The following is a 122,106-nucleotide window of genomic DNA, read 5'->3' on the forward strand; positions in this document are numbered from 1 at the left end:
CGGGGCGGCGGCGCGGGGCGGGGGTGCGGGGGCGCGGGCGGCCGGCCGTCCTCCTGAGCCTCCTGCGCTGCTTCCTCCTCCTCTTCCTCCTCCTCCTCCTTCTCCTCCCTCTGCTCCTCCGCGGCGCGCCGCGCGCCTCCGCCCTCGCGGCCGCCCGGCCGGCTCGGCGCGCAGATATATGGAGGCGGCGGCGGCGGGCGCTGCGGGGGAGGGGGCGGGAGCGCGATCGATGGAATATAATTTTCCTCAAACTCGGAAAATAAAGTTCAGAGCTGATCAAATTTGAAAACAGATGTCGAATCGCGACTCTAAATAAGGTTCGATCCCGGGACTGAGGGAGTGGGGGTGGGGGTGGGGGTGGGGGCGGGGTGGGTGGAGAGACACCCCCCCCCTTCTCTCCCCTCCCCGCCCCTCCCGAGGAGGACGCGCGGACGAACCGACTGGCGGGCAGGAGGTGCAGGGAGCAACTACGCGGCCAGGACCCCTGCTGGACGCTCGAAACGGACCCGGACACACAGGCACCCGGACATGGGGACGCGCGGAGACAGTAACACAGTGCAAACGCACGCAGGATACACAGCCTAGTGGGCACTTGGACACTCAGACACACACGGAGAAGTACACACACAAACAGATGGACCCTGAATCACTGACCCACAAACTGGACACACAGACACACACAGAACCATGGCGACACACGGTCACACTCCACCTCTGAACACACAAAGCTTGGGTGACACACAGGCCCAGGGCATCTGGACAGACACACTGACAAGCACAGAACCCCGGGGCAGGCAGGCTGACACTCCCCTTCACACGCCCCACGCCTTGTCAGGAGCTCACTCACACCTGCAGGGACAGGGAAGGGCCGGATCTGCTCCCGCTGAAGTAACAAGAGCCATGGCCTCAGGCCTCGAGAGCAGCAGCCCCCAGCCCCAGAGTTCAGCTCCCCTCCAGACTCCCCGGCCTAGCCTGACCATGGCCTTCGTCATCCACTCTCCCCTTCCCCTCCTTCCCCTCACTGCTTCTGCGCCCCCCCCCCCACTTTTCTCTCCCATTCTCAGGTCAGGCTCTGCCCCACCCCCAAGCACCAGTGACCCTTTCTCAGGGGAACAGCAGCCCTTGGAGTCACCTGCCTCAAGAGGGAGAGGGTCTCGGGGCAAAACAACAGTCCCCAGATGAATATGCCCCGGCCAGGGCAGCTATGCAAGATCTCACCAGCCCCAGTGACCCCTGGGCAGGGATGCGGGGGGGGGGGGGGGGGGGGAGGGAGTGAGATGGAAGGATGGAGGGAGAGGATCTGAGAGAACTTCAGCAGGCTCCAGCCCCACCACCGCTCGCCAGGCACTTGGGCAAGTTACTCAGCATCTCAACGTGAGCTAGTAAGCGCGAGCCTCACTTGGCCCAGCTGCGATGCAGGGCGATCACGACAGCTACCTCCGAGGGAGGGGAGCAGCAGGACGGGGTGGGGGGGGAGCGCTTCCCCCTGGGTCAAGCACGAAATAAACCACTTGCCATGAACGTCACTACTCTGGAATGATCATATTAAAAATACTAAACGTTCCTCTAGAAAACGAGAATCCCCTCATTTGTTTCCACGTGGACCCACGCTCTTCCAGGGAGCCAGCAGGAAGCCCCTGCCCTGGGCGTCTCCACCCCTTCATTAGGCCATTCCGGAGACCCCTCTGGAAAGCCACCGGTCCTCCCGAGTGTCTAGAACCACTCTGGACTGTGTACAGCATCCCTGAAGATAGCTCACCGGCCGGACTTGAACCTCTGGGGTGTCTGTGACCTCCAGCCGACTGAGGAGAACGCCCACCCAGCACCTTCGTGGTCCGTGGCTCTGAATGCCAAGGAGGAGGTTCCAGAACACCCCCTGGGAGGTAGGACTCCTCGTCTGCACGTGATGCCATTCAGGGGAGAAACAACACCCTCCAGGTGTTTCAGGAAACCTAGACCACTGTCAGGACATTGAGAACACCTACTGGAACGTACTTAATGACCATTAAATGCACGAAGGAACACCTGGGAAGAGAGAAGGGACACCTGAGCAGCACGAACTCCATTAACTGTATGTTACACCCTTCAGTTAGCCCACCGCTGTGGGGAGGCAACACTTAGTACACTGCACGCAGCACCCTTCTGGAAAATAGTAGAACATCCTTGGAATGTTAGTGACAGCCACCCATAAGACAGCAAAGAGCACCAGCCAAGAGGGCTTTCATGCTCTTTATCTCTAAATATCTCTTTGTCTCTAATCCCGGCCTCTGGGATTGGCGAGGGCAACCCAGGGCGTCCCACTGTAGGTAACACCTGTGAGGGGCTCGCATTGCCCAATCGGAGGTTATGGCTGACCGCCACCCCCCACCCCCACCCCACCCCCAGGAGAGCTCTGATGCCCTTGGTGGCCAGGACCAGATAGGCTGAACAGTCATGCCCAGAGGCAGGCACGCACACACCCGTCTGACCGCTCAGAATCACCCCCCTCCTCCCCCCCCCCCCCCCAGCCCGGGAGAACACCTTCCTGATTTCTGTGACACCTTTTGGGCTGTGCATCTTTGGACAGTCTGCGTTCCCTCTCTGAGCCCCAGGCGGTTGGCGGGGATCCGTGAGGTTGGCAGGAACCCAATCGAAGGGAGAGTTCTGACCGGACAGCCTTCCCGGGGAGGGGCGTGACAGCCACCTAGGCTCACCGTCGCTCGTTAGCAGTATTGCCAACACCTACCGGACCGAAGGAAGCGTCTCGCAGGAGGGGGACCATTAAGCTGTAGTTAACATCCCCAGGGAGGCTGCAATAGCAGACGACTGTAGTTAACACCCTACTGAGAGAGAACACCCTCAGGGTGTTTAATGCCCCCTGGAAAAGAGAGAGAAGACACCCTCGCCAGCCTGCAACAGCCAGTGGACTGAATCTATTACCCGTGAAGGCGAGGACACCTCTGGGGTCTGTAACATCCATTAGACTCTTTTGAACCCCCCAAGGAGTGAGAAGGCCCCTCTGTTGGGACTAACGCTGGCGAGGGGGTCTCTGGGCACAGGAAATACCCACTAAAGGCGGCCGAGAGTGGAGCCAGGATGGGTTTCAGCGGATCACCCGCCTCAAGAATCTACCTCCTGACCCTCCCCCCTGCACGGCTCTCCCTGAACCTCAGGAGTTCAAGAGCAGGGTGGACTGAACAGGGTCCGTGCATAATTACAATGATAATGGGGATTGCTTGGGGCCGGGCACGGGACCAAACTCTGCACAGAGATGAACTCGTTGACTTCGGTCAATAACAACCCTGTGAGGTGGCTGCGGTCACTAGCATTCTCTCCATTTTACTGATGAGGAAACCGAGGCACAGAAGTCACTTGCCCCCTGTTATACAGCTAGTTAGTGTTGGAAGTGGGACCCGAGCCAGTGGAGCCTGGCCGGAGGTGGGGGGAGTTGGGGGGAGGGGGAGCCTGTTTTCCTAACCCCCAAGCTGGCTACATCACCTGCTGTATACGCCCCCACTCCACCTGCACGTATTAGACTCCGGTCCGGGCTTTGAAGGACACAGTCCCGCCCAGTCTGCCAGCGCTTTCTCTGCGCAGGCTGACGTCCCCACCCGCAAACCCTGGCTCGAGGCTCCCTGAGGGCAGGGCCTGTGTCCGATTCCTCTCTGGGTCCCCAGTGAGGGCAGAGCCTGTCGTTCAGGGACCTGGGGAGACCCAGGGAGGGAGGGAAGGGAGGAGGAGAAAGGCGGTAAAGAGGGGTGTGGAAAGGAGGGCGGGGGAGGGGGACTGAAACCGGGCCAGGCCTCACCCGAGGTGTTGGGGAGTGGGAAGGAATCCAGAGCCCAGGGGAGGCAAGTCTGCTGGGGGGGAGGGGAGCAGACGGCATCCCCGCCCCTCCCCCACCGCTCCCCACCCCCACCCCCTGGAAGGTGGTAGAGGAACGCCGGCAGGGGATGGGGGAGGACGGACAGACCACCGCGCGGGAGGCCGGCCGGAGAGCGGAGGGAAGCAGCCGGCCAGGGCGTGGTCATAGGGGGCCGGGGGTGGGGGTGGGGGGTCAGACGGACGGACAGGAGCGGGGTGTCGAGGAGACGGAAGGACAGACGGGGCAGGAGGGGGGTGGTCCCTGAAGAAGGACCGGCAGGCTTGGGGCTTGGGGTTGGGCGGAGAGGACGGACAGACAGCAGGAGAGGGGCCGCGGGAGGGGCGGGCGACGGAGGGCGGCAGCGACCGGCGGACAGATGGGTGCGGAGGGCCGGCCTGCAGGCGCGGCCCGCGAGGCCGGGGCCAGGCCGAGGGCGCGCGCGGTGGCGGCCGGCGCGGGGAGGCGGAGGCCGGGCGAGCGGCGGTGTTTGTGGAGCTGTCGGCTGCGGTGGAATTATGAAAAATAGCAGGCATCGGAGCCGGCCTTCAGCTTCGATTAGGGGAGATGGGACATGACAGGTGCGATCAATACGCAGCCGTTCTATAAAGTGTCAAGTAATGAATCAATTTCGACTAAATTTTCCATTTTTCAGAGGCCGTTCTCCGAGAGAAGAATATCCTCTTTTGTAAAGATATTATTATCGATTTCGGCGGCAATTTGACATCAGGGGTAGTTAATTCCACTCAGAATAAAATTGAAAACACTTGAGAGAGAAAAGAGAGAGGCGAAGAGTGAGACAGAGGGAGAGGGGGGAGGGCGGGAGGGGCCGGGGGGAGAGAGACGGATGGACAGAGAGACAGAGACAGAGACATAGGGAGAGGACAGACGGCGCGGGGGGGGGGGGGGGGAGGGCCCGGAGAGACGGGGGCAGAGAGATGTGCAGAGACACGGAGACAAACCAAGAGGCCGGAAAGCCCACAGTTACCAGGGGGCGACAGAGACTGAGAGAGACGTTCCGAGAGAGACCCAGAGAGAGGGGGGCCGGGAAAGCATGACAGAGAGACAGAGTGTCTCTGAGAGAAGCCCAGATGTTAGAGACTTGCCACAGAGGCGCGAAGACGTGGACAAAGACAAATTTAGAGAAAGGGGAAAATGGCAAGAGAGGCAGGGGAAACAGAGAGGGAAGAGACACACAAAGTGAGAGCCGGGAAGGGGAAGTTAGGGAGCCGGGCGGGGGGAGCTCCACTGACGTTAGGGACAAGGGACCAGATGAGAAGGGGTGGGGCAGAGGTCCCAGGGCTGAGGACGCATGCCGAGATGAGTAGAGCCTGCTGCCCGGCCTGTGCTGTCCCCCAAAGTCACTCCGAATGGTGTGTGCGTCTCAGTCCTGAACTGCTGGTTGAGGCAGAGTGTGAGTGTGTGTTGTGCGTCCATGAGCTTCCCTGAGGTGTGATCCAGGCTCCTGGAGTCGGCCTGGGGTTGTGTTTCGGGTCGGGGGATGTGTGTGCCCTTGCTGTGACTGGATCTGGTGATTTGTGTGTTTCCCGGGACCCGTCTTGTGTGTCCCTATCTCTGTGCCTGCACACACTGTGAGTCCCTGGCCTTGCAGCCCCATGGGTCTCAGCGGCAGGCGGTGGTGACAACATTTCTGGCTAGTGCCTGCCAATCTCTCAGCTGAAGTCTCCATCCCCCCCCAACCCCTCCCCCAGCAGCTCACAGGCTGCCTGAAGAGAGGAGAGAAGGGGCTGGAAAATAGGACCCCTGGGTTCTGAGAGAGAAGATGGCTGAGGACCCCGACTTCTGAGTCTGAGGGAGGAGGGGCTGGGGGCCCAGACTTTTGGGTCTGAGGAGGAGGGGCCGGTTGGCATGGACACTGCCGAACAGGACGGTCCCCACAGAGGTAGTGGGACTGGCCGGGAAGGTCCTCAGCCCTCCTGTCAGCCTCCCCACCAGAAAAGCCTGTGCCTGCTGCCCCCTAGTGGACGTGGAGATGGGGCCGGCCAGGGACAGGGAGCCGACAAGGTCAAGGGAAGCAGAGGGACAGATCCACAGGGGAGCAGAGACAGAGAGACAGGGACAGAGAGATATGGAGAGAGAGGTGAACACAGGGACAGAGACGAACAGGGGACAGAGGTGTAGGCAGACAGAGGAGCAAAGGTTGGGCAGGCAGAGGATTGAGATCTCGGATGAAAGGGAGAGAGAGACGATGTGGAGACGGGCAGAATCAGGGGTGGGGACAGAGGAGGTACAGACTAATGTTGGACAGAGAAAAAAGCTGGGCTGGTGTGGAGACTTGGGTGCAGATAGTAGGAGAGACAGACAGGAGCCATTTGGATAGGACAGTGTGACGGGGGATGGCAGATAGCTCTAGAGAATGGAGATGTAAGGAAGAGGAAACCCAAGGAACAGGCAGAGAGAAGACAGGTAGATAGACAGATAAGGAGGTCCAGACCCAGACAGAGACAGGCAGACACTCATGGAGAGACAGTCAGAGAGAGTGAGGCAGGTGGACAGAGAGGTACAGAGAAGCCAGGCCCCCCAAAGCCAACTGGACACCCCGAGATGGAACAGAAAGTGGGATGTGGGGGGGGGTGAGGCTGAACCCGGGATTGGGGGAGACTGTGGCCCAGTGGGGGTTCCAGGCTGAGGGGCTTCCCAAGGCACAGCTTAGGAGTGAAGCTGGGGAAGGGGCTCCCCTGGCCAGGGTCTTTGCCCGTCACCCCCTCCTAATCCCCCCCCCCACCCGGCGGGCTGCCCGGCGGAGGCGACAGATTGAGCGATGAGACGCATTACGCACTTAATCCGCCTGATTGAATGTTTTGCTTTCGCCCAAATTGAAACATTAAACAACACGGGACGAGAAGAGGCGGCCGCAAATCACTCATGAAAGATTCATCTTCTCCCCGGCAGCCGCCACCGCCCGCCTCCACCGCCGCCCGCCCCAGCTGGGAAGCCTTGAGGGTGGGGGTGGGGGCGGGGGCTGGGGCAGCGCCCCTGCCCATTCGGTGGGGCCCCAGCCCACATGGTCCAGCGAAGTTCTTCCCCGTGTCCAGCCTCCATCCCACAGGTGGTCTGAGAGGGGACTTCAGATCCCTCGACCAGCCGGAGCAGCATGACCTTGGCTCTGTCCCTGTCACTCTTGGGGGGGGGGGGGAGAGAAGCCCTTTTTGCCCCCTCTGGGGTCCGCCTCTCCAGTTCCCTTCTTGGACCAGCTCAGGACCCTGGGGCATGGAGGGGCTGCTCAGTGTTGGTTTGGGGCAGGAGGGGTGAGGTCTGAGAGCCTCCTCTCTGTGTGGGTTCTAGATCCAGGAATGGGGTGGCATCTGGGCTGGGTGAGTCCAAGGGGGTGGCTGTTATGTCAGGATGGATAGAAATAGGGGGGCAGGGAGTGTGTGGCTGTAACTCCATGGGCCTGCGGATGTCTGTCTGCCTGTCCGTGTCTGAATGTAACTTTCTCTATGTGCAAGTGTCTGTGTGATTTTAAGGGTGGGACTATGTGTGACTTTATCTGCGGGTGCCCGTGTGTGCCTGTGTCTATCTGTCTGTCTGCTTGGATTTGTGTCTATGTGTTGTTTGCTCTGGGTCTGACTTGGGGTCTGCGTTTAACTGTTTCGTATCCAGGTCTGTTCTGTGCATCCCCGTATCTCTCTATCTCTCTCAGTCTCTGCGTATTTCCTTCCCTGTCTCTGGTTGCGAGGGCACCTGCTGGGGGCAGAGACCAGTCACCAGAAGGAGCAGGGCTGGGGTGGGGAGAAGCAGGGGAGAGAAGAGGCAAAAAAAAAAAAAAAAAAAGACAGAGAGAAAGACAGGACAGTGGTGCCGCTTGAGAGCAGGGGAGCAGGGAACAAGCACGGGGAGCTGGGGGGGGGGGGCGTAGTGGGCGCCACGGCCGGAGCGGGTGATCAATATTCGATTTAGGTTTTAATTCCGGGGCTTTCGGAGCCTGTCAGCCCTGATGTATGAGCTCACACCGGGGCCGCCCAGCCAGCCACCCCACGGATGCCCATGGCCTAGTGGCCTGTCCTGGCCCCAGCTCCCTGGCCCTGCCAGTTGCCGGCTATGGAAGAGGGGGAAGGGGAGATGGGCCGTCCCGGAGGCAGAGGGAGGGGCTGCCCATGCACGTGTGCACGAGTTCACGGTGGAATTCGCACCTGGCCACCCGCTTACCCAGTCTGCCTGCAGCTCTGCTCCTTCCTGCCCGTGTTGGAGGGAAACAGGAAGGAGACCCAGGCCCTGTCCCAAGGGACCCACAGAGCTCCTCAAGCGCGGTCTCAGGGACTCCCTGCTGGAGTCCCACAGCCTGGCACCGGTCACACACATCCAGATACACACACAAGCCCTGGGTTCGTGCATACCTGTGCATGCCCGGACATGAACATTCACGCGTCCGCACACACGCCTCTGGGCTCCAACACACATGTGCACGCGCACACACACACACACACACACACGCTCTGATACACACATCCACACGTGTATCCTCTGACAGAGGCGTGTCCACATACAGATTCTGACACATACACGTAACCCCAAGGCACATACAGACACATGATAAAGGTGACACATTCATGGGAAGTAGGAGCAACATGGGCGACCGAGTTCTGGGGAAAGAGCAAGAGACGGGAACAAAAAGACATAAACACTCAGGGACAGAGACCGACATAGTGACAGAGGTGGGGGAGTCTCAGTTAGGTAAAGACAGCAACAGAGAAAAACTCAGAGAGCAGAGCCAGAGATGCACAGGATGAAGCCAGGGGAGGCTGCCAGGACAGGTGGGGATGGCCAGTGGACCGAGAGGAGTGTGGGAGGGGGATGGGGGGCTCTCCCTTCTTCTCCAGATGCGCCCCCCCCCCCAAACCCTGTCTCTCTCTCAGGAAGATGGATCCACCGCCCTCCCTGATGACAATGCTGTCTGCGCAAACTTTAATTAACACTTTGAGTTAATTAGTTCGAGATCATTTAGGAGTAAAATGTTTTTATTAGGGAGGCTGCGAGCCTGTTGATGGATGGGGCGCGATTCGCTCTTCCGCCCGCGGGGACAGCCGGTAAACAGAAATCAATCAGGGGCCTCCCAACCCAGCGCCCCCCCCCCACCCCACCCACCCCACCCCAGTGCCAAGCTCCCAGCCTAGGGCCCAGGAGTCCGGACTCCCAGCCCCCGCTGCCTCGCGGGACCCAGGAGTCCTGGTCCCCAACCTTCTCCTCTCTCAGGACCCAGAAGTTCGAATCTCGAGCCCACCTCTCCCTCGGAGCCCTGCTTCTGCGCCCCCCACCCCAGCTCCATCCTCCTGAAGACCTTGACTGCTGAAGCCTGGGCTCCCACACCCTCCCCCACTCTCGGGCAGAGATCAAGGGGGCTGATTCACTGCTGGGGGTGGGGTGGGGTGGGGTGGGGGTTCCCAGGGCTGTGGTGGGACCCTTCCCTCGGCTCCCTCCCCGGGTCCCTGACTCCGCGTCTCCGCAACTTTCTCGGGGCCGCCTGGTCCAGCCCCCTGCCCGGCCGTCCCGGGGTCAGGCTCCCGCAGCCCCGCCCGCCCCGCTGACGGCTTCATCAGGTGTCTGGGCGGCGGGCGGGGGGAGGCCGGGCGGGCGAGGGGAGGCCGGAGGGCGGAGGGGCGGAGGGGGCGGGGGCTCCGGGGCCGATAAATCTTCATCAGGCGGCGGCGGGGGGGCCATTAGGCGCTAATGGGAAGATGGAGGGGCCTGTCGGCCGCGCGGGCCGGGCCTCATTTGTCCTGCTTCCCGCTCCATTGGCCGCCGCCCCCGCCCCGCCCCTCCCCCGCCGCCCCTCCCCCGCCGCCGCCGCGCGCCCCATTTCCGTCCAAACCTTTGCAGGGGGTGGGGGGGGATCCTGGGGGCGGGGGGGCCCTGAAGCAAGAGGGAGTTGGAATGTAGGGACTGAGTTAGAAATGGAGGAGGGGGCCGGGACGCGGAGGGGAAGGGGGATCGGTAGCTGAGGCAGAGTTTAGAACGCGGGCGACCGAGATAGAAAGCAGGCGGAGGGGGGAGAAGAAGGCTGTGGGGTGGGTTAGCACGAGGAGAAAGTAAATACAACTCCCTGGAGGAGGGAGGAACTGTGGAGGGGGGACCTGGAATGCGGGAAGGGTGGGGACGGGAACAAGGTGGGGGCGGGGGGGGGGGACGGGCAGGATTGGAATCAGGGGAGAGGGTCGGCTCTCCGGCCCCGGCCTCCAGGGCGGGGGGCGCAGCAAGGCGCGCGGGCGGCGTCCCTCGAGGCAGAGGCGCGGCCCCCGCCCGCCGCCGCCACCGCCCGCTCCCGGACTCGCGCCCCCCGCGCGTCCACTCTGATTTCTCGGCCCATTTTTCTTCCTCTCCTGTCACTCCGGCGCTCGCCCTCCCGCCGCCGGCTGCCCCGCCGCGCTCTGCTTCCCGCGGGAACCCCCCGCCGCAGCCAGCCCCGGGGGCCCGCAGCCGGGCTCTGCGCCGCAGCGCCCCCCGCTCCCACCCCGCCGGAGCCTCTTAGCCCACGTATTCCAGGCGTGTCACCCCCAAATCGGTCACCCCCAAAATGGACTGTCCCCTTGAACACCCACAGGAGGGACCCGGCGTTGGCGTCAGCACTGGGGCTGGAGACCTCGGAGACAGTGGCCAAGTCTTTAGCATTTCTGGGCCCCAGTCTCAGATTCCCCTAGATACCCACAGACCGGGTATGTGAACCCCACCCTCCTTCAGAAATCCCCATGCAGGCTGAAGACCCCTCCGAGCAGACCTCTACTTTGAGCTGAGTCACCACAGGCCTCGTGAATAGTAACCCAGACTCCAAAACAACAAGGACTGTGCTAACCTAGCCCCAAACACCCCAAAATGAGGATTCTGGGCCCCAGTCCCATTCACCCCAAACCTCCAGCCCAAGAAAATGATCGGATAAAGGAGATGGGCCTTAGCTCAGTCACCCCAAAATGAGCACCAGTAACTCCACAAGTCACCCCCAAAATAAATATTCTCCCAGACTCAGTACCCCAAAGTTAGGTATCAGAAGCCCCAAAGTTGGCACACCTAAACTAGACTTTCCTTACTGAACCCTAAGCAAACGTGAGGACCCAAGATAAATCATGATCTGGACACACGGGCCTTCAGCTGCTGCTACAACGTTCAGCATGTGACCCTCCCCCATTCTCAACACAACCTAGGAAATGAGACTGACACTCCGTCACCCCTAAACCGAGCAACCCCCATCTTGATCCCCGACTCAATCAATCCCAACTTGGGATCTGGGCTGCCAGCTTAAGACTGCCCCACAGCAGGCATCTGGCTCCCCAGACTCATTTCCGTTACCCCAGGATGAGGACACCCCCCCCCCAGTAAATCACCTGGATGTTAGTCATTCAGGTCTCTACCATCACCCCAAATGTTGCATTGGACCCAGTCATTGGTGACCCTGACCTAGACATTCGAACAACCAGCCATTTGAACAACTATCCAGAGTTCCAGATGCTTCCCAACTTGGTATCAGCTGCCCTTAAAATACACACCTAAGTTTCTTCCCTTCAGGGCTTACCCCCATTTATAAGGGTTAGGAACGTTTCAGTAAGTTAAGCCACCAACTAGTCAGCTAGCCCCCCAACCTCAGACACCCCAATGATAGGCTCTGTGACACTGAAGCTTAGTGATCCCCAAATTACACCTTTGGACCCCAAACTTCAGTTACCCCTTTACTAACCATTAGAACCTCATAGACTCTTATCCTTCCAAAGTAGGCAAATCAAGTCAAGAATCCCCAAATCAGTTATCTGGAGCTGACCCTCAAGGTCCATCATCCTAAACCAAACTCTAGGAACTCCACAATCAGAGAAACTCAAACTCAGACTTTAGGGTGCCTGTCTCAAGCACCCCTGTAGTGGGTTGATGGTAGCTCCCCACCCCCACCCCCCCGACAAAGATAGGTCCATGTTCTAACCCCAGAACCTGCTAATGTGACCTTACTGGGGAAAAGGGTCTTTGCAGATGTGATTAAGTGAAAGATCTTGAGATGAGATCATCCTGGATTACCTGGGTGGGTCCTAAATCCAATGATGAATGTCCTTATTAAGAGACAGAAGAGGCTCAGTTGGTTGAGGTCCAACTTTGGCTTGGGTCATGATCTCACGGTTTGTGAGTTCGAGCCCCAAATTGGGCTCCCTGCTGCCATCCTTGCTTTGGATCCTCTGTCCCCCTCTCTCTCTGCACCTCCCCTGCTCTCTCTCTCAAAAATAAACAAGAGGGGGGCAGGGAATATGGACGGAGAGAAGAGATGGCAGGCAAAGCCTGAGGCAGGAGGGCTTGCGGTAGTGAGCCCAGGAGGGCCAGCAGCCAAAGGAGCTGGATGACGCAAAGAAGGATCCTCCCCTAGAGCCCTCAGAGGGAGTGTGACCCTGCTGACACCTTGACTTTGGACTTCTGGCCTCCAGAACTCCGAGAGAATACATTTCTGCTGTTCTAAACCACAGGAAACAAATATAGCCCCCACCCCAAAACAAAATTCTGTATCTCTAGACTCAGTGCCCCCCACCAAACTAGGGATGTGGACCCCCATAGTCAAGTGCCCCCAAACTAGGCTTTATTCCCCAGACCAGGCTTCTGGGTCTCAGACCAATTACCCACCATTGTGGCATCGGGGATCCACAGTCACCCCCAAATTTGTCAACTAGATCCTATCATCACCATTAAATCAGCCTCAGGATCCCCCACAGACAGTAACCTCCAACCTCTTTATCAGCACAGCTTCGACAGGCCCCGAACACTGAGCTCCTCTCAAAGGGGCAGCTGGGACCCTAGTGTCATCACGCCCAAAATAAAGTAAGTATTAGAACCCTTCTAGGTGGTTAACCCTAAACTCAGCAGCTGAGCCCCAAGGTTAGTTCACCCCTGAACCAGGTATCAAGATCGCCACATCAAGCCACCCCTAATCAAGGCATCTAGGCTCCCCAAAGTTAGAGGCTCCATGTCAGTCACCCCTATGTAGGTACCTGGGTGATGAGCCTCAGACACCCCCAGACTAGGCAACAAAACCCCAAACTCCCTCACTCCGAAACCAGGCACAAGGAACCCCAGTGACAGTTACCTCAAACCCTGGCAACTAGGCCTTGAGGCTCAGCGAGCCCCAAATCATATGTAAGTATTAGGAAATCTTCATTAGTAACCCCCAAACTAGGCACTTAGTCCCCCCTCTCAAATGCCCCTCCAAAACTAGGCTCCTGTCGGGGTGCCTGGTTGGCTCAGTCGGTTAAGCATCCGACTTCGGCTCAGGTCATGATCTCACCATCCATGAGTTTGAGCCCCGTGTCGGGCTCTGTGCTGACAGCTTGGAGCCTGGAGTCTGCCGCGGATTCTGTGTCTCCCCCTCTCTCTGCCCCTCCCCTGCTCGCTCTCTGTCTCTCAAATATGAATAAACGTTAAGAAAAAAAAATTTTTAATTCAAAACTAGGTTTCTGATACACGAGAATGACAACTCCCCCCAGGGAGGCATCTGATGACACGGTCAACCACAGTTGGCCTAGGGAATCACTGCCAAACTTGGCGTCAGAGTCCCATACATCTTGGACTCCCAGTTGGTCATCCCAACCTCAACACCTGGACGACATATAGTAGGCACCCCCAAGCTAGACATCTGAATGGCTCGTGTCGGCTACTGCCACCCGTCACTCTCAGTTGGACCGCTGGGTCTCCAGAGGTGCTCACCCGAAACTTGACAGGCAGAGCGCCACAGGCACTGAGACCCCACAGCCATGCCGAGGCAGGCCTCAGGAACCACCTGCTGTCCCCACCTGAGCCTGTGCTATCACAGATTCAGAGCCTGGCTTGCGACCCCCCAAATCAGGAACGTGGGCTCACAAACACCCAGAACTTGGCAGGAGGGACTCTGGTCACCCCAATTTCGGTATCTGAAACCCAGCATCCCACCTCCCCAAAGGAGGCATCCAGGTCCCCGTTTTTTCTCACCTGCAACCATGAATCTTGATCGCCATAACCATTTGCCCCTGAACTACACTTTGACCCTTGGGACCCTGTTGTGTCTGATTAAGACAGTCAAGGCTCTCTCACGCCCCCTCAGTCAGAAAGCCCCACAGCTCATTGTGCCACAGCCTCAGAGACCCCTCAGCCTGGCATTCGGGCCCCAACCTCAACTTTCCCCACATTGGCTACCTCTGTCCCAGTGTCCGTCGCCCCCACACTCACGTGTGGGGGTGCCCCCAGCCTTGAGAGCCATTGACTCTGTGTCACAGACACCCCCAAACCCAATCAAGCATCCCTCCAGTGGATCCCGGGTCCTGGAGTCCTGACCTCCGGACTCCCAGGTTCCAAGTGCCCAGACTCCCAGCTTCAGTAACTCCCAAACAGGGCTCCACGCCCTTGGCCACGTTGACTCGCAAGTGTACGTTTATCCAGGGAGCCCCGCACCTGGGTGCAGGAAAGCCCTGACTCCATCACCACAGGAACACTCAGGTATCAGCATCCCAGACTCGGCCGCATTTGGAAGGCTCCGGCGCCCTGCACCCCGAACTAGGAGACTGGAATGACAGTTCCTGCCACCCCAAACTGAGAAGGGCAGTCCTCAGTCTCTTCACCCCCAGTTGTACAACCACACGTCCAGCCTCTGCCCCAAGCCAGTCAGCCGCCTCCCATGTGGCCACGCGCCACACAGCTGGACTCCTGGCCTAAGACCCCGCACCAGGCCCTCTGTCATGTGAAACGGGGCTCCCGCTCCCCAATCCTACTGCCCCCAGAGCACCAGGCCCTTGTTATGAAACGTGTCCGCAACGAGCATCATCTCAAATCGTGCCGTCAGATCCCCACTTTATGCTCCCCCGGACGAGACCACTGAGCTCCTCATCTGTTACCCCAAAGTACGTACCAGCCTCTGAGACCCTCAACAAGGTACCCCTATTCTGTCATCCGTAAGAGACAGACAGACACCATCCCGGTTCCTTCAAACTACCCACCGGAACCCCCAGTCTCTGCTACCCCATCCCGTCACCCCCAGATAGATCAGGGGAACTCCAACCCGTCACCCCAAGCAAGGTGATGGGCCTCACAGTTTCTGAACCTAAACTGAACTGGTGTTCACACAAATGGGCCCCAAGGACACCAGTCTCTGTCACCTGGAACTGAGCGACTGAATCCCCCACTGACGTCGCCCCAAAACAGGGCCCCCGACATCTGGTCTCATCACCCCAACCTAGACAGTTGATCCCAGCCTCTGTCTCCCCCAACTGGACAACAGAATCCAAATCGCTCTCAACCCAAACTGGACAAAGGGACCGCTCAGTCATTGTCACCCTGTACTAGAAAACAAGACCCATGGTTTCTGTCACCCTCTCAAGACGACTAGACCTATAGTTTCTGTCACCTCAAATGTGACAATGGGGGAAATAAAGTCTGTCGCTTCAACTGCCTTCACAAGTTAGCAATCTGAGCCCCAGTCCCCCACCCAGACTACGCAGCCAAACCTCCAGCCTTAACTGGTTTGTTACCCCAAGATATCCTGGGACCCCAGCCTCTGTCCTATAAAACTAGACAGCCAAACCTCCAGTCTCCTTGCCCCAAATGCCCGTTAGTACCTCCAGTTTGTCGCTCGACACTAGATAACCAGACTCCCATCTGGCATCCCAACTATCTCAGGGACCCTCATCTTTGTCCCACAAAACTGGGCAGCCAGACGTCCAGAGTCTGTCAACCCAAAGGGTCCCTGGGACCCTGCTTTCTTTTATTTTTTATTAATTATTTTTAATGTTTATTTATTGTCTTGGGGGGGGGGCAGAGAGCAAGCAGGGGAGGGGCAGAAAGAGAGGGGGACGCAGATGCCAAAGCAGGTTCCAGGCTCTGAGCTGTCAGCGCAGAGCCCGATGCGGGGCTCGAACTCATGGACTGGGAGATCATGACCTGAGCTGAAGTCAGATGCTTAACCCACTGAGCCACCCAGGTGCCCCCCGCTTTCTTCCCTACAACAACCAAGCTTTCGGTCTCTATCAAATGCTCCTGGAACCCATTCTCTGACCCACAGCACCAGGCAGCTGACCCAAGACTCTGCTACCCCGAACAAGGCAAGGGTCCCTCTGTCATTCGATATCGAACACCTAGGTGCAACAAGTGTCACCTCACGCTAGGGATGGGGACCCCCATCCCCTTTGACCTTCATCTGGTCAGGCAGACCCATCTGCCCGAGCGGGACCCTGAACGGAACAGACCCCTCATTCCACTCATGCCAAACTAGACCCAAGAACCCCAGACACTCCGTCCCAAAGTGCACCACTGATTCTTAATCAATCTGTCATCCTGAACTAGACAGCTGGCCTCCTAGGCTCTGTCACTCCAAGCCAAGTCCTGACTCCCAGAACCCTAGTCTCTGCCACCCCAATCTAGGCAAATGAACCCCCACTTTGTATGTCCCAAACTAGGCATCCAGATCCCCAGGATCTGGCCTCCCCGTGAGACAAAGAAAGCCCAGGGTCCTCCAAAATCCCAATCGTGACAACCACGTCCCTAAGCTCTGCCTTCCAAGCCAAACAACAGACCCCAGTCAGTCCGTCACTCCAACGAGGTGACCAGACCTGCAGTGTCTGCCATTTCAAACCAATCAAGTGGACCCCAATGTCTCTCACCCCAAACCAAAGCCCCGAACCTCAGTGTCATCACCCCAAACCAGATAACCAGTCCCTTGGCAGTCTCTATAACCCCAAACTGGACAATTGGACTCTGTGTCTGATACCCCAAATGAGATGACCAGACTGCAAGCCTCAGACACCCTGATGGAGCACACCTGATCCCCGATTTCTGTTGCTCCAAACTAGTCACTGAATGCTCAGTCTGGCATCCCAGACCTTCAAATGTCGGTGTCTTGGGCACCTGGGTGGCCCGGTCGGTTAAGCATCCCACTTCGGTTCAGGTCATGATCTCACGGTTCGTGACTTCGAGCCCCGCATCGGCTCTGTGCTGACAGCTCAGAGCCTGGAGCCTGCTTCGGATTCTGTGTCTCCCTCTCTCTCTGCCCCTCCCCTGCTCGCAGTCTGTCTGTCTCTCTCTAAAATAAATAAACATTAAAAAAATTAAAATAAATAAACATTAAAAAAAATTTTAATGTTGGTGTCTCAGCCTAGCAACTACATACTATCTGTCTCCCCAAACTAGATCTTAGAATCCCAGCTCCATCACCCCAATCCTGACAAAAACCCCCATCTCAGACAACTCCAGTCCCGGTCACTCCCAACCAGACAAAAGAGTCCCTAATCTGTCACTTAACATTTGAGAACTAGACGCACTGTGTTCTTAACCCCAAACTAGACAAGCAGACATTCCCCAAACCAAAAAATGTGACTCCCCAGTCACTGTCACTGCACATGGCCATGAGACCCCCCCCAAACTCTGTTGTCCCAAGTTACACAGCAGGACCCCCGGGCTCTTCCTGCTCTAAACTAGACAGCGTGGCCTGTCTCTGCTGCTTCAAGGGGACAACAGACCCCAATCAGTTCACCTCCAGCCAAGGGGACACCCTACCTTGTCATCCCAAGCAAGGGTCCTGGACTCTCAGGGTCATCCCCCCAAATTAGCCACCTAGATACCCACACCCCTTTTCTATCATCCAAAGCTAGATAAATGATCACCTCAAAGCTGATAAAAGATCCCAAATTTCTTTTTTTTTTCAATTTGAGAGAGAGAGAGAGAAAAAAAAAAACTAGTGGGGGAGAAGCAGAGGGAGAGGGAGAGAGAGAGGGAGAGAATCTTAAGCAGGCTCCACACTCAGCTCAGCCCCCCACTCAGGGCTTGACCCCAAGACCCTGGGGTCATGACCTTAGCCGAAATCAAGAGTCAGATGCTTAACCGACTGGGCCACCCAGGTGCCCCGTCCCCAGTTTTCTATTACCCCAAACTAGAAACTGTCTCCGCAACTGAGACAATGAGGTGTCCCATCTGAAACCTAAAATGAGGCTTAGGCACTCCCTGGCCCCATCATTCAGCACGAGACTAGATCCCTTGTTCCTGTCATGCCAAACCTGGACCCACGGGCTCTTTAATCATGAAGTCGACAGCCACATTCCCAATTTGTCACTCCCGGACAGCCAGCTGGACTCCCAGGATCCGTCACCAAAATAGACGACCAGTCCTTTGTCCCCTTGGTGAGACACCGAGCCCTCCTGGTTTTTGTTGCCCCAATCCAAACCTCTCAACGCAAGGTCATTCAGGAGGCATGTCTGGGGAACAGGCTTGACCATCCGGATGGAAACTTCTGGTCTGAGGCATCTCAATAACCCAACATCAGAATTAGGGACCTGTAATCAGTCATTCCCCGCCCCCACCCCCCCCCCCCCCACCCAGTCCTCGACCTCTGGGCTGGTCTAACCTCTGGGCTGTCTCTCAACCTCCCAACCCCAACCATAACCCCCCAACCCCAGGCTGCTGACTTGCCACAGTGATTTCTGTCTCGGCCCTTGGGTCCCTGACCTCATCATGTGCAAACAAGGCAGCCTGACCACATTCCCTCCAGGCTCAGCAACATAAACTGGACGTGGTGACCACCGACCCCGTGGGTTTGAAGACTGTCTCCCCCAGGAGCACAGGCATCTCGATCAGCAAACAAAACACCATCTACCACCCCAGACCTGGGATTGGGAGCCTGGCCTTGGAGTAGACCCGGGGGGTGTTGGGGGGGGGGGGTTGCTGCCTCTGCTTCTGGCTCCCAGGTTTCATCTCCCAGAAGCCCATCTCTGGCTCCCTCCCTGGACAAAGTCTACAGGAAGCACTTTTCCGCCCTCTGGTGGCGGCCACTGGAAGCACGCCACCCGGTGACTGACTGGGACCAATGTGGACCCAGACACCCAGGCCCCCTGGTTTCCCTGTCTTGCTGGAAACTGAAGCCTGGGGGTCATCCTTGCCTGCCCCCTCCCACTCAGCTCCCACGCAGGCCCGTCACGGAGCTCCTTGTCCTGAACCTGTCTTCCCTGTCCCTCCTCTCCCCTCCACGTCCCTGGCTCATCCTCCCCGGCCCCATTCCCTCTAGCCCATCCCCCACATGACCCCAAAGGGATATTTCTAAAACTCACACCTGACCCTGTCCCCCCAGTGTTCAAAACCCTTCTAGAGCCCACATTACCTTAAGCTGAAATCCAAAGACCTTCTCTACGGCTTGCAGATCCTGCATGATCTGGCTCCAACAACCTCCCCACCGTCATCTCCTACAGCTATTCCTCTCACTCCCTTCACCCAGCCACAAGCGCCGCCTTGTCACTGAGCAGGTCCCACCCCAGGGCCTTTGCACTTGCTGTCCTCTCTGGCCAGAATACTGTTCCTCCAGACCTCCAAGGAGCCACCTCCTCCTGGTGCCCAGCAGGGCCCTGCCTCCCCACGCTAAGTGAGCCCTCTCCTTCCACAAGGACTCTCTAGCCTCGCCCAGTCCGGTTTTATTGGTTTCACAAGCTGATCACTTGCTGAGTTTCCTGTCTGCTGGGTGTTTGGTTTGTGTATCGAGCGCCTCTCCCACTGAACGTGAGCCCCGGGAGGGCAGGGCCTCGTCTGTTTGTGGTGCTGCTGTTTCCCCAGCATGTCAGCCGGCGTGTCCAGTAACCCCAGGATACGAGCCCCAATGTAACTTTATATTTTCTACTCAATCACCTTTTTCTTAAAGTAGGTTTCATGCCCAGCACGGAGCCCAATGTGGGGCTTGAATTCATGACCCCGAGATCAAGACCTGAGCTGAGATCACGAGTCAGATGCTCGACCGACTGAGCCACCCAGACGCCCCATCTACTTAATCACATTTTAAAAAGCAAGGAAAAAAGTGAAAATAATACATTTACCTCGTCTCTGCAACATATTGTCCTTCCAACATATAGCCAGGATAGAAAATAATTAAGACATTTTATACCCTTTCCTGCTAAGTCTTTGGAACCTGATGTGGATTTTATACTCACAGCACATCTCAATTCAGACCAGCCACGTTTTTTTCAAGTGCTCACTAATCACATGTGGCTGGTGCCTCGTGTGACGGAATGATTCCATAACAACGCGGGGTACACAGTGGGCCCTCGATAAAACACCTGCTGACGAAATGGTGAGTGGGTGGAGTTTGGGGGGTGATACTCGAGGTTGGAGAGGCCAGGGGGCCGCACTGTAAGTTCTGGGGTCCTGGCTCTGCTCAGGCCACACCACCCACAGCTCTTCCCGGGGCTGCCTCCATGTCCCCTCGAGGCTCACTGAAAGGTCACCTCCTTGGAGAGCCCTCCCAGACCAGCCCCGTGTGGTAGCCCCGCTTTGCTGTCACATCTGCCTGGTGTTTCCCCTGTCGGGCACAGTCCTCTTGTGTCGGTGCTCCCAGGTGGCGGAAGGTATTCATGTTAGGACGAAACTCAGGCTGCGTCACTCGCAACCTCACTCAGGGTAAAACCACAGCCCTCACCGAAGCCGGCCAGTTTCCCACTGCCCCCACCACGTGGGCCTCCTGGCTGCACCCCCAGGACCCCCAGGCTCGCTGCTGCCTCCGGACCTTTGACCCGCTTCTCCCTCTGCCCAGAGCATTTTCTTAAGGATCTGCAGCTGCCCCTTCACTCAGCGTCACCTGGGGGAGGCCTTCCTCAACCTGTGACTCGTCTCCAGAACTTTCTTTATGCAGGAAAGTGTTAACACGGTAGGCTGTCCTTGCAGAGGGCTGCTTGCATAGCTGGCCCCGGGCTGGTGTCTGGGAACTGGGATTCCAGAAGGCTTCCCCCCCCCCCGCCCGGTCCTCGACAAGAGTGACTCACTGTGTCTACACTGTGCCGAGGGTACTGTTTATGCCGAACGCCTGCTTTCCTTCTGGGAGCCTGGGCTTCCGGTACACGCTAGACGGAGGGTGCTCGTGTGGCCGCCCCCCAGCAGAAAGCCTGGGCAGAGTCTCTAATGAGCCTCCCTGGCAGACATCCACACCCGCTGTCACAACTCGCCGCTGGAGGAACCGAGCACAGCGTGTGGGAGTCCCCTGAGAGAGGACTCTGGGAAGCTGGGGCCGGGATTTCTCTGGATTCTGCCCCAAGTGCCTTTTCTCTTCGCTTTGTCACCTTCCACGATAATGAATTACAGCTGTAGCTCCAACTATATACCGAGTCCTCCTAGCAAATCACTGAACGGGGCGGGGCGGGGGGCGTGGCCTGGGGTACCCCTGGCCGGCTCACTCTCCGCCCCTCCCCAGCACTCACCACCATTTGCGGTCCTATCATAGTTTAGTGGTTTAACTTGCTTCACGAATCCCCCACCGCCCCAGCCAGGGGCCCCCTCCTTCTTGGTCTCTGCAGTCTCCCCAACACCCCCCGCACGGGCCCACAGAAGAGCCCGGGGAGTATCGGCCGAAGGACGACTGTAACAGCTTTATTTCCGAAGCTGGAATCCCTCCCTGGGCCTGTAAGGGGGCTCCGGCCAGGAGTGCAGGGCCGTGCAGGGCAGGGGTGACCAGGGACGAGGCAGGTGCCTTGGGGGGCCGGCGGGTCCTCAGACACCTCACACTGGTTCCATCTGCAGCTCCTCCCCATCCCCGGCCTCGGTCTGGTGGAAGGCGGCATGGGAGCCGATGACCACGAGGGTGGCTCCTGCAGGAAAATGGGCAGATCAGGGCCTCACTCCTCACCTGCCTCCCACCGCCCACCCCGGCTCCCCGGACCCTGTACTCACCCAGGACCCAGAAGACGGCAGAGCCTGCACCAGCCAGCCAGAAGAAGGGAAAGGAGACGGCCCCGGCCAGAGCATACTGATGGGCTGGGCTCACCTCTCGGCCTGGGGGACAGACGGCATTGGACATTCGTGCCCTCTCCCTGGTAACTCCTGGTGCCCCCCATGCCAGTCTGGTGTCACAAGCTCCGGGAGCCTCAGGATCATCCAAACTCCTCATGTCAAGGGCCCCTCCAGCCCTGGCCTCACCCATTTCTCTGATGTTCCCACAGTCTGCCAGAACAGAGAACACCTCCCTCCCTGCCCTCTCCCTGCTGTTCACTGCCCTTGAGCCCCACTCCTGCTAGGGAGCCCCCAGGCTCCCCCTTCCCCAGACTATCGCTCTCCTTTTTTTTTTTTAAATGTTTATTTATTTTTGAGAGAGAAAAGAAACAGAGTGCAAGTGGGGGAGGGCAGAGAAAGAGGCAGACACAGAATCCGAAGCAGGCTCCAGGCTCTGAGCTGTCAGCACAGAGCCTGACGTGGGGCTCGAACCCACGAACCTGAGTTCATGACCTGAGCCGAAGTCAGACACTTAACCGACTGAGCCACCCAGGCGCCCCAAAAGTTTATTTATTCATTTTGAGAGACAGAGTGCAGGAGGAGCAGAGAGAGGGAGAGAATCCCAAGCAGGCCCCACACTGCCAGCATGGAGCCCGATGTGGGGCCTGAACTCACGAACCACAAGATCATGACCTACGCCCAAATCAAGAGTCAGACACCCAAATGACTGAGCCACCCAGGCATCCCTGTGGGCGTGTTTCTTGTGTCTGTACAAAGTTCCCCAAGAATCTGGTTTATGGCTGATGGAGAAACTGAATGATTTCACATAGTAATATAGATTTCTGGCTTCTCGCGGCACAGCGGAAGATCAGGTCTCTGTGCCTCCGTGGCAGCGGGGTCATGGCTGTGCTCCAGGCACTCCCTCCATGCCCTGTGTGTGCCTGACATGCCCCTCAGCCAGCTCACCCCTGTCATGGACGGAACGTGCAAACCCCTGAGGGACTTTCTGTTAGGTCTTCCCGTTTGAACCCAGCTCTCCCTTTTCACCACTCGGAACCGTGAGCTTCCCCCGAGTGGAGACTCAGGCCCCTCTTTCTTCCCAGTGGTGCCTAGGGCCAGTCTGGGACCACATGAGCCACAAACCTCAGCTTCCCTCTCTGAGCAGTCCCAAGATCTTTCTGGCCCCACCCCAGGAAGCAGGAAAGGGCAGGGACACAGATCTAGGCCGGTGTAAGGTCGCCACCTGGTGTCCAATGTGGGTACTTGCAGCTGGTGCTTTCTGCTGGGAGGTGAAGGAGGATGGAGGAGGAAAAGTAGGTTTGAGGGACAGGGTGAAGAGTAGGTTCTGGGGTATCTCCAGGCTGAGGAGTACCAACGCGGCGGGGGGGGGGGGGGGCGGCTGTCTGAGACTGGGTGTGAGTATCTGGTGTGTCTGAGATGGGTCGAGTTTGAGGGATCTGGTGTAGATCTAGGCTTGGGCAGACTAGGAGTAGGGGTCTAAGGCTTATGGTCCAAGAACAGGATTTGAAGGATCAGGGAACCGCCTGGGCAGGGGATTTCTCACCAAAAAGCACAAACTTGGACTGCAACGTGCGCAGATAGAGGATGTAACAGGCGCCAAAGAAGACAGCCAGAGCCACCAGCAGCATGGGGGACGTCACCCTGGAGGAGTGTAGGGAAGCATGGGTCAGGCAGCTGGGAATGAGCCAACCAAGGGGACCCTGACCACCTACACCGGTGGATGGCAGGCTACGCCCTTGAGACCAGGTCACATCTGGTCACACTGTGTCCCTGCCAGGCTGACGGGGCCGTAGGGGCCTGGCCAGTGAGAAGAGGGACTGGACGCGGAGGGCGGGGCCGACCGGGGGTGGGGTGGGGTTGCGGGGTGGGCAGTGCTCTGGGGTGGGGGTGGGGGGCGAGGCCCGGCCGGTGGGGTTAAGTGCGGGGCGGGAGAGGCACTCACACACAGTACAGGATCAGGCCCAGGAACACGAACACATAGTTGCTCTGGTAGTATTCCACGTTGCGTACGAGGCGCTGGCACAGCTCGCCCAGGTTGCGGGGCCGCGAGAAGCGCCGCTGGTCCACGAAGGAGCCCCAGGGCCGGATGGTCGCGCGGCGCCTCTCCAGCCACTCACGGCCCGCGCCCGATGGGATCAGTTTCGGCAGCAGGGTCCTAGTGGACGGGGCCGGGTCAGCCGTAGACCGGGATGGAGCCTGGACCCCCAATCCCCTACCCCCGAGCAATAAGGGGGCCGAGTGGGGGGGGGGTAGGGCTGGACTCTGGGGTGCTACGGGGTAAAGGTCCAAGACTTCTGGATCTTGGGAGGAGGGGCCGAGGGCCCAGACTCCAGAGTCCTCGAAGAGGACACCAGGGGCCCAGACTCTAGTGTCTGGGGCCCGGATTTCTGGGACCCGAGGGAGGAGGGGGCGGGGGCCAGGGCTCCCGGGTTTCGGTCAGGGGCGGGCTAGAGCCAGCTTGCTCACGAGGCGCTCAGCCCTTCCGGCTCGGCATCCTTCTGCGGGTCCTTCTCGGCCGCCATGTCTGTGTCGTGAGAGGTAGGGCCGCTGTAACGAGCCAGGGGCTCTGCAGACCCCGGCGGCCCCGCGCGAGCTCTGCCCCACCCAGCGGAGCAGACGTGGCGCCGTTCCGGAGCCGCCGGGGGCGGTGGTTCTGCCGCCGAGCATTGTGGGAGTTGTAGTCCTGATGACGCCCGGGAGGGTCTGGCACGCGAAACACCTTGGGAGGTGCAGTCGCGTAAAGCGGCGGAGCGCCTCTGGGCATCGTGGGAGTTGTAGTTTTAGAAGCGGGGCGTTCGGCTTGGGGAAGTTGGGTCTTCAGGAGTCGGGGCGTTCCGGGAGATCGAAAGGCAGAAGCAGAAGCAGTCGTCGTGTACTCACTCCCCTGCAGGGTACAATGGGGATCGTGGAGAGCTGTCGTCCTGACTCTAGAGTGCATACAAAACACCCAGAGGGCTTGATAAGACACTCACGTGTTCTGACTCCTCAGATCCAGGGTGGGGCCCGTTAATCTGCATCTCCAGCGAGTTCCTAGGTAACGCTGATGCTACTGGTCCATGGACCGCATTTTGAACGGAGAGACTAGACAATTCGTGGGAATCTATTTCTTTCCTGGAGGCAGAGACTGGCGAGAGGGCCACGGTCGCTGGAGTGGGTATCTGAGATGGAGGGCAAAGCCCCCCCCCCCCCGCCCCCCAACCCTTGAGCTCCCAGGGATGAATGGGTTAGGACTAGGGACCTTGGGACACCCCCTCCTCTCCCATAGGAGAGGGGAGTTGGGATAGGGTTGAGAATTTTTAAAAGAGGGAGTTGTTGGGGCGCCTGGGTTGCTCAGTTGGCTCTGGCTCTTGACTTCAGCTCAGGTCATGATGTCACGGTTCGCGGGCTGGAGCTTTCACATCGGGCTGTGTGCTGGAAGTGCGGAGCCTGCTTGGGGTTCTCTGTCTCTGCCCCTCCCCCGCTCATGTGCTCCGTCTCTCTCAAAATAAATAAACTTACAAAAATGTTAAATAAATAAAAGAGGGAATTGTTATAACTGAAAGACCCGGGATTCTGGAGTCAGAGATGAAAGTCTAGGCTGTGTTGACCTTGAACCTCAGTGACTTCATCAGGGCAGTGGAGAGCCTAATAGTACCACACTCACTCATGGGGTTATGATGATTCAGTTAAATGGCCCATATACAGTGCTTGAAAGAGTCTTGACACTTTATTCACTTCAATAAACGGTAGCCAATGTTACTGCCACTACGTTATCATAAATGTTTTGATTATTTCTAGAGGTAAGCCTTCTCAAAAAATTTTTAAAGCTTATTTATTTTGAGAAAGAGAGTGAGGGCAGGGGAGGGGCAAAGAGAGAGGGAGAGACAGAATCCCAGGCAGGCCCCGCCATGTCAGTGCAGAGCCCGACGCAGGGCTCGATCCCACGGACTGTGAGATCATGACCTGAGCCGAAACCAAGAGCTGGACACTTAACCGACTGAGCCACTCAGACACCCCTCAAATTTTTTTTGATGTTTATTTATTTTTGAGGGGAGGAGGGGCAGAGAAAGAGGGAGACACAGAATCCGAAACAGCCTCCAGGCTCCAAGCCCGATATGGGGCTTGAACTCACGGACCGTGAGATCATGACCTGAGCCGAAGTCGGACGCTTAACCAATTGAGCCACCCAGGCGCCCCAAAAGTAATCTTTATACCCAACATTGGGGCTTGAACTCACAACCCCGGGATCAAGAGTCGCATGTTTTGCCAACTGAGTCAGCCAGGCGCCCCTTGCCTTCCTAAATTTAACAGCCGCGTATTAGAAGCTGCAGGCCCCTTGGATGTCCCAAGGTGTGGCTGGTGTCTGAGACATGGCCCTTCCTTTCCCCTAGTTCCCACAGCCATGGCTCCCTCCCAGCCTTTGCCCCTGCCCCTAGTGAGGGTGGGTTCATGGCCAGAGTTCTAAAGGCGCACACCAGAAGAGCCTCAGGAAATGTGTGTGGAAATATGGGGAATTGTGGGCTCCCTTACGTGGACTGGAGTTTCAGGGCTGGGTGGACCTGACGAAGAATATCCGGCTAGAATATCCAGGTGACTGTCAACTCCACTGTCTCCTAAGATCCACTGTCCCTTTTGGTTTGGACTTGGAGGCCTGCTGGAGGGCGTTCCCATGGGCTGGGGAGATGGCCCCTGCCCAAGGGGCTGGTGAGCAATAAGCCGGAAGGCCTCCTGTTGCGGGGAGGTCCCGAGCTGAAGCTGAATGAGCCAATGAGCTGTACTTTGAAGGTCAGATTGGCAGGTCACCGTTCATCCCTCCCTTTGTCAGCCCCAGGCCTGCAGCCGAATCTTGTTGAGGCGTCCCACTTGGGTCCGGCTACAAAGGAGGACTGTTAAGGCACAATCAGCCCAGTGCATTAATGGGGGAAGTGGCACCCGAGTTCAAAGCCATGGGGGCCGCAGGGGTAAGCAGGGGCGCCCTGGAGAGGGACATGACTCTTGGGGACAGTCGGAGACAGAGGTCCAGAGGCCTCCTCCCATGGCCAACCTTGAGAAATTTGGGTTTGACTTTTGTTATGAGAGCTGTTGGGTTTCTTTAGCGAAGGTGTCGAACAGCATGGGCCATGGACAGTGGTGTCCAGAGGCATTGTGGGGAGTGGCCCTCAGAGGGGTGGGGGGACTTCGAGTCAGGAGATGGGGCCTTGGCACAGGGGCGATGTGGGGGAGGAGGCCCTAAGGCAGAGAGTGTAAGAGATGGGAGGGTCCCTGAGGCAGGGGCATGGGGGGGATAGTGGGGAGAGGGGGCCATGACGGGGTGGGTCCTGAATTAGGGGGATGGGGGGAGATAAAGGGGCCCCTGAAAAGGCCGTGGGAGACGGGCCCTAGCCCTGTGTTCCGTCCAGTCTGAAGCCTCCTTTCTGCCTCTTGGATCTCTGCAGGGAGTGGAGCTGCGAGTGTAGGAGGGCCTTAGCACAGACGATCAGGAACCTGGGTTATATCCCTGCTGTGTGACTTCAAGGAAGTCCCTGCCCTCTCCGGGCCTCAGATTGCGCAGCTGTCTATGGGAGTACAGGTTTCCCCTACTATCCCAAATGGAGCGTTCCTATAAAACCTCTCAAAAGCCAAAATGGCGTAGTGAAGAGTATCCCCCCGCTTTCCAAGAGCTCATGTTACACTACTTTACTTCTACGAAAGACTTACATTCGTATCTGTTTTGGCTAACTGAAACAAATCTGAAGACAATTTTCCCTTTTACAGAAAAAACCACTACGCGCTCATGTAGGAAAATGTCATTGGTGCAGTGGGCCTGGGCACACACTCACGTGGGGTCTCGGCATCCTGGTCACCCAGACACCCGTGCCGGGAGGCAGGTGGGCCCTGATCTGGCCCCAGGCCCTCCTCTGACTCACATCTCTGGGCTGTGTTGAGCGTCTGATCTTGCTTTCGGCTCAGGTCATGATCTCACAGTTCGTAGGTTCAAGTCCCAGATCGGGCCCTGCACTGACAGCACAGTGCCTGCTTGGGATTCTGTGTCTCCCTCTCTTTCTCAAAAATAAATAAACATTAAAAAAAAAAAAAGCTAAACATAGTCTGTGCCATGGTCAGCAACCCCACTCCTAAGCGTGTACCCTGTACAACAGAGATGCATACATGTGTCCTCATCGGAAGACACTGTTACAACGTTCCTATTTCTAGTGGCTCTCAAAGTTACAGATACATGGGACAATGTGTTCAGGACAAGAAGGCAGACATGTAAGACAACATGTTTGTAAGATTTCGTTTATAAAAGTCCAAGAACAAGTGTGGGGGCTGCTGACTAGAAAGGGGCAGGAACTTTCTGGGTGGATGGAAATGTAACATAACCTTGATCCGGGTGGTGGTTATGCAATGTAATTTTTTTTTTTAATTTTATTTTAGAAAGAGAGAGAGAGTGGGAGAGAGTGGCGGGGTGGTCGGGGGGGAGGAAAGAGAATCTTAAGCGGACTCCACGCTCAGAGCAGAATCCCACATGGGGCTCAATCTCATGACCCTGGAATCATGACTTGAGCCCAAATCAAGAGTTGGATGCTCAACTGACTGAGCTGCCCAGGTGCCCTGCAGTGTAATTTTTAAATCATCGAGCTGTGCCCTTAAGGGTTAAGATTTTTGCACTTCACAGAAAACTTATCTCAATAAAAAGAGTGAGAGAATAGCACAGCACTTAGAGGTTGGACATCTTAGGTTCAGATCCCAGATTTGTCACCTCTCAGCTGTGTGACCTTGAGCAAGTCATTTTCCCTCTCTGTGTCTCACACCTTGTGAGGACTGAATGAGCTGATGCACACAGAGTGCTTAGAAGAGGGCAGAGTACAGAGCGGGCACTCAGCGGATCACCATCATCACCATCGTGGTCGTTGTCCTTGTCACCGGCATTGCCCCGTCCCTTCCCCATCTACTCTGATACGAGAGGCTTTCGAGACTCCCTTCCTCTTCCCTGTTCTGATCCCATAATCCCATTGCCTGGCCAATTCAAGCTGCCCTCACTCTAACCTTGGTTGGGTCTAAAACCCCATGACTCGAGGACTCCCGAAATTCTGTGGCTCCCAAGCTGGTGCCAGGCAAAATTCCTGAAGCTTCGTGAATCACCCAGCAACAGGTGCCAGCGCCCGCCCACACCCCGGGGCCAGAAAGCAAGTACAACACACACTTCTCTCTCCCCACTGATATATTTGATAATTGTCCAGAACCAGAGATGGCATCAGCCAGGGGTGAGGGGGAGTAAAAAAGAGCCCAGGGAGGGGGCTGGGTGGGGGCACGGAGGAAGGGACGAGGAGAGGGAGAGGAACAGAGACACAGAAAAGAGAGGGGGGAAGTGGGGGGTGGGGTGGGGAGAGAAGCCAGCCAGAGGGGAGAGAGGGTGGGAGGCAGGAGGTAAGTTGAGGGGGTGAGGGTCAAGGTGGGGCCACGGGGAGAGAGGGCCCCTCCCCCAGAATACAAAATGGGGGGACTGGTGGGGGCTGTCCTGGGCTTGGGGGGCAGGGAAGAAATGGGCGATGTGGGGGGGGTGAGGTCAGTAGTAGGTTTCCTTCTCCACCCAACCTGGAGACAAAGAAAGAAAGAAACAGAGAGAGACATGGAGACGGGCACAGGAGAGAGACAGAGACGGAGAGGAGGGAGACCAGAGAGCCAGGGACAGAGAAGTGGGGAAGGGGCGGAGGGGCAGCACAGAGGGAGGTGGGGGAGACACAGAGAGAGGTCAGCACAGGGCTCCGCCCACCTTGCCTCCACCTGCCCCCCTGCCCCCCAGCCTCCCCCCTCCACCCGCTGGGCCCCCTCACCCCCGGGGTTCCTGCGCAGGATGAGTTTGCGGATCTCATCGTAGACGAAGATGAGGAAACTGTAGGGGAAGGCACAGAACCACCAGCTGGGCCTGCGGAGAGGGGAGGGCAGGAGGGCCTTGGTGAGGGGTCATAATGGGGGACACAGCTGCAGAGTCTGGAGAACAGGAATGCCACCCTGGGGGGATCCCCCCTTGCCCTTTGTGCCCACAGGCGAGGGGTGCCCTGGCCAGGGCCTGCAGGCTGCCCCCTGTGAGGACGTCCTCAGGGGGCAGGTTCAGTGGCACCAGAACAGGGCCTGTGGGGAGCCTGGCGGGCTCAGTCGGGGGAGCGTGTGACTCTTGATCTCGGGGTTGTGAGTTTGAGCCCCACGTTGGGTGCAGAGATGATTTAAAGATAATAAAATCTTAATAATAATAATAATAATAAAAAGAACAGGGACTGTGATGGGGGACACAGAGGTGGGGCCCAAAGAGACACCAGGAGAGGTGGGGCTTGTGAGGATGTCCTGCAGGGGAGGCTCCTCAGAGGCTCCTGGAGCAGGGTTGTGGGAGGGAGGGGCACTCACTTGAGAGGGTACATGCGGAGGGCCACGTCCATGCCTGGGCAGTAGGACAAGAAGGCAGCGAGGGCCGTCTCCTCAAACAACCCGAAGATGAGGATCTTGTTCCTGGAGGCACAGATAAGGCTGGACCCAGAGAACCGAACCCAGCCCCCAATCCCACAGGGACAGGCACACCCAAAGGCAGACAGAGACAGGCAGACCCGGAGTCACACAGAGACAGAGACGAGAAGAAACAGAGGCAGAAAGACGGCAGCACAGAAAGATCGAGACAGAGACGGGGCGCCTGAGTGGCTCAGTCGGTTGAGCGTCCGACTTCGGCTCAGGCCATGATCTCACCGTTTGTGAATTTGAGCCCCGCGTCGGGCTCTGTGCTGACAGCTCAGCGCCTGGAGCCTGTTTCGGATTCTGTGTCTCCCCATCTCTCTGCCCCTCCCCTGCTCGCGCTCTGTCTCTCTCTCCCTCTCTCTCAAAAATAAATAAGCATTAAAAAAACTAAAAAAAAAAAAAAAATCAAGGCAGAGAGACAGAGAGAGCAACAGACACGCACACAGGTGTGGAGAGGTAGAGCCCGCGACACTCCCGCCCCCAGACACACACGTAGAGGCAGACTGAGAGAGAATCCAAGACAGACGGACCACTCAGAGGCCAAAGCTGAGACACGGCGCACGAGGGGAGGCACAGACAGACACACAGAGGGGACAGAGAACAGGGCCTCGGGCGGCCGGCCCTCACTTCATGCCCTGCTGGAAGACGGAGTTCCTCCGGGTCTTGCAGATGATCAGGTCGGCCCACTGCACGACCACGATGCTCACAAAGAAGGCCGTGTGGCACGTGAACTCCACCACCTTCCTCTGCTCGTATGTCTGCAAGAGCGGTGACAAGCGGTCAGCGCCCGGGGCCCACGTGCCCCCTGCCCGGGCCCCAGGGCAAGCAGCGACTCTGTCCAGCTGGGGCCTCCCCACTTTGGCTCGTGGCCCTGCGGGAAGAGCAGGGGCTGTACGGGGAAGGAGAGAAGTTAATCGTGGCCTCAGTTGTCCACCAGGAACCGGGGACCCTGCGGGGCTCCCGGGACAACGGACACCAGCCAGGCTTTGAAGGGATACACAGGGACGGAGAAGAAGGCGGCGAAGGCGTCTCGCCTGGTGGGGCAGAGCATGGCCAGGGGACGCGAGGACCTCGGTGGGCTGAGCCAAGAGTGCCAGGGGGCTCCCAGCACCCGGCAGAGGCCTTCACGGCGCCCCTGGGGCAGAGGGACCGTCCTAAGGAGCAGCCCTGCGTGGCTGGGACAGCCGGCCCCGGGCTCCCGTCGTGGGCAGGGGCGCTGAGCGCTGACCGGGAGGCCCCCATGCTGTGGAGCCCGCTCACTCACCCACTGCTGCCCGTAACTGTCCTCCAGGTCATTGACGGTTCGGTCGTCCCAGTTCAGCCGGATGCCCACCAGGTTGCTGGGCAAGAAGCCATTTTCTGCCAGGATCACAAAGTAGGAAAAGAAGCCACCGAGAGCCTGGATCATTCCTGGGGGTGGGGAGGAGATGAGCAGAAGCTCAGGGAGGGGCCGGCAGCCAGTCCAGGGCACCTATGAGGCCCCGTGAGACTCCCCCTGGGAGGTCGGTGAGGCCGCCTCGGAACCCACCGCCCGAGCCTCATCTGAGGCTGGGCTCCCGGATGGCAACCCGAGGGCGCCACCTGGTGGTGGGCACCTGGGACTGGAGCCTCAGGGAAGGGTCTCACCTGGAGGCTCTCTCCCACCTGAGCCAGGCCACCTGATCATCAGGGAATCCCTGAGAAGGCCCGCGTTTCAGTCTAACAGGCTCCTCAGTGCAGGAGTGATCTCCCCAGGCCTCTGACCACCACCATGAAGCCTCTGCTTTCTGGAACACTCCTAGCAATGGGGAGCTCAGCACTTCCAAAGGCTCTGCACGCATCACCTCCAGCAGCAGGTTGAGGAGGAGGTGGGAGGGGCTGGGGCTCACTCCTGCCCTCAGAGCGCTCACAGGCTGATCTTGTCTTTCCCACCACGGAGGCGGGTGGGGCAGCGGGCTCTGCAGCGGCCAGCCTGGGGCCAACCCTGACCTGCCACTCCGTGTCCCATGTGCTCCTCAGATGCACCCCCAGGCCTGTCCTCCAGGTGTACCGGCCCCACCTTGGTGACCAGCACCCATCTGTAAGTCACTCCTTCCAAACCTCCAGCACCAAGTCCTACTCTCTCCCCACTCATCCAACACAGGGTTTCAGAGTGCTCGCTCTGGGCCAGGCTCTAGGCCCTGCACATCCAGCCATAAATGAGGTGCGGTCCCCAAGTCCTCACCAATCTGCCCGTAGGCCATGCTGATGAGCCTCTCATTGACCAGCTTGTCCGTGCGTGGGTTCCTGGGCTGTCTCTTCATGATGTCACTCTCCGCAGCCTCGTATGCCAAGGAGATGGCAGGGACCTGGGCAGGCAGGGCCACATGAGCCGGGAGTGGGGGACCCTCCCTTCCCGGGGCCCAGAGAGGGGCTGGGGCTCACCATGTCAGTGCCCAGGTCGATGCAGAGGATGGTGATGGTGCCCAGAGGCAGCGGGATGTTGGCCATGATGAACAGTAAGAAGGGTGTGATCTCAGGAATGTTGCTGGTCAGGGTATAGGCGATAGACTTCTTCAGGTTGTCAAAAATCAGGCGGCCTGAGGAAGGGGCAGGCTCAGATCCCGGGCACCCTGGCCCTTCGCCCCTTCCCTGCCCGGTCCCCGAGTCCCTTCCAATCTACCCTCCCACCTGCCCACCTTCCCGTGGAGACATCCAGCCATGACGCCCTGTTCAAACATTCTCGAAATATAGCCACTTTGGAGAACTGTTTGGCAGTTTGTATTAAAGCTACCCACCCCTCCCCCCACTGGTAATCCTACTCCTAGGTTTAAATAAGTGTTTACGTCCACCAAAAAGCGCAGGAAGGTCCACCGTAGCGTTATCACCATAGCCAAAACCCTGAACTGACCCCAATGCCCATCAGCACGGGAGTGGATAAACCAACTACGGTCCATCCACTCAGCAGGAAAAAGGAACCAGCCGCAGACACACCCAACTCCGTGGATGAATTTCACAGACGTTACATTGAGTGAAACGTAACACAAACGCGTTCATGCGGCACGACTCCATTTAGATGAGGTTTAAAACTAATCTATAGTGCTTATTTTTAGGAAGGGAGATACGGGCTGGAGGGGACGCGACGAAACCCTAACGGGGCTCTATTCCTGCCACACATGCTCTGCTCTCCCCAAACGTCTGGTGTCTCATCCTGAAGTATCGATGGAGGGGATGATGATTGAAATGTGCTTCGACGCGGGGCCCCCGGGTGGCTCAGTGAGTCGAGTGTCTGACTTTGGCTCAGGTCACGATCTCGCGATTCGTGAGATCAAGCCCCACGTCAGGCTCTGCGCTGACGGTGCGGAGAGCCTATGTGAGATCCTCTCTCTCTCCCTCTATCTCAGCCCCTCCCCCACTGATACTTTCTGTCTCTCTCAAAATAAATACATAGATAGATAGACAAATAGATAGGGGCGCCTGGGTGGCTCAGTCGGTTAAATGTCCGACTTCGGCTCAGGTCATGATCTCACAGTTCGTGGGTTCAAGCCCCGTGTCGGGCTCTGTGCTGACAGCTCGGAGCCTGGAGCCTGCTTCGGATTCTCTGTCTCCCTCTCTCTCTCTGCCCCTCCCCTGCTCATGCTCTGTGTCTCTCTCAAAAACAAACAAACAAAATAAACAAATAAATAAATATGCTTCAACATGATCCAGTGTGTATGCTGAGACGAAACAAGATTGGCCATGAGCTCTCGTGGATGGTGACCAGGCTCTTTGCTCTGCTGTGCGGTCTGCCTGGAATTTCCCCTACTGGAAGTTAAGCTTTGTGGGGTTTTTTTCCACCTCAGAGAGGCCTTCCTTGCCCCCTGCCCCCAATCTAGGCAGGACCCTTGATACATAGCATCCCCCACGGGGTTGCTCCTTAGGGCTTGTCACAATTTACAACTAGGTTTGTTATGTTACAATCTGTTTGCTAATTTGTTAAAAGCTGCCGCTCCCACCTCCTTGAGGGGAGGGACCAATCACGTCTGCTCTGCTCACACTGTCTGTCCAGCCCAGTAAATGCCTGGAAAGTGTGAACGGTGTATCCACAGATGTGCGCCACTGTGAACACACAGACGACTTGGGGAATAAGAAAGGGGTAACCGTGGCGTCTTCTGGGACAAAGGAGACAAGGGATAAGGGCATTTGTCACTTCAGGCGCAGCTTTACTGTTTAGATTCCCCTTGATCATGCATTATTTTTCGCATTGGGGAACGTTTCAAGTGTGAGAGAGAAACTGCAAGAAAATGCACCACAGCATGAATAGTGACTATTTCTGGATGGTGAGGTTATGGGTGATTCTAATTTTCTGCTTAATGCTTGTCTTCATTTCCTATAATTATCAGGAATGCCTCGGGTGATCGGAATAAAATTAACTGTGAACAAGCCCCATCTGTGGCCACACTGAGGCCCGTCAGGGGGCAGCGCCCTCAGTGTCCCCCACCCCGGACACCAGGCCCGGCCCCACACACACTCCCTCACACCGCCTCGCCTGTGTGCATTCTGTTCCTCGGCCCAGAACTCCCTTCCCTGCCATTACTCTACGTGAACATTCCAACTCGGCCCTTGGGGCTCCGTATAGCGATCCCTGTCCACTCTGGGAAGCTTCCTTGCCCCCTGACCCCGGGCTGGGGGAGGGGGCTCCACAGGGCTCCCGAAGGACCCTCTGCTTCCCCGTCCTTGCATTTAAAGGTATTTTAAAAACGCTTCCACGTCTACATCACCCACCCAACTGGGCCTGCGCTGGGCAATGCTGGGACCCAGAAGTGCGTCAGCAGAGCCCCACCGCCAAGGAGCCCCCAACCCCACGGGGTTGAAGGGACAAGCTGAGGCTTCACCGGGGCTCAGGAGGATTCTGGTGTCTCCCCACCATCATTCGGCTGCAGCCAAATGGGTCCCTCTTGCCCTTCTCCGACCTCATGCAGGAAACCCAGTCTCCAGGACCACCCCGGCCAACTCACCCTCTTCTACACCCGTGACGATGGAGGCAAAGTTGTCGTCCAGCAGAATCATGTCCGCTGCCTGCTTGGACACGTCAGAGCCGGCAATGCCCATGGCCACACCGATGTCTGCCTTCTTCAGGGCAGGGGAGTCGTTCACGCCATCGCCAGTCACGGCCACGATTGCTCCCTGGAGGGACAGAGAGTGAGGATGACGCCCAGGGGCCTGGCCCCAGCCCCCTCCTCATCAGGGACCAGAAGTCCTGGCCCCTGAGGGACTTCAGGCTGAGCCCACCTGTCTCTGACAGCCCTCCACGATGATGAGCTTCTGTTGGGGGGACGTGCGGGCAAAGACGATCTCCGTGTGATTCTGCAGGATCTCATCGATTTGCTCAGAGGTGAAGTCCTTGAGGTCGGTGCCATGGATCACACAGGCCTTGGCATCCCTGGGGAGAGCAGAGAGCTGCTCAGGACTCATGGGGATTAGCGGACGGACAGCCAGGCCAACCCAACCCACGCCACACAGGAGAGGCAGAGGACCAGGTTCTGAAACCGAGGCTCAGGGAGTATAACTGACTTGCCCAGGGTCACACTGCCCGTGAGCAGGAAAGCTGGGACGCGGCCCCGCACCAAGCTGTCCGTCCTCACGTGTGGAGGGGGAGCAGGACCCAGGAGCCGTGTCAACAGGGGAGACCCAGGAGGAAGGGGCACAGGCGGTCCCAGTGGGAGGCCAGGTGGGGGCAGAAGCCTGAGCCGGCAGGGGCGGGCTCACCGGGGGTTGACCTGGCTGACGGGAATGTTGAGCCGGGCAGCGATGTCCTCCACAGTCTCGTTGCCCTCGGAGATGATGCCCACACCCTTGGCGATGGCCTTTGCCGTGATGGGGTGATCACCCGTGACCATGATGACCTGTGGGCATGGCGTGGAGACGGTCCAGCCTCCCTGCCGGCCCCTGGGGCCCCGGCCCCGGCCCCGCCTCCCCGGCTGCCCCAGGCCACACCTTGATGCCGGCACTGCGGCACTTGCCCACTGCGTCGGGGACGGCGGCCCGGGGCGGGTCGATCATGGACATGAGGCCGACGAAGCAGAGGTTGTCCGTGGTAAAGTTCACATCGTCACAGTCAAAGGCAAAGCCCTTGGGGAACTGCTCCTCGGGCAGGTAGTAATGGCAGAAACCTGATGGCAGGACGGGTGGGGGGCGTGAGGGCTCCAGCCTCGGACCTCCTTGCTTCCCGCCCACAGCTCCCAGCCGTCAGGGTCCCCGCAGTCTGGACAGTCCCAGCCGGCGGGAGAGTCTGTCAACATTTATTGCCTGAAGATGCCTTCCCCTCTCATTCATTCATTCACTCACTCATTCATTCATTCATTCATGGTGCATTCTGGGAGGTGCTGTTCTGAGCCAGGCTCTGCGCGGCATCACACCCCTCCACACCCTCAAGGGCCCCCCAGAGCTGGCCCAGCCCCTGCCCCAACTCAGCCCCACCCGTGGAGCGCACCAAGCACTCGTTCGCCCAGGCCGCCGAGCTCGAGGTAGGCATTCTGGAAGGCCTCCTTCATCTCCTCGTCCAGTGGCTGCTCCTTGCCCTGCAGCAGGATGGTGGAGCAGCGGTCCAGGATGCGTTCGGGGGCGCCCTTCATCACCAGCAGGTATCGGTTGTCGTTGGGGTCCTCGGTCTCGTGGATGGAGAGCTGTGGATAGGGCGGAGGACGGAGGGTGGAGGGTGAGCATGCCGGGACGTCTCAGGACCAGAAGCTGCCCGCCCCCAGCTGGGGGAGAGGACTCCCCTCTCCACCTCCAACCCCCCTCCAGCTCAGAGCCACGGCTGGTAGGACAGCTGGGGCTCCCTCGGAAGGCACTGCCCAAATCTCTCTACCCGAGAGCTCCATCTGGTTCTTGGAGTCTCCCACAGAGATCTCGGCTCCCCCCTGCCCATGTCTGTCTCTCCATCTCACAGATATTTCTGCCCATGGGTCTCTCTCACAGAAATCTCAGCCACCCATAGGATGTGTGTCTCTCTCCCTGCCTCACCCAGCTCCCTCTCACCCCACATCTGACCTGTCACCAAATCTGCTCAGCTCACCTCTCAGATACACCCAGATTCTGACCTCTCCTCACCTCCCCCCTGCCCTCCCCCTCCGGCCACCCCCCATCTCTCCTAGGGAATATCACAGCAGCCTCCACACTGAGTCTCTGTGTCTGCCCACCCCAGCCCTTCATATCGCCTCCCCAAGGCAGCCAGGAGGCTCCTTTAAAAAACGTGAGGCAGGGAGGGGCGCCTGGGTGGCGTAGTCGGTTGAGCGTCCGACTTCAGCCAGGTCACGATCTCGCGGTCCGTGTCCGTGAGTTCGAGCCCCGCGTCGGGCTCTGGGCTGATGGCTCAGAGCCTGGAGCCTGTTTCCGATTCTGTGTCTCCCTCTCTCTCTGCCCCTCCCCCGTTCATGCTCTGTCTCTCTCTGTCCCAAAAATAAATAAAACGTTGAAAAAAAAAACGTGAGGCAGGGGAATCTGGGTGGCTCAGTCGGATAAGCGTCCGACTTTGGCTCAGGTCACGATCTCGCGGTTTGTGGGTTCGAGCCCCGCGTCGGGCTCTGTGCTGACAGCTCAGAGCGTGGAGTCTGCTTCAGATTCCGTGTCTCCCTCTCTCTCAGCCCTTCCCCTGCTCACGCTCTATTTCTCTCTCTGTTTCTCAAAAATAAACATTAAAAAAATCAAAAGAAAAAAACCACAAAATGTGAGTCAGTGGAAAACGGTGCAGCCACTTTGCCAAAAGGTCTGGCAGTCCCCTAAAAGGCTCAATGTAGGGGTCCCATCTGGGCCAGCCATTCCCGAGGCACAGGCAAGGTCTGTACATCCACACAGAAACGCATGTGTGAACATTCCCAACAGTGTCAGACACAGTAGCTCAGGGGGGCGAACAACTCGTATGCCCATCAGCAGGGGAACGGGATGAACCAAATGGGGAGTATCCAGACGATGCAACATTATCCCGCCGTGCAGAGGTCTGCTGGCACACCCACTACAACACGAATGAACCCTGAGAACGCTACACTAAGTGAAAGACGCCAGTCACAAAAGGCCACGTGTCATATGATTCTGTTCCTATGAAATGTCCGGAATAGGTCAACACAGAAGAGACAGAAAGTAGGTTAGTGGTTGCTTAGGGATCGGGGAGATGGGGGACATGGGGTGGGGGGGGCAATAGCTAAGGAGTGATGGGGCCTCCTTTCGAGGTGATAAAATGTTCCGTGGTCGTGTAGTTGATTCCACTTATCTGTGAATATACCAAAATGCGGAAATACAGACTTTACGTGGGTGGCCTATGGTATGTGAGTTATATCTCGATGAAACGCTTTAAAAAACATTTTTTTAAATGTTTATTTATTCTTGAGAGAGAGAGTCAGAGCATGAACAGGGGAGGGGCAGAGCGAGAGAGGGACACAGAATCCGAAGCTGTCAGCACAGAGCCGACGCGGGGCTCGAACTCATGAACCGTGAGATCATGACCTGAGCTGAAGTCGGACGCTTAGCCGACTGAGCCACCCAGGCGCCCCTCAATGAAATTCTTTTAAAAAACATGAGTCAGGTCCCATCTCTCCTCTGTTCAGAGCCCCCCCGTGGCTCATGTCCCTCTTAGAGTCACAGTTGAGTCCTCCCCACGGCCCACAAGCCCAATGGGACCTGACCAGGCACCCACTGCCCTGGCTCACTGCTCCATCATCCTGGCTGCCTGGCTGTTGTTCAGACACATCAGGAAACCCCTGCCTCAGGGCCTTTGCACATGCTGGGCCCACTGCCTAGCACAGTCTTCCCCCAGACACCTGCAGCTGGCATATTCTGTATCTCCTCCTGCCTTTGTCATCGTCTGTCTTCTAGCACTAGAGTATAAGTTCCATGTGAGGGGAGACTCTCCTGCTTCACTCACTGCCACAGGTACCAGCACCTAAAACGTATGTGCCTGACATGCGGTGGCTGCTCAAAAAAATGGATTTGTTGAATGAATGAGAGATCTCTGGCCGGTACTCACTCCCTGCTGCAGCATGACCTCCATTCCTCTGCCTCCCACTCTGGCAGAGACCTTACTCTCACTCTTGGGTCTGCCTGGTCCTTACCTAACCAGGTAGATACTATCATTCCCATTTTACAGATGGTGAAACCAAGGCTCTGAGAGGTTAGTAACTGGCCCAAAACGAGGGGGCAGCGGGGCAGGGGTGACCACCTATAGGCATTAGAGACTGCGGCCCAGGCTCGCTCTCCCGGGCGGCCCAGAGTACCTGGTATTTGTTGGTAGAATTGAAGGGAATCTCGGCCACTTTCTTGTTCCGTTCACGCATCAGCTTCACGGAGCCGGAGGACAACTCGATGCACTTGAGCAGGGCAGACTCTGAGGCATCCCCGGCCACGTCCCTCTAGGGGAAAAGAGGGCTGTGAGCGCGGAGCAGCGGGCGGTGGGCGTGGGCAGGGCCGAGGCGAGGCGGGCAGCTGGACCCACCTTGAGCACGGGGATGTTGTCCTGACCTCCCTTGAAGACGGCACGGTTGCAGAGTCCGGCGATGTGGGACAGGGCTACCCAGGTGTGCGAGCTCTTGTCGAACGAGGTCCCTGAAGGAGGCATGTGTCACAGGTCACGGCGTCTCGGGGGCCAGACCCCCCCCCCCCCCCGCCCCGGTCCCTGCCTGGGCCCCACTCTCACCTGACTGGTCCTCAGTGGTGTCGGCCTCATGGATCTGGTTGTCAAACCACATGTGGGCAACCGTCATGCGGTTCTGGGTGAGGGTCCCCGTCTTGTCCGAGCAAATGGTGGACGTGGAGCCCAGGGTCTCCACGGCCTCCAGGTTTTTCACAAGGCAGTTCTTCCGAGCCATGCGCTTGGCGGTCAGCGTCAGACACACCTAGGGGACGTCCAAGGGCCGGCAAGTTACAGGTAGAGGCCGGCCGCAGGGCTGGACCGGCAACGTGAGCACCAACAACCCACCCGCCCGGCCCAGAGACAATCCGGGATGGCCCGTGGAACAGTTAAGCTTCAGTGAATCGTCCGACTTCGGCTCGGGTCATGATCTCGCGGCCCGTGAGTTCGAGCCCCGCGTCGGGCTCTGTGCCGACCGCTCGGAGCCTGGCGCCCGCTTCGGATTCTGTGTCTCCCTCTCTCTCTCTGCCCCTCCCCCGTTCATGCTCTGTCTCTCAAAAATGAACAAACGCTAAATCATTCCGTCAATATGAAATACAAAAACTACACTGCTTAGAAGCCGGGGTAGGGGTTACCTTTGGGCTGGTGGGGGGTGCAGGGGGAAGCCGAATAAGGTCTTGAGGGGGCTTCTGGGGAACTCGATCTGGGTATGGCTGACACAGGTGCATGCTGACTCAGCAGCCTGTGCGTCTGTACGCGCGCCCCCAGGTATGCACACGCCATGTCTATAAAAAGCCTTTGACCTACCCTAGCTTTGAACACGCTAATATGGAAAATGCTCCAGGATATATTAAGTAAAAGAATTGGGGCGTCTGGGTGGCTCAGTCGGTTGAGCGTCCGACTTCGGCTCAGGTCATGATCTCGCGGTTTGTGAGTTCGAGCCCCGCGTCGGGCTCTCTGCTGACAGCGCAGAGCCTGGAGCCTGTTTTGGATTCTGTGTCTCCCTCTCTCTTTCTCTCTCTGCCCCTCCCCTGCACTTTCCCTGTGTCTCAAAAATAAATAAGCGTTAAAAAAAAAAAGTAAAAGAATCAAGGAGCAGATCAGGATTCCTGGGACAGTCCCTTCTATGTACCCTGAAAACAGCATTTACCCACACGCTGTGATATGCCCGCACCTGCTGGGCAGCGGGAGGGTGGGGGAACCGCTACTTTCTTTTTTAGCTATTTCCGTGTATCCTTTAGACTTTTTACCGTGAAAGCGTACTTCTTAATTTTGTACGTGAATTTAAAAAGGGCCAGGACCGCGAGCCCCTTGTGCCTTGCAATGTGTCTCAAGATTCTTATGTGCTTGTTTTGTGAGGCAGGCTTTCTGAGTCCCCAGGCCCCGTCGTCCAAGATCTAGGAGGCTGGGCCCTGGGTGTGCAACCTGTCCTCATCAGGAAAATTGCAATGAGGCCCCCCGCCCCCCTCTTCCCTCAGACCTGGGAGTCCGGGCCTTACAGTGACAGTGGCCAGCAGGCCCTCCGGGACATTGGCCACGATGATGCCGATGAGGAAGATGACAGCCTCAAGCCAGGTGTATCCCAGGATGAGGGACAGGATGAAGAAAGAGACGCCCAGGAAGACAGCCACGCCGGTGATGAGCTGGATGAAGTGCTCTATCTCAATGGCGATGGGCGTCTTGCCCACCTCCAGCCCCGAAGCCAGGGTGGCAATGCGGCCCATGACAGTGCGGTCACCCGTGGCCACCACCACACCTCGAGCCGTGCCTGTGGGGTCAGAGGGGGTTAGGCTGAGGTGGGGATGGGGTCTCAGTGAAGTTCAAAGGAACCCCGAATCCCAGATGCACAGCCCTCCGTGTGGCCCAGCCCTGCCCCAAGCTGGGTGCCCCCGGCACACCCTGCCTCACCTTCCACGCAGTTGGTGGAAAAGAAGGTGATGTTCCGAGTCTCCAAGGGGTTGTCGTGTGTGCAGTCGGGAGAGCGGGTCTGGGGCTCTGATTCGCCAGTCAGGGAGGAGTTGTCCACCTGGGGGTGGGTGAAAGGAAAAAGGGCTCAGCCCTGGGATCAGGGAGCATTTGTCCAGAGGACACCGGGGCCGAAGGCTGTATCCCTGGAGGTCACAGTGAGAAGCCTGGAAACCTGGGTGGGTGAGTGGTATCTGGGGGGCTAGAGGTTGGGCTCTTGAAGGTGGGAAGCAGAGGTTTCTTGCCAAGGTCTAAGATATTGATGGGTCTGAGGGGTGGGGACCAGGGGCCTGGACTCCTGGGTCCTGTGGGAGGAGGGGATGTGGGCTTGACCCCTGAGACTGAGGAAGGAGGGGCTGGGGGCCTCGACTCTTAGATCTGAGGGAGGAGTGGGCTGGGGGCAAGACTCCTGGGTCTGAGGGGGGAGGGGCTAGGGGTCTGGACTCTTAGGTCTGAAGGAGGAAGGAACTGGAGGCAGGAATCCTGGGTCTAAGGGAGGAGGAGCTGGGGGTCTGGACCCCCGGGTCTGAGGGAGGAGGGGCTGAGGGCTTGGACTCCTGGGTCTGAGGGAGGAGTGGGCTAGGGGCTTGACCCCTGCATCTGACGGAGGAGGGGGCTCGGGGCAAGACTCCTCGGTCTGCGGGGGGAGGGGCTGGGATCCCGGACACTTGAGCCGCTCCAGGGAGGACAGGCCCACCTTGCAACCGTGGGCTGAGATGATTCGCAGGTCGGCCGGGACTCGGTCTCCACCCTTGATCTCCACCAGGTCCCCGACCACCACCTCCTCAGCGTTCACCTGCATCTTCTCACCCTCCCGGATCACCAGGGCTTGCTGGGGGCAGAAGGGAGAAGAGTCAGCATCCCGGCTCTCTGCCTGGGGTTGTATGGCACACCTCACCCCCGCATTCCGACTCCCCGCTGGCCCCTTCCTGGGCTCCACTCACCTGGGGAACCATGTTCTTGAAGGACTCCATGATCTTGGAGCTCTTGGCCTCCTGGTAGTAGGAGAAGCAGCCGGTGATGATGACCACGGCTGCCAGCACGATGCCCAGGTACAGCTGTGGGGAGACACAGGGTCACACCCCAGAGCCACTCGCCTTGACATTTGCAGAATCCGGGAAGGGAACGATGAGTCAGTGGGGTGAGGGGGAAGGGTCTGTATTTGTGCGTCTGGCCGCAGGCTGCGTGGTCCGTGTGTCCGTCGGCCCGTTCGTGTTTGAGACCCTCTTTCTGCACATGGGTGTGTTTGAGTCTGCGGGTCAGTCCGTGTCTCTGTTTTGTGTCCATCTAACAAAACAGTCTGAGTGTATGCTATTATCCATCCACGTGTCTGTCGGTGTTTAGGTCAGTGTGTCCGTCTGTCCGACTGTCTGCATGCCTGGCTTTAAATTCACGGCGCTGTGTTTGAGTCTCTGTATGTAGATCTCTGTCTTTCTGTCTCTCTCTGTCTGCCTAGGTCTGAGACTCTGTGTCTATCTGCCTGTAGGTTTCACTTTCTTTTTTTTTTTAAGTTTTATTTATTTATTTGTTTGTTTATTCACTTATTCCTGCGTCTGTCAGTCTACGTCTGTGTGTCTGTGTGCCTGTGTGTCTGCACTAGGCAGGTGTGTTTGAATCTCTGTCCAGGCGTGACTGTGTTGACTTCGCATGTGTTTGCAGGCATACTGTGCACGCGTGTGTGTGCGTGTGCGTGTGCGAGGATCTCTACGTAGCCAGTGTGTGGCTCTGTGTTTATGGGCACAGTGTCTATTGAGACTGTGGCCCCCGCTGTGTGTCCCCTGTGTTGGGTGATGGGTCACGACAGACCAGCAGGTAGGCATGCCTGGCTCTCTACATGGGTGTACTCACTTTTTGGGGTATCTTTCAGGCCATGACCACCTGGTGGAGCCTGTCCCCAAGGCCACTGAGATCACAAAGCCTTAGGATAGCACCTCAGCTCACGCATCTGGCTGTGTGACCTTAGACAAGTTACCTGGCTTTTCTGAGCCTCGGTTTTCCTCATACCTTCTCTGGTTCCCTCACCGAGTGATGATGAAAGTCAGATGGGAAAAGAGTTGGAGACTGGGCTCTGAGAAGTCTGGAGGGGTGGGAGAGGCAGGGTAGGATGCGTGCCCCTAAGTGCATAGGCCCTTGCGCAGGGCCGGGGGGAGGGCACTCACGTTGTCGCCAGAGGGATCGTCCTCTGTGCCGGCCTGGATGCCATAGGCCAGGAAGCAGAGGATGGCTCCGATCCACAGCAGGATTGAGAAGCCCCCGAAGAGCTGGCGGCAGAACTTGACCCATTCTGGGGTGGTGGGTGGTGGTGTGAGCGCGTTAGGCCCATCCCGGGCCAGGATCTCCTGGGCTTTGCTGTGGGTCAGACCCTGGGAGACACAGGATTCACACAGAACCCTCCCTGAGCAACCCTGGCACCCCCACCTGCACGAGTACCCCAGGCACCCAGGGGTCCTGGCCCCCAGCCCCCTCCCCGCTCAGGCCCAGCCGCACCTGCACGCAGTCTGTGTTGTATTTCCGGCAGACCTCTTCCACGGACATCTTGTGCTCTGTCTGGGGAACGAGAGTTTGTGGGGAGGCGGTGAGAGCCTCTCCGGGGAGGAGCAGGACCTGAGGGCCTCAGGCCCATCCCCGGCCTGGATCTCCTGTCTGGGAGGGTGCGCGGGCACAAAGGGTGGGGCTTACCATAGCCACCTCCTTCTTGAGGTCATCCAGGTCCCTGCGGTCTTTGGTGCCCTTGCTCTTCTTGGGCGAGCCCTTGTCATCTTTCTTGTCCTGCGAGGTGGCGACACGATAGCTGTCAGAGCCACCAGACTGCGGGCGAGAAGGGGTTACAAGGGGGACACCGGCCCTCCGGGCCCCACTCTCACCCCTGCCTGCTTCTGTGCGGGTCTGGGGGTCTCAGTCTGTCTCCCAGGGCTCACCTGCACCTCCCTGTCTCTGCCCTGTGTCTCTGTGGGGGTGTCTCTCAGAACCGTGGGTCTTGTCTCTTGCAACTGGCCTCACCATCTCTGACTCCATGTTATCTCTGGGCCTCTGTCCCCCAAGGTCTCCGTCTGGGTCTGTCTGTGCTTCTCTCTGTTTCTGTGCCTACTCCTGCGGGCCTTTCTCCCTCTCTCTGGGCCTGTCCAAACTCCCCGAGCGTCCATCTCTTGCTACGTCTGTCTGTCTCTGTCTCTGGATCTGTCTCTCCAGGTCTCTGTGCCTCTCTTGTCTTATTGCTCTGCTTTGTCTGTCTCCTGCCTCTTCATATTTCCATCCGTCTCTCTGTGGCCGTTTCTTTCCCTGATCTGTCTCCCCTGTCACTTTATGTCATCCGTCTCTCTTCCTCTGAGTCTCTTGGCGTGTGTCTCTGTATAGTTTTGTCTGTCTGTCTGATCTCTGGCTCTTTATGTCTGTCTCGTATAATGTCCGTTTCTGTCTCTTGAACCATCTCTCCCCGAGCCTGGCTGAGTCTCTCTCTGGGTTCTCATATCTCTCCAAGTCGAAGTGTTGTGGGATCTCAGAAGGTCTCTGTGTATCAGTATTTTCTGTCTCCGTGTCTTTCTCCGTCCTTATTTCCGTTCCTCTCCTTCTTGTGTCTCTGTCTTCATCTCTTGAGCTGTCTTCTTCTCTGGAATGCTGGGCGTGTCGCTCCCTATCTCCTGTTTCAACCACCTTGTCTGTCTACCTCTCACCATCTCACTCTGCAACCTTCCCTTCTGTCTGCCTCTTTTGGGTCTGTCATGGCATCTCTGTCCTTCCAGCTCCAGATCTCCCCACTATGTCATTCTCCCTGTCTTCTCTACCCGGCTCTTTTCCTGGGCTCCTTTCCCCAGCTCCATGGATGTCTCGGCCTCTGTCTCTCAAAGGACCCAGCAAATCTCAAGAGGCCTCACAGGCTTGGCAGGAATGGAGAGGAAAGGTCCAGGTGTTGGGTCACAGCTGGGACAAAAGCCCAGGAAGCAGTCTGCTATGCACAGGGATGGTGGCCGGCTGGATATACAGCCAGTCCTGAGGGCCTTAACTGACAAGCTGTGGGCCCTGGCCTCCCTCTTGGGGGTCGGTGGGAGCCACGGACAGCTCTGTACAGGCGATGGGCAAGGTCAGGTCTCTGGAGGACAGACTAGGAGGTGGCTACGATTTGGGGTGCAGAAGGGCAGGACGCAAAAGCCCCAGGCCTGGCTTGAACTGGATGCAGTGTGAGGGGGTGAGTGAGGTTCTAGTCCGGGAGCCTGGGCGAATGGAGAAGGCAGTGTCCCTGGAGGCTGGCAGGAGAGGCGGGGCCAGGCCAGGTGCTGGAAGAGGGCTGCTGACGGATCCTGCGGGCCCAGAGCCAAGCTGGGATCCCAGGCTCAGGCAGCTCAGCGCTAATCCCCTCGTGACCTTGTAGAGGGCTGAGCTGCCTGCCGTCTGCCCCCAGACCCAGAGGCTGAGCCTGGGGGTTACCGCGGCCTGGAGGCCCAGGAGCCTCTGAGAGAGTTTCGGGGGGTGGGAGGGAGGCTTGGCCCCGGGCCAGCCCTGCAGCAGCACTGCATCTGACTCAAAAGCACGGAGGCCTGGGGGACAGGGAGGGCACATCTCCATTCCCGGAGCCAGGAGGGGTCTTACCTCCCCACAGGGGTGGACCCATGGATGGAGAGAGGTGGGACAGAAGGTCACGGGGTCAAGGTAGAGAAATGAGGGGGAACACAGGAGAGGAGAGAGATGGGGGCCTGGCAGGAGTTGGGGAGAAAACCAGCAGCCCACCCCTGAAACCTCAGGAAAAGCTGGGAGAAAATATTTGGAGGAAGGAGGGGCTGGGGACCCTGGACCCCTGAGTCTGAGGAAGGAGGGGCTGGGGGTCTGGATCCTGGGTCTGAGGGAAGAGGGGCTGGGGGCCTGGACCCCTGGGTCTGAGGGAAGAGGGGCTGGGGGCCTGGACTCCTAGGTCTGAGGGAGGAGGGGCTGGGGGCCTGGATTCCTGGGTCTGAGGGAGGAGGGGCTGGGGGCCTGGACTCCTGGGTCTGAGGGAGGAGGGGGTGCAGGGCTGGAGTCTGGATCTGAGGGAGGAGGGGCTGGGGGTCTGGATCCTGGGTCTGAGGGAGGAGGGGTTGGGGGCAGGACTCCTGGGTCTGAGGGAGGAGGGGCTGGGGGCAGGACTCCTGGATCTGAGGGAGGAGGGGGTGGGGACACCCCAGTCCCTGGCAGGCGAGCCTTGGCTCCTGCTTGCCCTTGCTATGACCAGACTCCCTTGGGGGCGGGCTTCCATCTGCTGGAGGGGGAGCCGAGGCTTTCCCAGTCAAGGCAGGAGGCCCAGATGGGCGCACTGCGGGGCGGGAGCGCCTCTGAGGGTGGGGGACACGCCTGTCTCGCCGCAGCCAGTCTCTGCGTCTCCTCACCGTTTTCCGCTGTCCGCCTCCCCCTGACACGCTTTAGCTCACGCAGCTTCTGCACCTTGGCCAGCCTCCCCCCCCCCCCCGAAAAGGGTGTCTGGGGCCTTCATCTCTGAGCATCTCTTCCTCCACTTCCCCTTTTGCTTTCTGCCTCCTCCTCTCATCCTTCAAGCCGACTTTGGTCATGTCTGGGTAGGAAATGTCTGTCCTTGGGTCTCCTAACGTCAGACTCAGTTTCTCTCTTTGTCTCTGTATGCCTCTCCATGTCTTTGTCTCACCCATGTCTCTGCATGTCTCTCTGACCATGTCTTTGTCTCTGTGTCTACGTCTCTTTCTCTCTGGCTCTTTCGGAGCATCTCTCTCTGTCTCTGCCTGTGTCTTTCGCTCTTTTCATATGTTTCTGCCTCTCTGCCTCCAATGTCTAAAGAGCCTCTCTTCTGTCCCCTTCTTTTCCTAATGCCTCCCTTCCTTCTCTGGGGCACACAGCCTCAGTCCTCTCCCCTAATCTGCCCACAGTCCCCCTCCTTCCATTCCACTTACCTGGAAGCCATCACTGACTCTCACCTCCCCCCTTCTCTCTCCCAGTCCTCTCCCCATCCAATTCTTCTCCATCCCCCTCGCCCACCCCAAGTCACAGATTTGCAGCCCCACCCCCACCTCCATCCTTGGGCCCATCAGCCTTCATCCGCCATCTTTCTCCCCATCCCTCATACTCCCTCTCCATTAGTCTCTCCCATCCGGACCCTCTGTCTTCATCCTACCCAGCCCAGCCCACCCTCCTCCTTCTCCCACTCTCCCCCACATGGCCCCGCCCCAGACACGCAGGGAGGAATCCAGGGCTGCGGAGGGGATCAGGTGGTCAGCCAGGGAAGGAGGCGGCATCTGCTGGAGAGACTCACAGACAGACAAGGACACACAGACACAGAGGCAAGGGCATAGCCAGACATGCACGATACACTCCCCCCACCCCCCACCCTCCACCTTTGCACACATGCGCCCTCAGCCAGGCACTCAGTCTCCCTGCCATGGCTCTCCTGCTTCTCCCAGCCCCCCCATATCAGCTTCCCCAGATTAGGGGCTGGACACACACCACAGCCCCAGGCCACGCGCCGCACTGCGGAGCCCCCCCATCCAGGCCTGGAAGGAGAAAGAGAGGTCATCTGGTGTTCATCCCATAGCCTGGGCCTGTCCCCACCCGGCCAGGGAAGCGGAGGGGTTTCAACACCCCCAGACACAAACACCAGCTCTCAGACACACCCAGACACGACTGCAGACAGTCAGACACAACCTGGGGCCGCCGGATCGCCGGCAGACGGTGCTGGCAGGACCTGACAGAGCCAGGAGCTCACACACGCGCACACGCACACGCACACGTACGATGGAGCATGCCACCACACCAGGTAAGGCAGAGATGCCGAGGGCCGGTCGGTGCCCCTCGGACCCCGCACACAAAGACACGCCAACATACGCCACAGACCCCGCGGCCCCAGGCGGCCCCGTGCACACGCTCAACCGAGGCACACCGGACGGACGGGCCGGGTCACGTAGACCTGGCCGCGGAGCGCAGGGGTCCCGGAGCCCCAGCCCCCCCCCTCTCCCCCCGCAGACACCCAATGACACTGGACCCACAATGTCGCACACACGCACGGCCCGGCCGGCCCGAGCACCTACCCCCATCTTGGCGGCTCCGGGGGACAGGGGCGGGCGGGCGGGGCGGGGGCCGGGGCAGAGGCCTCAGGGCGGGCTCAGGCGCGGGCTCGGGCTGGGGGGCCTCTGCAGCGCCCGCGCCTCGGTCCGCGCGTCCGTCCGGCCGGCAGCCCTCCCGCACTGAGTCTGCGGCGGCCGCCGCCTCCGCCTCCTCATATGCCCGCGCCCGCGGGGGGGCCGGCGCCGGCCAATCAGGGGCGCCGCCGCCCTGACGGATGGCCCGCGGCCCCGCCCCCGGTACTGCAGCTGTCCTCCCCGCCCCCCAGCCTCCGCAAAGTGGCGGCACCGCCGAGGAGGGGGAGCGCTGCGGAAGGGGGGATCCCAGAGACCCCGCAATGAGGAGCTTGTAGACCCTCGCGGTGGGGGGTGGCGCTTCCGAGGAGGGGGCGCTGAGGGAGAGAGAGTCCCGAAAACCCCCTCACGGTGGGGGTGTTGCCACCAGGAAGAGGGCTGCGCTGTGGGAGGTGGACACACCGAGTGGGGGGAAAGCCCCGCAAACCGCCACGATAAGGCAGGGGGCCCAGAGCCCCTCCCTCCGCAGTGAGGCGGGGGCGGGGGGCTGGAAACCGTGTGGGGGTGCTGTTCAGGAGGGGGAGCTTGAGGGAGCTTAGGAGGCAAGGAAGACCTCACCCTGAGACCCCCTCACCCTTTGCCCCGACACACAACTGCACGCGTCCACGGCAGACACGTCACAGCCAGAGGCCCCCACCAAGCCTCGTACTCACCCATAACTGTCACCTAGATAGCCCAGATGGGGAGGACACACAACCCTCCCCCCCCCCACAGCTTCACAATCACATTCCAGAACACACCAGCTTGTACCCTCACGTGCCTACTACACCACCCCATCACACAACCCTAGAGATTCACCAACGCGTGGAAATAAAACACACGCCCTCCCATCACAAAACAGAATCACAATCACAGTCATAAAGTGCCACGTAGATTAACACACACCCTCAGAACACTACATCACAGACATGCCTATCACACACTCCACCATACCTGGCCCCGTCCCATTTCACATAGGGACCGACAACCACGAAACCCGTAAATCCATAGACCAACACATATCCACACTCGGCACCATTGCACACACATAGGCCTTACGCAGCCTCACACACCGCACGAGCCTTTGTTGTGGACACTGCTGCAGAATCACACAACAGCACACACATCAGCACACACGCCCCTCCCCAGTGAGCAAAAGCCCACAGGGCACAATCGCCAAAGCATTGCTAATTGTGAATGACAGGCAAAAAGGTGCACACAGAGTGACACACAGCACAATAATTCACAGAAATAGATCACGCGACACCATCCCACACACTTCCCACACTACACACATCATATAGTATAGTGCGATCACATACACCTCTGCTGTACCTGCAAACACAACCCAATGCCCCCACCCACATGCCACACACATCCCATCTCGGTATGCACACACACAGGCTTGGCTAGCACACACACCTTGGCCTGCCACACACACACACACACACAACACCCCATCAGTTACCCACTGAAGCCTAAGGAGTGTCACAGCCTCTCACCCCCACCCCTTGCTCTATGAGGAACACCCCACACTTTCCCTAGGGCCTGTCGAAGGGGCAGAGAGCAAGGGAAAGCTTGTCCCTGTAGTTTTCTCGGAAAGTGGGAGTGGATGTGTGGGGGACACAGGCAAGGGGCACAGAGTGAGCCTGGTGTGTATGGGGGGTGGGTGGGTAGTGAAGGTTACGGACCTGGTCAGGGAAATATGTGAAAGGCTAAAATAAAGGCTAGAGTGAGACACACACAAAAAGATAGAAACAGAGAGACAGATATTCAAAGCCGAAGAGAGACAAGCGTGGACGAGGAGAGAGGGCCAGAGAGTAAAGGCGGCGTAGGGAGTCAGCTTCTTTGGCTTTCCCCAGCACCCAGAGCCTCGGCCCAATCCTGTACTCTGACCCATCCCCATCCCTCCCTGCTGTCCCTTGTTGCCATGGTAATAGGGAGGCCGAATATGCAGCAAAGGAGGCTGGGCCTGCAGACCTGGCCTGTCTCCATGGAGACTGGGGAAGGGGGGGGAGCCACATCTTCTAGCCCAGGTGGTTGGCACCCAGGTCCCCTCTGCAATTCTGCCCCCTTCTTGGGGGCGTGTGTGGTGGGGGGAGGACCCATATCATCCCTCCCCCCCACACACCTTGCCTGTTTCTGGCAGGGATGGGCCTGGACCATGGGGAAAGGGATGGGGGGACAGGGACAGAGATGCCTAATAGGGTGTTTGGATCCCTGGAGATTCTAGGCTCTCTCTCCTCCATTCTCCGGTTGTGCTGGGGGAGACCTTGGCCCCCCCACATGACACCCCAGATACAGGCTATGTCCCCCCCTTATGCACTCCCTCCTCAGACACTAGCCTGGTGAGACTGATGACTGTGCACCGTGCTCCCAGCGCGAGGCTCTGCGGAAGTTGAGGGGGAGGAGGGAAGACTTAGGAAGGTCACAGGGATGGACAGGGACAGGGGAGCTCAGTGAGAGAAACATAAGGAGAGACTTAAGAAGAAATAGACACAGTTCAGGAACAGATAGAGGCCGATACAGACAGACTGACTGACAAAGACAGAGAGGCCAGCAAAGTCAGATGAGAAAACAGATGGAGGGAAACAGAGCAACAGAATTGCTCAGTGAAGGTGACAGAGAGACACAGGGACATAGACAGCCAGGCAGAGACACATTTGGCAAACTGGGGAGACTCAGAGATAAAGACCCAGGAGATACTTGGAACAGAAATGGGGACAAGTGGGAGGACTCGGAAATGGGGAGAGACCTTAGAGATCAGCTGCATGGTATTGGGATCGAGAAGTGGAGAGACCAGAAATCATATTCTAGTCACCTCAACACACAGAGTTCGGCCCAAGGGCAGAGACATTGATTAAAGTCTGTGCAGTTGATGTGCGGACCAACAGAGACACTGAGACCAGCTCGCCCCCACACCTGTCCCGGAGGGGCACACACACAAGTGCCAGGGGCACAGAAGGGTCCAGGTGGAGACTGGGGGGGTCCTGTGTGTCAGGCGGGGTCTCCTGAGTGTGGCCTCCCCAAGGACCGAGAAGGCAGGCAGGCCCTGCAAGGGAGACAGGGCAGTGTGCTACAGTCGCGCCGGGCCGGTGCTGAACGGACAGCTCCCGGCTTCCGGCAGCGTGCCGGAGAGAAGGGCCCAGCCTCTCCTCTCCCCCACGCTGTCCCACTCAGTCTGGCTTCCCTCACCGCTCCGGCCCTCTCCTGTCTCCAACTAGTTGTCTTTGGCTTCTAGTCTCCAGCCTGTCTCTGTCCCACCTCATCTCTCCTTCTCTCAGCCCCAGTTCCCCAGGGTCTCTTAACTTTCCTGCTTCATCTGTCTCTCCGTCTGTCTCATCCCTCTCGTCCCCTTCTCCATTCTACCTCACCTCATCACGGTTTGTCTCTGTCTCTCCCCGCCTTTGCCCGACTCTCTACTCCTCCCTCTCTGCCCCCCTCCTTGTCTCTCCCCAGCTCTCCCTCTCCCCCACCCCTGCCCCATCTTTTCCTCACCCCACCTCTCCATCTCTCCCCCTTCTACTCGGCCTCGTTATGGCTCTCGCTGTGTGACCTTCACTCGTCCTTTCTCAGCTGCAGTTTCCAGGGGAAACCTCCAGCGGGGCGGGGGAAGGCGGAGACAGAAAGCAGACCCACCCCTCTCCCCTGCTCAACCAGTCCTTCAGCCACCCCCGTCTACTGGGATTTCTCACTTCCTCTCCTGGGGACTGGGGAGGTACATTTTCAGCCGAAACACAGGGTCACAGTCACAGACAGGTGGAGATGGCCCCACGGACGTATGTACACACACAGGCACACAATTAACAAGTTACCAAATCACCCTGGCCCAAGCACACACCTGCCACTTGCGTGGCCACCCCAGGCAGGGTCACACTGAGCAGTTCACTCACCCTCCCCTTCCCCCAACCCCATCTGGTTTCTGTCTTTCTGTGTCTCCGTTCCCTGGTGTCTCCTCCTCCCCAGATCCCTGCATCTCTCTCCATCTGTCTCAGGGTCTCTGTCGCAGCCTCCTTCTGTCCTGAGAGAAGGTCAGTGGAGAGGGGCCAGCTGCCAGGACCTGGGCTAACCTGCTGGCTGAGGGCAGGGCCCAAGGGTGGAGAGAGTCCAGGAGTGACCATCCAGTGTGTGGTTCTCAGCAGACTCCCTGGGGAGCCCGAGCCTTTAATGCCCTCATACCTCCAGGAAATGAGACCCAGGTATCCCCAGTTTTTGGGGTTTTGTTCTTTTTTTATTCCAACAGGGACCGGGGTGTGGCAGGGGGAGGGACGGGGGCCCAACTGACCTCCTCCCTGGGGGGTGTCTCATAGAAATTCCGAGGTTTCTCCCCAAAAAAAAGAGAGAAAGAGAAGAGTTGAGGGGCGCCAGGGGACACCCATATGCCCAGAGGCCCTCCCGTTCTCCAGAAGTGGGGAGGGCTGTGTCAAGTCTTGGGGAGCCTGAGCAGTCCCAGGATGGGGCTCTCCTCGCGGACTGCTTTCCGCTTCCGGAACGGCCCCGCAGTCCCCGGCCCCCGGAGTCCTCGATTCCTGCGCTCCTCCTGTCCGCAGTAGGGGGGCGGCGCGCAGTGCGGGGTCCGCGGCACCCTCTGGCAAGTCCACTAGGGGGCGCAGGAAGGCTCCGGAGCCGGGCCTCGGACGACACCGTGAGCCGAAGGCAAAATCGCGGCGTCCGGAGCACCGGGGCACAAGTCCCGACCCTCGCCCGCTGGGGAAGCGGGGGCGGCCCGGGCTCCGTCCCTGCGGTCAGTCCCGCCGCCAGCCCGGCTCCGCCCGTGGTCACTCGTGTTCGGCCAGCTCGCGGGGGCCTGCGGGGCCTGGCCGCGGCCGGGGCGGGCTGGTGGCTTCGGCGGGGGCGCCTAGGCCACGCGGGGGCGCGCCGGCCCCGGACGCCCGCAGCGCCTGGATGCGCCGACACTCCTGGCAGACGCGCACGTGGGTGCAGGGCGTGGGGGCGGGGGGCCGGGCCCCGCCAGGCGGCCCCGGGTCGTCCAGGAGGCGCTGGGGGCCCCCGTGCGCGCCGCCCCCATCCCCGCCCGCGCCGGCCGAGTAGAGCTTGCCGTTGCTGAGGCGCATCTCGCGGACCGCGCGCAGCGACAGCAGGGCCCGGCTCGCGCCGCCGGGGCGCCGGCGCCGGCGGGAACGCGACGTCTTGCGGCAGGACACCGCGTGCCGCAGCTCCTGCAGCATCTCCTGGCACACCGACACCTGTGGGCGGCGCAGGGCGGGGCGCGGTGGTCACGGTCCGTCGCTCGCTCTCCTCGCCGCCGCCCCCTCGCCTGGCTTCTGCGTCCTCTTTCCCTTCTCTGCCTCGACCCCCCTCACCCTGCGCCCCCGGGCTCCACTCCTCCCCTCCTCTCCCCTCTTAGCCTCCGCTTTTCGCGTGCTCTGTCTCACCTCTCAGCCTCTCTCTCTGCTTCCGTCCTCGGGTTTCTCCCTGAGCCTGCCCTCGCCTCCTATCCAGGCCCCTGTCTTTCCCTTTCTTGTCATTCCAAAGTCTCTGAGTCCCTCCTGCTTGTTTTCCATCTTCTGCCTCTAACTCATGCTACCAACTATGGCAAGACCTATTTACTGAGCGCCTGCTGTGTGCAGGGACCAAAACAGGAAGTCCCTGCCCTCGTGGAGGTTGTATTCCAGCGTGCAGAGACAAAACTAACAAAAATGTGAATGCAGGGAGTATGTTAGCCCGTGATGAGTGCTGGGGAGAATAAAATTGGCAAGAGGTGGGGAGCGATACTGCATCTGGAGTAGGATATTAGGGAAGACGCACCAGGAAGACCTTCAGTAAGACTGCAAGGCTGTGCAGGACAAAGGTGCCGAAAGGGAACCGGGTGGTTTGTGGGAGGAACCACAAGCAGGGTAGGGTTGCTGGAGTGAGGTTCCCAGGGGAGAGAGAAGACAAGGTCGAAGAGCAATGGGGCCCACAGGCCACTGTAAGGGTCCGGCTTTTATTCTGAGTCAGGTGGGAGGCACTGGGGAGCTTTAAGTAGAGGACTGCTGTACACAGGATCTCCCTGGTGCTGTGCTGAGAACAGACGGAGGAGGCCAAGGGCGAGCTGAGTGGCAGTGGCCAAGGAGGTGAGAAGGGGCTGGATTCTGGGTGTATTTTGAAGGTGGAGCCGAGAGATCCAAGGGAGGCATGAGACAGAGGGGAGAGCCAAGGGTAATCACATCTTGGTCTGAGCAAGGAGAATGACAACATTGCCTGGTGCATGGGCAGGAGCTCTGCCTTGGCCATGTGATGTTAAGTGGGTTACCTGTCAGACATCCATGGGAAGATCAGAGTTCACAGACCCTGGGTCCAGGGAGAAGTCCCTGTGAGGGATGCTCACTGGGGGTTATGGCAGGCGGCTCCCTAGAGTCCTGCCCTCCAGTGTTCCCACCCTGTGTGGTCCCCTCTGCCTTTATATCAGGGCTGCTGTGTGACCAACAGAATACGGCTGGTGGCTTCTGCTGGGTTGGCCCTTGGATCACTTGCTCTGGGACAAGCCAGCCCAGCCGCCACGGCGTGAAGACACCCAAGGAGCCCTACGGAGAGGTCCCTGTGGGAGGGACTGAGGCCTCCTGTCAGCTGCCATTGAGTGTGTATGTTCCCCATGTTCTTTATTCTATCCTAGGATGTTTTGACACAGAGAAAACCTTGCTGGTCAGGGAGAGAGGGGCCTTTCCACAGCTAGATTCTTAGGGGTAGCAGAGGGCTGAGAGCCCATCTCTCATATGCAAACCAACCGATCCCAGCTTGTACCCCCACCCTCCAGCTTAAGCTGACTCTCACACCAGGCTGCCCTAAATCACCCAGGACCAGGTACACACAGCTACAGACCACCCTCTAGCCCTGAGCCCACCGACATTATCCACACTAGCCAGTTCTAAGCTGTTTTGCCTGCCCGGTGCCCCAGTGCCATCTGTGGCCTAGGCTTTCAGCTCCGGTTCCTGACCAAAACCTGGTGCTTCCCCTGTGGCCCTACGTGGGTGGCATCACCCCCTCCTGGAAAATGTAATAAAAATCTTCTTTCGGTGGCATTGGCCTCTCCGTGTCATCACTTAGTCACCTCCATAAATCAAAATCCTGCAAGTACATTTGGAGACAATATGCCACCTTGGAAGTGGACCCTCTGGGTCCAGGCGAGCCTTCGGCCAACATCATGACCATGACCTCACCAGAGACCTTGGCAGCCAGAACCACCCGGCTAAGCTGCTCTGTAAACTGATGTAAGTTTGCTGTTTTGAGCTGCTGAATCTTAGGAATGTTACATGGTAATAGACAGCTAATAAAGGTCATCAGTATAGCGGTGGTCTTACAAACCATTTGGCTGGATGGGGTCACCAAGGGGTGGAGGAAGACACAGAAGAGTCCAGGACGGAGCCCTAGAACCCCTCAACAAAGGACGGGCCACAGAGGAAGGAGAAAGGGGGGGCATAAGCATGAAGAGAGGGTTTTGAGGCGAGAGCTCAGCTGTGCCAAAGCCCATCACTACCTCACGTATGACGAGGCCTGAGACCTGGGCTGGATTTGGGCCTGGGTCACTGGTGACAAGCAGCTTCAGTGGGGACGTGGATGGGAGTGTGTCGGAGACTAGATGCAGCACAGGAACTGATGCAGCAGAAAGACACTCTTTCAAGGTTCTACGGTTAGGGGAGGAGTGGGGGTAGTGGCCAGGAAGGGAAGCGGGGTCAAGAGAAATTTCTGGAAGATGGGAAAGCTGATAGCACGTCTGTATCCTGACAGCCTTGATCCAACAGAGAGGAGGAAACTGATGGTGGGCGGAGGGAGCAAAGAACCGCTGAGGGATGTCCTTGGGGGGGGGGGGGCGAGAGAGGAGATGGGGGCACAGGGGAGGGTGCCTCAGCTGGAATTATGGGTATTCCCTCGGAGTAACCGACAGGGCGAGTGGAGAAAGACAGGTGCCTGGATGTGGAGAGGTCTGTATGCTCTCCTCTAACTCCTCCGCTTTTCTCAGGGAAGTGGAAGTAAGGTCAACAGCCAAGGTGAGGAGGGGGAGGGGGCTGGGGCCTGGAGAGGCGGAGGTGGACCCGTGAGGGAGCGAAGGGGCACGAGTGGAAATGGAGGAGTGTCACTGGGCAGCACCGGCCCCGTGGAGCTGGGACCAGCCAGCAAGCCCGCTGTCTTCCAGCCACACCCGCTGCCTTTTTGTCACTTCTCAGTTCTCCTTGCTTTACCCCCTGCCCCTCCCCACTCCTTCTCCCCAGCCCTTCTTTCCCCTGCATCCTCACCCCTGCCCATGCCCGCTTTCCCTCCTCTGGCTTTCCTCACGCCCGGCTTCCCTCTCCCTTCTGTCCATACGCACCTCTCCTCGGACCCCCTTTGCCCCTGGGGGCTCTCGGATCCTCTCTGCGCCCTGCTCCTGGCCCCTCACTGCTCCTAGACCCCCTCCAGGAAGGCTACCAATGCCACAGTCTCCATGCCCCTCCGCCCCTGACACCCCCTTTCTCCCCCACGCCCTCTGCCAGCCTCCTCACCTCTTCGGACTCTGCCGACCTCCGTGTGGACCATATGAATTCCATGACCGCCACGAAGACGGCAATGATGAGGCCACAGATGAGCACGACAAAAATGCCACCAATGTTCTCCATGCCCAGACCTGGGGGTCGAGGGGGAAGTCACAGGGTGGGGGCTGCATGGGCACGGGGGCTTTAGAGGGCTTCGGGATGGGCGTGGGGTGTGGGGGAGCTGACCTTTAGCTCGATGATCCTCCTCCTTGGGGCACCGGCCCCCCTCCCACCACTTGCGCTTCAGGATCTCCAGCCGGTTGTTCTCCTGAAGCTGCAGGATGGCCAGGGTGATCTCATCCCGGAACGGGGAGCCTGCACCGGACGGACAAGGGGGTGGACTGGCCGTCGGGGCCCCGGAGCCCTGCCCGCCCAACCCCCAACTGCCCCCTCACCACGACCCTTCCTCCTGCCTCCGCCGCATCCCCGGGGCTCTTCCCCCTCTACCTTCAAGTCTGACCACTGCTTGCCACCTCCGCTGCCACCACCCTGGGCTGGGCCCCCACTAGGCCTCATGTCACCTTTGTCACCGTCCCCTCCCTGCCGTGCCCCTCACCTCCCCCCACCAGCCAGAGGGACAACTTCAGAAACAGTCATAGAGCTTGCCTCTCTCGTGCTCAAAATTCTCCAATGGCTTCCCGACACAGAGAGCACCAGGTCCTTCCCTCGGCCTCGAGATCTGGGGTACACTGACCCCGCCACCTGAGGCTCCTGCTGCCCCCGGGGCTCTCTGTGCCAGCCACACCGGCCTCCCGGCTGTGCCTCGAGTCCTCCAGGCACAGTCCCACCTCAGGATCTCTGCCTGGAACGTTCCTTCCCTCCTGTCACTCAGGCCTCTGCTCGCCTGGTGCCTCCTCAAGGGGTCTTCTCCAATGACCTTCACTTAAAATGGCACCAAGCACCCCCTCCCTGTCAGTCCCTTCCCCTTACTTCACCTCAGAGCAGTTATCACCACCTGACATCACTTTATAAAGCTGCGTGTTTATTGTGTCCTTGCCGTCTGCGCCCCTGGTCGAAGGCAGGAGGCTGGGCGCTTCGCGGCCCCCTGCTGTGGTCTTCCAGCACAGTGCGTGCCACACACAGTAGGGCATCAGGCAATCTGCTCAGTGAATGAATCTCCAGCCACCTCTCTCCTCCCTACCCTCGGATCCTCTCCTCAAACCATCCTTCCGTCCCAAACACCCCACACGTGTCCCGTCCTGTCATTTCCTCAGTCACCACACCTCTTCAGCATTTCCCAGGTGCCAGAAACTGGGGACATGGGCAGGTGGAGTCATTAGTATTCAGCAGCCCCTATGATGTGCCGGGTTTGCAAACCCTTGGTTAACGGACATTAATTCAAGTCCCTCATGATCCTGGTATTACCGGGTGTTACCACCCCCATTTTCTGGACCAGGCAGGTGACATTCCTGCCTAAGGTCATGCACGGAGTCGGGGGGGGGGTGGCGTGGAGCTGGGATTTGAATCCAGGTCGGTGTGACTCCAGAGCCCGTCCCCCCGAAGCACCGGGCTGCTAAGACTGGAGGTCATTTGTTACGCAGTCATAGATAACTAACACAGTAGTCATCAGCTGATAGATGGATTTAAAGGTCAAAATGTCAAGATTTGGTGATAAAATTGCTGGGTTTCCAGCACTGAGCCCTGAAAAAGCATGTCCAAGTCTCCCAGGCAGACCCATCCCTGCCCCCGTCCCTTCCATCATCTATATTCTGAGCACCTGCTCTGAGCTGGGCTGTGGGCTCCGTGCAGAGACTGTAAGGTACATAAACCCAGGTCTTCCCCCTCAAGGGGTCCTCGGGCCAAAGGGGAAGGGGGCAAGTGTCATGGCCTGCAAGTACTGGGCTGTGCACAGTCACACGGGATTCTCCCAACAGCCATGGAGGGCTGGAACTGACTGCTGCCAGGCCCGTGTTTGCGGGTTGAGGGCAGAGGCTCAGAATGGCGGTGACATCCGCCCAAGGCCACGCACAACATACCCGGCCTGCCACAGGGAGGGCCTGGCCCAGTCCCGGGCCGGCTCACATGGCTTGGTTTCGGAGACCCAGGGCCCCCTCCACATTCCCCAGCCCCAAGGCTGCCATACCCAGTGGCATGCCGATGCCGTAGCCCTTGGTGTCGAGGAGGCCCCCGATCTGGGTGAGGTTGCAGTTGAGACGCCGGTGGTACTCGTTCATGGTGGACTCGAGCAGGAAGGCGTAGCGGGAGTTGAGAACACGCGCGATGCCTTCTTCCGTGCTCTTGACAAACACACTGGGCTGCTTCGACTGCATGTAGTTCCACATACGCTGGTACGTCTGGTACCGTGAGTTCTGGGAGGAGGGGGGGACACGGGGAAGTCAGGTGAGGGTCTTTCCACCCCCTGCATTTCCCCTGAACCCCGTGCCCTGCCCTCCAGGAAGTCTCTCTCAACTGGAAAGAGTGAGGAGACCAGAGGAAGGCAGGAAGAGCCAAAGTCAGAGGAGAGGGACAAGACAGATTGCTCAAGGTCAGGTCCAAGCCATCTGCACGCCCACCAGGCCAGCGAGGGCCCTGAGGACAGAAGGCTTGGGAAGAAGGAGCCATGGTCTATCCTTTAGCCCCTCTTCTCTCTTCCACCCCTGGGCCTGGCTCAGCCTGACACCCAGCCCTGTCTTCCGAGTGCTCCCAGGCCTTATGCACAGAAGCTCAACCGCAAATTTACCCAGGGCCCAGCCTGGGTCGGGGAGACCTGCAGCATGCCAAATAGGACCATTTACTTCCTTTAGGCCCTGCAGGAACCTTCTGGCGAATGCCCCACCCTGCCCCAGTTAGAGCCCCGAGGGAGAGGCCTGTGGAGGCCAAGCTGGGGATGACCACCCCCGTCACTACTCCTGACACACGCCTTCCTTCTCTGATCTGATGTTCAGACGCTGCTCTTCCTATGTGCCCCACAGGCCCCTCCCCAGGGCTCAGCCACCTCCCAAACCTACTTCTCTATTTTTCCCAGCTGCAAACTGGTCCCACAACCCACCAGCGAGACCTCCTCTCCTTCATGCTTCAACCAGTGGCCCCTGCCCAGCTCCAGCCCCCCTCGGACCATTAGTCTACCCCTGTTTGCCCCAGAGGGAACTTTCAGCTCTAAACAGGTCACCCCTGCCCAGTAACTATTCCCACCTCCCCACTTCCAGGTCCTAATCTCAGCCCTATCTTGGCATTTAGGGCCTCTACAGTCACTCAAGCCTCCTTGCCAGGCTTGCTTTCCTTTGATTCTTTCCCACCACCCCATAATACACAGGGACGCACACCTTTCATCTTGAAGGGCCTTGCCTTCCTCTCTGCTGGCCCATTTTCCCAGGCCTGACCCTTCTAGCAGCCTCCATGACCCCATTTGGCCCATCTAGCATTGATACAACATTAGATCCCATATCTGCCTCCCTTCTGTTCCCTGGGGGGAAAGTCCAGTTTCTCCAGCCAAACAGCAACACTCCCTGTGACCCCACAAGTGTGTCTTCTGCTTCTCAGCTTCCCTGACTGTCATGACAATCAATCCCTCTGACCCAGGAGGCCCTGCCCAGCCCCACCCTGGGCAGCTATGCACGATGGGGATACCAACACCAAGCCTGGGCAACTTCAAAGGCCCCCACCTGAAAGAAGGTCATGGTGGAGCCAGCATGGATGGTGCCATACTCAATGTTGGTCTGGTCTGCCAGGTCATCAGCTGACTCCACGGGCACCTCCATGCGCTGCACGGTGAGGAAGGCAGCCAGGTTGGCCGTGTAGGAAGAGATGATGATCAAGGTGAAGGCCCACCTGAGGGGGAGAAGGAGTGAGCTACAGTCTGGAGGCCCTCGCCCCCTGCCACCCTCCCACTGTGGCCATGCACCCTGTTGGTGGTGCCACTCTTAATGACCTCAGCATCTAGAAGGCTCAGTGACTGCTGACTAGTGGGAAGGCTGGAAGCACCGATTCTAGAGCCAGACTCCCTGGGTTTAATACTGCTTCCAGAGATTTCCACTTTCAGATATAAGAGAATAAGATATCCTGAAAATACCCTCCCACCATCAACAACTAGAGAATTAGACAGAATATAGAAAACTATTTAAAGACGTAGGACAATAGGCATCACAGGACTGTAATCCCTGAGGAAAAAAAAGCAACGAAGTGAGACTTATCGTTGCCCAGGCTGTCTGGCTGAATTTAGTTTATAGAGTGAGGTGCCAGAAAGGGAAACCCAAACAGTCTGGCAATCTCATGAGTTGCAGAGGTGGAGACCAGAGAGGCCAAGATGGCTAAAATTTGTGGGACAGGGAACCTAAGGAGAGGCAGCTGCACAGAGAGAAAGGATTCCATAAATGTGCACAGAGTCCCCTTGAGTCTTTGGCTGAATATCAATCTGTGTACACATAGGGTGGAACCCTAAGGGGCCAGAGAAGAACCGCTTTCAAAGACAGAACAATTCCCAGGGTTTGCAGAACCTTTTGAGATCTCTCCAGCCTGAGGAGCGAGATCTAACCGAACAGATGAGACATTCAGTAGAGACCCCAAAGGACAACATATTACAAATAGAGTTAAGCCAGCCCTAGAATAGACTATGCCAGATCTCTAACAGCTTTAAAAAACAGGCCTGGAAAGGATCAAAATTATCCACAAGGAATTTAACTGCCCACCAGAGAACGTCCAAGACTCTTTAAAGTAATACATTCAACAATGTAAAACAATGTAAAATTCAAAATGTCTGTTATCCAATAAAAAATTACCAGATAGGGGTGCCTGGGTGGCTCAGTCAATTAAGCAACTGACTTCGGCTCAGGTCATGATCTCACGGTTTGTGAGCTCGAGCCCTGGGTGGGGCTTTGTGCTGACAGCTCAGAGCCTGGAGTCTGCTTGGGATTCTGTGTCTCCCTCTCTCTCTGCCCCTCCCCCACTCACACTCTGTCTCTCTCAAAAATAAACAAACATAAACAAATTTTTTTAATGAAGAGATTTTTAAAATGAGGAATATGTCTTTTATATTTACCCACACATCTACTATTTCTGGTATTCTTTGTTGCTCCACGTGCATCCAAGTTTCCATCTAGCATTAGATGGAAGAACTTTTACCTGAAGAACTTCCCATAACTTTTCCTTTGCTTTTAAAAAAGATTTCATTTTCATTTAAAAAACTTTTAAACATTTATTTATTTTTTGAGAGACAGAGACAGAGTGTGAGTGGGGAGGGGCAAAGAGAGAAGGAGACACTGAATCCGAAGCAGGCTCCAGGCTCTGAGCTGTCAGCACAGAGCCCGACAGGGGCTCGAACTCACCAACCATGAGATCATGACCTGAGCCAAAGTGGGAAGCTTAACTGACTGACCCATGCAGGCGCCCCAGAAAGATTTTATTTTTAAGTAATTTCCATACCCAACGTGGGGCTCGAACTCACAACCCAAGATCAAGAGTTGCACACTCTTCTGACTGAGCCATCCAGGCACCCCCGTCCCCAAAATAACATTTCTTGAAGCGCAGGCCTGCTGGCAATTAATTCTCCCAGCTTTTGTTTGTATGAAACATTTGTTAGTGGATCTTTGAAGGATCTTTTTGATGGATATAGAATACTAGATTGACAGGTTGTTTTTCCCTTTCAGCACATTTGTGCATTGTCTCCTGGCTTGCATACTCTCTGACAAGAAGTCTGTTGTCACTGTTATTTGATTCTTGCGTGTGTCGTCCGCCCCCCCCCCCGCCCCCACCTTCTGGCTGCATGAAGACTCTCTTTTTATCACGGGTTTTCAGCAGTTGATTATAATGCGCCTTGAAGTGCTTTGTGTGTATGTGTGTTTATCCTACGTGGGTTTTATAGAGTTTCTTAGATCTGCAAGTTTATAATTTTCATCAAATTTGAAAAAGTTTTCACCATTACTTCTTCAAATTTTTTTTTTTCCTGTTACTCCCTTTTTCTCCTCTCCTTATGGAACTTCAATCACTTATGTAAGACCACTTGCTGTTTTATTCCTCAGGCCACTTAGACTTTGTGCCCATTGTCAGTCATTTTTTCCCACTGTGACTTCCATTTGGATTCTATTCTGTCTATTCTATTCTATTGCTGTCTTCCAATTCTCTTTTCCCTTCTGCTGCAGTGTCTGATCTGTATAAACCATTCCAGTAAAATTTCCCATTCAAATGTTGTATATTTCATCTCTACAAGTTCCACTTGCTCCTTTTTTATATTTCTCTCTGCATTACACTCAGGTTTTTCTTTATATCCTTGAGCATTCTGAATATATCTATAACAGCTCTTTAATACCCTCATCTGCTAGTTCCATCATTCTGCCAATTCTGGGTCTGTTTCAAATGAGTGACTTCTCTCTCACAGTTTCCTGTACCTTTGTATATCTGGTATTTTTTTTTATGTAAAAAATTTTAAATGTTTATTCACTTTTGAGAGAGAAAGAGACAGATTGTGAGCAGGGGAGAGGCGGAGAGAGAGGGAGACACAGAATCCGAAGCAGGCTCCAGGCTCTGAGCTGTCAGCACAGAACCTGACATGGGGATCAAGTCCACGAACCATGAGATCATGACCTGAGCCTAAGTCAGACGCTTAACTGACTGAGCCACCCAGGCACCCCCTCTTTATTTTTTAAAAGATTTTATTATTAAGTAATCTCTACACCCAATGTGGGGCTCAAACTCACAAACCCAAAATCAAGACTTGCAAGTTCCAGGGGTGCCCAGGTAGCTCAGTTAGGTCTCTGACTTCAACTCAGGTCATGATCTCGCAGTTTGTGAGTTTGAGCCCCGCATCGGGCTCTGTGCTGACAGCTCAGAGCCTGGAGCCTGCTTTGGATTCTGTGTCTCCCTCTCTCTCTCTGCCCCTCTCCTGCTCACGCTCTGTCTCTCTGTGTCTCTCAAAAATGAATAAAAGTTAACAATTTTTTAAATAAATAAACATAAAAAAAAAGACATTTACTGTTTAAGCAAATACACACACATATACTCCTAATATATTATGGGGCTCATAAGACAAGTAGAAGTAATCTACATGACAAGAATAGCTCAAAAGATAGGAGGAGAGATGGGAGCATACTGTCATAAGGATCTCCATCTTATGTGAAGTCGTACAATGTTACTTGAAAGTATTTTGTAATCAATTAAAGATGCATATCGTAAACCCAAAGCAGCTACTAAGAAAAATTTAAAAAGAAGTATGCTATTGAAGTATGCTTCAATGGTAGACATGAAACAGAATCCTAAATATCTCAATAAATCCAAAAGAAGGTAGGAAAAGAGGGAAAAATGAATCAAAAGAGATGGAACAAATTACAAATAAATAGCAAGTTGGCAGATTTAAACCCAACCGTTACAGTAATTACATTAAAGGTAAATGGTCCCAACCAAGGGCTGGCAAATGATGGCCCACAGGCCAAATCTGTCTTGCTATCGGCTTTTGCCCAGCCCGCAGGTTAAGAATGGTTTTCACATTTTTAAATGTTTAAAAAGAAATTGAAGAGTATTACTTCAAGACACGTGACATATAAAATTCTATTTTCAGTGTCAATGTCCATAAATAAAGTTTTATTGGAACACAGCCACACTCATTCATTTATGTATCGTCTGTGGCTGCTTTCACAATACAGTCAGAGCTGATTAGTTGTGTCAGAGACCGGATGGCCAACAAAGCCTAAACTATATACTATTTGGCCCAATACTGACAAAGTTTGCCAACCCCTGCTCCAAGACGTTAAGTACATGCTGCCTATAAGAAACCCACTTTAGGGGTGCCTGGGTGGTTCAGTGGGATAAGCATCTGGCTCTTTTTTTTTTTTTTTTTTAACATTTATTTATTATTGAGAGACAGAGAGAGACAGAGCATGAGCATGGGAGGGGCAGAGAGAGAAGACACAGAGTCCGAAGCAGGCTCCAGGCTCTGTGCAAACAGCTCAGAGGGGCTCGAACCCACAAACTGCGAGATCATGACCTGAGCCGAAGTCGGATGCTTAACCGACTGAGCCTCCCCGGAGCCCCATCTGACTCTTGATTTCAGCTCAGATCATGATATTGTGGTTCGTGGGATTAAGCCTCTCATCGGGCTTTGTGCTAAGTGTGGAGCCTGCTTGGGATTTTCTCTCTCTCTCTCTCTCTCTCTCTGCCCCTCCTCCGCTGTGTGCACCCAGGCACCTGCTGGCTCGCTCTCTCTCAAGATAAATATAAATAAACTAAACAAACAAACAAAAAAAAAAAAGAAGCCACTTTAAATATAATGATCTGGGGCATCTGGGTGGCTCAGTCAGTAAAGAGTCTGACTCTTGATTTCAGCTCAGGTCATGATCTCATGGTTTGTGGGCTTGAGCCCTGCATTAGGCTCTGTAATGACAGTGCAGAGCCTGCTTAGAATTCTCTCTTTCTCTCACTTTCCCTCTCCCCCTCCCCCACTCATGTGCCCTCTCTCTCTCCCCCTAAAAAATATACATACATACATACATACATAAAATGATCCAGGTAGGTTGGAAGTGAAGGGATGGGAAAAGATATGCTACACCAACACTAAGCACGAAGAAGCTGGGGTAGCTATGTTAATATCAAATACAGGTAACTTCACAGCAGGCATATTACCAGGAATAAAGAGGGGGCATTACACAATGACAAAGGGATCAATTCATCAAGACAACATAACAATCCTAAACATTTATGTACCTAATTACAGAGCTTCAACATTCATGAAGCAAAAACTGTTAGAACTGAAAAGAGAAATAGACACGATTTCTCCACAATTACAGGTGGAGATTGCAACACCCCTCTCTCAATAATTGATAGAACAGGCAGACAGAAAATCGGTATGGATATAGAAGCCCTGAACAGCGCTATCAACCTACTGGCCCTAATTGCCATTTATAGCACACTGCGCCCACTGACAGCACGTTCTATGCAAATGCACACAGAACACTTACCAGGATAGACCATATGCTGAGCCATGAAACAAGTCTCAATACATTTCAAAGGATGAAAATCCTACAGAGAATATTCTGACCACAATGGAACTGAACAAGAAATCAATAACAGAAAGATATCTGGAAAATCCCCAAATCCTGGGTCTATCACTGCCTAGCTGTGTGACTTTGGACTCACCTGTGAGCTAAGACAGTCACAGGCTGCCCCTCCCAGGGCTGTGGGAAGAGTGAGCCACATCTGACACAGAAGGAGCACCGTGCGTGTGTGCGCTCACTATCTTGGTGACTTGGGAGAAGAGGCACCCACTGGCCTTGCTATGGAGCCCAAGAGCAACCACTTGTCTTACCCTGACCCTTTCTGGCCTCCTGCCTGGCAGGTGAGCGTGGCCGGGCTCCCTGCAGATAGTCCAGATCTGTGGGGCATGAAGACAGGGAGAGGCTGGGAGAGCCTCCCAGACCCACTCACCCCCTCCAGCAGATAGTAACAAACACAGCAGCTAACCTTTGCTGAGCACACATGTACAGCGCTATGCTAGGCCCTGGGGTGGGGGTGGAATAGAGGACAGAGGGATGAATAATACAGCCTCCCGCAAAAGAAAATCAAAACCCGACATGCAAAGACCCAGGGTCTGACACAACTCTCCAGAAACCAAGTCCCTTCAAACCCACTGCAAGGGCCAATGTCATTCACTCAAGACAAAACTGTTCAGTGCCTAATACATAGCAGGTACCACCTTGACCCCAAGGATACAGCATGGCTGACTGGTGATAATGACTGGGCAGGGGTTGGGCGGGGGGGGGGGGCGCTCACTGGGACAGAGCAGGGGGACACAGATGGGGAGCCTGAATTGGAAGCAAGGATGTGCACTCCATTTTGGACAAGCTATTTTGGGGATGCCTGTAGAGCACACATGGGGAGGGTCTGGAGGTGAGGACTTGGTAAGCATCAGTTACAAAATGCAAGGGGAACCAGGGCTGGATGAGAAGGCCTCGGAGCGTACAGAGTGGTGGCCCCCGGCAGGGAGAGCCCCCTAGGAGGCGTCTGAGGAAGACGCGTGGTTAGGTGTTGGGCACCCTAGTGGCTCCTGGTGTTGTTGGGTGGGGGCAGGTGTCCAGCAACGCAGTCCAGTCTAAACAACAGGGAAAATCCAGTACCCGACTCTCTGACCCTCACTCCTTGGTAGACAAAAGCCAAAAAAATGTCTGCATGGTTGTAACAGAAACCGAAATTTCTAGAAACGCATGCATTGTTCAGATTGAGGAACAACCAGATGTTCTTGTGTTTGAAAGTGTGCCAAGAACCCCTCACCGGTTTGGAGCTCAGGCCTCTGACACAGCAGCCCTGCTCACGGTATCTGAGTCACCGAATCAAGACTCTTGGAACAGTTGTGTTAGTAAATCGCCACGTGCATGGTGATTTGTGTTTGTGCAACCACACTCATTTACCGAATAGCTCAAATTGTCAAGTCTCAGGTGTCCACATGATTCTATTAAATGGTCTCACTTCTCGTAATTTCCAATGTACCCATTACAAGCGAATGCAGCCACCTGACTCCCGCGTTCTGTCTTCTAGCACAGCCCCGCCCAAGCATTTATGCATCACTATCCTATTACTCTATCATAGATCACTCCCCTTTCCCCCCTTTGTATTGCGATTAGGGCGTATTACCAATTTGTTTCAAATCACATGTGTAGGTAGGTGTGCAAGGAGATATATTACCCTTGAATTTCATCAGGGTAGGAAAGCGGATGTTATAAAATGTTTGTCGTAAAATGAGGGCGCTGGGTCTGCAGGCACTGTCACGTCACTGGTGTGGAATGAGGAGCTCCTTGTGAGAGACGGCGAGGGTGGTCACCACCCCCTCCCCCCGCCCCTGCAAAATGAAACAGAGGATCCAAAGCGGGAGGAGGGAACCAGAGGGCCACTACAGCCTGGAAGCAAGGAGTTTCTAGAAGGAGGGTGGCCTATATGCGTGTACTGGATGCATCAGTAAGGGGGTCCTATGTGACCCTGGTGGGGCCAGGGGAGGGAGAGCCAAGCTGCTGGCTAGATCTGAGGTTGCCAGGAGGACTCTGAGGACAGGACGCCTTGAGGAGGAGTTGAGGAAAACAGCAAAAGAGTGGCTGAAGACACGGCCTAGGAGCCTACCTGAGGTGGATGGACCTGAAAGTATGCAGGGTTCAGGGAACAGGAAAGAGGGAGCCCCAACGACTACCTTGCGAGAGTGACCAAGGGGGAGCCCGAGAGGATGGGGCTGAGGTCAGGCATAACCTCAAAAACATGGATTTTGAAGGGCGCCTGGGTGGCTCAGTCATTTGAGTGTCTGACTTTGGCTCAGGTCATGACCTTGTAGTTCGAGCCCCACATCGGGCTCTGTGCGGTCATTGTGGAGCCCACTCTGTATCCTCTGTCCGCCCCCCTCTCTGCCCTTCCCCCACTCATGCTCTCTCTCAAATTAATTAATTAATTAATTAATTAATTAATAAAAGAAAACACACACACACACATTGGTTTTGAGGCAGAGCTGTCCTGAATGATGACGAGGCCTTGGGTGTGGCTGTAGGAGGCTGGGACCCCCATGCACACTGAAGATGAGGGGCTCAGGAGGTGGGTTCAGGGCCCTCCGGCAACCAAGTCCCCTAGGATACTGGCCCCGGACTGCCGAGTCACCGTGCTGGGGTCACATTTGAAAACTAACAAACATCTGTTGAAACATCCACTCACCGAGCGAATGTGTGGGAGGGCTGAGAGTGAAGACGAGAGTGAGCTTGGGGTCAAAGTCTCCAGTGAGAGGGGGCGTGACTGGGAGCTTCCAGGGTGACGGTGATGGGTACAGGCGGAGAACGCCCAGCTGAAGAGGTCCCTGACCCAGGAGCAGAAGGGACGGCCTGCAGAGAGGAGGTCACCGGTCCGCCACCTGGCCTGAGGATGTGGCCGTCTCTGTCACATCAGGTCTCTGGCCTGTCTGGAATGTTCCTCCCTCTCCTGGGCGTGGACACCTCTGTTTTAGCTTTTAGGACTCAGCCTAGGTGTCCCCTCCTCAAAGGGGCTTCCCGGAGTGACCACGTTCCCTGCTGTTCCCTCTCACAGTGCCCTGTTTGTTTCATTTAGTAGTTTGCATGCATGCTGATACGAGTGTGACATTGACAATGTGGGTAGGTTGCAGGTGGGGTATGTAGGAGGCAGAAGAAAGCTCCTCCTCTCGCCCCGCCCCCAGAGAGGTCTACGTCCTAAGCCCTGGAACTCATGAGGTATTGTCCCCTTATAGGGTGAAAAGATCTTTGCAGAAATGATCAAGTTAAGGAATGTGAGTTGGGGGAGATTATCCTGAATGATCTGGGCGGGCCCAGCGGTATCACAAGAGTTCTTATAAGTGGAAGAAGGAGGTTAGAGCCACAGAGAGAGATACGAGGATGCAATGCTACTGGCTTTAAAGACAGAGAAAGAGGCCACAAGCCAAGGAGTACAGGTGGCTTCTAAATGCTGAAACAGGCAAAGAAATGGATTCTGCCCTGGGCCTCCAGAAGGACCCAGCCCTGCCAAAACCTGGACTTTAGCCTAGCGAGATTTCCGATTTCTCACCTCCAGACCCATATGATGTTTATGGGTTTATGTTGTTTGAAGCCACTAAGCCTGTGTAACCTGTTGCAGCAGCGATCGGAAACTAATACAGGGTATGTAACACTTGAAATGATGCCATTCCCAAAAAATGTCATCGAGACCCAAAAGGGTCAAAGACAGTGGGCCAAGCGAACTGCCGACAACTTGCTCTGTGGTAGTTGTTCCCACTCAGTTGGGACAGAAAAACCTGCACCCATTAAAGGTTAGTCAGGAACAAGTTTTGAATGAGACAATGTCTTTGGGATTCACTTGTTCCTGGAACAAAATGGGACGTTCCTGTGTCTGTTTATTTGCTTAGCTATTTATTCTGGGTTCCTCTGCCTCTCGAGGCCAGATTCTTCACCTGAGTGCCTGGCACAAGGAGGGGCCTGAGAAGCATCTGGTGAATGACTGTCAATGCGTGAATTCTAACCGACAGGGAGGAGGGGAGGAAGAAACGCTCTTCCAGAAGGACCTGGGGAGGAGGCTGGGCTCAGGTGGCGCTGGGGTGAGTGGCCCCGGGGAGAGAGCCTGCTCGGCCTGGCCCTGCCTCGGGAGGAGTACGCGGTCTCAGCCCTCTCATGCATAAGACCAGGAAGATGCTGGCCTATCCGGTGCTCCTGAATTTTCAAGAAAAGTGAGAAGTCTGGATTTGTGAGTGGATTTGCCCAATTTTTAAATGTTGCTAACTAATTCAAATGTTTACAAAACCTGGGTGGCTCAGTCAGTTAAATGTCCAACTTCAGCTCAGGTCATGAGCTTGTGAGTTCAAGCCCCGTGTCAGGCTCTGTGCTGACAGCTTGGAGCCTGGAGCCTGCTTCGGATTCTGTGTCTCCCTCTCTCTTTCTGCCCCTCCCCGGCTCTCTCTCTCTTTCAAAAATAAACAGACATTTAAAAAACCGTGGTCCAGACACAGGTTGACAGTGTCTGGTCTCTGACATATGACTTCTTGGAGCTTGTGATGGGGGCTAAATAGGCTCTGTCCAGGTTACTGGGGTCCCCAAGGGACTCCCCAAGGAGTATGTGTCCCTGGACCGTGCAGGCTGCCCCCAGTCTCTGTGACTGCCTGCGCGTGTACGAGTCAGCAATAGCCATGTGTATGCTGTTCCAATTATAATTCTCACGTCAGAAGAAGTACTTTTCTGCAACAGCCCAACTGAATCCTGCGGCATGGGGATTTTTATCCTCAGTTTTCAGATGAGGAGACTGAGGCATGGAGAGAAGATGTGGCCTACGCAAGGTCATACAGCTAGTAGCGGGCAGAGCTGGGGCTCAGCTCTCTCCACCCCATTCCCCGCCACACAGTTGCCAGAGGGGGACCAGAATCCACCCAGGCTTGGAAGGGGCCCTCCCCACCCAGGTTGGGACAGACAGAAGGCCTCTTACCAGACTCCGCTGACGCAGCGTGTGGACAGCGCCCGGGGCATGATCTCCGAGCCTTGTTGCATGAAGCCCCCTACAGGGAACCAGAGGCTGTTGCCCAACGTGTACTGGTTCTCCAGGATGTGGGGGCGTGCCCGCAGGCACGGGTGTGGGTTATACCACTCGTAGGGGCTCAGCCTGTGAAGAGACACGGGGGCAAGGGGTGGATGGAGCCAAGGTAGAGGAAAAAAGGAGAGAAACAGAGGAAAGCGACAAAGACACCATGATGTGAAGAGATGGGGGGGGGGGGGGGCAGTGAGAAAAAGGAGGGAAAAGAGAGACAGAGAGAAACAGAAAGAGATACACACAGAGGGAAGAGGAAGAAAGAAACAGAGAGAGACACACACAGAAAAGGCAGAAAGAGATGTATAGAGAGACACAGAGGGAGAAAGAGAGAGAGAGAGAGAGAAAATGGAAGTGGGGGGGAGGGGAGAGGCCCAGACAGAATGCGCAGGTCAGTCACGGAGGCCCCAGCCCACGCCTCTTCCCCGCCTCCTTTTCACGGGCAGCAGGCAGCGGACTCACCTGGCGGCCAGGAACAGGACGCAGCTGACAGCCAGGTAGGCGAGAAGCATGAAGAGCCACACGGCAGGGGAGAAGGGGTCCAGGAAGGAGAAGTAGCCAGGCTTGCGGCCCTGTGGGGGGAGGGAGTGAGGCCCGGAGCCGCCCTGAGCTCAGCTGCGTCCCCAGCCCCCGCCTCGCCAGGCGCCCGTGAGCCCGAGTGGCCCATCAAGGTCCAGCCCGCAGCCTCTGCTGCCCTTGGGGACACAGGTGTCGTGCCCACCACCAGGCTCCTGCCCCACAGCCTCCGCGTCTCCAGGGGAGCCCTACCATGTGCACGCGGTAGAGGATGCTGATCCCCAGGGTCATGAAGGGTTTGGAGAAGTCGATGACCTTCTCCCGCTCGGCTGTGATGGTGAACGCGGCCACAGCCAGGTCTGCCTTCTGCTGGAGGGGAAGCAGGGCGGGGGCAGAGGGGTGGGCCAGGGAGACAGACGGGCGGTTAGGGAGAAACGCCCCGAGAGAGCTCTCGAGAGAGAGATCAGCAGAAGCGGAGACACCGGCAAAGAGAAAGGATGAAGACAGAGGGGCCAGGAGCCTACACCAGGTCCAGAATGGCACCCTGGGCCCCAAACTGGAACCCTGTCATCTCACGTCTGCCGGAAGAGGCTCCCGAGGCCTCTTCCCGGCCCAGCCGCCCCTCCCCATCCTGTCAAGTTCACTGCTAAGGCCTTGCTTTAACAACACCCCCCACCGACCCGCATATCTCCCACCTCCCCCACCACCCAGGTCCTGGAGACAGCCTGGCATTGGTGTTGAGACGCCCGGGTGGTGACCCGTTCAGGGCCCTTGTCAGGCCTTGGTTTCCACTTCTGTCTTCAGAGTCAACAACTCGGAGCACGTACTATGTACTGACTCTGCACCAGGCTCCACACTAGGTAACACTTTCTATAGATTACCTTGAATCCTCCTTCCAACAGCTCCCAGAGGGCCACCGCTAGCCCCATCTTATAGATGGAGAAACTGAGTCTCAGAGAGGCAAAGGTACCAGTCAGCAAAGGCAGGAGCTGGGGACCTTAACGCAGAGGTGGGACCTCTACTCTCCTGCCACCGGCAGGCACTGGCGACCTACGCGTGTGCATGAAGGCGCCCCCCAGACACAGGACCAGCGCCCAGCTCGACGGAGGGAATGACCTTGGGGGGAGCTGCACGTGGTTTCGAGTGGGGGATGGGCGCCAGGGGTCCGGGTCCGAGGTGGCGAGGGTGGGGAGCGGGTGGGGTGGGACGCGCAGAAGGGTTTGGGTTAGGGTCTGGCTGGCACGCCCAGAAACCCTGATCCGAAAGGCTCACTTTGCTCCAGCTCAAGAGGACTCGGCCGGCCTTCAGCTGTGGGCTGGACACAAGACTGGGGAAAAACCCAGCGCTCCGCACACCCTCCCCGCCACACAGACGTACACACGCATGGCACCCGTGAGCACTGTGCACGGTCGTGTCTCTGCCACCACTGACGTGTGCGCACCACACCACGTCCACACACACGTGCTAAGACACAGGCTGACCCAGGGACGCACCACCCACATAGGTGCAGGCGGACAGACTCATGCCCTGTCCACAGTGCGGGGAGGGGCGGAGACACACGGCGGAAGGGCCTCCCCGGGAGGCGCGGGCACACACTGGCACACGCGGCCCTCACATGCGTACATACATGACGGAGCAGGCAAGGCAGGGCACTGGGAAGGGCCCGGTGCGGGAATGGGGAGCCCCGGCTCTGCCCTGAGTTCGCTGGGTGACCTCGGGCAGGGGCTTCCACGTCTCGGGGCCTCAGTTTGCTCATCTGCAAAATGGGGATGAGGGTGGGGCAAGATGTCTCACACGGCTCTCCTGGTCCTGGGATTGGGGCCCGGCTCCCAGGATATCCCTTCCAGGCATACTGACTCTCCCCCAGGCCTCAACCGGGCCCCAGAATTGACTCCAAATTCAAGCAGAGACCACCCGCAGGGCTGAAATAAGAGCTGAGGTCCCAGGAGACTGGCCCAGGAGGAGACACACGCTCACCCAGGAGGGGCTGAGACTGGGCACACACGAAGTAATACAGGTCTGGACAGAACTGGGGCGGGGAGGGAGATGGCACCAGCCTCAGGGTGACTTGAGGGCAGGGAGAGGGCACAGCCCCAGAGCAGAATCCAGAGGCGGCGAAGTGTGGCAGGGGCCCAAAACCTGGCTGGATTGGGGGAATTCCTCGATGGGGACAGTGAGGAGCATTTTGCCCCTCCTTATGCACTTGCCTCTCTTCTAATATGTGAACTGCCAGGAACAGCGTCAGCTCACACAGGAATCCTATTACTTACAGGTGCCCATGGGAAGTGTGCCCTGGGAGGGCTCTCCACGGGGGGCCCCGAGTCTCTACTTCAGAAGGCAGGAGGCAGTGGCTTCTCGGATGGGCTCAGGAGGGCACTGGTGGTCCCTGGGTCAGGTGCCAGGACCCCACTTCCTCCCTAACGGGCTCCCAGCTCCTTTCTGTCCCATCCCTTGCTCTGCTCACTAGCCTCCTCACCCACTTGGAGACCTCACCTAAGGCTCACACCAAGGCCAAACCTGCTCCTTCCCTTTCCCGAATTCTCCACATCTCCTCTAGCAGCAAGAGCAGTGGTTCTGCTGCAAAACACAACTCAGATCTGTCCACTTCTCTCCATCCCCCCTTCCAGGCCCCCATCATCGATGTGTCTCTCCTGACAACCTCATTAGCCAGCTCACCAGCCCCTCAGCCACCACTCAGAACACCACAGTCCAAGGGGTGCCTGGGTGGCTCCGTCGGTTAGGCGTCTGACTTCGGCTCAGGTCATGATCTTGCGGTTTGTGAGTTCGAGCCCCGTGTTGGGCTCTGTGCTGACAGCTCACATTCCGATTCTGTGTCTCCCCCCTTCTCTGCCCCTCCCATGCTCATGCTCCATCTCTCTCTGTCTCTCAATAATAAATAAATGTTCAACAAATTTAAAAAAAAGAAAAAAGAATACCACAGTCCAAAGGGAAAGTCCTATTTAAAACTCTTGGGTGGCTTCACACTGCACCTAAAATAAAGCCCTTTTCCAGACAAGAGGCCCCAGGTGATGTGAGACCCACCTGCATGCTGGCCTCACCTCATGCCCTTTCCCCTCACCCACTCGGTTCCAGCTACAATGGCTGCCTTTTGTTCTTCAAAATGCAGTTTCATTCCCCTCCTCAGGGCCTTTGCATGTGCTCTGTAGCTCTTCCTCAATATTCGAGGCTTAGTTCATACCTCACTCTTTTAGCCCTCCCCATAGTGGCATCCAGACAGATTGCACTCACCTCCACCCCGGGTCCTGTTTCTCATATTACCCATTACCCTGGGTGTTTTTTTTTTTTTTTAATGTTTATTTATTTTAGAGAGAGAAAGACAGATTGAACACACCGAGAAGGGACAGAGAGAGACAGAGGATCTGAAGCAGGCTGTGCACTATCAGCGCACAGCCTGACTCGGGACTTGAACCCACGAACCATGAGATCATGACCCGAGCGGAAGTTGGACGCTCTATATCCTGCTTAGCACTAGTGAAGATGAGCCTGCCATTTGCTTATTAACGGACTGTCTTTCCTACTAAATTACAAGCTCCTTGCCTATCTGGTTAGGCACAACCTACACGGAGCTTCCCAACAAATACTGTTGGAGCTTGGCCAAGCCTCGCCTCTCTGGACGGCACCCAGGGCTGCTAAAGTTCCCACCATATCCCTGGGCCTCTGGCTCCCTCTCGCGCCAGCTGCTCTCTGGCCTCTGTATCCCTGAATACACCACTTCCTCCGCCCGAGGCACCCCACTCTGCCCTGCAGAACTGGACCCACCCACTCCTACAGGGTCCCCTTGCTCCCTCTCTCCTCTGCGGCACCTTCTATGGGCTCCCCACATGCCAGGCCCCCCTTGATCTATCACAGCATTGAGCTCAGTTTGGAAAAGATCTGTTTGCTTTTCGGCTTCTGCTACCAAACCTGCAAAAGCAGGGCCAGCTGGATGCATCGTTGTCTCCTCTGCTGAGAGCCTGGGAATGTCACCCCTCCTCAGGGAGCCTCCCAGAGCCTCCCAAACAGAGATAGCTCTCCTTTCGTGTTTCATGGAGCCGCACATGGGTCTAAAGGCTCACACTTACACAGCACGTACCCCATGGCCACCATTTTGGGGCGTCCCCTCCCCAGAATAGTCCCCAGAGGGACCCTGTCCTTCCCACCATTGAAGAAACAGAGACATAGTAAGGGTAAGTACCTGGATGTAGCTGACCCCAGGATTCAGAACTGGTCCCCCTTCTGAGGAGTGTCACCTGTCTACTGTCCCCACCCTCCATGGCCGGGGGCATCTCAGGACAGGGTCCAGGTGTGCAACTCCTCTCTGGTCCCAGGGAGCTCCCAGGAGATGGGTGCTTTGCAAATGACTAGAGTGAGCAGGTCCTTGAACTTCTTGTGAACACACAGCAAACTCGGCCCCCACCCTGTCCCCAGCGTTGTCCCAGGCTTCTGCCTGGGGTCCCCTTCACACCCCCCACCCCTCACTTCTGTCCCAAGCTGTCCTGATTCTGCTCCCCTAACACCTCTGGAATCGCTTCCCTCCTCCTGCCCAGATGCCAGCATCTCAGGACTGGAAAGTCCAGCCAACGGCTCAAGGGACCCCAGAAACTACAGCCTGGTCACAGCAGTCCTGCTTAAACCCAGCAACAACTCTCATTCTCCCTCCTCTGCCATCCAAACTCCTCACCCGGGCCCCTGAGGCCCTGCCCCACCCAGCCCCTCACTACCTCACCAGCCTCACCCCCTGCTATATATTGAACGTTTGTGTTCCCCCCACAAATTCGCATGTTGAAATCTTAACCCCTAACAGGATGGTGTGAGGAGGTGGGGCCTTTAGGAGGTGAGGGGGGCACGAGGGTGGAGTCAGTGCCCTTATCCCATTCCATCCAGAGAGCTCCCTTGCCCCTTCCACCGTACGAGGCACCGCAAGATGGCTATGAGCCAGAAAGAGGGCCCTCACCAGACATTAACTCCGCCGGCACCTTGAATCTAGGACTGCTCAGCCTCCCAAACTGACAGAAATAAATGTCTGTTGTTTACAAGCCACCCCATCTGTGGTATCCCGTGACAGGAGCACAGACTTAGACACCCGCCATCTTGCTCCGTGTACCTCCCGCGGCAGCCACGCTGCCCATTCTGTCTGTCCATCCATTCATTTGCCTACTTGACAAATGTTTGCAGAACACCCACCACCGACCAAGCTCGATTCCAGCTTTGGAAATCCAGCAGTGAATGTAAACCGGTAATGGCAGGTGCTATGAAGACAAAGCAGGGCAACGTGATCGAGCCTGCTGGGAGACGCTGGTTTGGATACACTCCCCACTGCGGGGAGGTCTGGAGTACAAACGTGGAGGAAGTGTGGGGCGAGGCCCGAGAAGCACTAGGGAGAGAGTTCCAGGCTGAGGGACAAGAACATATAGCCCCCGAGATGGGAAGGGACTTGCAGTGTCCAGGGTGGCCAGAGCCCCTGGGAGGGGCCAGCAATGCAGCAGAGCAGGGAACAGAGCCCTGCTGGGCCGGGCAGGCATGGGATGGGGGCTGGATGCTACTCCAAGAGCAACAGAGGACGTCACATCAGAGGGTGTGAGCAGGCGGATGACGTGATCTGGTCACTGTGAGAACAGACCACAGGGGCGAGAGTGGAAGTGGGCGTCTTGGGGGGCTAAGGAAGTCCGTGGAGATACTTGGGGGGTGGGGCTAGGTGGTCAGATCTGGGTTTCACTCTGGAGGACAGACCCATCCTTAAACTGCAAGCTCCTTCTAAGGTCCTCTCAGAGCCTTTGGAACCCCCTTTCCTACCTCTTCCTCCTCACCCTCAATTTCCTAGCACAGTCACTGATTTCCTAAAGAAGATTTTCCTCCACAAGGGGACCCTGACATTTAATCTCTGGAATGAAATCCGGAGAAATCCAAAGGATGAGCCACCTGTAGAAATGATGGGATAGATAGGGCTGTCTAAATGCCCACAGGCCAACCAACCAAAGCATTCGTGATTGTCCCCCAGCCCCAAAAGCCCTCTATCCCAGCTGTTTCTGTTTAGCCATCAGCTCTCTGTCAGACTCTGCCAATAGGGGGCGATAGCGGGACGCTGCAAGGCTGGAGGAAGAAGGGACCTGCCTGCTCCTTTGGGCTTGCTCTCAGTGGATCCTCCCAGGGCAGCATTTAATCCAGTTTGTGGCTTCCCTGCATTTGTAGAACCGGCCTCACCGGCCTCACCGAGCCCCATTCGGGGAAGCCAGCGCCAGCCAGCAAGCACCTGCCTCTTAAGCTTCCAGCAGTTTCGGTTCTTCTCTCTAAAGAAGAGTTCCTTCAGAGCTAGGGAAGCAGCCATTTCCCGCCTTGCAACCTCCATGACACCTGGTGAGCAAGGGTGTGCAAACTGCGGCCCTCAGGCCAAGTCCGGTCCATCTGCCTGATCTTGTGAATAAAGTTTTATTGGAACACTCCCAGGCCCAATCGTTTAGGTATTTATTGCCTATGACTGCTTTCCACCCGGCACAAGAGTTCAGTAGTTGTGACAGTATGGTCTGAAAGCCAAAAAGATTTCCTATCTGGCCCTTGACAGGAAAAAGTTTGCTGAGGCCTGCCTTGGAATTCAACTTTTACCCTCGTGGTTACCTAGTTAACAACTTGGTTCCTAGTGAATGACTCTCTGGGACAACCTGTGTCCTGGGAGGACCCTGACTGATGCAGAAATGACGACAGCCAGGTCACGAGAGCACTCAGGCCACAGGGTCACACATCGTTCAGCCTCGAGGAGGGCCCACTAACGAGCACTTTCTCAAAAGGAGAACAGTTAATCTGCAGAAGAGGGCACAATCCGCTCCCAAACCCCAGAGGTCTGCACCATGAGTCACCTCCAGGTGCCAGTGTCCCTATTTGCCACCAGCACTCTGCACGTCCCTGATCTGCTGGGTCATCAGGCCCAGGTGGTAGATCAGCTTGCACACAGCTGGCACCTGCAGCGGTCTTCGCGTGCTCTGGGCCTCCCTCAAAATGAAAAGCCGTGTGGGTTTCTAGTAAATGGGCTGAACCAGCACACAACTTACCTCCAAATCCCCAAGCCCCACCCGACGTCACCAGTACCAGACAAACAGCACCCCCTCCTAAGAAGTCTGAGTTTCAGCTCCGTGGGGCCCTTTGTCTGAGTTTCTAAGTGTTAATCTTTCCAACTTCTTCCCCTGTCCCCTTAGGCCCTCAGGACGGTGGCTGCTTCCTGCCACCCCGTGATCCCTTAGTTCGCTTTCTACCCTTCCAGTTATCTGGTTAACAACTTTACATTCAGGTAACAACTCTTTACACCAAATCCTCTCTGTTCAAGTAGCTGTTGGGATTCCATTCAAGTACCTGGTGCTATTTTTGTCTCCAGATTGGATCCTGACCGGCTGATGTCAACAGCACGTTGACTGCCAACCCCCTTAAACGCGATTTCCTGCTCACGAGATCTGATCGGTGTAATGTTGCCAGTGGAGCGGACCAGCGTGACCCCGGGTGCACTGTCAACATCAAGTTCTCTGTGGCCTATGTGATGGCAGAAAGCAAGGAAACAGGTATCACCCGGAGGCAAGACTGAAGACTCCTGGTGGACCTCAGAAAGCGTTATGGTGGGGTGCCTGGGTGGCGCAGTCGGTTAAGCGTCCGACTTCAGCCAGGTCACGATCTCGCGGTCTGTGAGTTCAAGCCCCGCGTCGGGCTCTGGGCTGATGGCTCAGAGCCTGGAGCCTGTTTCCGATTCTGTGTCTCCCTCTCTCTCTGCCCCTCCCCCGTTCATGCTCTGTCTCTCTCTGTCCCAAAAATAAATAAACGTTGAAAAAAAAATTAAAAAAAAAAAAAAGAAAGCGTTATGGAGAAAAAAAGCATTTGCCAGGTCAGTAGCTCACACCAGCTGCCAAGGGCTGTGTTGACTTCCTCCAGCAAAGCTACTTAATTTGGTCCGGCCACCGCAATCGGAGTCACCGCCTGATTACACTTACAATAATCCACAGTCCTTGTCCAAGATCCATCTGCCTTCCGCACAGGCCGAACCGGCCAGTTGACTGGGGATGAGATCACTACCTCTGCTTCTTTCAAGCCGTTAATGGCAGCACTAATCTCTGCAATTCCCCCAAAGGACGTAGAATTGCTTTTGGATTACTATCCTGGGAAGGACGGGGAATTCTAGGGGCTTCCGCTCGGTTCTTTTACGGTAACGGCCCCGACTCCACGGGTCAGCGAGCCAGTGTGGGATTCTGCTGGCTGCAATCATACGAGTGGGACCACGGAAAACACAGGGTGGGTCTGAGGACCTATCGGACCCATTCTGAGTGGAGCTCGGCTCAGACTCCATCTATCACCTGACCACATAAGGCCTGCTGCGGTCCACCAGGAAAAATCAAAGTGATCCGCCATCTATAAAAATGATGGTGGGGGACACCTGAGTGGCTCAGTCGGTTAAGGGTCTGACTTCGGCTCAGGTCATGATCTCGCGGTTTGTGAGTTCGAGCCCCGCGTCAGGCTCTGTGCTGACGGCTCAGAGCCTGGAGCCTGCTTCGGATTCTGTGTCTCCCTCTCTCTGCCCCTCCCCGGCTCACACAGCTCGCTCTTTCTCTCTCAAAAGTAATAAACGTTAAAAACTTTAATTAATTAATTAAAATGACAGCAGGCAGTGGGGCAGGGGTGGGGGTTGTCTATCTAAAAGCCAATCACAACCCTCTGTGGGAGGGGGAGCCTGTATAGAAACTGCTGTAAGCTTTTCCGGAAAGCGGCTGGATAATATAGAACAAAAGCCATACGAAGGGACCTCCTCTTTTACCTAGTCATTCTATTCAGAGAATCAGTTCTAATCAGCTGCAATGCAGACCATGCTTGGGTGCATAAAGACAAATAAAAATACCTGAAAACAACTAAATACAAAAAAAAAAATGCTTTGCTAAATCACAGTCTGTCCACATGGGGATTAGTATACAGCTATGTAACACTCTGTTTAGGTTGAAACATTTAGGTATTATTTTTGGCCTTTCTGATCGGCAGAGGTTTTTTGGGTTTTTTTTTTTTTTTTTTTTTTTAAAGATTGATAATACCTCTTGTTGGCAAAAGTGTGGGAAATCTGACATTCTCGTGCACTTCTGGTGGGAATACAAATTGGCGGAACGTTTTCGAACATCCATCTGGCAGTCTCCACTTAAACAACATCGTTCACGCTCTCTGACCCGGCGCTTCCGCTGTTTGGAGTTTATCCTCCAGGAAGACACCCACAGATCCACAGCCCAGTTGATGGTGGCATTGTCTACACTAGCAAAAACTGGAAACCACCCAAACAGGGGATGAGTTAAATAATTCATGCTCAGCTGCACAATGAAATCCGTATTTCTCCTCTTGAATTTCAGAGAGTCACCTCCAACAACCCATGCCCAGAGACAACTCTTATTTCCCCAAATCCACCAAACAGTTCCTCCTACGTCCTCCCCATGGGGGAAACCAGACTCACCACCCACCCAGCTGCTTAGGCCACATCCCGCAGTCACCCTTGACTCTTTCCCTCGTGAGCACACCCAACACGGCCAGCACTGGAGTATAAGCCACCTTCTTTCTGCCTTCTGAACCCTCCAGTGGACTTCTAAATGGACCATCCTGGGTCTACTCTTCTCCCATTACGCTCTTTCTCAAGAGAGCAGCCGGAGTGATCATTTTTAAATGATTCGAAAATTAAGGTCGTACGTCCGTACAACGGAACATTATTCAGCCCTACACAGGAATATGGTCCTGATCCATGCTACAACATGGATGATCCTTGAACACGTGGCGCTGAGTGAAAGAAGCCACACAAAAAAGGCCACATATTGGATGACTCCATTTACATGAAATATTTAGAATAAGTAAATCCAGGGAGACAGAGAGATTGGTGGCAGGGGTGAGCAGACTGGTGGTTGTTGGGAGCTGGGGAAAGGGGGAATGGGAGCTGACTGCTTCATGGGTATGGGGTTTTCTCTGGGGGTCACAAAAATGTTTCAGCACTAGGTAGAGGTGGTGGTCGTACAACATTGTGAATATACTAAATGCCGCTGAGTTATACACGTTAACATGGTTCATTTTACGTGATATGAATTTTACCTCAACAAATAAAGCAGAAACAAATGAGATCACATCACATTTCCTGCGTAAATCCTTCCACTGGCTTCACACACAATGAAAATAACATCCAGGGGGCACCCAGGTGGCTCCATCGGTTAAGCGCCTGAGTCTTGACTTTGGCTCAGGTCATGATCTCACAGCTCGTGAGTTTGAGCCCCACATCGGGCCCTGCACTGACAGCACAGAGCCTGCTTGGAATTCTCTGTCTCCCTGTCTCTCTGGCCTTCCCTTGCTCGCACAAGTGTGCACACGCTCTCTCTCTCAAAAATAAATTATCAAGAGGAAGAAGAAAAGAAAACAGAAAATAACATCCCAACTCCTTACCCGCAAGGCCCCGTGGCTCTGTTGTGGGACCTTGTACTCTCCCTCACCCACTCCCCACAAGACTCTGTGACAGCAGTAATTTCATCTCCATTTCAAGAGAGGACACTGAGTTCAGAGAGGCGACCTGTTGCGCGGGGATCACGTGGGCGCCTGAGGCTGGCTCCGCCTGACTTGTAACTAGCTGCTGGCCATAGGGGGTCTCTGCGGAGGCCACCCCGACCATCCCTCAGGATGGGGCACTCACTGCCCCAGCTGCCAAGGGTGCTGGTGGCTGATCCCTCTCAGCTCTGTGGGTGGAAGAGCTTCCTCGCCCAAGGCACCAACCCTCCCTGAGGACAGCCCCTTCCAGTGACAGGCCGGTGGGGCATATAAAGTCTTGCCCATCACCTCGGGGGCTGTCTTTGAGGCCATTCTGGCTCCAGAGCTCCAGCTCCGCCCCCACAGGGCCAGTCGTAACTGCAGAGTCTTAACTCTGCCCAGGCTGCCTCCTTCACTCCCTCACAAGGCTGGTTTCCAAGGGGGCCTCCTGCCTGCTAATCTCCACATCAGAGTCTGCTTCCCTGGACCAACCTAAGATATCTGCTTTGCCCTTGAGGGCGGGGCCTGTGGGCACAGACTTTATGGTGTGGGGCACTATGGCTACAACGTGTGAGTGACAGGTCAGACTGGCATTGTAGAAGATCCTACTGGGGGACAAACCAGAAGGGAGAGAGCTGGGAGGCCAAGAGGCCAGTGAGGAGGCTGGTCCGAGGGGCCGGGGCCTGAACTCAACGGCCGCAACAGTGAGGGCAGGGAGAAGGCCAATTCCAGCAGTGGCCACTGGGTGGAATAAATGGACCGGAATTCAAGACTGGCCTGGGGACAGGTGGGGTGACTGGGAAGATTCCGGTGCCCCGGGCTGGCTTCCATCTGGAAGTCACTCATCAGTTCTGGGCCAGCCTGTTGGGGGCCAGCCCTGGCTCTGCCGGTCACTAGCCGTGTGGCCTAGACATGGGACCTTGGTGCCTCACTCTCCATTAGAGAAAACTGGGCTGAGACCAGGCCCTCCTCATGGGGTGGGGTTAATACAGTTCAGAAAGCCAGCGTGCGTGGGCATCATCCTGTCCACTCTGAGCTTTCCAAGTACCTGCTGGGTGTCTGGGAAGGACCTGAGGTCGGAGGCACCTGGCTGCAGCCCCGTGGGAGGGGAGGGCGGTGTGGAAAGCCCTTCGCCTCTGAGCCCCAGAGCAGCAGTGGGAGGACAGTGATTGTTAGGATCATTAAGTAACACTTGAAAAGCCTCCGGCGTGTGGTGTGGAGTCAACAAAGGCTGCTGCTGTGGCTGTGGCCGGGAGAACCCGAGTACCGCACGAGTCTCCGTGTACTTGGCCATCCCACGGCAGGCAGGCAGCTGAGCCTCTGCAGGGCCAAGCCCCGCCCACCCTTCGTGTTCCCAGCCTGCTCCTCCTTCAGTGTTCTCTCCCTAAATGTCACCGCCGTCACCCAGCTGCCCAGCAACGGAGAGGCTCAGTCCTCTCTCCTACGTCCCCCGCCCCAGGCAGTCACCAAGCCCTCCCCCTGTCCCCCCTTTGCCATCCCCCTCCCCCCCTGCAGGCCATCCTGCTGACCCCCCAGCCCAAGTGATTCGGTTTCCTCACTTGAGCCAGTTGAAACCTTGGGGACACATACCAGGAGCCTCCTACTGACGGCCCAACTCTTAACCTGCTCAGTAATAGCAACGCCAGGCCTGGCCACTGTATCCCCAGGGTACAGCACAGGCCTGGCACACAGTAGGCCCAGGTATATGCTAGCTGGTTTGAGAACAAACACGTGAATGTATGCACGTGCTGGCCAGGCTGGTAGGAAGAACGTTAATAAGAATATAGAATAGAAAGGTGCCTAGGTGGCTCAGTCGGTTGAGCGTCCAACTTCGGCTCTGGTCATAATCTCACGGTTGGTGAGTTCGAGCCCCACATCGGGCTCTGTGCTGACAGCTCAGAGCCTGGAGCCTGCTTCAGATTCTGTGTCTCCCTCTCTCTCTGCCCTCCCCCGCTTGCATGCTCTCTTTCTCTCTCAAAAATAAAATAAACATAAAAAATTTAAAAAGAAAAAAAATACAGAATAGAGCACATGCTTATAGTACCCACTACCTGCCAGGCCCTATTCTAAGCCCCAGGAATAACTCGTTTCATGCTTGTGACAGCTGTGCGTACTAGTGACTATTATTTCCTCAATTATACTGTTGAAGAAATGATGTTACAGAGAAGTTGAGTAACTTCCCCGAGGTCACACCGCTAATAGGCCGCAAAGCCACGACTCAAACAGGACTCGGGACCACAATCACAGCAGCCCATCAGAAAAGCTCCTGGCCTCTGTCTTATGCTTGCCCCAGATGACACCATCAGGCCAAAGCCTCCTCCCCTCAGGTAGGCCTGAGGCACTGGGGGTTAAGTCAGGGGCTACTCTCCTAGAATCTGCTTATTTCTGGGGACACCGATGAATGAATGGTTCTGAGCCTACATGACTGAGGACCAGGATGTGGAAATGGAGGTCATGGGGAAGTAGGCCAGTCTGGTGGGAGCTGGGCCACCAGCTCTCCTTGCCCCCTGTCTTCTCAGTTTCTGGCCTCAGGCCCTTCAAACCCACCCAGGACAGAAGCTTTCAAACAGGCTAGCAGCTGTGGGGCAGTGCCTCGGGCCTGCCCCTAGGGTGAGGCGGGGAGAGACCTAGCCACCAGGACTCCAGGGACACCCCCACTCTGCCTCCACCAGAGTTATTCGGCTTTGTCCAAGGGTTCTGAGAGTGCTTTCAATTGGGAAAAAAGGTTCTGCAGTCAAAACAGCTTTTGAAAATCAGTGCCCTGAGGAATAAATGCCCTTGTTAAGCAAAGTGGCCTTCTCAAGTCTACCCTGGTGACATTCAGGGGTTTGGATGCAGTGAATTATGGGATGGAGGAGACAGGAGGGTGAGGATCCTGGACGTCCTCAGCCAAGTCCAATGTCAAGGCTTCCGTGACTATTCGTGGCCACAGGTCCCTGCTCTGTGCACCTGCCCTAGGCGAGCCGCAAGCCTGGGGCCTGTCTCCCAGGACACAGTCCTGCCCCCAGGCGTTCACCTACATGGTTTCTCCTGCCTAGAATAAATACAAGGAGGGACCACATATTGAGTCCCCCTGCCTCTGACAAACAACACGTGCGGTACTGTCCCCGTTTCCCAAAACCCTCATGACAGACCCATGAGGCCTCCTTATCCCCATCCTAGGCAGGGAAAAACAGAGGTTCAGGAAAGAGAGACAACTCACCTGAGGATTCAAACCCAGACTGGTCTGACTCCAACAAAATACTCTTTCCACAGCACCCTTGCCTACCACCTCCCACACCCCTGCCTCTCTCCCCTCCTCCCCTTCATCCGAATCCCACCCACACTCAAGGCCCTTCCAGGGGACCCCGTTCTCTCTCACCCTGACTCCCCTTCTATAAATGCCATTTCCTCCTCTCTGAACACATCCCCTTCTTCCCATATCCCCTCACCTTGCTGACTGCCTCACACACCTTGGGAATCTGCTTGGGTGTCACCTCTCCTGGGAAGGCCTCCCTGGATGCCTGGCTGGGTCGGAAGCCTCCTCTGGGTCGCTTCTCTGAATTTTCTCCGTCACAGCCCCAAAGGCTGTCTTGTGGTCATCTGCGTTCCTGCATCCTAAGGACACCCTAAGCTTTTGAGCGCAGGGTCCAGGCAGGTCCACTGTGCTCACTGCTATAGCCTACGCCCAGCATGGTGCAAGGCACACAGTAGGTGCTCAATAAATGAGTTCAACAGGCAGCCCCGAGGTCTGCCATGTGTGAGGCCCTCCCAGCAGGTGCGGGGCACAGTGCACCAGCGAGCGCTACCCCTGTCCTCCTGGCCCAGCCCTGCCTCCTGTAGGAAGCCTCTCTCGACCTCCTCAGTCTTTGTCCGATTCCAGCTCCATGTCTCTTTTCGTTCACCCAAAACATCTCTGAGAGCCAGCTAAGCCAAGGTGGCGTTAGGGGAGCATCTGGCAAGGCAAAGCAGGCCACTGGAGGTGACACATCGCCTCTCATCCCCCACACCGCGCCTGCCCCATGGTGCTCACCAGGCACAGCAACACGGCGCACCTCTTGTTAGGCGCTAGGCTGGCTGAAGTGCCACTGGCTGGTGGCCTCCCCACACCCACCTGGGCCACGCCCCCTTCCCCAGACCCGGCCCGGCCGTACCCGGTTGATGAGCTCGCCGACCATGCCCGTCCAGGAGCCGTTGGGCTCGGGCGCCCCGTACAGCCCGTCTTCCACCAGCCGTAGGCGGTAGCGGAAGCGCAGCAGCTCAGCCAGCTCCCGCAGCATGTCCACGCAGAAGCCCTCGAAGCGCTCGTTCCCGGACAGGGCCTGGAAGTTTGGCCGCCGCATGACGTACGGGTTCTCCTGGGAAGCAGCAGAGAAGCGAGGTCAGGGCCCGGGCGTCCAGGGGCTGCTGGGGGAGCGCGGATCAGGAATCCACCGCGCTGCGGGATGGATGGAGTCACCGCCTCCGTTCCTTGCGCACAAACGCTCAGGGTGCGGAGTGGGCCTGGAGGCTAGGGCCGCAGACGCTGGGGGCTTCCCCTCTGGCAGATCACGGAGAGCTGTTTTAATCTCCACCAGCCAACCTGATGCTCAATCGTCTCAAACTCAAATGCCTACCAGGGGAGGCGCGTTAGTAACCTAAGAGTGAATCACACTGTTGGGAGATTATGCCAAACCGGAACAGGGGCTTTCAGATTTCCGACTAGGACCTCACAGTAAGAAATACATTTTACCTTCCAATGCGAGCCACACATGCGTGCGTGCACACAGGCACTTAAATAGACTTTGTTCCTTGAAATGGTCCATACCCTTAGTGACTAAGGGCAGCACACCCTGATTATTTTCTGTCCTGCTCTACCTCGCTTTCCTACACGACCAGTAGCGACCCACTGAACTGACTTGATGAGCTAGCACGGGATCGGAGGGCCACCAGGACTTAGCTCCAGCCGACACCACCACCACCACCACCACCACCAGGGAAGCAGGCCTGAGATGCCAGATGGCCCAATGTCAAGAATGTTGGAAACCTCGGCTGTTTTGTAAAACGTCCTGATTATAAAGGTTAACAACCACACACATTCAAATACCAATCCTTGTGATGCTTTGCAGGCTAAACAAATAACCTGAGACTGTGCAGAGGTTTGCTACCTTGATGCTTATTTCTGAGGGGTTCCAGCAAACCTTACTGACCCCCCAGTGCACCAAATAAGCACAAAGGCAGAGGAAATGTGCCAAAGGGCTAGTAAGATGAGGCATATGAAGATGATGTCAGCAAAAAGGGAATCTTATCTTGACACGGTTATTGTCTGAACGGGTGTTTGTATAGTGTCACTTCAGACTTAGGCACAAAGGAAGTTAGGACTCAGGACATGGCGGCGGGGGTAGGTGGGGGGGGGGAGGCCTTGGCAAGAATCTCCACAATGGTTACCTCCCACGGAATCCCTGCTATGTGCCCAGCCCCTGCACTGCGTGTGCTCGCAGGAAAGAATCGCTTTAACTCCTGGCACTGACCTCACACCGGAGGCATCATCAGACTCATTTTACACATGTGGAAACTGAGGCTCACAGAGGTCAAGTGAGGCGACTGGTTACACGGCGACAGGGACGATGAGGCCAGGTCTTATTATAGGCTCTGGATTCCGGGACCACACCAAGCCCCACAGCTGGGGGGTAGTGGGATGGAGGGAAATCAGTGCTTCTCACTCTCCAACGAAGCTGCCTTTCCAAGCCCAAAACTGTGGAACTGGGAGTAGGAATGTGAGATAATCCTAATAATAGCAGCGGTAGCTAGAATTTCTTGCAGGCTTGCTGTGTGACAGCTATTCTGTCGGCGTGGGAAGTCGATATTATTACCTCTGTTTTAGAGATGAGGACACTGAGGTCCCAAGAAGTGAAGTAGTAAGCGGCCGAGACGGACAAGCTGGTCTGACTCCAGAGCTCTGCTCTTAAGCCCCGTGCCGGACAGCACCAAGGTGGACAGAACCAGAGAGCGGCATGGGAGAAGCCAGACAGACGGGGGACCCAGGCCGGACCCAGCATTAGAGCTGGGAGGTTCTCCCCAAGCTCTTTCGATATACAGAGCAGGGAAGCTCAGGGAGGTCATGTGTCTTGTCCAAGGCTACGCGGCGGTGAAGCAGGGCAGTGGGGAGGGAAGGTGGGGCGAAGCTGGGGCTCAAAACCCGGTTCCCGGGCACGTTCAGTGAAGCCCTTGTTCCTTCCACCAGGGCTCAGCTCATCTCCAAATTCAAGGCTGAGGCACTTGGGTGGTGGATCTGGGTTCAAGGTCTCAGGATCAGGGTCTGAGCTTAAAGAGTCAGAAACAGAGACTGGGGCCTGTGAACAGAAGTCAAGATCAGAAAACAGTGATCTAGGACTCAGCAGGGAGCCCCAGACCATCAGAAGCAAGGGTCTTATGGAGCCGCTCATTCAGGGTTTTCAGACTTGTTCAGAGCCTTCTGCGGAAGTACTGCAGACAGTGGGCTGGTGCTAAGTCTGATTCTAAGAATCCATCCCACAAATGGCTGCGCATCTGTACATAAAATGTACGCCCGACAGAATCATGGCAGCACAGCTCCCGGTGGGAACAAAGACTGCAACAGCCTAATTTGGGACAGGTTAAAAAGATTATTGATGTCATCAAAGACTCCTAGGCAACTACTAAAATAACAAGTTCTATCGGATATATTAAGAGAAAAAAAAAAAAGCCACAGAACAACGTGTACAATATGCTACTCTTTGTGCAGGAAAGACTGAGTGCTTGTACATGCATAGAAGCTTCTGGAAGGATGTGGCCTCTGAGGGAAAAAATGGGCGCCTGGAGGGAGAAGGAGCCTGGCTTTTCACTCCCCACCCGCATGTGCTGTTTGGATTCTATTTTACATAGGTTTGTATTAACTTGTGTGTCTTCCTTGATATGATGAATTGTTTTAATTAAAAATTTTAATACTAAATATTAAAATATTAAAATTTTTTGAAGTAGGATATCTAAATGTATACAGAAACACAAATGGTCAGGAAAAGCCAGAGCAATCCTAAAGAAGAAACTGGAGAATTGACCCTATTGGGTATTAATTAATACTTAATTTACAGCTATGGTATTTGATGGGGCACCTAGGTGGCTCAATTAAGCGTCCGACTTCAGCTCAGGTCACAACCTTGCAGTTCGTGGGTTCAAGTCCTGCATCGAGCTCTGTGCTGACAGCTCAGAACCTCGAGCCTGCTTCAGATTCTGTGTCTCCCTCTCTCTCTGCCCCTCTCCTGCCCGTGCTCTCTCTCTCAAAAATTAAAAAATAAATAAATAAACAAACATTAAATAAATAAATAAATAAAATAAGCTGTAAAGCTATGGTATTTGAAACAATGTAGTATGGGACCAAAGATAGACAAACTGACAATAGAACAGGGAGCTTGGAAACCCACACATAAAGAGATACTTGAGGGGCACCTGGTTGGCTCAGTGGGTAGAGTGTGCAATTCTGGATCTCGAGGTTGTGAGTTCAAGCCCCACATTGGGTGTAGAGATTACTTAAAAATAGTAAAATCTTTACTATTAAAAAAGAAGATGCTTTATCACAAAGGTGAGACTGGTGAAGGAGAAAGAATGGTCATCTTTAATAAAGGTGCTGCTCAGTTGAACATCCACGTGAAATAAATATTCTGAGCCCTTGCCTCACATGGTACATAAAAATCAACTTCACGTGGATCGTAGCTCTAATCGTAAAAGGTAAAATGATTAAGTTTTTAGAAAACGAATAGAAGACTATCTGCATGACCTTGGGGTAGGCAAAGAATTCTTAAATTCTAAAAGCATCGGGGCAACTAGGTGGCTTAGTGGGTTAAGCGTCTGCCTTCGGCTCAAATCATGATCTCATGGCTCGTGAGTCTGAGCCCCACGTCAGGCTCTGTGCTGACAGCTCGGAGCCTGGAGCCTGCTTTGGATTCTGTGTCTCCCTCTCTCTCTACCCCCTTCCCTGTTCACACACACACACACACACTCTCAAATATAAACAAACAGTAAAAAAAATTATAACTTCTAAAAGCATTAATCAAAAAGGAACAGAAAACATGGATAAATGGACTTTAGTAAAATTAAAAATCTTCCCCTTTCACCAAAAGATTGAAAGTAAAGAGGCAAGCCACAAAGGGGAAGATATCTGCAATACACGTATCTGGTGAGAACTTGTATCCAGAAAACAGAAATAACTCACAAATCAGTAAAAAGGTCATATATCCCCATTTTTTTTTAATTAAAAACAAAAAAAAGACTTGGATGGGGGACTTTCCAAAAGAAGACTGTTGGGGCGCCTGGGTGGCTCAGTTGGTTGTGTCCAACTCGTGATTTTGGCTCAGGTCATTACCTCACAGTTTGTGAGATCGAGCCCCGTGTAGGGCTTTGCACTGACGGCTCGGGGCCTGCTTGGGATTCTCCCCCTCCCTGCCTCCCTCCTCCTCCCCCCATTCAAAATAAATAAATAGACATTTAAAAAGAAGACAATTGTCAAATAGCCAATAAACCGCAAAAAAGGTGGTCAACCTGCCTGTTAGGGAAACGGGAAATGGAAATGAAAACCACAGTATGGTGGGCATGAGGGTCAGAAGGGTACCGAGCTCAGGGCTGTCGGGAAGACTAACAGAAGCCAAGAAGTGGCACAGCACTGAGATATCAGCCATGGCGGGTGCTATCTTATCAAGGATGCAAGGAGAGCATGCCTTTCATGCTGGGAAAGCAGGCGGCTTTCTTACCTCATGCAATCCTCCCACAGGCCTTCAAGGTGGGATTATTAGACCCATTTTATAGATGAAGGTATAGACTACCTGAAGCGGTAGGGGGTGAAGTCAGGAGGAGAGTGAGGGCTGACCGACCCCAGAGTCACCAAAGAGAAGGATGAAATGTCCCAGCTTGACGAAGACCATCACAGGGTCTACCAAGTGTTCTGGGAAAACTCTGCAGGAGAGAGAGGGGCTGGAGGCTGAGGGAGAGCCCTGCACAGCCTTGCCTCATTGGGCCTTTTTGTTAATTTTATTTTTATTTATTTACTTTTCCTTTAAAGTTTAGTATTTTGAGAGAGAGAGAGAGCACGAAAGTGCAAGAAGGGCAGAGAGAGAGGGAGAGAGGGAGAGAGGGGGAGAGGGAGAAGGCTCCACACTGTCAGCACAAAGCCCGATGCAGGACTCGAACTCACGAACCGTGAGATCATGACCTGAACTGAAACCGAGTCAGACACTTAACTGACTGAGCCCCCCAGGCGCCCCGCCTTGGCCCTTCTTTTGCACCCTAGCTTCCCTGTGGGGCCTCTCTCAATCGTGGTACCAGCCACCCTCTCGGCTCCAGAGCAGTGAGGCCTCACCCCTGGGACAGACTCCCCTCCATCTCGGACCTCCCCCTGCTCCCCCTGCTCCCTCACACCCAGCCCCTCTGCCAGCCTCAACCCCCACATCAGCTCCCCCTCCCTCCCCACAGCCCCTGCTGCGGGAATACAAGTCAGAAAACACCGGTGAACAAATGGGCAGGCCCAGCTGTGCACATGAGGCCACCGCCTCCACATCCAGTCTAGCAAACATTTCCTAAGGCCCCCTGCTCCTATAGCTCATGCTTCTGGGGATGTCCGGCCCTTCCCTCTGTGTGCTCCCCACTCCTATACAGCTTTTTTTTTTTTTTAGATGTTTGTTTATTTTTCAGAGAGTGAGACAGAGAGAAAGAGAGAACACAGAATCCCAAGCAGGATCCGCGCTGTCAATACAGAGCCCAGCTCAGGGCTCGAACCCACAAACCGTGAGATCATGACCTGAGACAAAGTCGCACGCTTAACCGGCTGAACCACCCAGGTGCACCCCCTTCACAGCTTCTGAAGCCCTGTCTAACGCCACCTCTTTTGTGATGTTTTCCTCAAACCTCCTGAAGCTGAATCAGTTCCTTCTTTCTTCGGGGGGGGGGGGGGGGTTCCCTCATTATTCTGTGTTGGAATTATTATGTCCAGGTCTGTCTCCTCCATCAGACTGGGATCCCCTCCCCCAGTGCCACCCAAGAGTAAGGAAACCACAAGACCATCTGTGACTATTCATGTGCTTCCGGCATTTGTGTAAGGTCTGGTGCACAGTAACTTCAGTAACTATTTGTGGAATGAATGAATGGTGAATGAATGAATGAATCCATCAACAGAAGCCTAAGTGTCAGCAAGAAAACAACACTGGCTCTTGGACAAAAGGGGAGACAAGTATGAGAAAGAGATGAGGCCTCCAGGGTCATGGCTCAGCTCTCCTGACATCCCCTCCCTGACCTCTGTCCCTGCTTCCCACCTAGGACCCTGTCTCTTCTGGCCCCAGGAAGCCTCTGGATCTGACCACGCTCCCCCACGCAGGGAGGTGTGACTTCTCCCAGCCAGCCCAGCCTGGCCCTCAGGGCCCCTCAGTGAGGCTGTTACAAAGTGTCTGGTTTCCCGTCTGCGGGCCATCTGTCCCTCCCCAGCAGGCTCACTGGCCCTTCTCCAGGGGGACACGAGGTCCACATTAGATCAGGAGTCCCCTAGGGGCAGAGAGAACAGCTCTGTGCCGCGCTGCTCGAGGGGGCCTCTGATGTCCTGCGGAACCTGTGGTAATCCTCTCAGCCTCCGCGTCCACGGCTAGGAGCCGGCCCAGCTCACAGGCTTACTGAGGGGCTCTCATAGATGGCACGTGCCAGCAGGCCAGGGACTTGGCTGCTCTGAAGGGCACGGCTGCCTGGCACACCAGCCTCCAGGCCCAGCTGCTCTGGGCCGCCTCCAGCTCACCAGGTCCTGTGCCTCACCCCCTGCCGGACCCCCTGGTGGCCCACTGTGCCCAGCGGGAGGTGGCAGGGTGCGGGAGAGGGGGCACAGGCTCTGAGCAGGTCGCTCGGCTCCAGCTGGGATTTGTCCTGTGACCTGTTTCCTTACCTTCAAAATGAGGAAAATAAGACAAACCTCATGGAGCGGCCGAGAGGTTTACAGAGCAGTGCCTGGACAGGGCCCAGCACAGCGGCTGGTGCAGAACAGGGTGCTCTGTAAATTGTCGCTGACGCACAAAGGCCCCCCCCCCCCAACCCCCCGCCCCGGTCTCTGATCTGCTAAGCACAGAAGCAGCACCCACGGGGGCTACAGGACCACGTCCTTGGCTGGTGCTCAAGTACAAAAGGACCGGAGATGCAGAGCCCGGCGGCTACGGATCACGCTCTGGAGCCTCAGGGACGTGACTTCCGCCCTGGCTCTGCCACGTACCTGCTACGGGACCCGGGGCAAGGTGCCTCACCACTCAGAGCCCTGGTTTCCACATCTTCAAGATGGATATTAAGTTGTCACGTGTCAACACACTCAGTTGGCAAGTGTGGCAAAATGACCACTGTAGCGACCGTGACTTCTGGGGGCCAGACACCGTGTGAGGCGCCCTACCTGTGCAGCCTCGTGGAATCCCCACGACCGCAGTCATTCCTATCTCTGCCGTGCGACAGCCAGCTGGCGGAGCCTGTGCCCTCCCATGTTTCAGCAGCGATTAGGCCGGTGACACCTTGGCCACAATCAGGATTGCTGGGTGCATGGGTCACATTCCCTGCTGGTCTGTGTGCGGTGTGAGCCAAGGGATCCTCCTCCTTCACTAGGACTAGGCTGGGGCACCGCTCAGGAAAGGCCCCTCCACCTACTGCCCCCCCCCCAGGGCCACTCACCAGAATGGTCGTGACCACCAGTGTCTTGTTGGCCAGTGTCTGCGACAGGTTGATGTCCAGGGTGGTGGCGTTCATGGCCAGGGTCCGGTTAGAGTACCATACCCCGATCTGGGGCAGAGAAGGTACCATCAGCACACGCCGGCCCTGCCCCCACCCCATCAGGACTCTGGAGCGTCCCCGGGTCTGCTCACCTCACGGTGGCCTTGCCGGGACTTCTCCAGGATGCGCAGGGTGTAGTTGGTCCTCTGCCCTTTGCTGTTGAACTCGACCCGCCCGGTCAGCCCGTCATACTCTACCTAGCAGGGCGGGAGGCGGGCAGAGGGAGGGGTGGCAGGGGCCCAGACATAGGGCGGGAGAAGCCCAGAGAGGTGGAAACAGAGAAGGAGACAGAGAAGAAGAGAGAGAGAGGGACCAGGAAGGACCGCAGTTAAACGAGAAAGACAATACGCCAGCAAAAGAAAGGAGATGGGACAAAGATGCAGGGGGAGGGCAGTGCAGACAGAGAGAGGGAGGTCCAGAGGGGAGAGATGGAGGAGAGGAGGAGGAAGAGGCCCAGAGACAGCAGGAGGTGGGTGGGGTTGGTAGCGGGGGAGAGGGCAGAGGGGCCACAGGGTGGACACAGTTAGTGTCCCAGCCTGAGAAGGACGGCCCTGCCCCCTCGGCCCTCCCCGCTCCCCGCTCACCATGCGCAGGTAGTTCATGAGGCTGGTCCCATGGGGCCAAATATTGGCCGACGTACAGGCCAGCGGCTTCACACCGATCTCTTGGCTGCGGTTCAGCTCCCGGACGGCACTCACCACCACGTGCACGGCGTCAAACATCAGGGCCGCCGACAGCTGGGGTGGGGGGCAGAGGTAGAGCGAGGATGAGGAAGAGGCAGCTCAGGCAGGGGGCCCCAACGCCCCCGTGGTGCTACCTACAAGCCCTCAGACAACTCCCATCTCTCCAGGAGCATGACACGGTGCAGGTCGGCAGTGAGGACCGGGCCTCTGAGTGTCTTTCTCAGGGAGTCAGGTGGCAGAGGGAAAAACGTGCATGCTGCCCGTAGCTTTGTGGGAATAGCTCCTCCTGAATCATGCAGCCCTGTGTCTGTTTGGGGACGGGCTGGACGGCCAGCCGCGTCACCTCCACAGGGGGATGCTGGTGAGCCTCAGGGTGTGCCCGGGAATCTGCATCAGCGTGGCTGACGCAGGATGCAGGGTGTGGGAAGAGGGCCACAGCCTGATTATGGCTGGGCGCACGTGTGTGGGGGCTGGACGAAAGTGCCTGTTTGTCTACACGCAAAGTGCCAGAGTGGGCGTGGCATCTAGGAGGCAGGCGAGCATAAGGGCTGTGAGCCTGCGCCTGGGAAGCAGGCGGCTCTGAGCTGGAGACCCGGCTCTCCTATTTCCTACGGGAGGCCCAAGTCCCCACCCTGCTCGGAACCTCAGTGTCCTCCCGTGTAAGATGGGGATGATTGTCATCTCTGCCTCCACAGGCTAACGTGGGCACCAAAGAAGGTAATACATGTCAGAGTTCAAAACTGCCCGGCACAGAGTGAACGCTTGATACAAATTGGGCACCGAGCTGTGACTGAGGACACGGGGCATCCGTGTGTGTGTGTGTGTGTGTGTGTGTGTGTGTGTGTGTGTGTGTTTGCGGGAGTGCCTTCGCTGGGTTGGTGTGAAGGTCTGAATATCCGTGTCGTGTAGACAGCTTCAGGGGCACACACAAATGTACCTCTACCCACGTTATGTCTGCACCGCCTGACTGCATGGCTCAGTGTCCATGTGTGTTTCTATGCGGTAGGAGTGCCTTGGTATCTTGGCACAGGACTAAACGTCTGTGAACAAATACACCTAAGTGTGTACCTTTTGTATGTTTGCGTTTATTCAACATATATTATTGGACACCTACCCTGGGCCAGGCTGATTTAGGTGCTGGTGATACAAAGACAAAGAAGACAGAAAGAAAACCCTGCACTCATGGAACTTATGGTCTAGATATCCGTATCTGTACCTAAGCAAAACATAGAGAATTAGATATGCAAGGACAGGTACTGTGCAGAAAAATACAGTATGGAAGGGAGCTGATTAGCAGGGAGTTTCTCGTTTTTATGGTGGGGACCAAGGAAGGTCTCATAACTGAGGGAATGTTTGAGCAATGACTTGGCAAATGAGGGAGTGAGTCGCTAGTTCTCTGGGGAAGCACATATGAAGCAGTGGGAGAAGCAAGTGCAAAGGCCCTGGGGTGGGCATGTGCTAGGGCCATAGAGGCACCTGGAGGAGGCCAGTGTGGCTGGGGCAGCCTGGGAGGTACACAGGAGGAAACAGATCAGACTTATCTTGGGGCCACAATGTGAGGCCTCACAGTATGTACTTGGAAAGCGAGTGGGGGCGCTGGAGGGTTCTGGCACCATCTCACCAAAGTACAGAAAAAGTGCTCACCGCGGGACCTGGATAGGTGCTGGCTTCACAGTTCTCCCTCCAGGACATGTTGAGGCTGCGCACAAACTCGGGGTAGAAGGGATGTGAGGTGTTAAACATGGAGAAGCCCAGGATGTTGGAGGTGTCCTCCACGATCCCGTCCAGGTGCAGGATGGGGAAGTCCTGGGGCCAAGAAGAAGGGGTGAGGCCTGGGGCCAGGCCCCACATGGGGCAGACACCCTGGGAGGGGGGTGGGGGCCGGAGGGGCTGCATGGGGTACGCACCATGGTGGTGAGGATGTATTTGTAAAACGCTGAGGTCATTCCCAGCTCTGAAGCCTGGAGGACATGGGGCGGCACAGAGGCGACAGGAGGGGCGGAGGCCCACAGGCAGAAGCGAGGAGACGCCAAGAGAGGAAGAGAGATTTAGAGACAGGCCTAGTGAAGACACCCATGGGAAACACAGTAACAGACACCCAGAGACGGAGACAGGGAGAAGGAGCCGCGCGGGGGCAGAGGGAGACCCTGCTCCCTGATGCTGCACCAGTGGACAGGCGACCTGGGTGGAAGGAAGGCCTTATTGGAGGAGAGAATGGCACCCCCAGATGCCCGCATCCCCCTGGAGGGCACTTACAAGACTGCCTTCTGGAGACAGACAGGCAAAGGGACGCCTTAGAAACAGGACAGGCCGGGAGGGTAACCTCAACTTTAAGCTTCTCCCCGCGCTGCCCCAAAGCCAAGTTGGGGCTGCTACTATGTGGGGCCCGGCTTGGTCACAGGCCAGATAAAACCCCCCTGCCATCTTTACAAGCACTTCGCAGTGAAAGGCAACCGACTGGAATCTCAAAATGCCTGTTTGGAGCCCCTTTCTTCACAGTCCTTGAGGCAAACAAAACTGGAAGGCCTCTCCTGCCACGGTGTCCGAGCCTGTCCCCGCTACGGTCATTAGAACATTACATGGCACCAGCCAGCATCGGCCGAGTGGCAGGAGCTGTTATCGTGAGGCTCACAGCCCATTCCACGAGAGGAGAGTGACCACGGGTCCCTCGGCTCGGCTCGCGGGACCCCAGCCCAGGCCTGCCTGCCTTCCGAACACGAAACCTTTTCTCTAAAACTTCTTGCCTCAAGGGCCCTATGGATTCTGTCCACGCTTCTTCCTGTACACTACAATCAGTAGTGACATATGGTTTTAATTTAAAAAAAAAGAAAAAAGAAAACTGGAGAAAAATAAATAATACAGATTAGATTACGAGGACGAATTAAGAGCAGGGAAGCAATGAATGATTAATGAATGTGGGTCACTGCTGGAGGGTGTGTGGCAGGCCCCGGTGCTACCCCCTCCCGGGCGCCCTTGAGCCAGCCTGTTTAACTCCAGCTTCTTAATCCACAAAATGGTCATCACGCCTGCCCCGCAGCCTGGGTGGGAGCCAAATTAAAGAGTCCGTGCAAAGTGCCTCCACGCGGCAGGACGGGCACTCAGTGCAGATGACAGGGAGCTCCCGCACCAGCATCTACTCTGGGCCAGGACCTGTCTGTCCCAAGTGCTTCCCCACCATTCACTCACTACCCCTCACGGCAACCCACCGAGGCAGCAACTGAGCACAGAGAGGGGAGGCGACTGTCCAAGGCCCGACCACCGGTGCGACTGCGAAGTGGCCAAGCTGAGACAAACCTCACGATTATCATCCGCTCGTAGGAAGCGGGTCTCTACCGTGTGACCCCTGAGGCCCGTGGGCATTGGGCGACTTGCTCTGTCACCCAATGCTTCTGCCCCGACCCTGTAGAGAGACAGAGACTGGGGGACTCACTTTACGGAGGATGAGGTGGGAGATGGACGCATTGGCATCAATGATGATGGTGGACACCTTGTCATCGCGGATCTCCTTGAGCAGCGGCGTGGGGTCCCGGCTGTCATCCAGCATCCTCACTGACAGCGTCTCCTTGGAGATGAGGAAGCCACGCACTAGCTCCTCCAACCGCAAGAGGCCTGGGGGAGCAGGAGGGCCCGGGTTAGGGTCCCTGTAAGTGTCCCAGGGTGACCTCCTCCTCCTCCAGTGTAGGGGAGCCCAGGAGGGGACGAGGGCTGTACTGACCAGAGCGTGGTTGGCTCTCTTGGGATACTGGGCCCGTGGACCCTGTGCTCGACCTCCACACACCTGTCCCCTGCCACCTTTCCGCCGCTGGGACGTGTGACGGGGATCTCAAACTTCACTCACGCAAGCCACATTTCCACTCCTCTCACCCAAGCCACCACCTGCCTGCCAGCCACTCAGGCCCAAACCCGGACAGCAGCCCGGCCTCCTCCCTCCCTCTCCCTTTCTCCCCCTCTCCCTCTCTTTCTCTCTCCCAGCTGCGCCCAACCCACCCAGGCTCTATCTGCAGAGTGCAGCAGACCCCACGTGCCGCACCACCGCCACCACCCTGGCCTAAGCCACTGCCTTCCCTCACCTGTTATGACAGCCACACTTGTCCCCACGTCTGTCCCCGTCACAGCAGCCACAAGCGCGTAGAGCAGGTATGTGCCTCCTCTGCCCCAAACCCTCTAACAGCTCTGGCCCATTGAGAGTGGGGGCCCGCATCCTCCCAGCCCCCGGGCCCCACTCCACCCACCCACCCCTCGCCATCCCCTTGACCTGTCTCGCACACGCCACGGCCACGCTCCTGCCCTGTGGCCTTTACACTAGCTGTTCCCTCTTCTCCCTGGACCCCCACGCGGCTCCCTCCCTCTCCACCTTCAGATCTCTTACCCAAACATCACCACCTCGAGGAGGTGATCACCATCCCATCTCGAATGGGAGGACTTACTACTTCCTAGCTTCTCCCACGAGACAGCAGGCCTGACAAGGACAGGGGTTCTGGCCTGGCTCGCACACGCACCGCTCTAGCCCCAGGACCCAGAACAAGGTCTGGGCCGTGGCAGGTGTTCAGTAAATACCTTTTGAAAGACGAGTTTCTCCTGGAAGTTACGGAGCACGGCCCTCTCTCTTTTTCCAGCTGTGCACCCCACCCACAAACCCACCGGCCTTCCGGACATCTCCACTTGATGGTCTCCGAGACACCTCGACCCCAACTGCACCTCCACCTGACCGTTCTGTCCTCCTCCTCCTCCTCAGGCGGAACCCAGTCACCACAGCGACGGCGCCCTCTCCCTTCCCTCGTGGCTCCTCCAACCTATCCTGGCCTCTCCGGCCTGCCACCACCACCAGATACCTAACCAGTGCCCCTTCTCCCTGCCCGTCTCTGGCCTCCCGGCCATAGCTCGTGGCATTCTCCAGTCAGTTCTCTCTGCTGCAGCCAGCGCTCTTCCTGCGACACACACCCGGCCTGTCCCCTGCCCCGCCCTGCGTGGGAACCTTGCACCACCGCCATCATCTTCGGGCAGAGGTGCAGGGCCCTGCGTGGTCACGCTTCCTGCACGCGCTGCTCCCCTGTTCCCACACTGGGCACCGGGCTCCCTGGAAGCATCCTTGAGCCTCTCAAAGCGGCCACGTTCCCTGGGCCCTCGGCCCCCGCCCTGCCACACCCTCCCCTCTTCCTGACCCCAACTCCTCCCCAACCTTTAGGTCCAGCTTAGAGGCCCCTTTCTCGGGGACACGGGATCTGAACTTTCAGACTCGGCTAGGATTCCCTTCCACGTGCTCCGACGGCACCCCGCCTGCCCGCCGACAGAGTATGGATTGCTCTGCGTCACAACCGCTCGGCCACAGCATCCCCCGCGGACCCTGGGGTCCAATCCGGGACCACACCTAGTGCGGAACCGCCAGGGCCTCGCAGGGGCCTGGCACACAGGTGCTAGTTCCTATCTGCTGACTAAATGGTCTCTCGGGGGAGGTGGGGGGGGGGGGGGTCCGGGTTCCTGACGGGGAAGGATGGTGGGGACCGGGGGAGCCTGTGCCATGCGGGAGACCAGATCTCTCGGGCAGGGGAGTTTGGGGGAATAAAAACAAAACACCCAGTTCTCCCTCACACTCGGCCTTGGCGCAGATGAGGCTGGCCGAGGGGTAGTTGAAGGACTTGAGGATTCGGGAGACGGCCAGGCTGACGTCCTCGTTACTGGGGTACAGGCTGACGGACGCGAAGCGCAGGTACTGCAGGCGGGGTGTCTCCTCGGGACCCACCTTGATGTGGGGGATCTGGACAAAGAAGGAGGCTTTGCTTCTATCCTGCGGCCTCCTCCCCAGCCTCGCCTCCCAGGGACCCACCCCTGCCCTGTCCCACACTCTGCTCACCTCCTTCTCTCCACAGATATGGCTCACGGTGGAGGCAGACGCGGGGCTGGACGAGGGCCCCAGGACGGACACGACCCCCTTGGGCAGGATCTGACACACTGCGAGGGGTGGGAAGAGACCGCAGTCAGGGACCTTCCTCTCTGTCCCCAGCTGGCCCGGGAGCACATCCGATCCTTGGAGCTGCCCGATCCCCCTTGGCCGCCCCGGACCCAGAGGCCCAATCCCCGGTCCCACCCGCTGCAGTGGACAAGACAGAGACAAATGGGGAGAAATGGCAAGAGGGATGGGTTAGACCATGAGAGAAACAAAGAAAGAACACAGAGGAAAAACCGGGGACCTCCTGGCTGCAAAGCTAACGCCCGGCTCCTCAGCCTCTGTCTCACTCCTCCTTTCCAACAACGCTTCACAGCCCCTCCACCCCACAACTACAGCGAGGGCCCCTCTCCACCCCACATCCCAAACACCACTCTCCTGTGGCTTTCGTTTGCTCCTCTTTCTTCTGTGTTTTTTTTTTTCTTTTTTCCCCTTGAACTTGCGCGCGTCTCAAAGACTGGGAGGCAGAAGCTGTTTCTTCTGCCTGCCCGGTGCCCATTCTCATGGCAAAACCCTAACTTCTCCTCAGGGAACCATATGTTTCCCAGGACTGGCTGGCACCCAAGCCAGGATCACAGAACCACACTGTCCTGGCCCCAGTGATTGGTTCAGAGATGGGGACGGGCTCAAAGCAGGCCATCGAGAGCCTTCCCCGGGTTTCTGCTACAATTATTACGTAGTTTGCTAAACAGGTGAGATGTAAGCTTTGAGCTACTGGGGCCGTCTTGCCACCAGTTAGGGAGGGTATTCCTGAAAATGAACCCAACTTAGAGGAAAACAGGACCCACGGATGAAGACAGAGAGCTTCCCGGGACATGATATGAGCGCCTGGATCTAACCATGCCTGAAATTAGTCCTTAGGCCTTTTCGTATTATAAGCTGATAAATTCTCTTTTTCCCTTAAGGCAGACTGAGTGGGTTTCTGCCACATCCAACGAAAAGCATCCTAACTAAATGCCTTACCTTCCTCTAAACTTGATTCTTCTGTGCCTTCCACATTGCTGAAGGCCCCGTTTGTGCAGACCAAATATCTAGAAACAATCCTTGCCTTTAATCCTTCTCTCGATAGACAAATTAGTCACCAAGTCCTGTCTCTTTTGTCCTCAAATTTTCTCATCTCTTTCCCCTTCTCTCCCCTGCCCTACTTTTTAGGGCTCTCAACTCAGGCATGCCAACTCAGGCATGATCACCCAAATCTAGCCTCCAGATTCACCTTCCAGAAGCCCGCTCCCTGACCTAAACCCATTGGTGGCTCCCTTCTGCCTACAGGTGAAGGTGACATCTTTTAGCCTGCTACTGTCGCCTCTTTGAACTGGCCCGCCATTCTGCCCAGCCTCACCTCCCACTGCTGTCACACTTCAGCCCCAAAGTCTCTCATGATCTCACCAAGCATGTCCTGAGTTCAGGTAGCCAGGACAGGTTCAACCCCACACCTGTTCTTTGGCCCCATCTATCCCCCTCCTCTGCTCCAGCTCCAGACTATAGCATATGCCTGGAACACCATTTACCTCCTCACCCTCCATCCCAGCTTCTCCCAGTTTGTGTTCTGTGCTGCGCCAGTCAGAAAAGTGCAAGAAACACTGTACCCCATTCTCCCTCTCGCTAATATGAAACACACGTGAATATAACAAAGGCTCTGACGAGGCCTGTAAGGAAGAAAACCAATCTAACACACATTGCAGACAGCATCTCCTGAGGTATACGACCCCAACACATTTGTTCAAGAGATACCCGTTAACATTTGCTCAGTCTGTCAGGATCCAACAAATACTTATACACCCCTACTATGTGGCTGCTGTTCCACAGGGCATACTTTGAGCAATGCCACTTTTTCTATATCCTGCTTGCCTTTCAGACCTCAGAACTTTGGTTTAGCCTTCTCCAGAATGCCTTCACTGGTCCTGCCCCTGAGGCCCCCTGGCCTCACTGTCCAGGCCCCTCATTACTCAGCTCTGGGCACTGTGTCCCCAGCCAGCCATGAGTTTATCTTTCAAATGAGGCTCTCAGCTCTTACAAGGCAGGACCGGGGCTGGCACCCTCCCTACCTCCCCGTGCTCGGCAGCACCATCTCTGGAAAGGAAAAAGCTGAGCAGACATGAAGGAAGGGGCAGGTGGAGCTAGAAAGAGACGAAGCAAGCAAGCTGAGGAGGCCAGGAGCTGAGGGACAGACTGAGGGCTGCCAGCCTGCCCTGCCTCACCCCACGCCCCCTGTGGCCCTGCTCACTGGTGTCCGTGGTCTCGTACTGGCTGTCCCGCTGAAGCTCAAAGATGTCTACTTCCACCCGGGCCTTGGCCGGGACTTCGATGATCCCGTTGATCTGCTCCCGGGCCAGAGCCAGGGCCAGACGTTCGCCGCGGCCACACACTGTCTGGTCGTCCAGGATCGCAGCTGAGGGGACACGGGGGTTGGGGACCAGACTCCTGGGTCCTGAGAAAGGAGAGGCTAGGGTCCTGGACTCCTGGGCTCTAAGGTAGGGGTGGGGATGCTGATATGGGTCTAGACTCCTGAATCTAAGGTTGGACACAGCTGGAGATCTGGACCGTTGGGTCCGGGCGGGGGGAGAAGGCGCTGGGGGCTGCTGTTCCCTGTTGCTGAGGAAAGCTGAGACCTGAAGCCCAGATTCCCGGGTCCTGAGGGATGGGCAGGCTTGGGAGGGTCTCTGCAGAGGCGGGGCAGGGGCTGTCGGGCCTCACCCATGCGCAGTGATGAGAGCACCTGGCAGCTGGGGCTGGCGAAGGCAACAATCAGCAGCAGCAGCAGCTCAGCCGGCATCTTCCTCCCCTCCTCATGGGGACGCAGCTGCCGCGGCCCCCACTCGCCACCTGCAGGGAGCCCCCCACCCATGGGGAGATTGCTGAGGTGGGGGCCTCAGAGCCCTTTGGAGGACTGCTAGATGGGGTGGTGACCGGAGACCCCGGGACATTGTGAGCGAGCGCTGGAAGGCCCTGCCCTTGTCAGAAGCTGACAACACCAAAGGCATTGATACGAAGGAAGCTCAGGCTCTGAGGAGCACTACCGGGGAGGAGCTCACGGCACTGAGTGGGACAGGCATGGCCAGAGGACATTCACAGCTACCAAAATGGGAGGGATCTCAAGTAAGAGCAAATTCCAGGGACCATCCCCACCCCAGTAGGAAACCAGGAAGTGCCACCCCCCCACCCAGTCCCGCCCCTGTCTCTGGGCAGGCAGCGGTTACTAGGCAACAGAAACTGGCTGGAGAGGATGCGGTGGTTGCTAGGCAACCCCATCCCAGGCCTCACTTGCCACTTTCCTGACGTCCCTGGTTCCCACAATCCCGTGGGGAGAGTGGCCTGGACATCCGGGGTCTGGAGGGGAGAGTATCCGGGAGTTAAGGAAACTTGAGGAGAGAGGGAATGATGGAGAGAGACAGAGACACACGTGGAGACACACAGATGGAGACAGATGGATGGACCCGAGGCAGCTAAGGAGCTAAAAAAAAAAAAAAAGAAAGAAAGAAAGAAAGTAAAGAAAGAGAAGACAGAAACAGGGAGACAGAAATAGGAAGAGAGGCTTAGAGAAAGAAAATACAAAGACACCCAGGAAAGGAGAAAGAGGAAAAACAGACAAAAATACAAGGGAACAAGAAGATAAGAAGACAGGGGGGACAGAGATGAAGAGGACAAAGGAGTTTCTGGGTAGGGAAGGACAGGACTAGGAGCAAGGAGGAAGGATGAGGCAGGAAGGCAGGCAGCCATGGAGACGGAGGAAGGTCAGGGTGGGGAGAGGAGCATAGGGCAGGCAGCAGAGAGGGAAATCAAGGCATAAGAGAGACACAGAATAGAACAGGAAATACAGAGAACGGAGAGAGGACACAAGCCCACTTGAGATGCCACCAGAGAGAGCTGGAAGGGAAGAGTAAGGCAGGGAGTCTGCTGTCTGCCAAAGCAGGTGCCAGACTACAGCCCCCCACCCTGCTCAGGGGAGCTGAGGATTAGGGGGAGACAATGCATCTTTGCTTCCCAGAACGGCTCCAACCCCAGTGAGTTAGAGTCCTCCAGGTACCCCAGCCTTCTATGGGGCAACCCCCAGGCAGGGATGAGTTTGGCTGGGTGCACGGCTTCTCCTGGCCGAGAGCCGTGCCCTGAGAGAAGGGGAGTTGGGCTTCCAGGAGAGAGCATTACTGTGAGGCCCAGAGTGCTGTGAGGTGAGCCTAGGGGTCTCGTTGCACCCCACCTGATCCCCATGGATGCAGGGCTTAAGGTAGTGAGACAGCAGAATGAAACCTGCCAGGGGAGGGCAGAGGCACAGTGAAAGATTTTGGACCATCCTTGTGGCCAGGAAAACCTAGGCCATGGCAGCAGGAGACCCAACAGTCTCTGCTCTGCCCCTGACTCCCACATGACCTTGAGCAGCTCCCTCTCTCAGGGCCTCTGGGAAAGGCAGGCTGAGGGGTGGGAGGGCATCATGGACAGGCTGGGGGCTGCAGATGGTAATCCGGATCTACAGTGAAGACTTCAAGGGTGGAGGAGCAAGGGAAGTTGGGGGACCAGGAAGAACTCTCAGGGGGAGGATTGTGGAGGGCGGGGCTTGGAGAGAGGCAAGAGTTGAAGGGGGGTCATCCCGAGACATCAGGGGCTTCTGGGGACAAACCAGGGAACAGAGACTAGAGGACAGGGAAGACGGAGGGAGAGACAGGGACCAGAGGGCGGGGTCCCACAGGTGGCAGACATGGGTGGGAGCAGAAACACAGAGTGTAGAGCCAGGGTCTGGGACAGCACGTGGACAAAGACATACAGGAAGGCCCAGATAGAAAGACAGACAGACCAAAAAGAGGTACCTGGGGCTAAATGAGAGAGAAGGACCCACACAGGTCCCCTAGAAGGGAGACACCAAAGGAAACGGAGACAAGACAGAGAGCGCGAGGCAGCAGAGGCAGGGAATCAGGCAGGCCTGAGCCCCACAGGCCCAGACACTTAGGCAAAGCCAAATAAAGGTGGAAGCATAGCAGCCAACCAGGCAGAAGGAGCCGAGTGAGGGGCCCTGCCAGGGGAGGCAGACAGACAGGAAGGCAAGACATCACCAAGGTGAGAAGGCAAATCGGTGAGACAAGTGGGGTGAGGGAGAGGGCAAAAACACAAGAACACAACAGGTGCAAAGACTGCAGGAAGGGGAAAAATCCGGAAAACTCTGCAAAGGAAGAGAGCTAGTTGGAAAGAGAGCCGGAGAAAATGTATGCAGGAGCCACACAGCAGATCTAGAGAAGAGGGAGGGGTGAGTGAGGCAGACACACACTAGAAGGGGCAGTGAGGGCCAGGGAGGGAAATGGAGGCAGGGAGGAAGAGCGAGGGGCACAGGCAGGGACAGGGTGAGTGCCCACATAAGGGGGCCAGTCCACACAGAGATGCACCCACCAGGGTGTCTTGAGGAGGTGGTCAATCCCAGAGCCCACAGCCCCGAGGCATGGGGAGGGATGAGGACAAAAAGGCCAGGCCAGGACGTAGAAGTGAGCAGAGGATGGGGGGTGAGTGAGACCACCAAGGAAAAGACAAAGTGGACCACGGAGTGGCTGCGGCTGAGGAGAAAGGAGCCGGACCCAGAGTGGATCTGGGGGAGGAAAGCAGAAAAGCGAACAGGAAGACAGGCTCCAAGTGCAGGGGCAGAGGAGGACAGGGGAGCAGGGGCACAGGCAGAGCAAAGCGTGGATGGAGAGAAGTGGATAGAGGGCCAAACCTGTGGGTGCTTCCAAAAGAGCCAGACGAGATGCAGGGGAGTTTTGAAAAAGGGAGAGAGAGAGAGAGAGAGAGAGAGAGAATCAACAGAGACACAACAAGAAAGAGTTAGGCTAACAGCAAAGGAGAGAGAAGTTGGACAGAGTCAGAGAGAGGCCTGAGAGACACACGAAATGGAGATGGAAAAAAAAGGAAAGACATTTCCAGGAGACGGACAGCGGATGGGACAGGGATGGCAGGCAGAAAGGATGAGGAAAGAAGAGAGGCGGAAACAGAGGGAGAACAGAGCCGGTCACCGGTCGCCGTGGGACCGCGGCTGGAGAAAGCAGGGGCGGAGACTGGCCAGGAGTCCCAGAGAAGGAGTGAGCCCGCAAGTAAGAGCCAGGCAGCCCCTCAGGACCCCAGGGGCTGGGGACAAGGCTGAGCTGTGCACCCAGAAGAAGGGTGAAGAGAGGCTGAGGTGAACAGAGGTTGGGAGACGGGGGAGGCACAGGGCAGGCCCCTGCTCGTGGAGGGGGGCAGGGGGAGGTGGGGGCCCCACCAGACGGTCGTGAGCCCAGCCTTCCAGGACCCAGGCTGGCCCGAGCCCAACCCCCGCCCTGCAGACACTCACGGATCCTGGTGGGACGGAGGGCTGGGCTCCCTCGAGGCCCGAGAAAGACAACGGGGAGATGCTCTGGCGCTGGGTGGTGGTGTGGCCGGGGGCGGGGGGGAGAGGGCAGTCCACGGGGCCCCCTCCCCCGCCTCCGGCAGTGGCCCCCAACTAATCCAAAACGGGGGCTCCCCGGAGCGGGGAGGAAGGACAGGTGGAAGAGGAGAGGGCGGGCCAGGGAAGGGAGGAAGGGGAAAGGAGAAAATGGAGGAGAGAAGGGGAGAGAGAAGAGGGAGAAGGAGCAAATGGAGGGGAAGGAGGGAGGAAAGGAGGAGAGGAAGGTGAAAACGGAAGGGAGGGGGGCACAGGCAAAGCCGGGGGAGGGGGAAGCCGGCCCAGGAAAGGGCCCCCGCCCCCTCCCCTAGCCGGGCCGGCCTGGGGGGGCCACGGGGGGCGAGGACTGGCTGGAGACAAGGAAGCCGGCCATCAGGAGGAGTGGGGGAGGGGAGGGCTTGATTGGGGGGAGGGGGCCACCCCTTCCCCCCTCCCCCCTGGAGCCTTGGCCCTGCCCTGGATGAGGCAAGGGCCTGGAGTCCTCAAGCCCTCAGCCCCCACGGGAAAAGCATGCTAGGGGCGGAGAGAAGCCGAGGGGTGGAGGGGCTGGGGAGGACGGGGTGTTGGGAGACCCGGAGAGCCGAGAAGGGGGCAGGCGGCGAGATGGAGAGATGGGGAGGAGGGAGAGGAGGAGGGAGGGAAGGATGGAGAGGAGCAGGTGGAAGAGGAAGGCAGAGGAGGGTGGGGTGTCCCGGGGGCGCCCGGTGCAGGGCCTCAGTGGGAGGGCCTGGCCACGGACTCCTGGTCCCCTGCGAGGCGCAGCCGCCGGCTCTGGGTCCCCAGCTGGGCCTGCCTCCCTGCTGCCGGCCACCGCCGCCACCGCCACTGCTGCCACCGCCACTGCCGCCAACACTACCACCACCACCACCACCTCCGCCGCCGCCGCCGCCGCCACCTCTCCTTCTCCCCTCCGAGGCCGCCGCCTGCCTGCCTGCCTGCCCGCCCGCCGCCCGCGCTGGGTCCTGGAGCGCGGGGCGGGGGGGAGAGAGATGAGGGAGGGAGGGAGGGAGGGAGGGAGGGAGGGAGGCAGGGAGGAGGGCGGGCAGGAGGAAGGGAGGGCAGCAGGCGGAGAAAGAGGAGGGAAGGGAGTGGGGGGGGAGGGGGAGACCGTATTGGTCGGGGCTGGGGGGCCTGCGAGGAGAATGCTGATGAGGGGAAGGCGCTGCATTGGATGGAGGGCCCACCCCTGGGCCACCCCCTCCACCACCATGCCACCGCCCTGCCCAGGAGCCCACGGAGATGAGAGGCAGGGAGACCTGAGGAGAAGGCCATGGAGCTGGGGGGAGAGGGCTACAGAGATGAAGAAAAATGCAGAGGAAAAGCGAGACAGCCATCAAAACTCACAGAGGTGGGCCAAGGTCCACAAACCCCACAAGGACAAGAACAGGGGAAAAGCCCAGATAAAAAAGAGAAAAGCCTATGGAGGCATGGGAGCAGACCAGAGACAGCGACGGACCTCAGAGATGAGGGCAGCTGGTGGACAGAGAGAGAGTCCCTCAGGAAGATGGAGAGAGGCCCATGAGAACAGAAAGCACTCCCTGGACATAGGGAGTGGTCCACGGGGACAGGAGAAGGCCACGGACAGGAGGAGAGGCCCGCAGAAATGGAAACAAGAATGCATATCATAGAGACAGGGAGGCGGGCCAAGCAAAGTGGGAGAAGGTCACAGAAATGGGGATGGGTGGGCACAGATACCAGGAACCCGTAAACACAAGGACGTGTGGACACAAGAGGTCCCCTAAGGCGGGAGCAGCCAACTCCTGGAGACAAGGGAGAAGCCCCCAGAAGTAGAAATAGCCCCATGGAGGAGAAGGGATGGGGCGGCAAGTATGGGAATTCTCTATAATGCATAGAGACGTGAGGCACCCAAGACATGAGCGGGTGGGGCGAAGAGGCCTTCCTTCTCTAGCTACCACTTGAGCAGAGAGGCAGTGGGAAAGGGCAAGGAACTGGAGGGCAGAGCCAGAAGTGGGAGACTCCCTTCCAGGGAGCCCACTGCAGCATCTCAGAGGGAGCTGAGCAGGACAGGGGGATGGAAGACAGAAGCAGTGACACAGATCTCGGAGTGGGGGTGGGTGGTGCACGGCTGGGTGGGGGGGTGAAATTTGGGGGGAAGGAACATGACAGTTGGCGCTGAAGGCTGAGCCCGTGACTCACCACCACCCCCAATGCTCGTGATGGGGAGGAGACACTGACACACTCACGTGCAGCCCCCCAGCACACGTGACCATATGCCTTTCTCACACACACACACACACACACACACACACACACACACACAGCACATGGCAACCCTTACACCAGCTGAGCATAGGAAGCCCTCATCCCATATGGAGCATCCCTGACATACGTCTGACATATATACGGCATCCTGAAGGACCACCAACTTTGCATACACTTCCTCACCCTACGTGGGCAACACCCATGGTCCCCCAACACCCACCCTCAGCTCCAGCTAAGCCTGAAAGCCCAGACTCGTGCCAGCCTATAGGCCTTTGTTTATGCAGGGGCCCCCCAAAAAAGAATGCCTATCCTCTGTAAAATAAACCTACCCCAGAAATCTAGCCCCATGCCACCACCTGCACAAAGACTGACCCAGGGCTCAGCCTACTCATGTATCATCAGAAGAGAAAGATCCTAGTCAACCCAGATAAACTGGAAAGTCCAAGCAGAAGGTCTGAGCAGAAAAGGGCCTGACACGCCAAGCTGGACCCTTGCATTTTCAGGCAGAAAAGGGGGCTTTGGCAGGAGTGAGAACCTGCCCAGGTGCACGGGGCCTATCAAAGCCTGAGTCTAACTTCCAGGTTCTCTGGCTCCCACCCCAGGGGATTTCACCCTGATGGCAAACGCAGATTACCAGCTTTGGAGCTCACACATTCCCACCAACTTCTTCTGCTTCTTGCATTCATCCATTCAACATGCCCCGCAGGACGGGACATCCACCTGCCAGGCAGTAGAGCCTGGGGGGGTGGGTGGGGGGGACGGGGACCAAGAGCATAGACCAGGAGTCAACTCCTGGGTTGAAACCCTGGCTCTGTCTCCTCCAAAGGACAGGCAAGCTACTTAACTTCTCTGGGCTTCTTGAGGTCCTAATAAAAACAATTCCCACATAGCTTTTACTCTGTGCCCCACAACAATGAGGCAGGGGTTAGGGTCTGCATTTCACAGATGAGGAAACGGAGGCACAGGGGATTTAGCTTGTCCAAGACAACAGCTGGAAGTGGCAGGGTCAGGATTTCAATCCAGACAGCTTGGTATAATTATATTGGCTTGGTGTTAGGGATTTCAATTTAGTGGAAAGTTAGGACAGCCAGTTAGAAATCAACTGAAGGACACCACAAAGGTGATGACTGAGAAGTCACACCTAGGTCCTACTCAGTGCTTGGGAGTCCCTCAGTAGCTTTTAGCTTCAGGAAGGTAATGACCAACTCCTCGAGACTTAGTTTACTCCTCTGAGAAATGGGGGGGGTGGGGTGGGGAAGCAGTTAGTACAGAGAATCTCTTGAAGCTCCTGTCCTTGGGTTGGTTCAGAGGGTAGCTCTGGAACGTAACAGTGCGAGGCCAACGCCCTGAGGGCCAAAGGGGGAGAGTAGTGATGGCCAGAACCCCTGGGTCAGCGCAGAAGGAAGGCACCTTGGAAGGAAGCAGAGTCCGTCTCCTACAGGGTCACTTTCTGCAGGTTTTCATCCTAGTCGTCCTTCAGGTTTTCTCCCCCCACCCCGCCCACACTCCCCGTGTCTTAAACGAAACTGTCTTTGCTTTTCGTTTTTCCCCATTTCCTCCCCTCTCCTTCAGGTTTTCCTTGTTCCCTCAGATTCCCTCGCTCCTCGCTTCTCCTTTGACATTTCCCTTCCCCCCCTTCCTCAAGAGTCCGCCGGCTTCTCTCCCCTTCCTTCTTGTTGCTTCCGTTCCTCTTTTTAATGAAGCGAGTCTGGAGCCTCAGTTTCCCTTTTTACTCCCTCCATGTGCTCGCTGCTGCAGTTTCCCCTCCCCATTTCGCGCTGATGATGCTTCACTTTCTCCGTTCGCTCCGCCGCGGTTCCAGTGCCACAGTTCCCCCGCCCCCACCCTCTGGGTGTCGTGTGCCTCAATTTTTCCGACTTCCCTACTCGACCCCGACCCGACTCCAGCCCGGCGCCCCCAAGATGGCGCCCGCAGTCTCGCTCCGCCACCTGACGTCACCGCGCGTCCCTCCCTTCTTCAGGCGTCAGGCGGAGTCGACGAGGAGCTGGAGGAGGCGCATCCTCCAGGGGGCTTAAGGGGGCGGGCACTACCAACCCCGGGGCTGGCCGGTGAGGGAACATCGCTAGAGGATTGGTTGGGCACTGCGAAGGATCCCGACGATCCATACTATTGGCCCAAGGCTCAGAGACGTGAGCGTCGATTGGTCGAACGGCAGGAGCCAGTCAGGCGCTGATTGGGCGCGTTCGGCCGTTCGCGGAGCGGCCGAGAAGGAAGGTAGGCGGGGCGTTGCTGAGGGCGATTGGGGGCGAGAGCGAGGCTGCGGAGCAGACGAGAGGCTACGGCGGGAGCTAGAGCGGGCGCAGCGCTAGGGTGGCCGCGCGAGGGGAGCTGCGGCCCGGGCCTGGGCCCGGGGCGTGCGAGACGGCGGAGGCGGGTGAGTGCGGGCGGGCGCGCGGAAAGCCGGCCTGGCTCCCCCTCCCCCCCTCCTGGCCTCCCCGTGCCACCCCGCCTGCGCACTGAGGGCCGGAGGGGACGCGCGCCGGGCGGGGAGGGCGGAGCGGCACCAACGGCCGGCCGGGCGCGCGGGCGGCGGGGCGGGGGCCGGGCCGGGGGCGGGGGTGGTGAAGGGGGCTAGAGTCGTGTGACGGTCCCAGTGAGGAGGGGCGAGGCTCGGGCGAGGGGCTGGGAGGGGGCTGGGTGGGAAGGGAGGCGTTTGGGCTGCCTCTAGGAGAGGCTCCAAGGCTCATCGGGGCCACGGTCTGGCCGTGGGCCGTCTAGGACCGGAGGGGGGTGGGGTGGAAGGTTAGAGGCGGCCTGGGTGTCCGGGGAGGGGGGTAGGGCGTGAGGAAAGAGGTAATGAAGTTAACATAAAGAGAAAAGCTAGTTATGCTTGTAAGGAATCAGACCAGTGACAGGGATTTGGTGCGAAAAGATGGTAGCAAATGGATACCCTTGGAGGGGAGATTTAGAGTTGAGGGCGAGGTCCGAGTGTGGAGAATGGGGTTACGTTAACGTGAAAACGAGTTAAACCAAAGGGGGGTGGATACCCCTGGAATGGGCTGAGAGGAGTCTCTGTGCATAGGGTTATGTTATGTAAAAAGGGTGGGTGTCCCCAGGATAGGTTGGGTAGAGGTAATGTTTTGAAAAGTAGGGAATTCGGTCAGATGAAGAGTAGGAATTGGGTATCGGTGTGCTGGATGGGGGAGGGTCTTGGTATCTCTGGAATGAGAATGAGATGTTAGGTTGACAAGAAGTTGGGGGTCTGGGTATCCCCAGGGTAATAAGCTGGTGAGAGGGTTCTGGGTGTAAGGAAGAGGGGTTTGGCTATCCTCTGGGTTGGGGGCTGGAGGGATTCGTCATAATAGTAAGATAGGATCTGAGTATTTCTAAAGGGGTTTTGGGTAGTAGGAAAAGTATGTGTGAAAGTTTTAAGGCTGTGTGAGGGGTAGTCTGGATATTCCTGGATTGGGTTATCTTTCTGCAAAGATCTTTCTGCTGGGATCTTTCTGCAAAGCAGAGAAACTAAGTTGTTAATGAAGAGGGGGTCTGATTATCGCTGGAGTGGGTTAGGGTGGGGTTTGGCCTTTTTGCAAAGAAGAGGGGCTTAGGTTGATATGAAGAGGGGATCTGGGCGTCCCTAGATGGGTTAGGGAGGGAGGGTGGGGTCTTTTTTGCAAATAAGAAAATACTAGGTTAATAATGCGAAAGGGGGTCTGGGTGTCCCTGGCGTGGGTTTGTAAGGAAGGGTTTAAGTTGATGTGAAGGTGGCATCTGGGCATCCCTGAGATGGGTTAGGGTGGGTCATTTTGTAAAGAAGAGGAGCTGAAGTTGACATGAAGAGGGGTGTGGGTATCCCCATAGTGGTTGGGGTGGTTGTGTATGAAGATGAGGCATCTAAGTCAATGTGAAGAGGGGATCTGGGTACCGGAGAGGACATAAGGATTGTAGGTGAGGTCTCAGCGTAAAGAAGAGGTAATTACGGTGAAGAGTGTCTTGAATTAGGGTGGTGAGTAGAATCCAGGTGTGAAGAAAGCGTTAGGTGTTTTTGAAATGGGGCTGGGTAATCTGGATAGGGGGTTGGGTCGTAGGAGAGGGCTTTGGTATATAGAGAGAAATTTGAAGTCGGGGATCTGGGTATCATGGGGAGTGGTGAAGGGGGAAAAAGTGTAAAATGTGATGGGTTAGGCCAACATGAGACAAGTTGATTGAGGGAAGGGAAGAGTTTGAGGAGTCTGGGCACCAGAGGGAGAGACCGTGTATACTGGATGTTGGGGGTAAAGGAGAGGGACTGTACCCCGTGAAGGCCCTGAAAGTGGCGGGCCCCTGTGGCAGTCCTCTGGGTGTAAATAGAAGTCAGGAACCTGGGGGAGGGAACAAAGGGGGAGTGAGGCTGGGAGAAGTGGCAGCGGTCAGGGCCTGTGAGGATGCTCCCGGGCACCTGGGAGCGGGAATGGGGTAGCGAGTTGGTAAGAAGAGGAAGTCAGTGGAAGGAGGTTTGAGTGGAGAAGACACAGGCTCCTGTGTGATGTGTGTGGCTGTGGGCCAGCTGTGAGGCACGGGAGGTGAGGGGTTGGACAGGTTATAAGGATCTGGCGGGTGGAGTTTGATGCGTGTTGGTTCAGAGGTGAGAAGGGTAGATTCTGGGAAGGGACCGCTGGGAGGTGTTGCGTTTGGTCTTGTGTGTGCAGGAGAGGAAGGATTGTTAGGTGGGGGGGTGGGAGTGGAAAACGGAAACAAGTCCGAGGGTAAGGTACATCTAAGGTTTCGGTGGGTGATGAAGGGAAGGAATCGTCCCTGGGAAGGACTGAAAAACGCTAGTTTAGCTGTGCTTTGTCTCCACCTCCCTCTTTTCACAGCCCAGGGCCTCACTGCCACCATGACTGAGGAGTCGGAGGAGACGGTCCTGTACATTGAGCACCGCTATGTCTGCTCTGAGTGCAACCAGCTGTATGGATCCCTGGAGGAGGTGCTCATGCACCAGAACTCCCATGTGCCTCAGCAGCACTTTGAGCTGGTGGGCGTGGCTGACCCTGGAGTCACTGTAGCCGCAGAGGCAGCTTCCGGCACGGGCCTCTATCAGACCCTGGTGCAGGAGAGCCAGTACCAGTGCCTAGAGTGCGGGCAGCTGCTGATGTCGCCCAGCCAGCTCCTGGAGCACCAGGAGCTGCACCTGAAGATGATGGCTCCCCAGGAGGCAGTGCCAGCCGAGCCACCACCCAAGGCACCTGCCCTGAGCTCTAGTACCATCCACTACGAGTGTGTGGATTGCAAGGCTCTCTTCGCCAGCCAGGAGCTCTGGCTGAACCACCGGCAGACGCACCTCCGGGGCACTCCCACCAAGCCTCCGGCCCCGGTTGTCCTGGGGTCCCCGGTTGTCCTGGGGTCCCCTGTGGGCCAGGCCCGCGTGGCTGTGGAGCACTCATACCGCAAGGCAGAAGAGGGTGGGGAGGGGGCCGCTGTCCCTTCTGCTGCTGCCACCACCGCTGAGGTGGTGACTGAGGTGGAGCTGCTCCTCTACAAATGCTCCGAGTGCTCCCAGCTCTTCCAGCTTCCGGCCGACTTCCTGGAACACCAGGCCACCCACTTCCCTGCGCCTGCCCCAGAGGCCGAGGAGCCTGCCTTGCAGCAGGACACCCTGACTCCGTCCCCTGCAGAGGTGCCCACGTCTCAGCCTGATCCCCTGCCATCCTCTGACCACAGTTACGAGCTGCGCAACGGTGAAGCCGTTGGGCGCGATCGCCGGGGGCGCAAGGCCCGCAGGAACAACAGCGGAGAGCCGGGCGGGACGGCCGCCCAGGAGCTCTTTTGCTCCGCCTGTGACCAGCTCTTTCTCTCCCCTCACCAGCTACAGCAGCACCTGCGGAGTCACCGGGAGGGCGTCTTTAAGTGCCCTCTGTGCAGTCGTGTGTTCCCCAGCCCTTCCAGTCTGGACCAGCACCTTGGAGACCACAGCAGCGAGTCTCACTTCCTGTGCGTGGACTGCGGCCTGGCCTTTGGCACCGAGGCCCTCCTCCTGGCCCACCGGCGAGCCCACACCCCGAATCCTCTGCATTCGTGTCCGTGTGGAAAGACATTTGTCAACCTCACCAAGTTCCTGTATCATCGGCGTACGCACGGGGCGGGGGGTGTCCCTCTGCCCACAACACCAGTCCCGCCAGAGGAGCCTGTCATTGGTTTCCCTGAGCCAGCCGCAGCAGAGACTGGAGACGCAGACGCCCCGGAGCCCCTGTGACCGAAGAGAGCCCGGGAGGGCCCGCCGCCCCAGGCACCTACCGCTGCCTCCTGTGCAGCCGTGAATTTGGCAAGGCGTTGCAGCTGACCCGGCACCAGCGTTTCGTGCACCGGCTGGAGCGGCGACACAAGTGTGGCATCTGCGGCAAGATGTTCAAGAAGAAGTCTCACGTGCGTAACCACCTGCGCACGCACACGGGCGAGCGGCCCTTCCCCTGCCCGGACTGCTCCAAGCCCTTCAACTCGCCCGCCAACCTGGCACGCCACCGGCTCACGCACACGGGGGAGCGGCCCTACCGGTGCGGGGACTGTGGCAAGGCTTTCACGCAGAGCTCCACCCTGAGGCAGCATCGCCTGGTGCACGCCCAGCACTTCCCCTACCGCTGCCAGGAGTGCGGGGTGCGTTTCCACCGCCCCTACCGCCTGCTCATGCACCGCTACCACCACACGGGCGAGTACCCCTACAAGTGTCGCGAGTGCCCCCGCTCCTTCTTGCTGCGCCGGCTGCTGGAGGTGCACCAGCTCGTGGCCCACGCTGGGCGCCAGCCCCACCGCTGCCCATCCTGCGGGGCCGCCTTCCCTTCCTCACTGCGGCTCCGCGAGCACCGCTGCGCGGCTGCTGCCGCACAGGCCCCGCGGCGCTTCGAGTGCGGCACCTGCGGCAAGAAAGTGGGCTCGGCTGCCCGGTTGCAGGCGCACGAGGCGGCGCACGCGGCTGCCGGGCCCGGAGAGGTCCTGGCTAAGGAGCCCCCTGCCCCTCGGGCCCCTCGGGCCGCTCGCACGCCTGTGGCCGCCGCCCCGACCGCCTTGGGGGGTGCGGCCCCCGCGGCCCCCGCGGCCCCGGCCCGACGCCGGGGCCTGGAGTGTAGCGAGTGTAAGAAGCTGTTCAGTACAGAGACGTCGTTGCAGGTACACCGGCGCATCCACACGGGCGAGCGGCCGTACCCGTGTCCGGACTGCGGCAAGGCCTTCCGCCAGAGCACCCACCTGAAGGACCACCGGCGCCTGCACACAGGCGAGCGGCCCTTTGCCTGCGAGGTGTGTGGCAAGGCCTTCGCCATCTCCATGCGCTTGGCAGAGCATCGCCGCATTCACACGGGTGAGCGGCCCTACTCGTGCCCAGACTGTGGCAAGAGCTACCGCTCCTTCTCCAACCTGTGGAAACACCGCAAGACCCACCAGCAGCAGCATCAGGCCGCCGTGCGCCAGCAGCTGGCAGAGGCGGAGGCTGCCGTGGGGCTGGCCGTCATGGAGACTGCGGCAGAGGCGCTGCCCCTGGTGGAGGCCATCGAGATCTACCCTCTGGCTGAGGCCGAGGGGGTCCAGATCAGCGGCTGACCCCGTCCCTTCTCCCCCTTCAGCACCGCCATGTCCCGTTGCTGAAGAACCTCCTCCAGCATCCCCTCAAATCTGTAGATACTGTGCCCCTCTCTCCATCTCTCCCAACAGCCGTGTAAGTTCTGTAACTGGATTTATTCTCTCTTGTGAGGGGGTTGCTCTGGGGTCCTTGATGTGCGTAAAGGTGCCCCCCGCCCCCCACCTTCCACCTTTTAGCACTGGTGGTCCCAAGATGGAACAGTCAATAAAGACTGAGTTGGACGTTTATGTGTTTCTGTCTGGCCCAGCTGTGTGGGGTGGGATTTGGGAGCCATGAGCCCAGGTTCTTGGGTCTGAGCTTTTATGGCTGTGTTCTCAGCACCTGGAACAGGGCCTGGCAAGTGGTAGGAGCTCAGTGGACATTTGCTGAGTGGAAAGAGGACGTGGAGTCCAAGGGTGTGGCTCAGGGAGCGGGGATATCACCCCGGTGCCCCAGGGGAAGAAGCGTAGCTGTCTTGCCACTAGAGGTCCCCACAGCCCCATAGAAAAGCCTGAAGCTGTTTCAATTGGTGGCAGGAACATTGGGAAAAGTCTTCAGATTTCTTTTTGCCCCTTCTGCACCCCCATTCTTGGCCTGATGTGAGCCATCTCCCTCAAAGCCATCTGGTTGTCTCACTGGATCCCTGAGGGCAAACGCAGGTCCGAAAGGTATGATCTCCAGGGCAGAAGAAGGTGGCTCCTGGGACCAGACCCAGCTGTGGAGTTGGAGAACTCCGATTCTGGGGGTGGACAGCCTCATAAGGGGAGCTGCCTTGATACCTACCTAGAATGGGATTCTGTCTTAACTAGTAGACGTGGGGAGAGGGGTGGTTGGAGTGACTGGCTGGTATTTGAACGTCTAGTTTGCTTCTAGTACTTACATGTTTATCATAATTATACTCCTCTTGTGAGGGGAACATTTTGCAGGGAAGGAGTCTGAAGTCAGAAGCAGTGAGGTGATTTACCCAAGGTCATCCAACCCACATAGGATAGAGCTTGAATTTAAGCCTAGTTTCATCTGGTTTTATCACCCTTCTGCTTTTCTCCACAGTCTAATGCCTTTTACTTAGGAGAGGGCGGTCGAGAAGGACGATGGTGACTGGTGGGAATGTCCAGTTGCTTTGCTTGAGCCGCAGCCCAAGAAAAATAAGCCCCGCCAAAGTCATTCCAGTCTTTGTGTTGGAGAAAATTCTTATTTGGGACCCTAATAAATGAGAGGTGAAGGGAAACCGTTTGTATGGAAACCAGGAAGAGGGAGGCCTGAGAGCTGTCTACTCAGACCCTGTTACTCTGAACACCCCCTCAACAGCCCCGTCGCCTCTGGGCACTGGGCTCAGAGACCTACACTGGTTTTGCCTTATGTTCAGGTGAAAACGAGGGATTGAGAGAGGGAAGACTTATGAAGACCACATAGGTGGTAGACCAGAGCTGGAAGCCAAATCTCCTAACCAGTAATAGAGATTTTACTACATAAGCCTCATTTTATTGAAAAAAGTTCAGGGACCCCTGGGTGGCTCAGTCAGTTGGGCGTCCGGCTTCGGCTCAGGTCATGATCTCGTGGCTCCTGGGTTTGAGCCCCACGTCAGGCTGTGTGCTGACGGCTCAGAGCCTGGAGCCTGCTTCGGATTCTGTGTCTCCCTCTCTCTCTTTTCCTCCTCTGCTCACGCTGTCTCTCTCAAAAATAAACATTAAAAAGGAAAAATAAATAAAAGTTCAACCTGTTTGACAACCAGACAGCTCCTAATGAAGAGCAATTATGTGTTAAGTAGTTGTTTCAGAGCGTGTTGCTTGTGGGCACCATCTTTGAGTGACCTCATACCCTGCAGAAAGGACTCAAGCCATTTTAGCCCAGCATGCTAGATCCCCTTTAATCCCCATGTAAAGGTTCATTCTCAAACTGCCTCCTCAAGAAGAGCTGCAACATCCTGAAAGTCATATCGAATAAGTGCTTAGAACAATTGGAGGATTTATCCTTGCCAAACCAGATAAAGATAAGGTTAAATCAAAAGGGCCTGGAGCCTGTTTCCGATTCTGTGTCTCCCTCTCTCTCTGCCCCTCCCCCGTTCATGCTCTGTCTCTCTCTGTCCCAAAAATAAATAAAAACGTTGGAAAAAAAAAAAAAAAAAAAAAAAAGGACAGGAAGGGGGTGGGGTGGGGGCGGACCCTGAGAGTGCTGGTTGACTCCAAGATTCAGCAGAGAAGAATGGCTCTGTGACTGTGGGATGATCACCCTTCCTCAACTGTGGTTCTTTTTCAGAGCTTCTAATGAAAACAAGACTCATTGTTCACCGTCACTCTGCTGAAACTTGATGGTCCTCAGTTGAACTACTGTCTTTTTTTTTTTTTAATTTTTTTTTTCAACGTTTATTTATTTTTGGGACAGAGAGAGACAGAGCATGAACGGGGGAGGGGCAGAGAGAGAGGGAGACACAGAATCAGAAACAGGCTCCAGGCTCTGAGCCATCAGCCCAGAGCCCGACGCGGGGCTCGAACTCATGGACTGCGAGATCGTGACCTGGCTGAAGTCGGACGCTTAACCGACTGCGCCACCCAGGCGCCCCGAACTACTGTCTTAAAAAGGGTGGCATGGGACGTCTGGGTGGCTCATTCGGTGAAGCTTCTGACTTTAGCTCGGGTCATGATCTCTCGATTTGTGGGTCCGAGCCCTGCGTTGAGCTCTGTGCTGACAGCTCAGAGCCCAGAGCCTGCTTTGGATTCTATGTCTTCCTCTCTCTCTGCCCCTCCCCTGCTCTTTCTCTCTCTCTCTGAAATAAAAATAAAAATTAAAACGGTGGACTAATCAAGCCCTTGTTGGATGCTGGGTTTTGAGTTAGGCAAAGTTTCTTTTCTTGGTGGGGGGCACAAGTGAGCGAGGGGCAGAGAGGAGGGAGAGAGAGAAGCGGGGCGCACTCGGGGCTTGTGTTTTTACCCGAAGCGGGGCTCAAGCTCATCCAGTGTGAGACTCCCAACTCACCAACTGTAAGATCACAATCTAAGCCAAAGTCCGATGCTTAACGACTGAGGCACCCTGGGCAGGCAAAAGTTCTTGAACTTTAATGTTTATTAGGCAATTCCCCTAGAGATTGATTTTTTTAATGTTTATATTTGAGAGAAAGAGGGAGACACAATCCGAAGCGGGCTCCAGGCTCCAGGCTGTCAGCACAGAGCCCATGGGGCTCGAACTTGTGAACGATGAGATCGTGACTCACACTGAAGCCAGACGCTCAACCGACTGAGCCACCCAGGCCCCCCTCCCCTAGAGATTCAGATCCAGCAAACAGGTGGATGAGATCCAGGAATCTGCATTTTAAACACACCAATTCTGGGGTGCCTGGCTGGCTCAGTAGAGCATGTGACTTGTTAAGTTTATTTATTCTGAGAGACAGAAAGCGCAGGGGGAGGGGCAGAGAGAGAGAATCCCAAGCAAGCTCTGTGCTGACAGAGCACAGAACTCCACGAACCGCATGATCACGACCTGAGCCGAAATCGAGCCGGACGCTTAACCAACTGAGCCACCCGGACACCCTGAGTGTGCAACTCTTGATCTCAGTGTTATAAGTTGAAGCACACATTGAGTGTAGAGATTACTTAAAAGTAAAATCTTTAAACGTAAATAACACCAATTCTGATGCAGGCGACTTGCTGATCACTCTAAAGATCCTGAATCGTTCGTTTTTAGTTGGATGTGGAAGGCTTGCCTATGCAGAAATGTCAAGGGAACAGAATGGTGGTCCTCTAGTGCCCGCTATGCTCCTGACAAGAGGCCCGAGTACGACTGTACAAGGGAGGGCATGTGGTGCCGCCGGGCACATTCACGGGGCTGCAAGTGGATGCAAGTTCAACTCTAAAGAGTGCTCTCGGGTGTGCTGTCTGTGCTCGTCACTGGATAGCCTGGGTGACAAGGAACTAAAGTCTGTATGGTTCTGACCACACGACCCTACAGGAAGGGGCTGGACCAAATGACCTTCCTCTGTACCAACATCCCACTTCCCCGTCCTTCCAGACTTACCTTGGGAACCGGGGAGGTGCTTTTTTATTCTTTCAGTCTTGCCCAAACGAGGCAGTGCTAATTAATACTTTTCGTCCAAGTGATCCAGCCCCTCTTCCATTCTTCCTTTCTCCTGTCTCCCCCGTCCCCTACAGTTGAGTTTGCAGAATACCAGCATCCGTATGCCAAGCGTACATCAGAGGATGGAACAATGACAAGGTGACATGGTGCCAGTGAGAAAACCCAGTTGTTGACACCGTTTCTGATTTTCAGTGGTGAGGTCGTGGGGATCAGCCCGTGGCCTGGCCTGTGAAGCCGTTGTTCTTGCCAACTGACGTAGTCAAGCTGGGCACAAAAATTTGAGTGAATGAGTTCATGTCACTCTGAAGAAGAGCGTGCCCTGGACCACCAGACAACTTCGAAGTCGACTGTTTTGAAAGGGTCTTGCTGGTCCTCTGGGGATGGAAGTGGGGGAGGACTCACCGGTTTCCTGACTTTCCCATAGTTCTCATCTATTGAAGACCATGTGCTAGAGATCTGTCCTAAGCACTTATGACATCATCATCTCATTTAATTCCACAAACCCCACAGATGAGAAGGACATCGAAGGTTATATATGAAAAGACACCTATCTATAAAATGGCACAACTGAGAAACGAATCCAGACGTTTGAATTCATCCTAAATTCTGAGATTTAGGTCTTCTGATTCGTGAGAACCTGGCTTGGGCCCTCCTTCTGAAACATTTACTGTTTGGACAGAAGTAAAGCCCTCCCCTCCGTAGCACACATGTACCCACCACCCTTCCCAGAACACAGAGGAGGCCAAGGGAGAGCAGGCAGCGTTTCTCTCTGTACAGTTTTTACTTTTTTATTTTTTGATGTTGTTCAGATGAATGACACACTCAAGTTACAAAAATGGGGCCTTAAAAGAAGCACATTGTACAATGAACAAGCAGATTGGAGTTAAGAACACTGAAACGCTAACCCGCTACCACGAGAAGAGACAGGGTGGGGGGGACAGGATGGGGAGGGAGGGGCTACCAACACAGGGGTCAGACAGAACTGAAAGTGGGGCTAACTTGCTGAGAACGGATGAAAGGCAGGTCTCCTCCAGGGCCTACTCAATTTCCAGATGCCCTTCCTGGTCTCCCTTGCCCACTACTAGCCACCTCCGTCCCTCCCCATTCCAACCTGGTCATCTGAATGAGTAGGTGAGAGACACCCACCCCAGAAAGGGCTGAGCCACTCAGATCTTTACAAGGTGGGTGGTCATCTTGCCCTATTCCAGGCTTGGATTTGGGAGCTGGTGGTGGCAGCAGTGGGATAAGAAGCCAGAAAGGAGCTAGCAGAGAGAGGAGTTGATCAAAGATCAGGCCCCTGCTTTTCCCCCAAAGACTCCTTGCCCCTTTCCCACCCCACCATGATCCAAAGGCCCTCTCTACA

At 56.6% G+C, this 122,106-nt stretch overlaps 4 protein-coding genes across 14 annotated transcripts; 1 reads left to right on the forward strand and 3 right to left on the reverse strand.

Moving 5' to 3' along the window:
• Positions 1 to 21,159: 21,159 nt before the first annotated feature.
• RABAC1 (Rab acceptor 1) lies at positions 21,160 to 24,213 on the reverse strand. The gene is made up of 5 exons (XM_045442159.1): positions 24,002 to 24,213; positions 23,478 to 23,690; positions 23,079 to 23,176; positions 21,476 to 21,577; positions 21,160 to 21,393 (listed from the first exon to the last, which is right to left on the reverse strand). The coding sequence occupies exons 1-5, from the start codon at positions 24,055 to 24,057 to the stop codon at positions 21,305 to 21,307; spliced, it is 558 nt and encodes a 185-aa protein (XP_045298115.1). The 5' UTR covers positions 24,058 to 24,213; the 3' UTR covers positions 21,160 to 21,304.
• A 4,484-nt stretch (positions 24,214 to 28,697) lies between these two features.
• On the reverse strand, positions 28,698 to 48,711 carry ATP1A3 (ATPase Na+/K+ transporting subunit alpha 3). Of its 5 annotated transcripts, none has more exons than XM_045442172.1 (23): positions 48,542 to 48,711; positions 44,202 to 44,291; positions 44,010 to 44,069; positions 43,682 to 43,885; positions 42,467 to 42,580; positions 42,220 to 42,354; positions 41,466 to 41,583; positions 41,057 to 41,325; positions 39,624 to 39,822; positions 39,423 to 39,532; positions 39,205 to 39,339; positions 36,429 to 36,621; positions 35,933 to 36,108; positions 35,705 to 35,841; positions 35,228 to 35,378; positions 34,954 to 35,122; positions 32,402 to 32,556; positions 32,202 to 32,325; positions 31,263 to 31,408; positions 30,626 to 30,756; positions 29,897 to 29,998; positions 29,329 to 29,420; positions 28,698 to 29,089 (listed from the first exon to the last, which is right to left on the reverse strand). In XM_045442172.1, exons 1-23 carry the CDS (start codon positions 48,545 to 48,547, stop codon positions 29,061 to 29,063), a joined length of 3,045 nt encoding a protein of 1,014 aa, XP_045298128.1. In that variant the 5' UTR covers positions 48,548 to 48,711; the 3' UTR covers positions 28,698 to 29,060. The 5 variants fall into 5 exon arrangements, with proteins under 5 accessions (XP_045298128.1, XP_045298126.1, XP_045298127.1 ...); XM_045442170.1 differs by having other exon boundaries at positions 44,202 to 44,330; XM_045442171.1 differs by lacking the exon at positions 48,542 to 48,711 and adding an exon at positions 47,528 to 47,548.
• A 4,044-nt stretch (positions 48,712 to 52,755) lies between these two features.
• Positions 52,756 to 110,619, reverse strand: GRIK5 (glutamate ionotropic receptor kainate type subunit 5). 7 transcript variants are annotated; one of them, XM_045442166.1, is made up of 21 exons: positions 110,537 to 110,619; positions 103,201 to 103,329; positions 102,731 to 102,895; positions 100,414 to 100,511; positions 100,152 to 100,317; positions 97,993 to 98,171; positions 96,470 to 96,523; positions 96,207 to 96,368; positions 94,464 to 94,616; positions 93,972 to 94,076; positions 93,781 to 93,888; positions 86,262 to 86,465; positions 73,250 to 73,378; positions 71,875 to 71,988; positions 71,569 to 71,678; positions 71,008 to 71,181; positions 60,741 to 60,906; positions 59,222 to 59,447; positions 57,325 to 57,453; positions 57,109 to 57,230; positions 52,756 to 53,835 (listed from the first exon to the last, which is right to left on the reverse strand). In XM_045442166.1, exons 2-21 carry the CDS (start codon positions 103,277 to 103,279, stop codon positions 53,407 to 53,409), a joined length of 3,072 nt encoding a protein of 1,023 aa, XP_045298122.1. In that variant the 5' UTR covers positions 103,280 to 103,329; positions 110,537 to 110,619; the 3' UTR covers positions 52,756 to 53,406. The 7 variants fall into 7 exon arrangements, with proteins under 7 accessions (XP_045298122.1, XP_045298123.1, XP_045298116.1 ...); XM_045442167.1 differs by having other exon boundaries at positions 103,223 to 103,329; positions 109,761 to 110,573; XM_045442160.1 differs by having other exon boundaries at positions 109,761 to 110,573.
• Positions 106,549 to 116,923, forward strand: ZNF574 (zinc finger protein 574). The gene is given in 3 exon segments (XM_045442174.1): positions 106,549 to 106,571; positions 113,944 to 115,308; positions 115,311 to 116,923. Coding segments are annotated over 2 exon segments (2,691 nt in total). The 5' UTR covers positions 106,549 to 106,571; positions 113,944 to 113,963; the 3' UTR covers positions 116,657 to 116,923.
• Positions 116,924 to 122,106: the final 5,183 nt, after the last annotated feature.

Source organism: Leopardus geoffroyi, chromosome E2 (genome assembly GCF_018350155.1).
Source record: "Leopardus geoffroyi isolate Oge1 chromosome E2, O.geoffroyi_Oge1_pat1.0, whole genome shotgun sequence".
NCBI classification, from domain to species: Eukaryota; Metazoa; Chordata; class Mammalia; order Carnivora; family Felidae; genus Leopardus; species Leopardus geoffroyi.

Excerpts from the sequence above, each read along its gene's own strand:
- RABAC1 (XM_045442159.1), bottom strand. The coding sequence starts at position 24,057 with ATGGCGGCCGAGAAGGACCCGCAGAAGGATGCCGAGCCGGAAGGGCTG. Across the intron at positions 23,691-24,001 it reads CCGGAAGGGCTGAGCGCCTC|GACCCTGCTGCCGAAACTGA; the intron begins GTGAGCAAGCTG and ends CCCGTCCACTAG. Across the intron at positions 23,177-23,477 it reads GGCCTGATCCTGTACTGTGT|GGTGACGTCCCCCATGCTGC; the intron begins GTGAGTGCCTCT and ends ACACTCCTCCAG.
- ATP1A3 (XM_045442168.1), bottom strand. The coding sequence starts at position 47,467 with ATGGGGAGAGGACTGGGAGAGAGAAGGGGGGAGGTGAGAGTCAGTGAT. Across the intron at positions 41,584-42,219 it reads TCTCAGCCCACGGTTGCAAG|GTGGACAACTCCTCCCTGAC; the intron begins GTGGGCCTGTCC and ends ACCCACCCCCAG. Across the intron at positions 29,421-29,896 it reads CTCCGCATGTACCCTCTCAA|GCCCAGCTGGTGGTTCTGTG; the intron begins GTGAGTGCCCCT and ends CCCTCTCCGCAG.
- GRIK5 (XM_045442160.1), bottom strand. The coding sequence starts at position 109,842 with ATGTCCCGTCCTGCGGGGCATGTTGAATGGATGAATGCAAGAAGCAGA. Across the intron at positions 57,231-57,324 it reads GGAGGATCATCGAGCTAAAG|GTCTGGGCATGGAGAACATT; the intron begins GTCAGCTCCCCC and ends CTCGACCCCCAG. Across the intron at positions 53,836-57,108 it reads GGTCGGCAGAGTCCGAAGAG|GTGTCGGTGTGCCAGGAGAT; the intron begins GTGAGGAGGCTG and ends CGCCGCCCACAG.